The sequence below is a fragment of the Vigna unguiculata genome, chromosome 9 (assembly GCF_004118075.2).
Source record: "Vigna unguiculata cultivar IT97K-499-35 chromosome 9, ASM411807v1, whole genome shotgun sequence".
Taxonomy (NCBI): domain Eukaryota; kingdom Viridiplantae; phylum Streptophyta; class Magnoliopsida; order Fabales; family Fabaceae; genus Vigna; species Vigna unguiculata.
The window spans coordinates 33,991,946-34,131,616 of NC_040287.1; the positions used below are offsets into that span (position 1 = coordinate 33,991,946).

General features: G+C 32.7%; 12 protein-coding genes across 28 annotated transcripts; 4 read left to right on the top strand and 8 right to left on the bottom strand.

Annotated features, from left to right (window-relative positions):
• Window positions 1-5,767: 5,767 nt before the first annotated feature.
• Window positions 5,768-9,567, bottom strand: LOC114164208 (nitrate reductase [NADH] 1). The gene is made up of 4 exons (XM_028048784.1): window positions 8,482-9,567; window positions 8,243-8,383; window positions 7,727-7,959; window positions 5,768-7,150 (listed from the first exon to the last, which is right to left on the bottom strand). The coding sequence occupies exons 1-4, from the start codon at window positions 9,443-9,445 to the stop codon at window positions 5,840-5,842; spliced, it is 2,649 nt and encodes an 882-aa protein (XP_027904585.1). The 5' UTR covers window positions 9,446-9,567; the 3' UTR covers window positions 5,768-5,839.
• Window positions 9,568-28,199: 18,632 nt separating this feature from the next.
• On the bottom strand, window positions 28,200-34,288 carry LOC114164048. Of its 5 annotated transcripts, none has more exons than XM_028048520.1 (3): window positions 34,108-34,288; window positions 33,093-33,200; window positions 28,200-29,623 (listed from the first exon to the last, which is right to left on the bottom strand). In XM_028048520.1, exon 3 carries the CDS (start codon window positions 29,608-29,610, stop codon window positions 28,639-28,641), a length of 972 nt encoding a protein of 323 aa, XP_027904321.1. In that variant the 5' UTR covers window positions 29,611-29,623; window positions 33,093-33,200; window positions 34,108-34,288; the 3' UTR covers window positions 28,200-28,638. The 5 variants fall into 5 exon arrangements, with proteins under 5 accessions (XP_027904321.1, XP_027904322.1, XP_027904323.1 ...); XM_028048521.1 differs by having other exon boundaries at window positions 28,200-29,629; XM_028048522.1 differs by lacking the exon at window positions 33,093-33,200 and adding an exon at window positions 33,707-33,956.
• Window positions 34,289-40,347: 6,059 nt separating this feature from the next.
• On the bottom strand, window positions 40,348-47,649 carry LOC114163058 (mitogen-activated protein kinase kinase kinase 1-like). The gene is made up of 9 exons (XM_028047120.1): window positions 46,390-47,649; window positions 44,416-44,500; window positions 44,150-44,212; window positions 43,583-43,740; window positions 42,819-42,891; window positions 42,614-42,673; window positions 41,882-41,992; window positions 41,092-41,339; window positions 40,348-40,872 (listed from the first exon to the last, which is right to left on the bottom strand). Exons 1-8 carry the CDS (start codon window positions 47,361-47,363, stop codon window positions 41,127-41,129), a joined length of 1,737 nt encoding a protein of 578 aa, XP_027902921.1. The 5' UTR covers window positions 47,364-47,649; the 3' UTR covers window positions 40,348-40,872; window positions 41,092-41,126.
• Window positions 47,650-55,163: 7,514 nt separating this feature from the next.
• LOC114164309 lies at window positions 55,164-67,704 on the top strand. 4 transcript variants are annotated; one of them, XM_028048930.1, is made up of 19 exons: window positions 55,164-56,768; window positions 59,714-59,799; window positions 59,979-60,344; window positions 60,455-60,538; window positions 60,637-61,020; window positions 62,894-62,933; window positions 63,202-63,346; window positions 63,495-63,583; window positions 63,937-64,185; window positions 64,327-64,568; window positions 64,646-64,876; window positions 64,957-65,175; window positions 65,273-65,326; window positions 65,449-65,514; window positions 65,622-65,762; window positions 65,847-65,900; window positions 66,154-66,213; window positions 66,432-66,839; window positions 66,966-67,704. In XM_028048930.1, the coding sequence occupies exons 1-19, from the start codon at window positions 55,421-55,423 to the stop codon at window positions 67,110-67,112; spliced, it is 4,413 nt and encodes a 1,470-aa protein (XP_027904731.1). In that variant the 5' UTR covers window positions 55,164-55,420; the 3' UTR covers window positions 67,113-67,704. The 4 variants fall into 4 exon arrangements, with proteins under 4 accessions (XP_027904731.1, XP_027904732.1, XP_027904733.1 ...); XM_028048931.1 differs by having other exon boundaries at window positions 55,165-56,768; window positions 63,940-64,185; XM_028048932.1 differs by having other exon boundaries at window positions 55,165-56,768; window positions 63,202-63,238.
• Window positions 67,705-71,477: 3,773 nt separating this feature from the next.
• Window positions 71,478-72,793, bottom strand: LOC114162636. Its single transcript, XM_028046593.1, has one exon. It carries the CDS (start codon window positions 72,414-72,416, stop codon window positions 71,790-71,792), a length of 627 nt encoding a protein of 208 aa, XP_027902394.1. The 5' UTR covers window positions 72,417-72,793; the 3' UTR covers window positions 71,478-71,789.
• A 12,784-nt stretch (window positions 72,794-85,577) lies between these two features.
• LOC114163800 (vacuolar protein sorting-associated protein 9A-like) lies at window positions 85,578-91,713 on the bottom strand. Its single transcript, XM_028048126.1, has 5 exons — window positions 91,503-91,713; window positions 91,267-91,414; window positions 89,471-89,641; window positions 87,348-87,527; window positions 85,578-86,655 (listed from the first exon to the last, which is right to left on the bottom strand). The coding sequence occupies exons 1-5, from the start codon at window positions 91,592-91,594 to the stop codon at window positions 85,825-85,827; spliced, it is 1,422 nt and encodes a 473-aa protein (XP_027903927.1). The 5' UTR covers window positions 91,595-91,713; the 3' UTR covers window positions 85,578-85,824.
• Window positions 91,714-93,152: 1,439 nt separating this feature from the next.
• On the bottom strand, window positions 93,153-97,315 carry LOC114164487 (beta-1,3-galactosyltransferase 7-like). Its single transcript, XM_028049181.1, has 11 exons — window positions 97,058-97,315; window positions 96,797-96,893; window positions 96,651-96,703; window positions 96,327-96,535; window positions 96,113-96,176; window positions 94,835-94,907; window positions 94,618-94,738; window positions 94,413-94,500; window positions 94,200-94,325; window positions 93,886-93,995; window positions 93,153-93,714 (listed from the first exon to the last, which is right to left on the bottom strand). Exons 1-11 carry the CDS (start codon window positions 97,147-97,149, stop codon window positions 93,566-93,568), a joined length of 1,182 nt encoding a protein of 393 aa, XP_027904982.1. The 5' UTR covers window positions 97,150-97,315; the 3' UTR covers window positions 93,153-93,565.
• A 4,820-nt stretch (window positions 97,316-102,135) lies between these two features.
• On the bottom strand, window positions 102,136-104,911 carry LOC114195893 (LRR receptor kinase SERK2-like). 9 transcript variants are annotated; one of them, XR_003606596.1, is made up of 5 exons: window positions 104,553-104,910; window positions 103,839-103,885; window positions 103,689-103,756; window positions 103,411-103,529; window positions 102,136-102,524 (listed from the first exon to the last, which is right to left on the bottom strand). XR_003606596.1 is itself a non-coding variant. In XM_028086322.1 (4 exons), exons 1-3 carry the CDS (start codon window positions 104,775-104,777, stop codon window positions 103,413-103,415), a joined length of 588 nt encoding a protein of 195 aa, XP_027942123.1. In that variant the 5' UTR covers window positions 104,778-104,911; the 3' UTR covers window positions 102,136-102,524; window positions 103,411-103,412. The 9 variants fall into 9 exon arrangements, 2 of the variants coding, with proteins under 2 accessions (XP_027942123.1, XP_027942122.1); XR_003606595.1 differs by having other exon boundaries at window positions 102,136-102,527; XR_003606592.1 differs by having other exon boundaries at window positions 102,136-102,527; window positions 103,689-103,767.
• Window positions 104,912-111,508: 6,597 nt separating this feature from the next.
• Window positions 111,509-115,606, top strand: LOC114195891 (auxin response factor 17). Of its 2 annotated transcripts, none has more exons than XM_028086320.1 (3): window positions 111,509-112,741; window positions 113,129-113,165; window positions 114,011-114,124. In XM_028086320.1, the coding sequence occupies exons 1-3, from the start codon at window positions 111,671-111,673 to the stop codon at window positions 114,022-114,024; spliced, it is 1,122 nt and encodes a 373-aa protein (XP_027942121.1). In that variant the 5' UTR covers window positions 111,509-111,670; the 3' UTR covers window positions 114,025-114,124. The 2 variants fall into 2 exon arrangements, with proteins under 2 accessions (XP_027942121.1, XP_027942120.1); XM_028086319.1 differs by lacking the exon at window positions 113,129-113,165 and adding an exon at window positions 115,449-115,606 and having other exon boundaries at window positions 111,513-112,741; window positions 114,011-114,664.
• A 2,698-nt stretch (window positions 115,607-118,304) lies between these two features.
• LOC114163682 lies at window positions 118,305-119,522 on the bottom strand. Its single transcript, XM_028047976.1, has 2 exons — window positions 119,085-119,522; window positions 118,305-118,931 (listed from the first exon to the last, which is right to left on the bottom strand). Exons 1-2 carry the CDS (start codon window positions 119,520-119,522, stop codon window positions 118,305-118,307), a joined length of 1,065 nt encoding a protein of 354 aa, XP_027903777.1.
• A 4,478-nt stretch (window positions 119,523-124,000) lies between these two features.
• LOC114163683 lies at window positions 124,001-124,801 on the top strand. The gene has a single exon (XM_028047978.1). It carries the CDS (start codon window positions 124,001-124,003, stop codon window positions 124,799-124,801), a length of 801 nt encoding a protein of 266 aa, XP_027903779.1.
• Window positions 124,802-130,949: 6,148 nt separating this feature from the next.
• LOC114196044 (protein GrpE) lies at window positions 130,950-135,522 on the top strand. Its single transcript, XM_028086541.1, has 3 exons — window positions 130,950-131,280; window positions 131,854-132,366; window positions 134,776-135,522. Exons 1-3 carry the CDS (start codon window positions 131,092-131,094, stop codon window positions 134,983-134,985), a joined length of 912 nt encoding a protein of 303 aa, XP_027942342.1. The 5' UTR covers window positions 130,950-131,091; the 3' UTR covers window positions 134,986-135,522.
• Window positions 135,523-139,671: the final 4,149 nt, after the last annotated feature.

A 139,671-nucleotide genomic window follows, 5' to 3' on the forward strand; every position in this document is an offset into this window, starting at 1 on the left:
GTAATACAAATGTCACTTTTACGAATTGCAAAATAGTCATTTTAAATATCTGAGGTGTTGAGCGAAAACATTGTGAGATGCAGAAAATAAAAGCCTTTAAAACTGGAAAACATTTTAAAAAGGCTTTTTCTCTTCACAAGCCCCCATGTGGGCTTTCTTCCTGGACCTCCAAAAATAATTTTTCACCTCCAAAAATTTCTAAAATCCAAAAGAGCATAGATCATGCTTCTAAAATTATTTTTGAACGTGGATTTCTGATAAAAGATATTTCTGGACATCTAATTAAAATTTTAAACTTTCAAACTTCTAAAAGAAAAAACAATATAATATATATATATATATATATATATATATATATATATATATATATATATATATATATATATATATATATATATATATATATATATATATATATATATATATATATATATATATATATATATATATATATATATATATATATATATATATATATCGGAAGTTGACTACTAGAAATTCAAATTTTTTATCTGATATCGACTTTTATTGATAGCCGACATGCAAAAATAAATTTGGGAGTATGATCTATTTATATTTTCTCAAATAGTTAAAGAGTAGTTTTAAATCATACAAACTTTTTGGAGGTGCAAAATAAATCTTGGAGGTGTAGGAAGCAATTAGGAGTCTCTTTCTTTTTGGATCAGAGCTCAACTCAATCTTTTTCTCTTTCGAATTTATAATTTTTAAATGATTTAACATTTTCAAGTCTATTACAACAATTATTAAATAGTTAAAAAAATAAATATGAACTGAATTATGTAAAATCAACTACTAGCAGTTTGACATATTGTATGGTATTTTAATTTTTACAATATTAAAATTAAAATGTTAAAACTATTTTTAGTATTTAAAAATAATAGTAATTTAGTTATCATGATTTCTCAATGATAAAAAAGTAAAAAACTTTAAACTATTAATTCAATCAATATTATTTAATTTGAAAGTTTAGTTTTCCAAGGAAATATTATAACGAATTTACATAATAAAAATTAGTAAAAGAGAATTTGATTTTATATAACTTTAACTTATAGTTTGAATAAGACATCTAACGTGAATAAAAAGAGTGAAGAGAAAAAGTAAGAAATTTAAATTTGAATTGGATGGACAAAAGAAAAATAATAATTTTTGTTTCTTTATTTATTGTAAAATATACAATAAATGTTGACAGAAATGATCAGATTGTATTTTTAAATAATGAAGGGTATAATCCAAATTAAGTGCGAGATTACTACGACTCTTTTAAGAAATTTAATTACCATTTGTACTTTAAATTACTTTAATGAAGAAAATAAAGAATCTAAAATGAGAAGAAATAAAATATTTATTATTCTGAGCCGACATTTTATTTACGATTTTAGAATAGTTTCAAAAACATTAAATATTTATCAATCAAATTGAATATTAATAAGACTTCGCTTGAAAAAAAAAAAAGAATCATCTCTTACAATTCTACAAGTTCATATCAAATGGTTTATTTGTTAATCAACGAACTTAAAAATTACAACCCACACGTAATCATCGAGCAAGATTAGATTATTAAGTTAAATTTGACTATGAAAACTTTGAATTTTTGTTATTTTTTGTGTTGTATCTACCGAGTGTTAGCCAATGAGAAAGTGGTAGCAAAAAATTGACTTGAACCTTATCAAAACTTAGAAGCAGACGTATTTCTTTTATTTTAATGTGAATTGCTACCTTTTTGTTAATTTTTGATTAATTAAATTATTTGAAAATAAAAAGGTTTAGTTTGGGGAACATAAAATAGTAATACAATTACTTGGGACTGATTCTGCACACGCAACACACAGATTTGCTCCAAAACATAATACGGTTTTTATTATCCTTTTATAGCCGCCTGATACAACAGACAAAAGTTTATTTACAAGACATCACAGAGACACATACACCGACTTTGTAAATGATTGATTCTTCCTCCCAATGTCCTTGGAGCTCATCTCCAACTTGTATATAATTTATTAATGTACATCTGATTCTTGTCGGTAATCATTTTAGAATTGGAAAATTATTTAATATATATAAATAAAAGAGTTTGAAACATCTACAAAATAAAAACTATCGTATTTGTTAATATGTCTGTATAACAATATACACGTACAAAGGTTTTCAGGACTCATACACTAGAGGATCTTCTTTAGTGGTGTTGGTCTCCCATATGTATAATGTAATATATAAATATTTTTCTTAAAATTTTAGTATATTTCGTATATTTAAGTCCAAAAAATATTTCAACAAGTTCCTTAAATTATACGTACAAAAAAGTTGTAACATAACATGAGGATTATACTATTGAAAATTTTATCCGCCTCCACTTTCATTTATATAACATCTATTCTTATAACCAATATAATAATCACACTAGCCTACAACAAACATATAACAAACATATAAGGTGATTTAATGTAACAAAATATATCATTATTTACACATGGCATCATCATAATAAATATGTGTTGCACTCTTTCGCATCCTATGAGAAGTACATTATATATTTGTGTTTAAATATGACAAATAAACTCGTCCTGTAGGTACTGTTTGAATTCGTTCCCATTTTGATGGGGAATCTCTGTATTGGTTGGGTATGAATATAAGTATGTATGGGAAATTCTCAACTTTTTCAATTGGGTATGAGGATGTACATATCCGCCTCATTCCCGTCCCCATACCCGCCATAATATTCGCCCCGTTAAAATTATTAAAATATTCATAATTAATTTAGTAACATTATATATATATATATATATATATATACACTACACACTTTTTATTATTTAACTCTTCTAATTATTTGTTTTTCATGAAATTTTTTCATATCTCCAATATATTTTTCATCTTATCATAACATTTATCCAATTATGTTCAATTGATGTATGTTAATTAAATATTTTTTATGTCTCACATTTGAATATTTTTATTTATTGTATATTTTTCTTTCATATGAAAATGTTAAACGCTCTCAATTCAAGTGTTTAATAATATAAACTTTTCATTTATTAGGTAATATTAAAAATTTATCTTTTTTATTATATTATTATTAATTTTTTTTCATTCGAATAACTTATTTGTTTTGCTAAAAATAATTTTTGTGATTTCTCAACCATTGACTAGGTTAATATTTGAAAATTTGTTTAGAACTCTAAGGTATTTTTCATCTTATCATAACTGTAATTATGTATATATTTTCCTTTGTGTGATTTCTTTCAATCATTTCTCAAATTGTTTCTAAAACACATATTTAATTTTTTTTTTATTTGTTATTTATTTTTATCATGTCGAATAATATTTTGATATATTTTATATAACTATTTTTTTATTTTCTAACGCATATCAAAGTGTAATTTTGTCACTATAATTGTATAAATAAATTTTATTTACTATAATATAAAAATTTAATACAATTGCTATGATTTTTTTTATCATCATCCAACATATATTGAACTTAAAAAGATACAAGATCTATGTTGAAAATTTATTATTATTACTTTAATCTTTTTTCTTTGCATGATTTTGATTAAGTGATGTATTATAACTTTGATTAGAGTATGAAAAATAGGTTCATAAAATTTAAAAAATTGAAGTAAATAGACATTTAAAATATATTTTAAGTTGAATATTTGTTTTCCTTTTATATATTTTTAAAAATATTTTTAAATTTTATCAATTAGGTTTTATTAATATTTACAAATTTAATAAATGTTTGGTTCTATTCTATTTGGTATTCTAATTTGAAATGTATATATAATTATAATTTTTTTTTTAAATATTTTATAGAAAAAAACAAATATTTACCGTAATTTTATATTATTTTACCGTAATTTTTCTTTATCGTAATTGAATATTTAATAATATTATATTTCCTTTACCGTAATTTTATAATATATAAATAATTATAAATTTTATTTAAAATTTAATAATGTAAGATTGAATTAAGTTAATTTTTTTTTTCGGATATCTAGTGGACATAATGGTTTCAGAATAAGACGAAATATGAAGCGAAAGAGAAGGTACAGAAACCGGAACATATATGGTAAGGCGACCTTTCCGCGCGCCAAACAGCACACAACTTTCCTTGACCTAACGTAAAGTGAAGGGTGGCGAGTTTATGTGAAGCTGCGCATCTACTTCCTTCCTACAGATTCATCCCGTGTGTTGTATCAAACTGCTTCCAATACTACTTTCTCTTAAATAATATAATTTAATGTTCCATTTGCCTAAACAAATCTGCACACTGTTAACTCAAAAACCACATTCTATCTTTCACATCACAAAGTAGATTCCTTTGTTTCCCATATTATCTACTTCTTTTACAGTGTTATCGAGGTAAAAGATAATGAATCTGTTCATTACATGTATGCAGGTCCCACTCTCAAGATTTCTTCTTCTCCTCTCAGTCTCTCCAGACAAATATCTCAGGGCAAATGTTTGTGTGGAAAATACATAATTGTTGGTTACATTCAGATGGATATGTTTATACGTGAGGTGACTTCCATATACAAGATATTTGTTTTTGCATAATCTTGATCACTTATTTCATAGTTTTTATGTAAATTATAAACAAGCACACACATGTCTCAATCCTAGAACAAATATTTTTAATGTGTGTGACTAGTATAACTTCAAAACACTTATTTTTACCCTTTGGAAAACAACATGAAAAAAATATGTATTTGTGAAAATATTTGGTTGTGTTCCAAGATGTAATGATCTTATTCCTGCGTACTTTATAGAAAATACGGATTACATAATTCTTTTGTGTTGAATTCTTAGTTTTAGATTTTAATATTGTTAGTGTTTTATGATATAGTTTAGCTTTTTGTAATGCTCACGGTACAGATACTATTATGAAAGGGCATTAAAAATATGAAAGGTTACAAATGATATTCTTAGGAGAGTAAAGATAATACAGATTATACAGAGGTACAGATACATTGTATATGATAGCATGTGAATCTCATTAAATAATGTTTAAAAGATGTTTTTATTTTTTTAAAATATTTATTGACTTAAATTTTTTTTAGATGATTGTAATGACTTGGATATGATATTAACATTTTATTATCGAACTTCGATAGTAGAATTATTTTTTATGGTTTGTTATATCAGACGAAGTACACAAGTACATGTGTGAGCCGATATGCTTAGCACAAAAATATATTTAACCGATGTGACATGTTAGTATATAAGTATTTTCCTTGGTATATATTTGGTACAAAGTACTTATGGGTACACATTTGGTACACGTATTTAAGTAACATATTTGTTCATCTCAAATAGTTTTTGGTGTTATTCTTTGAAATGCAGATACAAATAATAAAATTATAAAAACTGGATCAATAAAAGAATATTCTGTAATGACTGCATGATTAACGTCACTATTCAGCAACAAAAAATGCATCGCTCTTTTATTGTAAAGTCGATGTCATTTTTCATCTTTTAAATTTGATTTATAAATATACAGTAGAATAGGTACGAGTAGTGCCCTGTAAGGTTTTAAATTCGTAGCCTCGCCTAGTAATCCTGCTTATATAAATGACGTAATGCAATGCGTGCAAATAAATTGAAAAGTGATAGTTGGACACTTGGTTTTATATTATTTTATAATACAAAAAGTAGTCAAAAGCATTGACACACTTCTCTACATGAAATTTGAGGAACTAGTTTGTCCCATGTACATGTACACTTTTTATTTAAAAATGGAAACATTAAAAAGTCTTGAAAGAAGGTGGTTGAATTATTTATATAGAATATAATAAGAGATACAGCCTAGTATTTTGTTATACTAAAACACGAGCAAGTCGTTGTGGATGTCGTAGCCCAACTTCTCCAAATTGGGTTGCACCGCGAACTGAATCATGGGTGGTGGACCACAAGTCAACGCCAAGGTATCAGGAGATGCAAGTGGAACATGCTCCCGCAGGATGGTCTCGGTGATGAACCCCACACTGAATTCCCACCCTTCTCTTACGCTTTCTTGCACCACGTACCACACCTTGAGCCTGTCATGTTTCTTAGCCCATTCATCAAGCTCATCTCTCAGCAATATATCATCCTCGGTTCGATTCGCGTACACCATATGCATTTCGGTGCGGTCCTCTGGGTCCTTTAGAATGGCTTGAACCACTTGGTAGATGGGTGTGATCCCGGTTCCACCAGCCAACATGGCTAGCCTCTTGGCAAACCTAGGCTTTCCCTGGACGAGGAAGTTTCCTCTGCCGGTGTATTCTATGTGGCCTAGAGGGCCTTTCACGTCCAGGAAAGAGCCAATGGGGAGAGTGTCCAAGTGTTGAGACATGATCCCACCGTTGGGGAACTTAGGATGCACTCCTTTGAAGTAAACCTTGACGACGAGGTCAAAGAAACCCACTTCATCTACACTGCTTGTGGGAGTGTAGGCTCGCATGCATAGCTTCTCGTCGACGGTGGCACACAAGAATACGTGCTTCCCGACTGGCAAACCCATGAGCTGGTCCTCGCTGGGCAACGCAAAGCGGAGGAGCCTAACGTCGTGGGAGATGGAGGTTCTGGAGAGGAGCTTGCATGGGATTTTCTCGCGTGGGTTGAGAGCCACCTCCCTGATTGGGGCCAAGTGGGTGGTTTCAGAATTCCCATGCACGGTGGAGTTCGGGGAAGAGGAGTCAGAGGAGGTGTAGTCGGTGGTCATGAGCTCGCCGATTCGGTAGGCTTCGAGCATTTCCTTGGCTTTGCCGGAGTGGATCGCATCGAACTCCTCTGTACAGTCGGTGCCGGCGTTGATGAGGATGCTATCTTCGCCGCCGGGATGGTCTTTGAGAAAGCGGGTGCAATCGTAGACATTTCCGTGGACTATGATCCAAGCTGAATCGCGGTTGTTGTGTTTTCTTACTTCGGAGATGGAAAAGGTTTTGGTGGTCGTGTTCATGAATGGGGAGGAAACACTCTTCTTGAGGGATGGGTTGGACTCTGATGATTTCTCCAGCTGTCTCTCTCTTGCCATCCATCCGCCAGATTGGTTGCCTTGTTGGGTGGGGTGCTCGAACACTATACCAATCTCACCCTTCTTCGGCCTGCACACGTTCGTCTTCACTCTGAACCAGCAATTGTTCATCATTCCCTGCACGTTCAAAACCTTCTTTCGTAAATTGCACTCTAAATTATTTATTAACATCAATTTCATTAAAAACCTAATTGTTTCTCATGTTTTTTAACTTTTAATTACTTCAAGTTACTAATACTAAACCTAGATGCCTAAGTCACGGAAACAGCTATTACCAGCTGTCACTATTTTAACGGGACCAAAGTTGTGTGCGATGCGAACCTACCAAAGCTAGGTCGTTGTCAATGAGCACGCGGGAAAGAAAAACGACAGATAATGGACGAGAGAGAGAGAGAGGCGAAGAAAGAAACAGAAACTGACCCATTTTCAGCGGGTTGACGTCATAAGATCATAATAGATAAAATAAAAAAAAATAAAAACATATTGTGACAGATAAAAGAAACAATGAATCAAAAGAGCACTGTGGTGCTCGAGTTAAAACATAGTTTTCCATTTTTTTTTCTATTTTCTTTTAATCTCATTTATTTTATTAGAATGTTATTTAAGTGTTACTGAAGTTGTTTTCTAACAAAGTTATACAGAATTACAGTAGAGTTAATGAATAATGGAGGTAGGATTGAAAGAGGTATTTACCAAAACATTCCAGATGAGTTTCTGAGGCTGGGTGTTGAGGGCCTCATCCCAAGCTCGCACCGCAATCTCTTTTGCTGCGAGAAGATCCAACACCTCCACCTCCAACGACCAGAAACACCAACACCAGTACTTCCCATATTTGTTCGGCTTCTCGGGACGTTCCACACTGCACACTCGCCACGTTTCACCACCGTCCAGCGTTACCTCCACACGTGTCACCTTTCTCCCACCTCCTGCATCAACGACAACAATCTTCAGGTTTATCCCAAATTCACTTCCAAAGCCAAATCACATCAAAACTTGTTTTTCCGTCTCTTCTTTCTCAACATTACTTTCCATAATGATTTTTATTAAAGTAAAGATAAAATTTTAACTTATAATCTCATATAAATTATTCAAACTGCTAGTAAAACTAGCTTCAGGTACCTTCCCAAATCCTAAAAAAATAAAAAAGAGAGAAACCTGCAGATAGTAATACTGGGGAAGGAAGAAAAAAATACAAGAGATGAAACTGACCGGAATAAGCGTAGCCTTTGATGAAATAAGGCAACTGAGTCGTCCATGAGTTGATGGGCAAGATCTCTTCGTGAGAGGGCGTTGTTATGACGGAGTTTATGTTGACCTCGTTGATGCAATACTCTGGCTTGTACCACCAAGCTACAGATTTTGAAACACATACGCACTTTTCGATAAGAATTGATGAACCCAGTAATTAAGAAGAAAAGAGAAAGTGGAAATGGAGAAAAGGGAAATACCTTCTGCATTGGCAAGTTCGGCGTCAACGTGAGATGGAAGTACCCTGTTATCCATGTAATGGTAATAGCTTTGAGATTCCTGGGTAGAGACAATGATGCGCTTCAACCATTTCACCATGCGGCCGCCGACGAAACCGGGTATTATCATCCTAACGGGGAAGCCATGATCCGGGGACAAAAGCTCCCCGTTTTGCATGTAAGCGAGGATGATGTCGCGAGAGGGATCGAGTGCAACCTCCCTCCTGATACTCGTCCCGTACTTGGACCCACCGTCAGCGGGCAGATCCTCGGCGCCTTCGAAGCACACGTGAAGCGCTCCCTTCGTGCGACTGTAGATCCCGCACTTCTTCAACAGGCTCCGCAACGGTACACCGCGCCACACCGAAGTAGAGACGACGGCGGGCCCCCAGTTGAAACCGATGCTCTGTTTCACCATGTTCTGTTCCTGGCGCCTGTTCCCAGCGCAGACAAGTGTGACAGGGAACTCGCGGCTGGGAAAGTCGTGGAGCAGCTGCTCCATGGTGAAGCACGTGGGCCGAGAAACGAGGCCCGTGACCTCAACGGTCCAGTCCTCCCAGCGAGCCCGTGCCACGGGCCCGTGGTTACGGACGTAGTGGAGGGGAACCGGGGTGATGAAACCGTGGTGCATGAGACGATCGAGTGGTGGCTCCGAGTTTAAGGGATGCTTCCCCGTCAACCGGATCAGGGAGGCGTTCCGTTTGACCCAGTGGTCGGCGGTTCCATCGTCGCGAGGGTCGAAAATAGAGGATTCAACTTCGACGCTGGACTTAAGAATCAGTTCCTTCATCGCAGTGGTTTCTTCTTCTTCGTCGCTTGAGGAATCGGAGAGCGGTGTTGGCAGGGGTAACTTCATGGGACGCGGGAGTTCCGGGGCGGGCTTGTAGGTGCGAACGACGCCGTGCCGGTGGGCGGTGAACGGACGGTTGTCGACTGAAGTCGCCATTGGGGAAGTGGAGGGACTGAGAGCACTTGGAAATTAAGAAAAGAAGAGTTTTGTTTAAGAAGTGGTTATGTTTTGATGGAGTTGGTTGGTTTAGAAGATGGCAAATTGTTTTTGAACGAAGGAAGATGCAGGGATCGGGGAAGTTATATAGAAGGGTGGTGGGGGTATAAAAGGAAAGTTACGTAACCAACGCTGAGGCAAAAGAGTGGGACTTTTCTGTGTACCATATACTATGTCCCACTCAAACCAAACATCTATAATCCACCAATTGTCTATTAAAAAATTATTTATTCAAGTATTATAAATAAAAAGCCTCTTTTTTCACATTTTCTTCATTCATCCCTGAAAATCAATCTTACACTGTGTTAGTCAACCATTATTCATTATCATATGGCTTCTTTTTCTTACATAAATCAACCAACTTATTACATATTAGTCTCCTTTAATCCACATTTATTAAGAAAAATTAATCACCTTCTTTATGATAAAAATATCACATTTTTTTACAACTTTTGACTTTTATAGTTTCACTAAATATCATGTTAACATTGAATGTCAATTTAATACGGTAAACATTCAACAAAATTAAGTAAACCCATTGTTCTATTGATTTATGTAAGTAATGTTAGAAGTTTCCAGCATTAAAGAATTGAGAATATAACAATTTAGTAGACTCTATTTTTTTCTCTATATTCTTATTATTATAAAAGCTAAAGTTTTACACTTTTAAATATTTTGTTCAATATTAATTTTAATATAATTATTATAGATATTAATGGTTATACTGTGTTTGACAAATAACATATATTTGTAATATTATATTCTAATTAGGTTGATGATCTTTGTAATAAAAAGGTAAACTGGTTATCTTACATAGAGCAACGACACATGCTCAGCGAAAAAAGTGTGCATAAAAAGGAAATCTACTGATTAAAATAAAGATAGGAAGGGAAAATAGAGGAAAAACTGAAAGTAACGGTAAATAAAAAGCAAGAAACTGCATAAAATACGTGCCAAAAAAACTAATATTTAAAGAATAAATAAGTTAACATTATTTTGATAAGCACTGAAAAATGTCTTTTAAATATTTATTCTCTATCAATAAAGACAAATGCTGTGATAAAGACTACTATTATTCAAAAAAGTATAGTACACTAAAAATCAAAGAAAAGGATTAATTTATAGCAAGTTTGTAAAGTTTTTTCATAAATAAACCATTTTTTTCCAAAACCAGCCAGTTTATTTGCATAAGTTAGCCTGTATATTCTAGCAGTTCTGAATTAAACTACTGGAAAACCTAATTTTGAACGTCGTAGATAATTATAGGCGAGTGAATTTTTTATAACTAAAAATCACGTCATTTTTTTCTTAAGAAATGTCTTCAAAAATACAAAGTAGTTTTTAAAATATTAATATAATTTGTTAAGGTAAATTATGTATTTTTCAGAATTTGTATTATTATATTTAATTAAAAACTACTCAATCAATCATTATTATATATTTAGTTGAAATTTTGCTAGGTATTGATAATGATGCGCTTAAATAATTTTCATTTAACACCTTAAATTATTAATAATAAATTAATATTTTTATTACAATTAATGTCATATTATAAATATCAAAATAACAATTTAATTTTTGTGAGTTGAAAAAATTGACTATTATTATTAACTTGAATTTATTATTGATAACAAATTCAGTCTAAGGCGATAAAATTTACAGCTATTATATTTTCTGAAAAGTGACGAAACTGACATATGTATAAAGATAAGATATGTAGATAGATGTTAAGGAGGTATTTTCTAACTTGAAGGAGTTCAAAATAAAATGGGTACATACATTCAATATTGAATTATCGTTTGGTTATAATATATATATATATATATATATATATATATATATATATATATATATATATAAATAGCAAAATTATTATTATAGTGTGTTTTAAATTATTAATAATAAATTTATTATTCTTTATAATATTAGCTTAAATTATTTATTTAAATTTATGTGTTCAATTTATAATTTAATTATAATTAATTATTTCTAAAAATTATTTGGGCAATGGGTTTTTCTGGGAAAAAACTATAAACTTCAAAGTTTTTAATATTATAAATAATAATTTTTTTATTAGACCATTATATTTTTTATTATTATAATAATTTAAATTATTCATATTAATATTTTAATTATTTTTTCAAAATAATACATTAAAAAATTAAATAATCAGAATTTCTATAATTTACATTACATTTATCATGAAGAGTAAAATTGTAAATAAACATTATCAATCACATTATTATACACAAATTTTTCCCTCACGTCCACTTAAATTATATTATCTTTTCATTAATCCAACCAACCTCATATTCACCTACAAATCAATTCAAATCACTCTTTAATCCAAACAAAACGTTAATATTGATAATGAATGAATATAATAGGTCTATGTAGTTTACAATACCATGGGTTGAACAGTGAAATGTGTCGTCCTCGGGAAAAACATGTTCCATTATCCTGATGTTTTTGAGCAACATATGACGATTCTCATTATAGGTTTAATCAATCGTGTAGAAAGAAAGTTTCATCAACTCATGAATACCGTTTGAATTTTTTTTATTATATAGAGTAATAGAAGAGTATGTACTATTCATACTTTCGATCTCTCTTCTTTATTATCAAAAACACCAAATACACTTTTTTTCACACCACAAACAAATTTAGAGTCACGGGCAACAAAAGAGAATATGAAAACAGAACAATCGCACAAGCCTAAGAAAAAGGTAGCGTGCTGATGATGATCTTCTGTTCCAAATTTTTCTTCAACGTTAACGTTATAATATAATATAATAAATGGATAACAATATCACTATTGTTTTAAACGTTATAAACTGGAAAATAGTTTGATAAACGTACAAGTGCAGAGCCAAAAATCGAATAATAATCCTAAAAATTACAAATATAAAATATTTAACAACCAATAATATTAATGATATGATTATAATTTTATCAGACAAATATGAAAGGTGAGTGAAGTTTGAGAGTACGCACTCATGGAGTCCGAAACCTAAAAGACGAATTGTGAGAACTCATGTCGTAAAACAAGGTTCAATTTGTTTATTATCTTTAATAATTTTGTTCATATATATTTCTTCAAATGTAGGTATAAAAATTGGAATTCTTGACAAAATTTAAAAAAATTGAAAGAGAATTCTCAGAGGATATCATCCCCGTTCTTACTTTGGTGGTTAAGATTCAGTGTGAGTCCTGTGATTAGAAAGAATCCACGTGCTAGGATTCTTACTTGAAAAAGGAAACAAGTGTTGCACTTTTTGTTTGTTTAAGGATATTTTGGTGAATCTAAAGAAGAGATGCACATGAGAGAAGATATTGCAGCATAGATTTTTAAAGTGAATATGAAGAGGCAAAAAGGTTGTGTTGAGGCGCCACAATTGTTGTGGCCAATGGGTTTAAAATGAGTTGTGGATCTACCAGCTTTGGTTATTTTATTGTTTAAATAAGAAGACGGAAATGGGTCAAGTGTCTCCAAGATTCCCATGATTGAAGAGCGTTGAAACATATAATTTATATAATTTAGTGTTTGTTATTAATTAACGTACTATTTTCTTTTAAAAAATTAATAATTTATATTAAGTCACGTAAAAAAATAAAGAACAAAATTAAAAAAGTAGAATGATGGTATATATTTTTTTATAATTTGAAGCGTAATGGGAAAGAAGCAACGGTAAAAGTGATAAGGAGCATAAAAATATGAAAGGGACAAGTTTGGAAGTGCGAAGTGGCGCATGGTCTGTCCCAACAGCCAAACAAAACATGGGGCTGTTTTTCGTACCCAGACACGGAAATTGAATAAACCCTCCCCAGTAAAACAAATCAACAATATAAACTCCACCCGAGTTAGCTACAAATCGTAAATTTAAAGTTCTTCCACAATCAAATAAGTTATGTTTTCAAAGGGAAAAGAATGAAGTTTCCAAAGAACGAATATTCTCCCACCACATTGAGTTGTGGTAGTAAGTATCGGTTTAAATCTCGTTTATGATAGACTTTCATGTCTTATATCAAAATAGTGAAATTTATATTTAACTCAACCTTAATATCAACTATCACATACTCTTGTATTAAAGTAGTGAAATTTATCTATAACTCAACTTTATTAAATCGATTAAGATATATTTACATTCATTTATATACACAAATTTGATCTTAATAAATGTGATTTTTTATGAAAAAACTTATAATTAAATTTTTAAATATTACATATGATTATGATTATATTTCTAAGTATTTTGGATAGAATGTATATTGACCTTATATCTAGTTAACATGAGACTTCTAATACATTTTTTTTATGTTGAGACATATACATTTTCCTGAACATAAAATTAGATACTAATAGATGATTTGATAACAATTCGATAGCTTGTAGAATAATAAATTTAACAAATAATAAATTTTGTGAGGACAATCTAATTCAGGATTCTAATATCATGTTAAAAAATAAATTTTAAATTTAATTCAACTCTACAAAATTAACTTGTAATATAAGATTTGCATTTATATATATATATATATATATATATATATATATATATATATATATATATATTATAAACTAATTTTATTTCATGTTAAGAAATAAATTTTAAATTTAATCCAATTTTACAAAATTGATGTGTAAGGTAAATTTTGTATTCATATATAATTATATTATAAATTGATTTTATATTTACTCAATGTTTAGTGTTGAACCATAAAACATATAGAAAAGAAAATGCAGTGACATCTTAGATGGAAATGTGAAAAGAAAATAAGAAAAAAAAAAAAGGAAATCGAAGAGTTGGAAAGGGAGAGGGGTAATGCGGAAGGTCGGGTTGGCTCTTAGAGAAGGTGTGGAGTCACCTTTGTGTTTATGTCTCTTTCTGTCTCTGTGTCACCCATTTTTACATGCATCTCAAATACCCCAAAATTTCAAACTATATTTATTCACCTGACGACATAATATATCACTAATATTCATTGAAAAAAACACACACTAAAAGTGCCAACAAAAAGATTCGCAGTTTTGCATCTCAGAAAATACATGGGATTTTTTCACTCACTTTCTCTCTTTCACAACTCCAAACGTACGAGGATACCACAAAAACCACATCTCTTTTGTTTGGCCTTGGATATTTTTCTTGTCCATTCCTGCTAACTCATCATAAGTCACAACTGTATCTTTTTGTGAACTAGTAATAGATATCATCATATCCAATACTGGAAAAATAGTGCTTATATTCAGTCTCTGTCAATATTTGTATTTGGAAATTCATTTTCAATAAATTGTATTCACGGTTCAGATTCATTTAAATCAAATTAATATGTTTTCTCCTATTGGTGAAAATGGATTGCGATTCAGATATGGTTTCTTCTCAGTCTAACAAATTAACTTTTGTGTGATATTTATATTCCAACAAAGATTTCCTAGAAAATTTTTACAAGGTAGTTTCTTTTATTTAAAAAATTAAAATATTGTGCGATAAATATATAATCTGTATAATGGTTTTTTAAAAGAAAACGAAATTAACTTGATTACTTATTAAAATTATAAAATTATAAAATTTGGATGTTTTTATGTTCTCTGCTCTATTAACAAATAAATTTAATAAATTCGAATTTTCTTATTCAAATAAAAATGTTTTAAAATTAAATAATTTGATTATCCATATCAATGTCACAAATGTTAAAAATAAAAATTATAGTGAGGTATACGAAACGCAGAGGTTAGTTAAAAATTAATCAAGTGAGGATTATATAAATCAAAAAGGTACTAAATTCATCGTTTAGAATTTCTAGTCAACATATATAATAAGAAGCTAATTATTGTACTTTGTCGTTTTCTTGTTAATAAATGTCTCTCCTCCTACTTTTTCCTCTTGTATTTTAATTAAAAGCTAGAAAGTTAATTAGTCCACATAAATTATATCATTTTATTGTCACGTACAAGCGAATTAATTAATGTATCAATATAAGACTATTTTAACTAATTGATAATTTTAAAATAAACGATGAAATATTTTTAAAACCCATGGAAAATATCTCAGGTGATTAAATATTGTTTCCGTTGCTTCTAGTGGATTCTTCTTTAAGATGTTATTTTATAAGAAAGTTTAAGCTGAGAAGAAAGTATATATATGAAAGAGTTTCACACAGACACCAGCTAACCTAGTTGAAGCCATGTTGCTACTAGAATATACAACAACAGACTTTAATTTTATTTTTTAATTTCATACTTCCTAATCAAATAGAGTAAGAAAGCATTTTTAATGTTGGTTTTAAGCAAGTATTTTAGATTAGAAGTTTCACTCAGATTTCATCAAGGATTAATAGGAAATAGATCTTTTACAATGAGCACCATTGTATAAAATGAAGGTTTTTTTTTTTCTCAAATAAAAAGAAAAAATATGACTTTGAAAAAAAATGTTTAATTTTAAGTATTTCACAATTTTAGATATTTTATTTAAAATTCTATTAGAAATCATTATATTGAGTATTCAAAATATTTTTTATTTTTATTTAAATACCTACCATTTTATTTTTTCAGTTAATGGATGATGTAATTGTTACTTCTGTTTTTTTTTCTCCAACTTACAAATCAATTAGTTTTTTTGTTTTCCTAATCTTCTTTATTGTTTAATGAATTAAAGACTAAAAAATAAATAATATTACTTCATTTTATTAATGACAAAATCAAAAAACCCAAGCTTTAGATAAAAACAAAAAGATGTTTTAAATACTCAATATATACATTTTTTTAAAAAATCAACTAAAAATATTTAAATCTATACAATATATAAAACTTGATTAATACACATACTTCTTGTGTAAATTAAAGCACCATTTTTTTCTTGTAGATTTTTATAGAAAACTTTGTTGGATTCTAAATTCTAATGGGTTTCTGATGTATAGATCCGAAACCCAGACTTGCGGATGGGCCTAGATTTTTGTTGCGTTTTTAATACTTATTTCTTCCACAAAATACTTTATTTCCCTCAATTATATTTTCCTAATTGTATTTTAAAAGAGATAACTTGAAGATCCATATGAAAAAGACTATCTCATACTTAAATCAATAAAGAATATAAATCATACAAATATGTATAGTATTTAATGTTGAGAAGAAGAGAAGAAGATAATTAATATATGATAATAAGATAATTACAGAAATACATGGATGAGTAATCATATTAACTGAACTTGGATTGGACCATCACGATCTGGACTTCATGTTTGGAAGTAAATTTTTTTGGGCCTTGACCCATTTTGGGCCGATTAGGTACATAAGTATTTGTGAACTACTCCATTAATGATAGTCTTAATTCATATTGTGCATCTTTCAATTCAAAAATCCAGTTTTGGTAAGACTTAACTCCTTGGTCATGATTGCTTTCTTAGAGTGTGAATTAACAGAAAACAAAATCTTTACCATTCACATCTTTTGCTCTGAAAAGTCAACCAAATTCGGTAGCAATAAAGAAACTTCAATATGCACTGATTTTTTTTCAGTTAATCAGCAGATACTACTGAATCTCTTGAACAAATAGCTGAATTTATAGGATTATTTGTTTTTGGATACATAGTTCTGATAATCCATTTCATGGAAAACGAAAGAAGAGAGAGGAATGAAGAGATTGGGAGTGTGAAGAGAAACCCTAACAACGCAAATGGGGTGGTGATCACAGTGTACAAGGAAGAAGACGGAAGAAGAAGAGTATCAGAAGATCCCACCAACAAAACAAAGCCACGTGGCATTGGCCATGATCGTCGTGTTCTGCTTCTTGCTTACTCTCGAAAGCTCAGAAATGAAGCCTGCAAAAAGATTCCATTGCCGGAAACTAAAACCAAGGTAATGATAATAACTTATCGTGTTTATCTCTTGTTTCTTCAAGTGATTCAGAGAATTAAGAAGAAGAAAATTAGAACTTTTAAAATTTAGTTGGAGGTTGCACGTGCACGATCAATCTGGTGGCGCTCCTCCTTAACCAAAATGTGCAGAAATGAAGGATTTGCATCGAAACAAAGAACCCCAAATGAATTCCCCTTGTTGGTAACATCATATTTACCATTTGAATTCACTGTTTTTTCTTACCTTAATGTTGTGTTTCACTGTGTTTCTGTTTTGTGTGCAGAGTAAAATTAAGAACGCGTTGAAAATGTTGTCGTGCAAAGAAATGTAGCCGCGAAAAGAAGGAAGATTGAGTTAACCCTTATTTTCTGATTTAGTTATCCTCACATCTCTTATTTGAATATTTTTTACTATAATCCACATATTTTATATAATAAGACTATTTTGAAGAATTTACATTTGATCTTTGAATTTGATGAGCTTAGAAATAGTTCATGAACTTTACTAATTGACATTTTAAGTGTGATGGAAGAATCCACACTTAGTAAACTTATAAGAATTTGTAGGATTTAACGCAACAAAGCAGGTTTTTGACCCGTTTTTTTTAATTATGTGTTAAGAAAAATATTAAATAATTATTATATTTAAAAAAGTAAATATTTTATATAATATTATTAATTGTTATAAAATAATAATAATAATAGATATTCATTAATAATAACTATTTTATATAATATTATTAAGTGTTATGAATTCCGTACAAAATAATAATAATAATAGATATTCATTAAAAATAATAATTTAAGTAATAATAATAGTAATAATATAATAATAATAATATTACTAATAATAATAATAATAATAATAAATATCAGTGAACATACAATGGTATCGGTATATGTGTGTTCGCATTTTTTAATTTTCAAGAAATTTAAGTTAAGATCAATAACAAATTTATAATTAATTTTTAAAATAGTTGTTAAATGTAAAATTAAAACAATATGATATATAAAAAAACGTTTTTAAATTAATGGTTTAAGACAAAAGAGGTTTTTATAAAGTAAATTATTTATAAAATAATTAAGGGTAAAACTGGTATTATGAAATGTGGACACAAAAGAGGAAATCCTCTTTATATTCTTTATATATATATATATATATATATATATATTATATATTATATATATTGTTATAGATTTATTAATACTAATCACATTAATAATAATAATAATTTATTAATTCAACTTTTAAGTTATATATAAAATTAAAATAAAATGTAAGAATATTGTGCATTATGAATAATATATATAAAATCATGTTTATCAAGCTTATGTCAAAATTTGTTAACAGAAGTAGAGATATAAATACTTTAGTCAATATTTAAAATAAATTGGCTATATGGAATCATAAGAATATGAAGTTAAATGTAAATCATAAAAACTTTAACCAATATTTAAATAAGATGTTGGTATATTATGCATCATGGATAATGTACAAAATAAAAATACAAAACGTAGTCGATGATGTTAAAAATTTAACAAAAGCATAAATATAAAATTTTAAACCAATATTTAAAATTAATTGGCCATATAAAACCAATATTAATCAATATATAAGAGGTACATCTCATTGGATGATAAAAAAAAAATAGAATGACTTGTAAATTCTAAAAAATTGTACGAAAACTAATACGCAACTCACCATTTATTTGTCTATCTGGTTTGGCGTATGTTTTTCTTCAAGCCAATCACCTTATGCAAGTTATAAGGGTTGATTTTTGTAACTTATAATCAAATTTGTGGTACATAAGAAGTGCATCCTTTAGATGATAAAAAAAAAGATCGATTAACAATTTTTAAAAATTTTTACCAAAAATAAGACGCAACTTCCCACTTTTTTGTTATTATGCGCTACTTATTTGCCGATCTGGTTTGACCTATTTTTTTTTTCAAGCCAGCCACCTAGTGCAAGGAATAATAGTCAATTTTGGTAACTTACAATCAAATTCGGGGTACATAAGAGATACATCCATTTGCACGATAAAAAAAGACTGATTAGTAAATTTTAAAAATTTGTACGAAAACTAATACGTTACTCCATACTTATTATTTATTATGCCCCTGTTATTTGGCTACTTAATTTGGCCTTTTCTTTTTTTCTTTTTTTCAAGCCAGCCACCTAGTGCAAGAATTAAGGGTTGATTTTTTTGTAACTTATAAACAAATTTGGGATACATAAGAGGTACATCCCATTGGATGATAAAAAAAGATTGATTAGTAAATTTTACGAAAAAGTAATATGCAGCTCCTCAGTTATTTTTTCTTTCCTCATTAGGTGGCTGGCTTAATGAAAAAAATAGGCTAAATCATATCTCAATTTAAGAAAGGAACTGTATACATAGTACTTTTTGTACAATTTTTTTAAATATACTAATCAATCTTTTATTTGTTATTCAATGGAAAATATTTCTTATTTACCATAAATTTGCTTAGAAGTACCAAAAATAACCTTTATTGCTTGCATTGAATGAATGACTTGAAAAAAAAAAATAGGTCAAACCAGATTGTTAAATAAGATGGGAATAATAAAAAAATAATTGGGGAGTAGCGTATTACTTTGTACAATTTTTTAAACTTTGCTAATCAATAATTTTTCTATCATCCAAAGGATATACTTCTTATGTACACAAACTTGATTACAAGTCACAAAAATCAACCCGTATAACCTGCACGAGGTGACTGCCTTGAAGAAAAACAATAGGCAAAAGCAGATAGACAAAAAAATTGGGCATAAGAAACAAATAAGTGGGGAGCAACATCTTATTTTTCGTACAAAATTTTAAAAGTTATTAATCAATCTTTTTTTTATCATCCAATGGAATGTACCTCTTATGTACACAAATTTGATTATAAGTTACAAAAACAACTCTTATTATTTCACTAGGTGGCTGACTTGATGAAAAAAATAGGCAAAAAATCATATCTCAATCTAAGAAGGGAACTGCATACATATTACTCTTTGTACAATTTTTTTAAATATACTAATCAATCTTTTGTTTGTTATTCAATGAGAAATATTTCTTTTGTAGCATAAATTTGCTTAGAAGTCACAAAAACAACCCTTGTTACTTGCATTGAATGAATGATTTTAAAAAAAAAGGCCAAACTAGATACATAATAAAAATATAAGTAAAATGTTGCGTATTACTTTGTATAATTTTGTAAACTTTGCTAATCAATATTTTTTTTATCATCCAAAGGATGTACTTCTTATGTACACAAACTTGATTACAAGTCACAAAAATCAACCCTTATAACTTCCACTAGGTGACTGCCTTGAAGAAAAAAATTGGCCAAACCCGATAGACAAAAATGTTGGGCATAATAAATAAATAAGTGGGGAGCAGCGTCTTATTCTTATGTACCACGAATTTGACTATAAGTTACAAAAACAACCCTTATTTTTTCATTAGGTGGCTGACTTAATGAAAAAAAAAAAGGGCTAAATCATAACTCAATATAAGAAAGGAACTGTATACATAGTACACTTTGTACAATTTTTTTAAACATACTAATCAATCTTTTGTTTGTTATTCAATGGGAAGTAATTCTTATCTACCATAAATTTTCTTTGAAGTTCCAAAAACAACCCTTATTGCTTGCATTGAATGAATGATTTAAAAAAAAAAATAGGCAAAAGTAGATAGGTAAATAAAATGGGCATAATAAAAAAATAAGTGAATAGTTGCGTATTACTTTGTACATTCTTGGTCCTCATTTTCGTAATGTTTGTTATAGATGGTCCTCATTTTGACAGAATGTTTAAAATGGTCCTCATTTTTACCGAATGTTTAAAATGGTCATCATTTTCACAATTCGTGTTTTATTTGTTTTTTTTCTGTAACGTCGTTTAAATCATGAACGGAGCATAGTACATGTGACACGATTTGTATTAGGGTGTGTTACGTGTACTATACATATGACTAATTAACGTTAATTTTTTAATTTAGGGGAAATTTTGTAATTAGGAAATTTTCTTCATCTTCATCTTTCTTGAGCTCGGATTTGCAGAGAAAGCAACTAATACTTGTCATTTCATCATTGGATTATAGTTGTGCTCTTCATTTTAATTTTTCAGTTAAGCATATGCCGTCAGATTGGACATAACAGGAACAATTGCCCATATAAGCCTGTGGATGAGCAGACTGCAACACCTGCTGAGACTGCACCAGATGCCCAAACTGCTGAGAATGCACCAACTGCTGAAACTCAAACAACTCAACCACCAAGGAATAAGTGAAAAGTCAAGCAGCACCACTACCAACACCAGAAGAACCATCTCAGCAGTTTAGGATGAAATTACAGATTAGGAGGAGGTCATGATAGCAGCTACAAACGTCTTAGTTATTTTTTGGAATTTCTGATGTAGGATTCATTATTGATGTACTGCATTTTGACTTTCCTTAAACTTCGTTCAATTTCACTTTTGTCAAACATTGATGTAGTGCATTTTGATGAGGATGAATTAATGTTATGAATTTAACTTCTTCCAGACTTAGATCAATTTAATTTTTTTCCAAACTTAGATCAATATCATTTACTTCAATGTTCAGATTAAGATGTCATTTTGAACATGTTGGGACTAATATTAACATAATCAAACTAATTCACTTCTTCATTTAACAATAGTACAAAACAGATTGGACTTTAAAAGATTACACATAATAATAGTACGAATAATCCAATAACAACACAAGTGAACCCTATTACTAATTGCAGCCTTTTTTCAGCAACCTTGATTGACTTCTCCAAATCATTAATCTGCCTCATTTGTATCATGATGATACATCCTTTTCATCAACACCACCATTTGAAAAAGTTGCAGCCCACATTATTGGAACCACCATAAATCAATAAACCAAAAATTAAAACTAATTTATTATTAACACAAAAATAAAATAGATTGTACCCAAAATTTTCTACCAATATTCTTTGGAGTTCTTGTCATCCTCAAAGCTGTCATCTCTCCGCAGCTACAAATCGGGGTTAATCCATTTCTCGTTGAACCACCAACAGTGCATGAAGTGATACAACACGATTGTCTGTCTCCAACGATTACAACCAGAGGTAAAGGAAGAAGATTGGGACCGTAACATACCTATATAATGGGATTGCAGGAAGAAGAAGATTGCAGCAACACCAATTGGGAATGGAGGAACAAGATTGCCAAAACTCATCAATTGCCCAAACATTCCTTACCAAAACCTAGCTCACTTATTTATCCCCAAATATCTAATTACCACACCTGATAGTACACGTAACACGCCCTAATACAAATTGTGTCACCTGTACAATGCTCCGTTAATGATTTAAACGACGTTACAGAAAAGGACCAAATAAAACACGAATTGCGAAAATGAGGACCATTTTAAACATTCGGTAAAAATGAGGACCATTGTAAGGATTCTGTCAAAATGAGGACCATCTGCAACAAACACTACGAAAATAAGGACCATAAAGGTATTTAAGCCATATTTTTTTTATCATCCAAGTGTGGAGAAGCGTCTTATTCTTCGTAACAAGTTTTAAAGGTTATTAATCAATCTTTTTGTTATCATCCAATAGGATGTATCTCTTATGTAACACGAATTTGATTATAAGTTACAAAAGCAACCCTAATTTTTTCATTAGCTATCTGGCTTAATGAAAAAAGTAGGCTAAATCGTATCTCAATCTAAGAAAGGAACTGTATACATAGTACTCTTTGTACAATTTTTTTAAAATATACTAATAAATCTTTTGTTTGTTATTCAATGAAAAATATTTCTTATTTATCATAAATTTGCTTAGAGGTCCCAAAACAACCTTATTGTTTGCATTAAATGAATGACTTAAAAAAAAAAGGTCAAACCAGATATTTAAATAAGATGGGAATAATAAAAAAATAATTGGGGAGTTACGTATTACTTTGTACAATCTTTTAAACTTTGCTAATCAATATTTTTTCTATCATCCAAAGGATGTACTTCTCATGTAGACAAACTTGATTACAAGTCACAAAAATCAACCCGTATAACTTGCACTAGGGGCTGCCTTGAAGAAAAAAATAGACCAAACCAGATAGACAACAAAATTGGACATAATAAACAAATAATTAGGGAGCACCTTCTTTTTTTTCATACAAAGTTTTAAAAGTTTTTAATCAATCTTTTTTTTATCATCCAATGGAATGTACCTCTTATGTACACGAATTTGATTATTCAATTGAAAATATTTCTTATCTACCATAAATTTGTTTAGAAGTCCCAAAAACAACCCTTATTGCTTGCGTTGAATGAATGACTTCAAAAAAAATTACAATTGGCCAAACCAGATTATTAAATAAGATGGGAATAATAAAAAAATAAGTGAGGAGTTGCGTATTACTTTGAACAATTTTTTAAACTTTGCTAATCAATATTTTTTCTATCATCCAAAGGATGTACTTCATATGTACACAAACTTGATTATAAGTTACAAAAATTAACCCGTATAACTTGTACTAGGTGGCTGGCTTGAAGAAAAAAAATAAGTCAAACTAGATAGACAAAAAAATTAGACATAATAAACAAATAAGTGGGGAGCAACATCTTATTTTTCGTACAAAGTTTTAAAAGTTATTAATCATCTTTTTTTTATCATCCACTGGAATGTAATTCTATTATACACGAATTTGATTATAAGTTACAAAAACAACCATTATTTTTTCACTAGGTGGCTGGCTTGATGAAAAATATAAGCAAAATCATATCTCAATCTAAGAAGGGAACTGCATACATATTACCCGTACTATTTTTTTAAATATACTAATCAATCTTTTGTTTGTTATTCAAAGGGAAATATTTCTTATGTACCATAAATTTGCTTAGAAGTCACAAAAACATCCCTTGTTACTTACATTGAATGAATGATTTAGAACAAAAATAGGCCAAACTAGATAGGTAAATAAAATGGGCATAATAAACAAATAAGTGGGAAGCACCTTTTTTTTTCGTACAAAGTTTTAAAAGTTATTAATCAAATTTTTTTTATCATCCAATGGGATGTACCTCTTGTGTATCATGAATTTGATTTTAAGTTACAAAAACAACCATTATTTTTTAATTAGGTGGCTGGCATGAAAAAAATAGGCTAAATCATATCTCAATCTAAGAAAGGAACTGTATACATAGTACTCTTCGTACAATTTTTAAAAATATACTAATCAATCTTTTGTTTGTTATTCAATGGAAAATATTTCATATTTACCATAAATTTGCTTAGAAGTCCCAAAAACAACTCTTATTGCTTGCATTGAATGAATGATTTGAAAAAAAAAAATAGGCCAAGCAAATTGTTAAATAAGATGGGAATAATAAAAAAATAATTGGGGAGTTGCGTATTACTTTGTACAATTTTTTAAACTTTGCTAATCAATATTTTTTCTATCATCCGCAATTCTTATGTACACAAACTTGATTACAAGTCATCCAAATAAACCCGTATAACTTGCACTAGGGGCTGCCTTGAAGAAAAAAATAGGTCAAATCAGATAGACAAAAAATTGGGCATAATAAACAAATAAGTGGGGAGCAACTTTTTTTTTCGTATAAAGTTTTAAAAGTTATTAATCAATTTTTTTTTATCATCCAATGGAATCTACCTCTTATGTACACGAATTTGATTATAAGTTACAAAAACAACCCTTATTTTTTCACTAGGTGTTGGCTTGATGAAAAAAATAGGCAAAATCATATCTCAATCTAAGAAGGGAACTTCATAGATATTACTCTTTGTACAATTTTTTTTTAAATATACTAATCAATCTTTTGTTTGTTATTCAATGAGAAATATTTCTTATGTATCATAAATTTTCTTAGAAGTCACAAAAACATCCATTGTTACTTACATTGAATCAATGATTTAAAAAAAAAAAAAATAGGCCAAACTTGATAGGTAAATAAAATGGATATAATAAAAAATATGTGAAGAGCTAGCTTTGTACAATTTTTTAAACTTTGCTAATCAATATTTTACTTATCATCCAAAAGATGTACTTCTTATGTACACAAACTTGATTACAAGTCACAAAAATCAACCCTTATAACTTACACTAGGTAGCTGCCTTGAAGAAAAAAATAAGTCAAACCAGATAGACAACAGAGTTGAGCATAATAAATAAATGAGTGGGGAGCAGCGTCTGGTAGCATCTGCTGGTGAGCCAGAGGTGTTAAAGGTCAGGTTGAGGGTTCGATTTCCACTGGCAACAACCCACCTAGTATGAATGGATGGAGAAGGGTAGTATGAATGGACGGAGAAGGGTGATGGGTTGGAACCCACCTAGTATGAATGGACGGAGAAGGGTGATGGAATGACTTGAAAAAAAATAGGCCAAACCAGATTCTTAAATAAGATGGAATAATAAAAAAATAAGTTGCTTGATGAAAAAAATAGGCAAAATCATATCTCAATATATAAAGATGGGCACAATAAAAAAATTAGTGAGGAACTGCCTATTACTTTGTACAATCTTTTAAACTTTGCTAATCAATATTCTTGGTCAAATCAGATAGACAAAAAAATTGGGCATAATAAACAAATGTGGAACAACGTATAATTCTTGGTACAAAGTTTTAAAAGTTATTAATCAATCTTTTTGTTATCATCCAATGGGATGTAATGTACCACGAATTTAATTATAAGTTACAAAGGCAACCCTTATTTTTTCATTATCAATCTTTTGTTTGTTTTGGAATGGGTAATATTTCTTATGTACCATGAATTTGCTTAAAAGTCACGGAAACAACCATTATTACTTGTATTGAATGAATGACTTGATATAATGTACATCTCATTGGATGATAAAAAAAAGATTATTTAGTAAATTTTAAAAAATTATACAAAAAATAATACACAACTCACCTTTTATTTCTTCTTTGTGCCTCACTTAATATAGGATAATAAAATATAGTCCTTCACTTAAATAACTTATTGACCGAGAACAATTACATACTAAAAAAATTTCAAGCACATTAGATGATTATATTATTTTAACATTTATTTATTTATTAGAAAAAAAAAGTTCCTAATAAAAAATAAACATGAGATAAATATTCAATCATCTTTCGAGTGTCATTTTATAATCATCTAATAATTCATACATAAGAAATGACTAGGCCATAAATAATAAAAAGCTAACTAGTAACAGTATTCTAGACTCTGCCTTATGTCAAAAAGGAAATTAATGAGAAAAAGACTAATATAGTTATAAAAAGGTATAAATACACATTTGGTATCCAAACTTTTTTGGAAAGTTTAATTTGGTACCCTAATTTTCTGAAGAGATTTAATTTGATCATCTCCATTAAGTTGGAGTTAACACCCTGTCCGTACAGGACACGTGTCAAGCCATGAAATTTTAATTTTTTTTTAATTTTTTTTCAAAAAACATAATTTTTTTAAAAAAAATTTCAAAAACTGTCACGTATCGGTTTATGGCAGTGTAATAGTTGTTTTCAATTTAGTACCCTAATTTAAATTTTTGGTCCAATTTAGTACCCAAATTTTTTAAAATGATCCAATTTCGTCATTTCCTATTTGAGACCAAATTAGTAACATGTATATATTGGTTGTAATTAAGCTTATCTACTAATTTGGTCTCAAATGGAAGATGACGAAATTGGATATTTTAAAAAATTGGGATACTAAATTGAACCAAAAATTTAAATTGGGGTACTAAATTGAAAACAACTATTACACTGTCACGTGTTATGATTGTAAGCTGCCACGTGACACGATGATACGTGGCAGTTTTTTAAATTTTTTGAAAAAAAATAATTTTTTTTTGAAAAAAAATAAAAAAAAATAAAAAAATTCATGGCTTGACACATGGTGTTAACTCCAACTTAACAGAAAGGACCAAATTGAATCTCTTTAGAAAATTTGGATACTAAATTGAACAAACCAAAAATTTGGGTATCAAATTGAACTTTCTGAAAAAATTTGGATACCAAATATATATTTATACCTTATAAAAATGTTCAATGAGAACGAACTTTTTACCAGAGAAAAACCTAATGGACTATTGTGAGAAAAAAAATGATAAAAAATGAGATGACGTTTGTCATTTAAGATAATTGTCCAAAACTTAGTCTCCTTCCATTTCCCAATTTCATTCCTATCTCCATTGCGTTAGGTCTACAAAATAAGAAACAAAAAAAAAAAAAAAGAAGCTTCTTTTCTAATTTTGACCCTTTAAACTTTAAAATCTTTACCCAAATAATAGCATAGTTAAAAATAGAAGAGATAAAATAGTGTCCTTATTTTATAAACTCTCAGTGTGTAATATATACACAATATGGTTCAGTGCCCTTTAAAATTTAAATAGACTGAAAGCATGTAGACCCAGTTCCAAAGATGTCAAGGACATTTTAGCCTATGAAAAGTATTTATCATCTTAAAATAAATTATCTTAATAGTTAAATTTTATTGTTATTATAGAATAAACCCAAATTAAAAGGTTTAACAATCACTAGACTAGACTCAAACTTTCCAATGACCCGTTAAATATGTGTAAAAATACTATATCCTACAAAATAACTATTTGGCGCATGAAGTGATATCCACTTTCTGATGCATATAGAAAACATAAACTTTTGTACTGGGTCCTAATCACTAATCAGTGAAGAGGTCCACCAAGGGCTTACCATTTTTCGGTAGTGGTCATTTCATACCGATGACGACCGTGAAATAACAGGTAAAAGAAAACCATAATTTCTATGCAGCCTCGTCTGAATCACTGCACACAATAGTGGGTCCAAGGACATGCAGAATGACATTCTATATCCCTAACACTATCAAAGACGATTTATTATACAGAAATTCATCCTGTACAGAAAGCAAATCACAATTGGAAGAATAAAGCATCAGTTCAAAATGAAATTATTTGGAGATCTTCTTTGCCTGACCGCATAAAAACCAATCCAACCTATGGGACCTAACAATCATAATGGCTGAATCTCCTACACCTAGAATTCAGAGAGGCAATGAGCACTCTATAATTGCCTTTTGTACAGTCTATTTTAAAAAATATATAAAGCAGGGAATGTCACGGTGCCATATCAATCTATAGATGAGATGAACTGCTATACTCTGCCAATTAAATTATAGATAGCTCTGGCATAGCAACAAAACCAGCCATGCCAAGATCACTTGCATACTATTTGCAGAAGTGCAGCTCTTTCCCTACAAGTTTGCCTTTGAACTTACCTTCTCGCAGTTGCTATCCTATGTCTCCGTCGTCTTCTAGACCTTCCTATCAGTATCCTGTGGAGTCTACGTCCAGACACAGCAGCAGAACCTGCAGATGCCACACTCTGAAAACCAAAGCGATCAACATCGAAAGAATCTCCAGCACGATCCTGATTATATCTAATGTTCGGCAAAAAGTGGCCAGTTCTCCCCAAGCCAATGGACCTAACTGAGAAAAAATCATCCTCTAGATATTCATCGTCTGAGTCATACTCATCACTATAAAAGGCATGGTCATTTGGCTCCAGCACATAATCCCCCAGTACCATAGCCCCTGGTGTTGAAGATAAAATTGTGCTAATAACATCATTTCGTTCTCTTTCACACTCAAACCTCTTCCATTTTTCTTCTTTTATTGGGTCCACTTCTCGGGGTCGTGCAAATGGATGCTTAGACTTAACATGTTTCCTAAGCTCCTTGTAATTCCCCACAAAAGAGCAGTCATCCTGCATGCAACTTCTTTTCTTGGCATTCAGAGACTTCCTTGCGGCTTCAACCACTGTCCAACCTTTCACCTGTCGGCGACAAAGGGGGCAAAGAAGCTCAGGAACTTCAGTGTTGTCTTTAGATTCACCTGCGCTTAAATCAAGATTTGAATTGTTTGCTTCTAACTGCAAACTTTGAACAGATGTTGCTTTAGTATATGCTTTTTTATATTGTTCAAAACAGTTTGAATAGCGATGACTTGTAGCACACATATAAGGGCGACAACCCTTGTCATAAGACGAACAAAGCAGGAGAATGGCATTGTGAGGGACCTCCATACATACAGAGCAGGTTGCATCTTCCCAATCTTTCTTCTCCGATGCTTTAGAAGAGCACTTCTTTACATTAACATCTTTCATATTTTTTCTTGCACAAGACAAAAGACATGGTGATGACTTCCGACCTTGAGACTTGTTCCGCAACTTACCAACTTTAGCCATTTACAAACTGAACCTGAAACTAATCAAGGAAAGACATCACTATAGGTCTTTTAGAATGGAGAGAAATTGTAGAATAATAAATTAAAATGTCAGTCATTCCAAATACAATCGTCAAATGTCTGAAGTACATATTTCACATTATACCATTTATGACATCGTAGAAATTTTTATAAAACCTAAAAATGTCTTTAGCAACAAACACAGGTAAAATGATCATAATGATTCAACCATTCTCGACAACTTTGGCAGTTACATCTAAGTCACAAATGGTAGGATAGTATTGAGTCCAGATTAAATAAAGGATGTTTAAATAACAAGTAGAAGCAGAAATTTAGGTCGTCCTTGCTCACCACAACTAGCACTAATCATGTGATTCATCTAGTGAATGTAATAGAGGGCATAAAAACACAGAACGTTCTATCATAAGCTCCTCACCACATTCTAACTTGAAGCACAATACACAACTAAGACAAAACAGCAAGCAAAGCTTCATTTTACAGAAAAATGAAATAAAATGATAACTACGAGGTAATGTGAAATAACACCTAATGAGTACAATCACTAGCTTGCAAAATTGTGTAACAAGCAGCACCACTACAAAAGACAACCAAAGGTGTGTAAAACCAACCGATCTTATATCATTCCCTATCACATATCATCAGATCGTCCTATGGAAATGGAATCTTAAACAAAACATACAATTAAAAGCTATATGATTGCCTTCACTCAATCTTTCTCAACTTGATTCATGTATTCACACTGCCAGACATCAGTCTTGATAACATTCGGTCTTATGGAAACGGAATCTTAAACAACACGTACAACAGAAAGCTATGTTATTGCTTTCACTCAATCCTTATCATCTTGATTCATGTATGCCAGACATCAGTCTTGATAACAGACAGTCATACGGAAATGGAATCTTAAACAACACATACAATAGAAAGCTATGTCATTGCTTTCACTCAATCTTTCTCATTTTGATTCATGTATCCACGCTGCCAGACATCAGTCTTGATCTACTATATTCATTTCCGTCGAGGATAGACACTGCAACCTTTATGACCCAAATTTCCTTCAGTTCAGTCACATCCTGATTTTATAGATCCAAGTTGCCATTTTTTTTTTGGATACACCAAATGAAGAACAATATAAAATGCATAAAAAAAGCTCTATAGAAATTAATAGAGAAAACTGTCATTGGTAGATACATCATTCATTAGAAAATGAATGATAGAAAATAACATAGTTAAAATAGCAATTTCACCTTAAATCGGGAAGAGTGGTAAAAATCGCATTTTGAATCAATGGATTTTACAAAATTATTATTCCATATTCTACAGCATTAAATTCATAAGTAATAACCCATTAAGTGGCAAGAAGCTTAACAAAAAAATTCCAAAACACATAAAGGTCAAGTACACATCAAAACCTTGCAAGGCAGAACATATTAAACACAACGAAAACAGAAATACTCTACTATTAGAATCTAGATGTCTGGTCCAGAAAACTTATCACATTATAATCACAAGGATCCACCAATACATACCTATTTTCAATTCCATCAACTTCATAATCCAAATAGAGGTTCAAACATATTAATAATGGTGGAAGACAAGCCCAGAACAGCAACAACTCAGATAACAGAGGAAGCAAACAGAGGAAGAACAGAGACCGGAAGAGTGGAGAGTGAACTTCATATGATGACTAGGGTTTCACCAAATCAAACAAATGAGCACACAGTGTTGGGTGTGTCACAAACAAGAAGAAATCGGGTTGGGAGAAAATTAGCCATAGGCAAAATAATAAAATTTATGGATTTTACTTGTTATGGCATTTAAATCAGGATGTCAGAGGGATTTACCTCAGTGAAGAATTTATCTATGATTTGAACTGCGGGGTGCAGTTAAAAAGGTAAAGCCGTGGGATTTGATGATTTAAATCCCAACTTTAACTACCATGAAAGAGAATCTACTTTTTTTCATCTCTTCTAAACCCATTTGCTTGTTTCTCAAGCTAACAAAAACTATATGAATAACCCCTACAGAAAGTTTATGCAGATTGCAATGTAAATCTTATAGATACAAAATTACTGGATACTTTATAACACTCTTCTTTATATTATCATTCTAAATATCCTTCATTTGCGACACTTGAGAACTATTTCAAAATGTCATTTAAAATGAGTAAGTAACAATACACATAATACATCTAATGCTCCTTCACATAAGAATAGGGTTTCCTTTTCAGAGATCGCAAACCGATTAAGATTTCCTAACTATAGTATCAGACTATGCATAACCAAGTAATGATTGTTTACTAGATGCTAATCATTCAGCAAAAAGGTCCAAAAAGGCTATGTGGATGGAAATTATTTTTAAGAAAATATCATCTATCAACGCAAGCATGTATGACTACTCTCTAATAATGCCAAAGACTTGAAATATAAAAGAACATCATGAATTGTGAATGTGGACCAATCATGAAAAAAACGAGGACAAAATGGATTACGAGTTCTGACATGAATACTAAATATTTAACCTATGAAAAAGATATAATGCAAATCCCTGTGGTCATAGAGATAGAAATAGTCAGATCAAGTAAAGGCATTGCCAAACCAAAGCCTGGGCCTATTAGTTTGTTACAATTCTTTTTTTAAGCCTTGGCCTGTTCTATTTAACCTGTTAGTTCGCCAAAATGTTTGTTTTTTCATTTCCACCAAACCAAACAACGCACATTTTTCAACATCACTTGATTTCTTCTCACATCCATGTCTTTCTCTTTTCTTTCCTCGTGAACAGCCAAGCTCTTTGATAACCACCCACAAAAGCTAGTCATTAAAAAGAGAAAAAAATTCAAATACCTCCACCAAGCAGACAACTCAATGCAGGACTTAGGCAACCCTTGATGGCAAAGTCCCCATCATAGCACCACCCTTAAAGTGGACGTCTCAAAAACTTTCACTAAATTTTGCTTCATGACATTACACTTAACTTTCTCGTTGGCCAAAACCCTCCATAACCCTTTCAAAAAAGGTCGATAACTAACTCTAATGCCAATCGATAAGCACCCAACTTTGAAGGCTAGTAGTTAACAGCAGAGAATCAAACACTTCGATATTCCACTAAGCATCCCATGCTACTCAACTCCCAATCACCGCTACGGAACTTACCATGAAACAGTCAAATATAAACTAGTAATTCTAACACTAAAACAAGGAAATCAATCAATCCAATCCAAAGCATATCAAATGACAATCAATAGAATAAAAATATACTCAACTCAACAAGTTTTATTGTTGACCTTGTTGAGTTGTCAAAATAATCTGGCATGCAGTCTTAAAACAAGTACAACATACAAAACATTGAAAAAGGCCAACTTTGATGACAACTTTTTTATTTCCAAAAACATCAACAAAGGTCTAATATACTCAAGAGAATTCAGTATCATCCATTAATACCATAAGTTCTGTCCTGTCATACCTCTTATAGGGTCTTACAAAGAAGCGAGGAAATAAGGTAGTTCCACTTGGCATGAAACAACCAACCTCTTGATTTGTTGGATTTTGAAGTCTCTCTTGATGGACAGAACTATTAAAATATCATCACATTTAAGTAAGCAAAAGATAGGTAGATACTGCATACATCTCAATGTAGTACTAGATAGCAAGCATTTAAAAACACATAAGCCACGTGTTCTCTGTAACTGTGTAACTGCAACACAACCACAACTTATAACATTTCTCGCAAATCTTAATATCAGGAATCCTCAATAATATCACATCCCACAGATGCACAGACACTAGTAATCCACCATTTTCACAGTGAAAGGGAAAAATAGAACATCCATATTCTTTTCTAACAGCACATCATCATCAAGACAATATGAGACCAAACTCAATGTCTAAGAAAGAATACACTAGCAATGTCGGTTAATAAGTTAACACTACATTGTTCTGGAGACAAACAATGCACCGCAGGCACATATGACAACAACAACCTGGTGGAAATGTACAGGACGTGCCATCAGTAAAAGAACCGAAACGAAATTATCCAAATTCCAAAAGAACAGTTCATACTATGTTTAATCCCATTACCTTACCGGTAGAGTCTATGTTTTCAAAAACACATCCATGGGCGAAAATCTAGATTACAACATGGAAACAAACAATTATGTCACTGTTGCTAAATGCGGAACTAAAATGAAAGGAGAAAGGTATAAGGAAAGGTTCAATATCTTAACACATTCGCGAAATTCAAGATCGTGGATCTAGTCTAGGCAGCATGCGGAAATGGAATCCTGAGGTGTAATTCATAAATCGAGGCCTCGCGCCAAAAGAAAAGGTTCTAAAAGCCCGTAAGATGCAGAAACATGGTCAAGATTGCAAAAAAAAAATAGAGAAAATAAAGAAAAAAAGATAAATGGAGGCATCTAATATCAGGAGAAGAGACAGTGGGAAAAACCCTCGCCAGAGAACGATTTGGAAGAAATGAGTACCTGGAACCGGAATTCTCCAAGAAACGGTTTGAGAGGCGTAGTTTTGTTGAAACAGTGGAAATGAAGGGAATCAGAGGGAGTGTTCCGATCTTCGCGCTCACGCTCCCCAAAATCCGATTATAAAAAAAAAAAAAAAAGCTGGCAGAGGTGACGTGTGCTGGTACTGCAACACTTAACCTACACAACACTAGTTTCTTCTCACTTTTTCACCTTTTATAACTTCATCAAAATGAAAAGAGAAACGCTGCGTTTTGTGGGCTCATGAGCCTAGTTAACATGTTGTCCACTGCATCAGGCCCCATCTACCTTTCCACAAAAGCCCATTCATTCACTCTTTATTTGGTGTGGTTGTTCTCACATGAACTACATTAATAAAAAACAAGTGCTTGTTTTTTCAGTTTAGTTAGTTGTGATAATTGGAGTAAAAAACATCAAATTCTATACCATAAACACATAAGAAAAATTGGCAGGACTTTTATGATACTTTGTGAAAATAAGTAACTTGTGATTCATACTAAGTTGTGATTACATAATAATGTAAAAATTAATAATTATTTCTATGTTTAAATTAAACTCTTTATTCTTTATGTACAAATATGTACAACGAGTAAAAGATTCCATCTACAGAAAACAAAAAATAAAATAATTCATTGATAGGTTTTTCTTTGTTCATTTTATTTATTTAGTTATTTTATCATAAAATTATTATAAGAAGAGTTAAACTTACAACTTCTCTTATTTTATTTTATTTTCAATTCCACCAAATTAGTAGAAGGAAAATTAAACTCATAATATCTTCCGGCACTTTCAACTTTTGCTATTAAACAATTTTTATATTCACCTTTTTTTATTTCCTAGTTAGTGTTTATGAAATTTAAAAGATAATTTATTATAGTTATTATTATATTGCAATTAATTTTGATTAGATTATAAATTAGCTATTAACTTACCAATTAGTTTAATTGATATAAAAGTGTTTGATAAGATATTTAAAGTAACTCATTTTAATAGATAGAAACTATTTTTAAAAACTTATAACTTGTATTTTATTTTATTTACCTTTGTCATTATCTTTTATAGTTTAATATATTCTATTGCTAATCTTAATTCACCTCATGATAATAAAAAATAAAAAATAATTATTCTAATTATCATTAAAATAAAAAATGATATTAAAATTATAAAAAAAATATTCTTAAATAATAATTATAGAAACGCATTTATAATTATAAATAATTAATAAAATATTTTCTTTTTTGAGAGATAATTAGTTATTACTTTTTATTATTTGTTAAGTTTTTTTTAATTTTTTATGTGGTTCAAATTAAAAATATATATATTATACAGTGAATAACATCTGTTTGATTTTTAAATTTTTATGTAATTCAAATTAAAAAATATATATTATTATTTATTAAAATAACTAATATTTGATTAATTCATTATATACAAAATTTACAGACAATAAAAATAAAAAAAAATGTAACAGTAATTTAAATTAACAAATATAAATTTAATTTTTATAAAAAATGGAAATATATATTGAAACTCATTCAATCGATTAGTTTAGACAAAAAAATTATTCAGATCGAAAAACACATAGAATTTTAAAAAATAAATATTAATATAAATTAAATTTACGTAATAATATTTATTTACAATAAAATATTTGTGTAATAAAATTTACATAGTTGTATTTTTTATATTGTTTTATATTTATCAATTAGTTTTATCAAATACTTTTATCTTGTATTTGGACGAGAAATTTCAACAATTTCAAGAGATTAAAATATATTATATTTGAATTCTTTTTGAATTCTTTTTATTTTTTAAATAGTTTGTTTGGATAGAGTAATTAAAATGTCTTATATTTCAATCTTTTTATTTGGATAAAGAATTTAGTTTTTATTTCAAGGCAAACTCAACTTTAATATTGAGCCCGTACTGAGTTAGATCAACCTTCGACCTGGGATAACTCGCCTATACTTTTGGTCTGAGTCAACTCACGAAATTCAAACTGGGCTGATTAGGCCTAGCCTCCGGCCTAAGTCGACTCGACTTGACCTATAGCTCAGATCGATTCAGTTCGTCCTTCAGCCTAAGTTAACTCATTTTGACTTTCACTCGGGACAGACTTGGTTTGACTTCAGTCCAGACTGACTCGGCTCAACTTCGACCTAGCCGACTCGGCTCAACTTCAGTACGGCCAACTCGGCTCGTCCATAAGCCTAGACCGAATCGGCTCGACCTTCAATCTGAGCCAACTCGACTCGACTTCAGCCCGAGCCAACTTAACTGGAGTTCGACATGGATCAACTTGGTTCGACCTTCAACTTGGGATGTTTCACACTCAACTTTCGATCTAGGCCAACTCGAACTCGAGTCAACCTTCGTCTCAGACCAACTCGACTCAATCTTCACGAGTGGAATAATATTGAAGTGAAAAGTTGTGGAATATCAATTTTTTTTTTATTTTTATGGATATTTGATATTCTTCTATTTTATTAATTTGAAATAGCATACAAAATTCCTTACATTTAAATTTATTTCTAATTACTTTAACCAAACAAATATTTTAATATAAAGAATTTTAAATTTTTTAAATAACTGAATTACTAAACAAACGAGTAGCTTATCAATTCATAACTTATAGATGGGAGCTTATCAATTCTATTTTATATTAATTATATATATATATATATATATATATATATATATTTGTCTTTATTTTTTTTTTAATTGCTCAAGTGTTGGGTGGGTGGTTACGAAAATATTTTTTTCATGTCAAAAGGAAGAACATAAATATATTTTTTTTGTGATTTGAATTATATATACATTAGTGTGAGGTGTAAAAACAATACTCGTTTTTGTGGTTTTTGAATTGAGGTTTTGAGTTTGTTTTGTAGAATTTGGAATTCACCTTGACAATGTTCGAATGTGACTTTCAAGATCGTTAGTTACAAATATTAAAGTGAGTAAATTTAATTAACTTATCGAGTTAAAAATAAGTTAAATTAATTTTGTTAATCAAAAGTTTTGTAACCAGGTTTGACCATTATTGTTCATTTAAATCTATTTTATTCTCTCCAATTATGCTATATATGTATTATAGTACTATGATCTAATCCACCTATTATTATTTCACATATTTATTGTAAATTAGTCATAATAAGAAAGTGATATTATAAATATAGAAAGTGAAAATCAAAATAACAATTTATACAATTGAATCAATAAATAAGTTTGGCATTAAAATCATTCAAACATTACTGAACAAAAGTTTAGTCTTAAAAACTAGTTAATTATTGGTGTGTGTAATTAAAAGTAGTAAGCTGTTACGATAAAACAATATAAAGAATTGTTATTTGTAAGTTATAAGTCAATTCATGTTGAAAGTAACTTGAACTCATTTAAGCCACTAGTTAACTGAAATAAATTTAAATTGATTCACATCTAAAAAAAAACAATCTTGACACATCTCTTGTACGTCTCTTCCTTGTAAAGTTTGAGGTTGTTGGTAATTGAGGATGTGTCCATATTGTAGATTGATGAAACTGAAAGATAGTTTGATTTATTATCAAAACCATTATAGTTAACAAAATATTTTGATAGAACCTAGACTCCAAATATTTTACCTAAATTTAGTCAAGTAGTTTAAAAGGGGAAGCTCCCAAATCTACAAGCGAAGTGGTGGATAGGAATGAAAAAAAAAAAAGTAATACACTGATAAATATGAAAAAAAACGTGAATAAAAATCTACATACAAATAACAATTTGACACCTAAGCCAATAAAATAACAAGAAAACAGAAGCATGATGTAAGTTATAGAAGCGAATAAAAGTTCAAGTAAAACTTTGAGCGAATATGTTATTATATATAGGCATTCATATTTTTGATTTTAAGGTCAATGATATAAACATGATTTAATAATTATCATTTGCTAGATTTATTATGATTATATTATAGTAGATATTTGATAGAAAATATTGTTATTAAATTTGATCTTTTATATGATTACGAATAATAAGGAAAACGAGGCAAAGAATGAAACTCATGCGACAAGAAAAGTAACTGTATCAAACAAGAAGTCGTTGTTGAAGGTGAGAGAAAATGAGGACATAAAAGGAATAGAAGATGGGTAGAGGAAGGAGTGAACCTTGACAACGTTTTTCCACTACTAGATTTTCCATGTCATGAAATCCTTCTTCCCCTCTTATAGTTTTTCCTTCTATTTATGTTTTGTAACTTTTATGAAATACTAGAATAACGATTGTTTTGTCACTCACTTGATGTAATATAATAGTCTGTTCCTGATCTGGTTTTCTTTTTTTATATAATTACTGATTTGGTATTATAATTTTTTGAGTTTGTTCAATTTGGTATCCGAATTTTTGAAATATTCAATTTGATATCCAAATTTTATAAAGGATTCATTTCAGTATCTTCCATTAAATACTAGTTAACATCGTTTATGTTGTGTTGAGATGATACTGTGCATCGAAAATTTATATTTATCAAATAATTAGAAGGAAACAAAATTGTCATGGATGAAAGGTTCATGATTTATTATGTGACAAGTTGAATACTTTTCCCTATTCCTATAGTTTATCTCTTATCAATGTTTTACCCTTCTCCTTCAAATTATTCCTTTGTTTATATCTAGAGTTTACTACATCTCATGGCAACACTCCATTACACTACATTTTTCTCAACAAAACCCCTTTTTTCTAAGCCTGGTTATGTTCCTAAACCATCCCCAACAACACAAAAGAAAAAGTTGTTGATCTATTTTGCAAAAGTGTGAGAGAAAACTGAAGTGAAGATGGTGAGAACAGTTTTGAGAGTGAAATGAAGGAAGTGAAAGCAACAAGTACACATGAAGTTCCGAAATCCGCACACAGCACTCTGTATGTGTCATTGGGCAACAACTCTGCATGTAGCAGTGAAAGAACAATGAATGGTGATCATGTATCCCTTAGAGGAAAAACTGTTAAATATGTGCAAGGGTGCCTTCCAAGCTTGGTTTCATGGCGAGGAAGAGAAAGCTTCTTGTTCCACTGCAATGAACGACCCCCACACCTTCCACCTTCGTCCTCTACAATCTACTTGATAAATGTAGCTTCAAATTCCACCACAAACCCTAATTTCCACCACAATGTCTCAAACTCGTCCTCCCTTTCTCTACCACGAACCCTAATTTCCAAATCCACATTTAGATTTAAATTCTCTTTGCTTAATTTTTTTTCAATTAATGTAATAACTCATTTTTTTTTACTTAAGAATTTCCTTTTACAATAAATCGACGTGCACATTTCTACTACATTTTTTATGCAGAGTGCCACCTCAACACAACACAATACAAACTGTGTTAATTGATATTTAACGGAAGGTACTAAAATAAACCTTTTCAAAAAATTGAAATATCAAATTGAACATTTCAAAAGTTCAAGTACCAAAATTGAACAAATCCAAAAAATTAAGATATAAAATAAGTAATTATATCTTAATTCTTGTGTTCATAACATATAAAGATTATATATGTATCAAAATTTAAAGCTGAATTCAAACCGAGTGAAATAAATAAGAAATTTCACTTCAATAAATGGCCCATTTAAAGAGAACAATTTTATTGTTTATAGAGAAAGCATATATATTAGAAATTGGTGAAATACAAGGGTTCCCTTAAGTTCTAATTGAATGAGGTAATCTTAAATGCAAAGATCATAACATGAATTTTAATTTAATCTAAGGTAATATTCAATGCAAACATGAATTAATTTAACCTTTTAGTCTCGAAAGTTTTACATTAACCCAGTAATAAGACCGGTTTAAATATATATATATATATATATATATATATATATATATATATTTGAATAAATGAATAAATGCAAATTTTACTTTAAAATTAAAAATTATAAAATTAAATTAGACTTAAAAGTCTAATTTATAACATTTAGGTTGGACATTGTAACTTTTGCTCTTATGCGAAAGTCTTGTAAGACATATACTTTATAATTTTTTACATGCACTTTCTATAAACTTGTTGGCAGAAAATATGTTTTCAAGACAAAAAAAAAAACTTTTATTCATTTAACTTAATTTTATGGCATATGAGCATGTTGTAATATAAAGACTTTTTTTATAAGACTCGCATTTGATACTTATATCCTCAAGTTCTCTTGCATTGAAAATGCCGCAAATAATCTGTTTGTGCAATAGCATCAGACCAAAGACAGTTTAGAGACCACGCAAAAGAAATGGATTAAACAAAATTTTGGACATAAATACAAACAGTACGCAATCAAGATGTACACAAACAATGACATGCTAATAATAATAAATAAATAATATGTACAAATAGAATCGTCACCAATTCTTGCTACACTATTGCTCCTGAGTTAAGCAAGCCCTATAGTTTTTTCGCCTGTCAGGTAATATGAGTGGAATGCAAGGTTAGCTTTTTCAGCTGGAAGTTGATCCTCCACCTTTGCTACAACGGACAAATCATCAGAGTAATTAGATAACACATTGATCATAATTATCCGATAGGATATCGCCTAGTTGATAACTTAGTTCTCTGGTGTGCCAAGTCACGCGTTAGATCCAAAGTCATGCAGAAAAATGGATACAAGTTGCAATTAAGCAAACTCTGAATGCTACAACACGAGCCAATGAATGATTTCTGCAGTCATGGACCCTAGATGAACCCCAGCAACTTCCAGACTGAACATTGGAAATGTTACACGCAATGAAGGACAGAACTGTCATCGAAGAGTAAAATAATCAAATACGCCACTCAGACAGATAAATTCAACCTATACTCCAATGATTTGCACAAATGGATGATGCAATGTTATTTGAGTTATGAATGGAAGCCTTATAAGGATAGACAAGTATGAAAACAGCCATTTTTGTATATAAATTCAGGTGCCATGATAAAAAGAGAAAATTCGTGGAAAAATGAGACAGTATGCATTTACCTCCATATAATGCTTCATAGTTGAAGATAGCATGGTTAACCCTTCCGGCCAAGAACATGAGGAAACGAAGAACCAGAGGTCTGAGAAAGTGGCCTTTGGACAAATGAATGGTTTAGAAGTTGAGCAGCGGTGGGACGATCATTTGGATTAACTTGAAGGCACTGCAGGATAAAATCGGTTGCATCTCTCGAAAGGGAGTCAGGAATAGATGGTGGTACACCTTTTCCAATTTTAAATAATGCCTGCATCTGTTGTTTTAAGAGATTAATTAAAACTCAACCGTCAAAGCCAGCAATAATTCAATTTGAGACATATTAATAATGTCAAAAACCAAAATATTCTACCTAATATAAAACGTGGGACACCGAACATAGACAAAATTCATAAGTTGATGGAAAAAGATACACAAACATCCATTAAAATATATTTTTCTTTGCCCAGTTCTTCTTTTATTACATATAAATTAGTAAAATAATATATCATAAATCACACCAGTAGGTCTCTTTTGGGTGTTCTTTTTACTATTTAAGTGTATTTGTATCAGTACTCTTTACAAAATATATGTTAGCCTGAATAGTTACAAAACAGAAAAGTAAAAAAGAATGTAAAGGCGAACACATGAAACAGAAAATAAATAAATAAAAATTATGGAATTAAAATCAGAAGTGAAACTGTGAGAACTGAAGAACCTCCCTAGAGACAGAAAAAGCAAAATAACGTGTCGCATGATCACCCTTCCTGTGAACTAACAATAGTAACGTAAGTTAAGTAGCAATAATATGACATGTACCCATTCCAAATCACAGTACGGAAGTTGGCCTGTTAACATCTCCAGTACAGTGCATCCCAGACTCCATATATCAGCTGGAAGCCCATAACCCTTGTTCTTTCCTTTCACAACCTGCATATTTCAGATTAAGAAATTGATATAGCTATCAGTAAATCAAAAGACGAAACACCCAAAATGAGAAAAGTTAAGAAAGTATTAAGGTTTCAAAAGCAAAGGGAAGCTTATTTCCATATATAAGAAGGCGATAAATTATTGAAACAAGACATGTATAATCACTACCACTATCAATAATTACATCCAGCTGTTTATTACATTGATCAAGCCATATGTAAAAAATGGGACAAAGCAAAGAAAAAGGTAAAAATTAAAATTTTCATATTCTCTAATAATCTCATTTACAAAATGTGACATGATCTAATGTTACTACGGAATTTATTTCGATGGAGTTCGAATAATTCCTTGGACTCAGGGTTTTAGACCAGTAGCACAATGAATACAAATAATTTTAACTGTGACAACTAATTTCATTTAATAAGTGTACAGTTTACATATAAATGAGAGTGAGCGGAAACTAGTGTCAGAGTCATGCATCTAGCTATTAACATAACCAGTTACTGTTAAGGAAATGAATTTGAAGTTTGGAGCCATGTACACGCTCCATTAATAGATTTGGCAGAAGTTTCCATTATAAAGTATTTCTGTTCTGGTCAAAAGTAAAGATTGAAGGCAAACCTCCGGGGCCATCCAGAATGCTGTACCCTTCATTGATTTAACGTCATTCATTTTGGTTGCCTGAAAAACAAATCATAAAATGAAGTCAGAAAAATTGAAATGATAAGAAATTTAACATTACTCAGACATCTATAACTGATATCAAAATATTCTAGAAATAAAAGAAACCCTAGATCAGGAAACATAAATGGAAGAGAATGAATACCTTGGCCAATCCAAAATCTGCAAGCTTGACAGATCCGCTTGCATCCACCAATATATTTGCACATTTGATATCCCTTAAATCGGGGAAATATAATTTAGAAAATATTTACAATGATAGTTTCATCCCAATTACATAACTGGTACAGGAATGCATAAAATAGGATATCAAATGAAACCCAAGCAATAACCCAAAGACAAAATCTGCAAAACTGAAATTTCCCACATGCATGTAACCATTCAACCTGATCTTAGTCTGATATTGAAGAACATGATTTTCGTTTTTAATTATTTCAATTTGAAGCCCAACGTAACTAACAACTGGAAGAAACTAATAGGCCATCCACAAATACCGGACTATTAGCATCAAAAGGTAGTAGTTTGAGGCACGGAAATAATTGGACATCTTCTCCCTCCAAGATTCTTCTGTCCAACTCACTCCTCAACTCTCTTCTTTGGCCAAATAAGTAAAACGCAATTCAAACAATGAAAATAGAGCAAAATTTGACCAAAAAATAAAAACAATCCAGGCAAATAACAAGAAGAAAATAAAACAAATGCCACAAGTTATTTACAAAGTATATATTGCAACTACAAGACAGGACGCAAAAAGTGAAAGTTCTTTTGAAGAAAGGAAAGCAAGAACCATAGAACTCTTGCCAGCATCGTTCTAGAGAAATGAACCATACTGTGTGATTCAAAACCATGATTACCATGGAAAGTACAAGTCATATACAGGATTAAAAAAATAAAATAAAATATAGTCACCTGTGAACCACATTTCGATCATGAAGATACTTCATACCATGCAGAATCTGTCTTGTATAGGCAGATACTTGGGAATCTCGAAGAGTATACTTTTGGTAGAGGCTTCTAAGGGAACCTTTGGTTACAAACTCAAGAAAGATGTACAGCTTTGATTCATCCTGTAAAACATTGAGCAAAGTGTAAAATACAAATCATTTTGAATTATTAGAATTGCATTTTATTTTACTAGTAATTGCAGTCATGTGAATCCTTCACCATACAAACATTAGACTACATTTCATGGCCCATCATAACATCACGCCCTGATTCTTAACTACAAACATTCCGCTTATATTAGAAATCTTGTAAGAAGTTTGAGTCTTTGAAATGCGATAGGACCTGATTTCATTGGCAAAATCTGTGATGACAACTTCCAAATAGATTTAAAAATAATAGTAAACAATAAGAAGATATGAACTTGAACATAACAGAAGAAAACGAGACAAAACAGCAAATCTCAACCTGTAAACAGCAAGGAAATGTAAAAATGAGCATAAGACAGAAAAGGAAATCAGAAGAAGAAAGTACCATTTCTGTGCCATAGTATTGAACAATATTTTCATGCTCAAACTGACTCAAAAGTGCTATTTCCTGAGACAGAAGAAAAAGACAAATCTGAGAAAATAAACATAGTGGGAGAAGCATGAAGAACAGTAACATCTCAAATGATCTAATGGGGTACTGCACAAGATAGCATAATATTTATCTGATAAAACTTTTCAAAGAAGTATTCCATTATTGGAAAAGCGTGCAAAAAAAAAGAGTTATAAAGCAAAAAAGTGTAAGCCCCTCACCTGCTCCAGTTGATATACACTTTGCTTTCCCTGAGTCCCCTGATCGAGCAATGAAACTTCTTTTACAGCGAAAAAGAAGCCATCACTACAGTGATTCAGAAAGCATAATAACATGTTAGTAGATATCACTTGCACAATAACATAAATAGATGCTAAATCGTTGTAAAGCTTGGCTTCCAATTTTGTACAGAAAAAAAAAAAATTGAAGCAGCAATTTGATAGGAAGATGCTAAATTAAAAATTATCTTTTGAGATGTTTTTTGGATTTGACAAAAATCTGGCACTAAATCGCAATTACAATGTCTTGCCCCTGCAAAATCTAGCTCACTTCATTAATTTTTTCTATAGTTCTCTTTAACTAAGATTTTAAATATGTTTTAAATTGTTTATTCAACTAGATAGAAGCCATCTGTACCATTGCATCAATTTCGCATAGTGTCCAAATAACAATCTAAAAAGGTCAAAGTCATTTCCTAATCGGGATGAATAATAGAAAACTTGCAGAATTTAATTTCAGAAATTCTCTTTATCACTACTCAAAAAAAGGCTACCGACAAAGTATATTAAAAAAGACAATAGCAGGGATCCTACACAGCATGAAACTATTAAATGTTTAAAAGAACAGTTTTCTTAAGTATTGTCTTTAGGGTAATGGTTAAGACATCAAATGTAGAAAGTTTTTTTTAGGAAATTTATCAAAGAAAATCAAAAGCAATAGAAACTTCACACACACACTAGTTTTCATCTCACGTCAAACAGACATTGGACACAAAGACAACCCCACACAAAATAAAAGGATCGCTGTCATCGTGCTCTTTTGTCTGAATATCCTCGACTGACTAACATTTTTGAATTAGGTAACCAAAATCTGGAAGTTAATAAACGATGCAGACATATTGGATGAGATGGAAAAAAACCATTTTAGCTCGTCTTCAACAAAAAGGGAAGCAATAGAATTCGAATATATCATAAGCCCTTGTGCTCCTATTCTGGCCAAATATGAGAAGAAATGAAATATTTGATAATATTATCAGATACACTGCAAAATGTTTTCCACCTTCCCACCCAAAAAGAAAGTTTGCTTCAGGACACAAACTGACAATTGCTGAATCAGTTAGCTCAATTCAAAAGACGTCAACCTGCAGATTCAACGAGTTGGTTCAAGACCTATTGGACACAAGTGTGTAACATTCATCTTTAAAAAAATTGTGTAATAATCATTACTTGTGTTATCATTGGAACACCATAAAAAAGATTACTTGTGTTATCATTGGAACACCATAAAAAAGTATCAGTTTCTACAGAACAGCTAAGTCTCGCTCTTACTAATTCTGCTCAAGATAACCATTACCTACTCTTTATTTTAAAACATTTGAGTAAATATCGGATCTGGGTACGTGTTATCGGTGCATCATATCACCCACTTCTTAATTTGACAGAAACCATAACAGCACAGCCTTACCTATTTTATTTTCGTATTCACACTCACACAGCAACATTCTTGAACTAACCTTACATCCAAATCATAAACTCCAAAACTACAAACGCATTAACCCCGCCGTCAATCCCATCCACCTCATTCAAAATTTAAATTGGAAATCTCCAAAATTGCATTTAACGTAATAGAATTTTAAGTTTTAAAAACCTTCTCTACCAACTACCACTAAAGGAAAACATCACAACAAATATCCACAGCCACAATAGGAAAGGGAAGCACGCCGCACGTGCTAAAGTAGACCAGTTTTTCGAATGCCAGATAAAATAAATTGGCTGAAGGAGAGAAAAACTAATTGTGTATCTATGTGGATCATTGAAATGTTTATATAATGCATGTATGTAATTGTGCATGAACTTCCAAGTGCAAATCCCGTATAATAATAATAGTTTTAAATTTATAAATAATAAAAAAATAAGAGTATAGATGATGACGCATAAGAGAGAATGAAAAGTGAAGGGTGAATAGAATGCACTTACTCAGAAATTCCTTCATAAACGGTGCCAAACGAGCCACCCCCAAGAAACTCACCCTTCTGCCAACTTCCGGCGGTAATAATCCGCTTGATTCTCCCTTGCGGAGAAATATTGTTGGAGGTATGATCCGTGGTACTACTAGAAGAATCATCTTCGTTCGACGTGGAAAACGAACATGATTCCGAAAGCCCAGCCACGATCTCCGCAATCCTCGCTGCATTATCCACATTCTCTTCCTCTTCCCTCTTCGGGCTCGCTCTATCCACTTCCCCTTCTTCTTTCTCCGATACCTCCCTCTCTACTCCCCCTAGCGGTGCATCATTCTCTACTTCCCTCGTATGCTCGGAGTGCTTCAACGATAACCCTTCACCAATCGGAGCCAAATCCCTCAAAAGGTCCCACGTGGAACACGAGCTATCATCCACCATCTGAACTCTCACCCCCGGCGGCGGCTTCAGCATCGGTGGACGAGCACCCTTAATACCAGTGCTCGACTCATCTGCCTCCAAAACCCTAACCCCATCTCCTAATTTTTCACTAAATTCACTATCCTCTGGTGGTTTTACTATTCTCTCCTCGTTTACCTTCGGTACTTCTTCTTCTTCTTCGTCCTCTTCCTCTTCCTCGGGAATATCGAGGTTTTCGAGATTCAGTCTCGGGAGGATATCCGAAGAGGAACGAAACTTCATGGCTTCCCAGGCCGCAGCGGGAATAGAGAAGTCTTCTGGGCCGGAGAGGCCCAAACTCCGGCAAATTCGATCGAACTCTCCCTCGACGCCCTCGATTCGGAAGCTGGTGCGGTCGTAAAACTCCATAGAGCGCGTGTAGAGTGCTTCGTCGGAGGTAGACGATCCGGCGTCGTATTCAGAGTACTTGAGAGCGTTGCGGCGCTCGAGCTTGGGCTTCCTCCGCGGGTTTTTGCGATCCATGGCCTTGGTGCGGTTGCGGTGCTCAAAAATCCGAGATAGGTGATGCATCTGAATCCATCTAAAACGACGCCGCCAATGGCTTGAGCAATCGGTTGTGAAACTGAAGGGTTTGAAGAGATGTAGAGAAAGATTTGTAGTTTTCTATGGCTCTTGTGTATTGGTACGATGTTAGAAACGAAAAGCGCTTGAAGAGGGACAAAGTAAACGGAGCTGACCAGAGAGGAATGAGGGATTGATCGAGAGAGAAAGTGAAGAAAGACTGCACGCACAAGACCAGTAAACGTCGTTGAACTGGAAACACAAAACGCGGTGCCACATCGACGACCCTTGCATGACTTGGATTGCCCCCACTGCATTTTATTTTTTTTTAAATCCCATGAATAATAGGCAATAAGATTTTATTTAAAAATATTATTACCAAATTTAACTGATATTCCAATCATGTCGACTCAAGAAATATAAGTATTTTTTTTAATTAAAAACCCAATCGATTTATTCTACTTTCCAAACATTTCATTTCAGACATGGATTTTGATTAAAGAATCTCAATGTTATTAATTATTTTAATCGATGCCTAAAAACACCGATCATTAATTACTTTTTTTAATTTTTAGCCTCATTTCTTTAGCAATATATATGTATGATATTATAAATGGAGAGGTGAGATCATTCATAAGAGTTCGTGTTAATTTTTGTTAAGAATCTTTTCGGAATATCTTTATCGGAGAAAATTGAGAGTGTTAGGTAGGTTAATGAATTTCTCTCTAAACAATTAATGCCTACACAAGATTTTTCACGTGGTTATTTAACATTTTCCCATTTAAAAAACTTCATGTAGTTTTTAGCACATGAAGTGTCATTAACATTGACGATAATAATTACGAAATTTACAATAAAATAAACAACTAGTTTTGAGACTATAATACAGTATTATTTTACAATAGGTCGTCCTAATATAGAACCTTCATTTATCTAAGTCATTTTAAACAATTTAATCTATCAAAATCAATAACACGTATAAAGTAAGAAGAGTTATAAATTTATAGATATAAAATTTAGGGTTAAATATGTTTTTGTCCTTCAAGTTTAAGTGAATTTTGGAATTAGTCTATCTTCGAAACTTTGTACCAATTTAGTCTTTCATCTTTAGAAATGTGTGGATTTAGTTCTTCTTACCAACTTTTGTTAACTTTATTTGACATTTTAAACGCATTTTATAATAATATTTGAGTTAACACTGAAACGAAAATGTATCAAACTGTGTAAACAATTCAAATACTATCATGAAATGCGCTTAAAACGTCAAATAAACTTAACATAACTTGGTTAAAAGACCTAAATTCACGTATTTTTAAAGATAAATGACTAAATTGGTCAAAAGTTTTGAAAATGGACTAATTCCAAATTTCACTGAAACTTGAGGGACCAAAAAAATATTTAACCCTAAAATTTATAGCTATTGAGCATAAATATTCCAAAAATTTCAATTACATGAAATCAAATATAATCTTAGACCTAAATATGTTAAAGCCATATTCTTTAATGTGTACAAATATTAAAAAAAAAAGGAATTTGCTTTTAAAAGTTTATTACAAAATGTTGTCTACTCGGATAATTACTCATATTAATCTAACATCTAAAATGAATACATGATACTTCAAAATTTGTAAACATTTAAGCAAAATGTTAAATAAAAATATCATTTAGGTTACATTTATTTACTCATGTAATTGAAAATTTGTTTAAAAGCACAAATACACTCATTTTCTTGAGGTGTGGATGATTGTTGCTTTTAAGGATTTATTCTATATTGTTCAAACTTCTCAAAATACAAAATGAACTTCTCAAATATTTTTTAGGAACTTGGAACTTAGAACTAGTAAGAAAACTCTAAAGGACAAATAACATACAATAAAAGAAGTAAACATAATAGATGAAAATGAGAGACAATGGGTTATTTAGAGGAGCATAAAAGCATTTATTTACAGGTGGAGTACATGGTCATATACCCCATGATCCACGAAAGAGAACTTGCAAAGGAATAAGTGCAACTCGCGATTGAAACCCTTTGACCTGCATAACGAATATGCATTACTTGGAGCATAAGAGTGTGATTTGCGATAATAGATCTACGCTTCATGGAAGTTCACTTGGAGAGGAGATCTCCAAAAATTGTGAAGCGTGGAAAGGAGATCTCCAACAAATATAACAAGATGGAACTGTTACATTGTGAATCTTTTCCCAATCCCAGTATATAAGTAACATTTCCAACAATTGTGAAATTTTTAGAATCTTTTGCAATGCTATTATTTTCACAATAATCTTCCACATGTTGCAAAAGACGCGAAATATAAAGAATGAACGAAGAAAATATTGGGTCTCATATAAGATATAATGTACCAAAGTTAGTATAACAAGTATATGAACCAATCATAGATTGAGGAACTTAACACATATTGTAGTTTGTATATTAGACTATATGAATTCAAACAATTAGTATGTGCAAAGAGTTTATCAATCATAATATACCCTCACAATCATTGTTGATATTGTTGTGTTGCGCTTACTAGACTATGCGCTTGCTAGGATTTCACGAGTGCTTTAAAGATCTTGTCAAGATCTCATGCAAACGATTTTACTCGACACTTCTATAGGTAATTTCATTAAATGTGTATTATAAATCATATGTCACCTATAAGGAATATGAAAATCATTAAAAAAATTTGTTTAGAGTTAAAATTATTATAAAACATTGAATTTTAACTACAAAATTTAGCCTCTCAATAATGCATTAATTAGCACTTTCATACACCATAGAAATGGACATTTTATTTCAAAATAATTTCAGTGCTACCAAAACTAACAAGTGACTTATTTTTATCCATGTGAGTCTTATTTCCGGGGATCTCTAATCACAGGGATTGAGTTTTCATCAATTGTTTGTTTGCAAGTCTTTGAGTCTCATTCCCTTCAATGTTTCTAAAGTCATTTTTCTTTCTGAGGGTTTCGTTAGATGATTTATTATAATTCATGTGTTTTAACATAATAAGTGGAAATTGTTATAGTTTTTAGCAAATGTTTTACCAAATTGTAGCTCAATTTCATATGTCTGGTTTTTTCATTGTAAGTTATGTTTTTAGTTGTAGCTAGTGTTAATTAACGATCACAATAAATTGAGACAAATGGGTTTGGTTTCACTCCTAATGGGATGTTTGCTAAAAAGCTTTTCAATCACTCGACCAACTTTAGTTCCAACCATCTCAAAAGCAACAATCTCTGATTTCATTGTTGATCTTGTAATAATTCTTTGCATGACTAATCTCTATGTAATCGCATCACTCCCATAAGTGGATTTTGTCTCACAAAAATATTCAATTAATATCCTTGTACCATTCTAATACCATAGGAAACCCAATATTATTAAATGACACAATCCATTGTACCTCTTAAATATTTAATGAATATTGTTAGTGCATCCAAATGTTTTTTATTAGGAGATTAAGTGTACTTACTTAGTCTACCTATTGCAAACATAATGTTTGGTCTAAAAAAACTCATTAAATACAATAAGTTAAGTATTTGAGCATATTTTTCTATATTTTTATTTAATTTAGAGTTACCATCATAAGAGATGTTTGCTAGTTTAAGGTCATAATACTCAAACTTCATAAGAAGTTTCTTAATACATTACCTCTATTCCTTATGATTTTAACTCCTAAAATCACATTGGCTTCTCCCATGTCCTTCATTTCAAACTTAGATCCCATAAACAACTTTGTTTACAAACTATATCATAGCATGTACAAAAAATTAGTATATCATCATATAAATATATAGTAGCACATTCATCATTTCCATGTTTAAGCACATGCATTCATCAATCCTTAGTTGAAAACCAACACAAAATAAAATACTATCAAGTTTTTCATGTCATTATTTTGGTATATGTTGCAATCTATATAAAAACTTTGAGAGTTTACATATTGTGTTATTTTTTTAACTATGAATTACACACCCTTTAGGTTGAGTCACATAAATTTTATTCTCTAGTTCACTCTCCGAAAAGGTTGTCTTAACACCCGTTTGGTGAATAATTAAATTATAAATGAATACTAAAGCTAACAACGCTTGAATAAATAAAATCCTAGTCACTAGGCAAGAGTATCAAAATAATCTATATTAGGTTTTATATATGTGCGTGTGTGTATGTGTTATTCTTTTAAATCCACTTACAACTAATAGGTTTTTCTCTTTTAGGTATATTTACTAAAGTCCAAATATTATTTTTTTCTTAATTGAATCAATCTCGGTCTTAATGGCCTTATGCTAATGTTGGACACTTCGAGCATTGGTAACATATAAAAAGCTTTCTATATCATTTTCAAACGTATAAACATAAAAATAATCTATGAAGCAAGTATTATTATTTATCTTTTACTTTTCCTCAAATCCTCACACATGTCATCATTATTAGTTTCAAATGTCACATTAATCTTTAATGAAAAAATAATTCTGTCTATACTATACTACTATGTTCAATCACATCATTTTTAAAAATAAGAATTTACATGTAACATTATGTTTTACATAACTTAACAACATGCAATCAAAAGTTTTAGAACCTGTTTTATTTTTCTTATGATCAAATAATATTACTTTAGCTAAACACCGAGTCTCATGGGTATCCAAGATTAGGATGACAATTTTTCCACAACATATGGCAATTTACCATTTTTCTTATGTCATGCCCTATTTTGTAAAAGTAACATTTTGTGAAATTTTTTTCTCCTTACAGATTACCAGGAGCATTAAAACTAATAAGCATATCATTCATCATTTCTTTAAAAGTCATATTTTTACTCTCAACTACTTCATTAGATTCAAGTAAATATGGTGGGTTACTCCATGAGTAATACCTTTTCAACACAAAAATCAGTTAACAAAAACATAATCACTACATTTATTCGATCTAATCCTTTGAATTTTTCAATTTATTTCATTTTGTACTTGCATCCTGTGAGTTAGAAACATATCAAATGTTTCATCCTTATGTTTGATTGAGTACACTTTGACGTATATAAAGTAATCATATATGAATGTTACAAAATATTTTATACCACCTTTAGTCGTGACTTATTTTAAGTCAACAAGATCAATATGAATTAATCTTATAAGTTTAGTTTGACATTATACAAAATGACATGTTTTCTTTATTACTTTAAATTCTACGTATATATCACATTCCATACTCTATTTCTCATGCACGTTAATTAATCATGGTCGTTGCAATTTCATGACATATGCAAAATTTACATGTCCTAATCTAGCATGTCACCTATCACTTTGACGTATATAAAGTAATCATATATGAATGTTACAAAATATTTTATACCACCTTTAGTCGTGACTTATTTTAAGTCAACAAGATCAATATGAATTAATCTTATAAGTTTAGTTTGACATTATACAAAATGACATGTTTTCTTTATTACTTTAAATTCTACGTATATATCACATTCCATACTTTATTTCTCATGCACGTTAATTAATCATGGTCGTTGCAATTTCATGACATATGCAAAATTTACATGTCCTAATCTAGCATGTCACCTATCACAAGAACCAACAATATAAGCAAAAGACCCAAATCTAAATTTATTGATAATTCCAAAAATGGTTTGTATGAAAAGCCTTAATCACAAAATATCTTTTTTGGAGATAGATTTTTTTTGTCATAGCAATATTGTCAAATTCAAATGGTATTTTAACTTCAATTTTTTTTGATAATGTTACAAATTAAATAAGCTATAATAGAATGCACATGTAATACAAGGATATAATCTTTCCATACGTGAGTTTTAAAAGAACTTTTTCCTTTTTGTGAGACAATGGGTGTATTGTAATCATTGTGACACACTTGTTAATTTTTCATCCCCACACTATTGTAGGAGATAAATACACTTTTATTTGTACAAATGTGTGTAGTAACCCTAAAATCTACCATTTATTTGTTTATTGTTTATACCTACACTTTCATTGAATATTTTTAAAAAATATATAGATATTTAAACTTTAGTTAAAGGTTCTTAGTGTCCCTTTCTTTGTTTCACATGTTCTATTAAGTTTTGTGGCAAGATTGAAAGTTATTTTTTGCTTGTGTTATACCAATTTCATACACAACAATTTTGGTGTTTGACGCATTAATCTTTTAACATTAACACCGAGGTTATAAGCTTAGCATCTACTATATTGTGATAGTTAGTTACCATAATTAATGACCATTGGACTTTTTACGTTAAGCACTACTTAATTTATAGAAAACATGTTAAGTTTGAGGAACATGAATACACAAGTTTATAGGTAGTTAAACATGTTGCAACAAAATCAACTCAATTTTTTTAAATAATATTTATTGTTTGATTAGTGAGTGCTTTTACTAGTCAAATATGTTGCTACAAAATTGACACAATCTCTTTAATAATATTAGTTATTTAATTAGTGAGTGTTTCAATGAAGGTGAAGAAGACACTAAGACTACCAAAACATAATTTGATATGCTTGTACATGACAATATTAATATATATAATGTTCTACTACTCTTAAAAATCAATGGTACAACTACCAACAAGGTAATTTAAAAAAAATTGATTGCAAACTTATACACATAAAAAAAAAAAAAACTATCATTTTCAAATACATTGTTTTTAGCACAAATCTCACATAAAATATTACTCTAGAGGACGTGAGTAATACAAACAATCATATATCGTATATAATATTAATCTTTATTTTGTTTTTATTTCACAATCGTTATTTTTATAATCGGTCAACAATTACAAATAAAAAAAATTACAATATTTCAAATTTAAGTGAGCTAAATATGAGAGCATGTATTTTTGTTTGTGAGGTTTAGTCATAAAAAGACCTCACAGTTTAGTAAATGGTTGAAGGTTCATCAGAGTAATCCATCATCAACCGATTTCTAACAATATCTATCTCCACATTAATACAAAGTATTACAAAACCAACCATCACAAACTCATATATTCATACTTGCAGGGTAAAACAGTGATAATCATATTTTGAATGGTTCTTCCCTTGAAAATCAGACTTTAGGCATACATATTTATCAAAATTTTGGGAGCACATTGAATATCAAGCCACATCTACCTTTTACCAATAAATTAATAAATTAAATGTAAAAGTATATGCCTAAAAACAAATATAATTTACAAATTTTGGTTTGGGAGTCTAAACTTATTTTTTTCTTTTGTATATAACTTAAAATAAGAAAAAAATGTATGATAAGCCATCAAAATGTATCTCTAGTATTTCAAAGAAAATAATAAATAAAAATAGGATGAAGACTTAAATAGATAAATAAAATGTTTGATTGAAAAATATGTATAATAAGAAAAAAAGAAGAAGACATCATATAGTATATATCACCAAAGAAAATGGTGACCACTTTGTATATTATCTAAAATATAAAAAATAAAAGATTTTGCCGTCACGTGTAATTAAATTTTTTAAAATTATAGATATCTACTATCTAAACTATTATTTCAAAAAGATACTTATTTATTAGGAGTGAATAAAAATATTGCTACAATAAATAAAATATTACAAGTTTAGCAGGTTTTATAAAAAAATACTGTGCATGGTTACTCACGAGTCAGTTTTTTTGTATATTATTGATAAAGTAGGTAGCAGGTGAGATGCACATTTGTGTATTTTTTGGGAATCATGTGTGGCAAGTGTGAGTAAATTTGTGACCTACAATACCCTAATATAAAAATATCTACCAGAGCATAAATAGCTAATTTCTCTTCTTTTCTTTTTACAATTTTTTTTATTCTCCCACCTCACTCTTGTCCTGTCCTGAAGAGAACTGCACGAAACGAAGTCTAAAAAAACGGATCCCAATAAAAAACTGAACCCTAACCCTAGAATACGGGGCTTATCCTCTGCTTCATTTTCCGTTTGTTCGCTCCCGAAATCGAACCACCAGGTACGATAGGGGTTTGTCACTGAATCTTCACTGGGGTACGCATTAGGGTTATCTCTGCAATTTGTTTCGCTAGGGTTTGGATTTATATGATGGAATGCTCCGCTTCCTGTGTACCTTGTTGTTGCCGGCGATGACCGGGGGACGATGTCTTCCGTTGAAGGACATGGCAGAGGAAGGGGATGCCGCTGCCGTGGGGAGACCCTGTCGGTCTGACTTTGTGGCGGAAATGACTTGTGATTCTTCTGTACGTGAAATTGAAATTGATTACTTGTCCCAGGCTAGGAAAGCGCTCTCAGAACGTTCCCCCTTTGATGCTGCTGAAGAAACTTCGACTTCTGCTGCGCTCACACTGCCCAGTGGGTTGGCTGGCCTGCTGAATAGGCAGACTGATAACAGGAGACGTCCTAAGAAGTCCCATTCTGGTGGGCACAAGAGGAAATCGTCGACTAGGGCAAACCAGAAGAAGCCCGAGGATTCTAACATTTGGGTTGAGACTGAGGAGTACTTTAGAGACTTAACCTTGGCAGATATTGACTTCTTGTTTGAGTTCTCTCGCACTTCTAGTTTAGCTTTTCAGGACTATTTCTCCATTCCGCTGTTGGGAGATGTTCCGACAGACAATGTAGTTAGTAGTTATAGAGAGAATGAAATGGAGCCTGCTCCAAAAGTCAACCTAGGAGTGAGTAGTGAGGAAGAAAAAAAGGGTGATTTAGTGGGTAGTGAGGATCAAAAAAAGGGTGAATTAGTGGGTAGTGAGGATGCAAAGAAGGTTGGTGAAGCTGTGGATAGTGAGGATGGATTGTTGGTAATTGAGGCAATTGATGATGCTGCTGTTGAACAACCATGTCCTCAGGATGACAGGAATCAAGACAGTTCTGGTTCTTCTATCAGTTTAGAGTGGTTTTTGGGATGTAGGAATAAACTTTCTTTAGCTTCTGAGCGTCCCACCAAGAAAAGGAGGCTTTTGGGCGTTGAAGCTGGTTTGGAGAAAGTTATAATGACTTGTCCTTGTGATGAGGGTCAGCCGTTTTGCCATTATTGTGGCAGAGGAGACACTGGCAGTGACTCCAATAGGTTAATTGTATGCGCGGCTTGTAAAATGGCAGTTCACGGGAAGTGCTATGGTGTGCATGATGGTGTGGATGAGGCTTGGCTGTGCTCCTGGTGCAAACAAATGGGTGATGTTGATGAATCACTGAATCCTTGTGTTCTTTGTCCAAAGAAAGGTGGTGCATTAAAACCAGTTTGTAGCAGTGTGAAAGGTGCTGACTCAGCTGCATTTGTGCACTTATTCTGCTCTCTGTGGATGCCTGAGGTTTATGTAGATGATCTGGAGAAGATGGAACCTGTTATGAATGTGGGGGAAGTCAAGGAAACCAAGAAGAAATTAGTGTGTAGTGTTTGCAAATCAAAGTGTGGTGCATGTGTTCGGTGCAGCCATGGTATGTTTTGTTTATTGTAGCATGCAATTCTCAATTCTTAGGCCAATTTTGCATTGTTTTCTAATTATGACTAAAAGCATGTTTGTTAGACCTTCTGATCTGGCTTCACATAGCAATGCTTTTTAAGATCACATAATTTTGTTTATCTGTTGCCTTTTAGTCTGTGTGCAAGGATGACTGAGTTACATTCTGCTAAGATGATTTCTGTATTAAATCAGGTGTAGTGAAGTTGAATACAATTTAAACTCTTCAATGTGCATTTTTCTCAACTTCATAGATTAATTATCATGGTTCTGACCAAACATTTCAATATCTTTGCACGACATTTTTGTGTAAGATTGTTCTGTTCATTGAGTACTTGCATCCCGAAATTTATTCTTAGAAACATTATATTGATTAAAGAGCTTTAATTTTTTGATTGCAAAATGATGATTTAAATTGATGGGCATTAATCATTGTGTATGATTTTAGTTTAAAATATTGTTTTGGTACTTTAGGTTAGAGTTGTATTATATAACAGGACTTCTTCAAGTGTACAAGTGTTTTGGTTATTTATTATGCTCTTTGTCTCCTCGAAAAACACACTTTTATGTTTGTAATTGTAGTGCATCTTGACATGTTATTTTATTCTAAAATGTCCCTGGTTCTGGATAATTGTGAAATTAGGTTGAAAGGTGACGTTCTTTCCATTTTTTTTAAGTGAAGTATACAATTCAACTTAAACTGACTATCCTAATCCTGTTTTTGAATATTGCATATTCTCAGCAATGTCTGACTTGGACAATTGATGATTAGGCCTATTCTGTGATTGAAATATGCTAAGCAAGATTTTGAAATTACTTTTTGTAGTTGATTTACTTTTTCATGGTTCAAGATGTTAGTCATTAGTGTGACTTGCAATGAAATAGGATTTTGGTACTCACTTTTTTTCCACAATTTTTTTGTCTTTTCCCCTTCAACGTGATTTTGGGAGAAACTGAAGATACTGTAATGTGAAGTTTTGTTGGGGATGCACACACGTATTAGTTACCATTGTCTGATGGTAAACTTCAGATTATAAACATCTTTGCTGTTTCTCTTTTAACTACCCAGCATGCTTAATTTGAACCTGCTTATGTTGATATTCCGTTGACTTTTCTGTTTATGAGATTGGACCTTCGAGTAAACAAAGAACTCCTTGTCATATTAAGTATTTGTTTTCCCTTTCTATATTCTTGTTGGTAATGGACCTTGTGTCCAAAAGCCCATCTTTCCTCGTTTAGGAAGGTTAGAGGTGGGGATTACAGAATTCGGGGCAGTGTTACCAATGGGGGAAGGCCAAAAATTTGCCATATAAAGAATCCATTGTAGTCTATGGTGCCACCAGAGCAGGCCTCCCTTCACAAATTGCATATGGCTATTGGTGAAAGATGTGTCACACCACTCTGCCTTGGCTGCAATGGTGCCACCATTTTAGTGCATCTGCTCTACAAAAGTTATTAAGATAATTGGATTTCTTTTTTTATTTAAAGGATAAATTTATACCATGTTCAATTGCATCTGTTCATCTGTTGATACCCTGGTTTGTTATTCATGAGAAAACAGAATGTTAATCATCTCGATATTTTCTGGCGCGAGGAATAGTTTTGATTACGTTTCAGTTCTGAATTTGTCTTTGTACAAGTCTCACTGATTTGTGACAGGAAACCCATATAAAATAAGCTAAACGATATATAAACCATTTGGTATGCTCTTGAAAGCTGGGTAATTAGGCCTTTAAAATTATTATATCAACTACTGCAGATAGGTGTTTTATAAGTTTATATTTTGATGTATTGCATTTTGTATATAGGATTTTGGACTCAATCTTGTTAATGTAGTATTTTCTGAACAGGGGGACTGGATTATGCAGCTTTTCATTTTATTATTTTTCTCCCTTTTATTTATTATTTTAAGCCACGATGAATCATACATGTCTGGGATTCAAGAAGTTTTACAGTGGTTGCTAAAACTGCCCAAAAAAGGGAAAGATTTTTCATCTGGGGTAGGAAAGTCATTATTGGGCTAGTACACCCAGAGTCATGGAACTTGTGAGTAATTTGTTGAAACGGAATGACTACTTTGTTTTCTGTTTTAATTAATCAAATTCAGCATGTCCTAACCTTTTATTCATCAATTTTTCTTACCTTACCCCAGCAAGGTTTGGAATAGTGGAGTGAGTAAAGTTTTGAATTATAGTACAAAAATGTGTTTCTCATAATTAATATGTTTGCTAATGGTAATTGGGGCTTCTCATAGTGCAACCGACCTCCTTTACCTAGGTCTGAGTCCAGCTACAGGATCATAGGTGTGGAAAGTAGATTGCATAATTTTTAGTTGAGCGAAAAGGGTCATTGTAATACTAAGAAGAGCATTGAATGGAATTATTACGTGGGATCTCATGCCAGGGGTGGAAATAAGGCAGACCAAACCAGACCAGACTTGACCTTCGTTAAAAAAAAGTTTGAGCCCCTAACTTATTTATCTCTTTTTAAGCCTTTTTTAATAGTTCTGGTCTGATCTGTATGAATGTTTGACCTGACTTGCGAGCTTGTTCAATAGTTAGTTTTGTTATCAAGCCTTTTAAAGAGTAGTGTTGTATTATTTGTCCTAAATAGTCCCATTAGTTATTATTATGCATTAAATGTACTGTTTGTGTGTATCAGGTATATGTTATGTATAATTATGTGTATGTATACATAATATAACTTTGATTTACTTATTAGAAACCTATTTTGACGCTTGCTCATGGTTTTCTGGTACTTCCATACCATTTTTGTATGCCTTGCAGCTACTTTTTTCTAAATAGTAAATATTTCATTTTATGTGCTCGTTTTGATCTCTTGAGTTATGTTTGTAAGTTGTATTCTTAGCTATCTTATTCTCCTTACAACTTGCAAGTCATTTCTTCTGTGTGGTATTTTCAGGAAGCTGCAGAACTTCTTTCCACCCTTCATGTGCAAGGGAAGCTAGACATAGGATGGAGGTTTGGGCAAAGTATGGTAATGATAATGTGAGTAATCTGTATTTTTTTGGATAATGTCCATGTTCCCCTTTCCAAGAAGAAAGTAACAAAAAAATAAGCAAAATGTTGAATATTATTATCGGATCAATTCCTAAGCTGCCAATGGTTCCTCTTTTTAGTGACAACTGTCTAAACTGTTGTGCTACTTATGTGTCATGCTTTGTCAGGTTGAGTTGCGGGCTTTTTGCTTGAAACACTCGGATCTACCAGAGAGCAAAAGCATCTTGCCACAGGAAGCCTTTATAGAGGTTAGAAATGAATTTTCAGAAGCCAGTGACCTTCCAGTGACATTGCCAGTGAGTGGTGAACACAACTTGAGAGATTGCAGGAATGGAGGATTAGTCTCTGACAGTAATCCAGACAAATTGAACCATAATGACGAACCACCAGATGGAGGATTACCTGATTGCAGGTTAAGTGATCACATGTTGGGATGTGTTGCTGTGCCCCAACAAAATGTTGAAGTGGTAGAGAGAGAGAATGAGAATGCTGATGGATCTGATTCTAACAGTTTTGCTCTAGTTTTGAAGAAGGTATTATATGTATATCCATACATGTGTTTGTTTTGGATAAAGCTATAATTTTTGTAAACAATTGATCTTATTCCATGTTTCGTTTTAAACTGACATTCACTCTTTGGTAGTTGATTGATCGAGGAAAAGTTAACGTAAAAGATGTAGCATTGGAGATTGGCATTTCACCAGATACATTAACTGCAAATACAAATGTAACGCATGGAATTTGTCATGCTTTCTTTCTTGAAAATTATCATTCTTAGTATAATATTTGTTTATTAGTTTTATGTCCCAATCCTTTTCCTTGCAGGAAGCTTATATGGCCCCTGATGTCCGACACAAAATAGTGAATTGGCTAAAAAGCCATGTATATACCAGTGCATTTCAGAAGGGTTTAAAGGTCAAATTCAAACCAGCCAATGCATCCAAAATTGATAGTGGAGCCACGGATGGCTCTGATACTTTACCAATATCAGACTCGGGTTTGCTGGATCCTGTTGCTGTTAAGTCGGTTCCACCAAGGAGGAGAACAACCAATAACATTAGGATTTTGAAGGATAATAAAGTGATTTGTTCATCTGAGGGGGTTACAAGTGAGAATGGGATGCCGGTGCACATGTGCAGAGTAGGACAGCCCAACTGCGAGAATCCAACAAGTTCCAATGAAGCATCCATCCCCAATGCAACGGAAACGGTAAATTTACTTTTATAATTTATTTTGCTTTGTTTCTGAGTAATTAAATTAAATGTTATTGTAATACATTATTCTGAATGATTCAATACATTAAGAGTAACGAAGAGTCTGAAACTTTTTTTTCGGATTTCGTATTAGATAGGCTAGTTTTTTACCTGGTTCTTGAAGTTTTCAATCTCATTAATGACTTAACATTATCCGTGTTATTTGTTTTTCACCATTTATTACTTTGTGAATCTTGAACCACATGGCGATTTTTGTTTTCGTTCTTTCTTCCCTTGTGATCTTTGTTACCCTTCTCCTAGAACATTGTTAACATTTTTGCAAGGATTCTTTAAATACACAGTATAATTCTTTAGAATTTCAAAGTGGGCAGCTTCTTTCAACCATTCATTCATCTTTTACACCTTCTCTATTGTCTGATGGCTCACCTGTTGTTTGGAAGCTAATTAGTGTTGCCACCCAGATTTTTGTCACTCCTAGCCTGCCTTAGTCATGGCCTCTATGGGATTCTTCAAGGCTTGAGCAATTCTTACTTTACAACCTACTTTTGTGAAGTTGAGTTAGACTAAGTCATTCTAAGAGTTCTTTTTGTTGTTTTTTCTGCTGGTACTGCTTCTGCCTTGAGAAATCTCAGTTGTGTTTATACTCATTATAATGGTCTAAATTGCCAATTCAATTCTGATGTTGCTTGTGAAATTTCATGTCTTTCCTATTATTGTTAGTTTAGATCAATTTTTAGTTTTTGGACAGATGTATTTGCTTTCTTTTAAATTTGTTTCCGATGTTTTATATATCACTGAGCATTATGGTGGCTGCCAAAAGCTTAATGCAACCATTCTTTTCTGGGCCCGGGACTGGCAACTGAAGCCATAGGCTTTGCATGCACAAACTCAAAATACCTTGAGTAAGGATTATACTGTGAATGTGATATGCGGGTGACTGGTAAACCCCATTGCTGGAAGAATAAGTAGTACTTTTGAGATTGGGGCTGTGGGATGATTAGTGAGTTAACTTCCTATAAATAAAAAGGGGGTAAAGAAGGAGGTTTATACTGTGATTTTGTAGGAAATCCAGATTGATGTGGAGAGTCTAGTTTCTTGATCCGGTTTTTGATCCCATTTTTTTTAATTGTAATCCAGTGTCAGTGGGGTCTCATTTTGAATTTTGGAACTGGTTTTCTTGAAGCCATATTCTTTGATCTTAATACAGATTTTACTCTCCTTCGTTGCATGAGTTATATTTATGATGATATCAACAACTGCTTTTTGTAATTCATTTTTGGGAAGGTGTGATGCTTAACAGGAAAAGTAGTGTTGCTTGCTTTTCTTCTGTGTTCTTTGTTCTTCTTTATTAATCTGCCTACTTTCAAGAATGTGTTTTGCCTGACTATTGAAGTACTCTATCTTTGTGACATTGTATGACAATTTCATTGTAAGGTAGAATTGTGTGGGTTTATGAGCTTCACGTTATCTATATTTTTGGTCTTTAGTTGTCTTGGAACGGGATTTCCAATTGGACTTGTGTGATGCAAGGACAAGACGTGGGCAGTATATAAAAAAGAAACTATATTATGAATACGAATATGACATCCTTAATAAGGCCGTCTTGATGTTTTTCTTGGACGAACATGACGAATGGGGATATTTTGACCTCTCTAATCTTATTGATGAAAGAAATGAAATAGCAAAGAATATACTTATGTTATCAATCCACTGGTCTCCCCTGTTTAAATACCTTTTGGCAAATTGATAAAAAAATTGTGTGGCTAATCTTTACATTACAATTTCTGAAGGCTTCCCTTTTCCATCTGCTCCACAGAAACTAAAATTGGAAAAAGTATCATTTTTTTAACTATTTATTTTTAATGCAGAAATTACTCAAGTCCGAGGATATTTTTCAAGAAGTTCAAGGTATGGCTTTAATTACTTCCCTTTTCAGAGTTCATTAGTTACTTAGTATTTGGCAATTTCTTTCTAAATTCCCTTCCCCCTTCCATTCTGTTTCTTTTAAAGAGAGATGATGATTTTGTATGATGAAAACTTGTTTTTTGAGATTTTGGTTTGCTTTTAACTGTATATGTCTGAGCCTCTTCTGATTATTCTTTATAGAGTTATTGTCAATATGTTTTTTCCTCTTGCTGCTCTGTGTTTTTTAAAGTATGCATACTCATTTTTGCAGAGAATGCAGATAAACCTCACAAATCCTGCTTATCTGGGTACGTTTCAAAAGACAAGTGTAGTATTCGTTTGCAAAATCCTTCTACGCTTTCATATCAGCAATGTCTTGTTCATTCTGCTTCAGAACCATCTGATTCTGGTTTCATGTGAGCTTTTCAAAGTGGATATTTTAGTTATTTGCAGCATGTACTGTTTTCTGTCTCTTATTATGTTTTAGTAGAAGTTCTTTAATGTGAGGACTTTCATAGGTCGGTATTCTTCTTTAAAGCCAATTTTAATTTATTTGAAATGCAGAAAGGGTGCTGTCTCTAGTTACATTCATCCATTCATCAACAAGAAATTGCTGCAGATTCAGGATGGGGTGCCCTTGGAGAATGTTATATGTGAGACTAATTTAAATATTCTTTTAAGAGGTGTTTGGTATGGCTGTTCTAATTTCCTGAATGTGTATATATATATATATATATATATATATATATATATATATATATATATATATATATATATATATATATATATATATATATGTATAAACCTGTTTTTGTATAATGTTTGGGTATATGATATGTGAAAATCTTCAATTTCAAAAGTATGTCAAAACTTAAGTTTTTGTGTGGTATTGTTATACCCAAATGTAAAATATATAGGTTTCTATTTGTTTAGAAAATTAGAATGAGGCTCCTTAGTTGTTTTCTTTAATATCCCTTTGAAATTGTCTAACAAATTCCTATCTCAGCAGGTTCAACTGACAAGGGAAATTCGGGTTTGGTTGAATCCTTTGGAGCTAGCGGCTGCTCAAATAGCCAAAATCAGAACTTAACTGGCAGTGAAATATCAAAGCCTGATGAAGTAAAGAGGGAGCAATTGGTCAGGACTAAAGAAGTGGAACTTTTGGAAATTTCTCCACAAGATGAGTTGGAGGGGGAACTTGTTTATTTTCAATATAGGTTATTGCAGAATGTGGTTGCAAAAAGGAGGCATATTGGTGCGTCTCATTCTTCGTAAATTCTCATCAATTCCTTGTTTTAAAATTTAATTTGAAGTTGGTAATATTGTTTGGAACCAGGAATTTGTTCTCTCTTTTTTAAACATTGAGCGATAGTTATTCTTGATTTTGTAATTGCAGATAATTTAATCTACAGTGTTGCAAAGAGTTTACCACATGAGATTGATAAGGCACATCAACAAAGATGGGATGATGTTATTGTTAATCAATATCTACGTGATCTTAGAGAGGCAAAAAAGCAGGGCAGAAAAGAAAGAAAGCACAAGGAAGCACAGGCAGTATTGGCTGCTGCAACTGCTGCTGCTGCAGCATCTTCTAGGTCATTCCGGAAAGACACATTAGATGAATCTATGCAACAGGAGGTTGTAGATACTTTATTCTCTCCCTCTCTCTATAATCAGCTAGTTGTATTGACAACACAATATTATCCTTTTTTCAGAATTTTTTAAAATCAGACCATTTAAATGGAAGGACGGGTGCTTGTTCTCAACCAATGCCTCGAGCCAAAGAGACACTTTCAAGAGTAGCTGTGACTAGAACTTCATCGGAGAAATATTCGGATTTCTGCATGCCAGCTTCAGATTTTTCTAAGGAGCAATGTAAATCATGTGATATTTGTAGACGATCAGAGACTATTTTAAACCCCATCTTAGTCTGCTCTGGTTGTAAGGTTTTAGGACTCATCCCTGGTCTTTTTCATGTATTTGTTTCACTTATCTATGTTCCATAGTAATTGTTATTCTGTTGCAGGTTTCAGTCCACTTAGATTGCTACCGTAGTGTGAAAGAAACGACAGGTCCGTGGTACTGTGAGTTATGTGAAGATTTGTCCTCTAGAAGCTCTGGGGCATCTGCCATCAACTTTTGGGAGAAACCTTATATTGGTGTAGAATGTGCTCTCTGTGGTGGTACTACTGGTGCTTTTAGGAAGTCTTCTGACGGTCAATGGGTTCATGCTTTCTGTGCTGAGGTTAACTATTTCCCTTTGAATTCTTTGGGAGATTGCTCTTTCTTTCTTTAATTCCTAAGTTTGGTTAAGTGGTAACTTTATTTGGAATACTTTCTAGTGGGTTTTTGAGTCTACGTTCAGAAGAGGACAAATAGATGCTGTGGAAGGAATGGTATGGGCCTAAACTGCTAATTCCTTAGTTTGAAGTTCCACCCTCCTTGCTCCTGCTTGTTAACTTGGAAAAAGAATTGACGTATCTTTTCTAACACCTCTGTCTTCATTGTTAAATGCCAGGAAAGTGTGCCAAAAGGCGTTGACACTTGTTGCATCTGCCATTGCAAGAATGGTGTATGCATGAAGGTAATGGTAACATAAAAAATTGAATTTTCTTCTTTATCCTGTTTCAATCAATAAGCTTTGAAATTAACGTTTTTATTTGAAAGTAAATGTTTAAATGGTGAATGCAGTGTTGCTATGGGCATTGTCAGACCACTTTCCACCCATCCTGTGCTAGAAGTGCTGGTTTGTACATGAATGCAAGGACTGCTGGTGGCAAGGTTCAACACAAAGCTTACTGTGAAAAGCATAGTCTGGAGCAAAAAGCGAAGGTTAAATTTTGCCTCTAGGAATAAAATGTTCTTTATTTGTCTAGCTTGATCGTATCCTGAGTTTGTGCTCCTAATTTTATTCAGGCTGAAAATCAAAAACATGGAATTGAAGAGTTAAAAAGTATCAGGCAAATTAGGGTGAGACTTCGTTTCCTTTTTTGTTTTAATCAGCTTCCACATTATTGTTTGAAGGACTTGATAATAGGATGCATTGTCCATCGAACTTTGGATGTTCTATTTGTAGACATCTAAGCCTGCTTAAAATATATGTTCATCATTATAGTTATTTGTGCATAATATGTTTTCTGTTTTGAAGTCTGTTAGTGAAATTTATGTTAGGCATTATTTGAAGTTTATCAGATAACTTATTCTTCCTGTGTTTCTGAAACAGGTTGAACTAGAGAGATTACGTCTCCTTTGTGAAAGAATTGTCAAACGTGAAAAAATAAAGGTAATCATTTGTCAAATTTGCCATAAGAATCTCAATTGTTCTTACGTTCCTTCATTTGGCAATTATGACTGATGAAATTTAATTGCCAATCTCAGAGTGATATATAGAATCTCTATGTAGCATTTTCAATTAGGTTGTAGATTCTCATGTTTGGATTTTCTTTCACTTCGCTGTCGTGCATGGCGATTTTGATTTACTTGTATTGTGGGCATTTACAGCGGGAATTAGTACTATGTTCACATGACATACTTGCCTTTAAAAGAGATAATGTTGCGAGGTCTGTGCTAGTTCATAGCCCTTTCATCCTTCCGGATGGTAGTTCAGAATCAGCTACAACGTCTCTAAAAGGGAACACAGAGGGATACAGATCATGCAGTGAACCACCCCAAAGATCAGATGATGTTACTGTTGACAGTTCTATTTCTGCTAAGCACCGTGTCAGAGTTGCCATATCTATGGATGCAGACCCAAAATTGGATGATGACTGTTCAACCTCGCAGAGCAAATATAACCACAAGATCCCAGAAAGAACACAATTTTCTGGCAAGAAGATTCCTCATAGAGCTGCTGCTGCTGCATCACGAAATATTTTGGATGAAGGTGGATGGAGATCCAAATCTAGAAAGGTGAGTAATGACAGACTTCAATGTTTAATTATCATTTTTTTTTTAATTTTTCAATGAGATATGTAGTCTGTGCCTTATGGATTTAATGGGAGAAAGAACTTCTCAAGTCTTTCTTTGCAATTGCAGCATGCTGAAACATTTGGAAAAGAGCTTGTTATGACGTCAGATGAAGCATCCATGAAGAATTCAATGCTGCCAAAAGGATATGCATATGTTCCTGCTGATTGTCTGTCAAATGACAAGCACTCTAACGAGGATATGCATGACAGATAGTGTTGGATCCCATCCTGGTTCTTTATTTTGCCCTCGAGGCTGACATCCATAATAATTGATGCCATGCGATTTTGCGCTTGGGGGAGTTTTATTTGAAACTGAAAATGGCAAAATGTAGAGATAGGGTTGATCATACTGAATTGTTGCAAAATGTTGCTTTCTGCTCTCTGCGGTTGCAAGTTTTGTTAGCATTGTTGTACATTCCTTATGAGAGTAAACTGTACAGTGGATGAGCATATCTTGCGTTTACTTGTATTAGAAGGGGGCATGCATTCCGTTTTATTATTGACACTCGTGAGAATGATCAAACGGAAGCATTCCTTGTAATCATCATACAAGGGAGGATCAGGGAATTACATGTTTTTCTGTAAAGTTGATGTACATATTTTATGACAGTCGTAGTAATCTGAAAGGGGTAGCGCTCGGCATCAGATCCACCAGCATATAAATTATATTCAACTTCCACCCAAATTTGTATTCCCCCCTTTATACTGCATTTCTATGGTGATGATTCTTGTGATTACTGAAATCCCTGATATCATAAATTGTAATGTAGGTAAGTGATAATTGATCTATGCATTTTTGTTGTCGATAGACCATTTTCTTTACTTTATATAAAGGTGACTTTTGAATTATCTCTTTTGAAAATTTTCTAGAAAATGATATCCATAGAAAGATTTGTGGAATAAAATTTTTAAACCAGGATTTTTGGAAGAAGCTATAAATTCCAGAATGAATTTTAAACTTAATTTTTGGGAACAAGGTTTTTGATATATATAAGATGTTATCTGAAATAAGGTTTTTAGAACATATGAGGTGTGTTTTGGAACAAGATCTTTAAAACAAGATTTCTGGAAAAAGTTTCTCAAAGTATAAACGCTGTCTTTTGGAACAAATTTTTCTGAAGAAGTTTATTACTAAACTCACCGTTTTATTCTCTCTTCTCAAAGAGTGCAGCGGTGATTGTGGCTGCAGCAGTAGTATGGTACAGTGAAGAGGCTTTTGATTTTCTTTTTAGAATTCGGTGAAGATAGCAATGTTTGAGGTGCAGAAAGAAGAAACCTCAGTGATTCAACGAAAGTTTGGGGACTGGGCTTTTTCCTTACCCATTATTTTCTGAATTGTGTGATTCATTGCTCAAACAATTTGATTAAATAAGATAAACTATCTGCTTTTTACATTGTTGATTTGTGATTTATTCATTTATGTGTATATTTTAATTACTTGTATATGGTTTAAATCAACCTTTGAACGTTTCTTTGTCCTTTGGACATAAAATAAGGGCCATAATGGTTTAGTTTGTTGGTCGACGTTTTAATTTTAAGAAAACTAATTATTTCTGAAAATGTTTTAAAAAATTGAGTGAGTTACTGTTGATTTTAAAATTAATCATTTAAAGTTTAGTTTATTACATGTCATTATTAAGGTTTTAGATTTGACCTCAACTACCATTAATGTGTTAAATATGTGTCCTACAAGGTAAAAACATTACAGGTATTTCACATAAAAATTGTCATGGTGAAAAAAGGAGAGAACAAAGGTTTATTTGTTTCTAAAAAATCTTTTCAATCTTTTGGGTATTTGCATTATTTCTATTTAACACTTTTCGAATTATGCCTCAGTTGACAGGCTTAATTAGTTTTAAGTCTTCCACATATTATCGAATTTTGTTTTGAGAGGTTAATTTATTGTTTTCAAAATTGAATATATAACAGATTATACAATTTTAATTTAAGTTTTTGAAAAAAAAAATTATGCTACGATTTATTAAAAAGTGAATTTAATCTAATATAGTCTCAACTTCAGTCTGTAAGATAAAATTTGATTAGTTAAGGTTCAAAATATCACACCACAATTCCTACATCTATCTATTTGTGTCTTCATTGTTAATTCTCTCAACTATATTTGTTTTTCTATTTCAATCATAATTAGTATTTTGTCAACTATATTTAGTTTTCTTTTTATTTGTTTTTTCCATAGTTTTTATTTTTGTAATTAAATTCATTTCGTTTGTTTCATTTCGTATATCATTCACAATAATAAAAACATGCGCTCAGCATTATTATGTTTTCTCTTTCTAAAGTGTGTTTTCTTCTTCTTCTTCCTTTTCTCATCATGCGTTGGTACACTTGTGTTTATTTTATTATCTTATCGGAGCCTAATTTTCTTCTTTATAGATAATGGTTAATTTTGTCAACTTAACGTAAGCACATCCGCATCCATTCAAATTTCTCGTCACTTGTTTTGACCTTTTTCACTTGTGAACATTTACTTAAACCCAAAAGGTACATATTCAACAATATAAAAACTGGAAGCAGAAACTGTGATTTCATAATTTCTTATTTAAAAGAGATATAAAAATTGGATTTTAAACCTAATTTAATATTGTAAAATCGATTTATAAGATGATGGAGATTCTACGTCGACTAGAGATAAATTAATTTTTATAATATATAAATGAGTGCAAACCTCACCTTACAAATTTGTTTTGTAAAATTGAGTTAAATTTAAAGTCTAAATTATGTACTGAGTTTTTTTGTGTTGTCCTCTTTATCTTATATTAAACAATAAAAATACATGTTAATACTTTAAATTTTTTTGTAATATATTTTAAAATTTTAAAATTAGAAGTCATTGAAATATTTTAAAAACACATCAAAATAACATCACATAAAAATTGAATTGAAATCTAAATTTATTGTGTTATTAATTATCAGACCAATATCGAACAATACATTAATATTTAATTTTATACATAATATATATATAAAGTATGTTGAAAGTCACATAGACTGACATTTATTCCAAAAGATAAACATGTTGAATATCCCAATCGAAAATTTTCGCCCCCATTTGATGGTATAAACAATATCGATGGTATGGCCTGATGTTGTTGACTTGAACTATTCTTCACTTTCACAAATCATTAGTTAATTATACCATTTATCACTTTCGTAGAGATTTACTTATCTGTATTTCGCTTTCACAGTGTACAATGCTGACTTCTTATTCCTAACCACACTTCTGAATCACATGCCTTTAATTCAAATATTGCGTTTGGTGTGGAATTTTTTAGTGACAAGGTGAAAGAAAAAAATGCTCTTTTGTTTGACATAAAAGGTGATAGTAAAATTAGAAACAGTGGGTAATAGTTTATGAGTCTTACAATTTCCCATTCCCTTTTTCAGAAGATTTAAGATGGAATAAGAAAAAGGTCAAATCATAACTCTTTAACTTTTTTTTTTCCCTTTCCTTTATGCTTTTATCTTACCAAATAAAACCTAAAGGGTTTGCACCAAATTTTCAGTGTTTGGGTTCCATCAAAATCACCAAAATCTAAACTGCAGGAAAAAAAAAAAAACCGTCCTGTGAATGGAACAGTGACCCAACAACACATGACTTCAATAATTGCTACGTTATCAATGTTTGTTGACCATTACAAGGAGTTAGCAATTCATATTTTTATGTATACAATGCATCTTCATTATTTATTTATATACTTTTTTTTTCTAAGGTAGAAGATTGATCATGGACCATTTCCAACCATAACTTGTATCGGATAACGGATTCAGGTCCAATTTCAAACAATGATGTAAGAATAGATTTCAAATAGAATTAATTTTAATATTGAATTATTTTCTTAACGGAATATACAAAAATATGAGATACTATGCTAGTTTTTTAAATCCTTATTTCATGTAGCTTGATCATCTCTTTTTTTTTTTCAATCTCCATGTGTTTTTATCTTCTTTTCCAATCACTCATTACAAAAAAAAAAAACTATTTTTTATAGTAAAATATATAAATAACATATAACTTTTATTAATATTCAAGGAAACAATGATATAAAGTTTCTTTTGGATATCAAATCCTAATCTTTAATTTCTACCAAATATAAAGGCGTACATATTTTCAACAAGTACAAAATTGTATTTATTAAACACACTGCAACCGGTACTAACTGTAGATTGAAAGCTTAAAATGTCATGGAAACCATAAACCTAAATTTTGTATCCTTCTAATATTGGAGAAGATCTAAATGGAGAAAACGGAGATATTTAATATACCCACTCTTAACTTTATGAATACAACGTTAAATTTAAATATTATAAGTGATTTTTATTTTTAATATAGAATTCAAATCAAACAAAGTGATTGAAAAAAATAAATAATTTTTATTTTGAACAGTTCTAAATCTTATTTTTCATTTTCATGAGTAAATTCACAAGCACATGTATGAATTTTGATTAACTTTCCAAAATATGGATAAAAATATAAATTTTGTAAAACCGGCCATAAATATTGTAAAAAAAGCTGCCCTGAGTACTAATTAAATTCACAATACTAATTCCAAAGACAGCAAAATAATTAAAACGCATTAAATATTTGACCATTTGACTTTGACCAATTTACTATTGTATCAGAAAACATGAGCATGATACTCTGCATCACCGCCATGTGAGATGCTTCAAGAAACAGAGCAAGCAAGCAACACGGGAAATGGGAAGCCTGGAAAATTAGAAGAGAGAAGAAAAGAAAACCCTTTACATTGTATATGATGATGATGATGATGATGATGATGTACGTAACAATCTGAGAAAACAAAAACAGAATAAAATAAAAAAATGCAATCCAAGATTGGATCCGTCGATTTGATTGTGTTGGAGAGGTATGATATCAAACAGTTGGAGGTTGATGACAAATCCTTGGATGGTGAATCTGTTGAAGCTGTAAACTTTTGAGTGCAGGTCTAGCCGTACCGGATCTCCTTTTCCAGAGACTATCCAATTCTTTTCCTTCCTCCGACTTGGGAAGAAGAACTCTTTTCACCACAGGCAAAGGAGGATCCATCTCTTCAATGCTCATCATGGAAACAACATTGTTGTTGTTGTTGTTGTTCTCACTCTTGAGACACTTTTGGTTTCTGGGCACATCCGAAAGCTGTTGCCTTGATCTACAGGTGGCGGCGGAGGCGGAGGCGGCGGCGGTGGTGGTTTTGGGGGTGGTGATGATGAAGTTTTTCCCGGAGAAGAGTCTTCTGAGTTTGGAGTATTTGACAGATGGGGAAGATTTGTTGGGGAAAGAGAGTCTGTGAGAGGGAGGAATCCCAGCGATTTTGTTGTTTCTCTTGACCTGACCCATGCAACTGATTCTTGGGGATAAAGGGTCGTTGGAAGAGGGAGCAGAAGGGTCTCTGAAGCGTGGCATGGTCACGTCTTTGATGGTGGGTCGTGAACACAGCATTGGAAGGAATGTGCTTTTCTGATAGTAAAACTGATGCTGCTGATGGTTTTCATTTCCCATCTTAATTTATTCACTTTTATAGAACAAATCAGAGAGAGAGTTGGAAAATGTCAAAGGAAATGGTTTTGGCCAAGTCTTTGGGCGTTGCAATCAGAGACAGTGAGGTGTGAGAGTTTGAGCTTGTCAAGTGAGAAGAAAAGAAATGCAGAATGGAGAAGAAGACAAAAAAAGGAGGAAAAGAGTGAGACAGGACCACTCTGGAATTGTAAATTGGTTTTTCTTTGGAATTTAGCAGAAGATGAGGTTTTTGTCTCTCTGATTAAACTCTTGAAGAGACTAATGATTCCAGCTTGCAATTGTATCTGGTTTATCGTGTGTGGTGGTGAGATCTGAACCCTAACCAAGTTTATTTTGATGATGGCTTCAGAGGTTAAATCATAGGTGGAGCCACCACTTGTCCCCTTTGTACTCCACTCTAGGCAATTACTTAGTATTACTCAATGCTTCTTCATTTTTTTAACTTACAAAGGAAACAATACTCATAGAGTTATAGGATATGCATGCAGAATATGTTATTATTTTTCTGACCCCAATACAAACGTGGAATAATTTGTATAATCAAGTTTTGTGACCAAAACCTTTGCAATAATTACCGATGTTACTTACTCTGTTTCCACAAATTGCTTTCGTACACAAGTTTTCAATTCCAAAGTTTAATTAAGGTTATCCGAGTCTACACTACCACCACATTTCTCATTTTTATAATTCAATAACAAGTTCAAGTAATCTTAGTGATTTTCACACGTATTATGAGGAGAGCCACGTTTTTATCAATAAGGCAATTTTCAGACTTGGGAGAGGGTACTAGGAAGAATAAATGTTAGTCAATTTTTAATTTTAATAAATCCATTGTAATATAGAAAGAAAAAGAGAAAAATTAAAAAAAAATTGATAAAAAGAAGAAAGAATGGAGAAAATTTACGTTTCGTTTCATGCAAGTTAATACTACAGTATGAAATTGAATAGGGTTTTAACCGAACAATATCCTTTGAGAAAGACGTTAATTAGCGAACTAGCATGTACTTTTAGAGGCGGGGATTAAAAGGTTATTTATTATTTTTTTTAAATGAAATATTTTTTAAATCAATACCATGAGCATTAAATAAAAAGTAAAATGTAAACTATTTAATAAAAATATAATCATTTAATATATACAATCATTAAACTAGTTAATACCAAAATTTTAATTAATTTTAAAAAATGTTTACATGTTAAGCAAAATTAATGTGATATTTGATTAAATGATAGTTTTCACTTTGTATTTTTAGTCAATACAATCAAAACTTATCAAGCAATATTAAATGTGATTTGATACTTATTAAATTTTCAAAGTTTTTAAAATTAAAGAAATTAAAAGGTGTTGTATTTTACATTACAAGTGAATAAGAAGAGTTTATTTAAGTGATAATCTAAAGAGAAATTAATTGTTGTCAAAATTGAAGATAGTATATAGAATAAAAAATGAAATATAGTAGATGGATTCAAATTTTGAGATGTGTAAGTTTGACTTTTTGTTGCACAGTCAAAGTACGGTAATCTTGTTGGCGTGTTTTCGCGGTGGTCCCACTTTTACCTCATACCACCCTACTACTCCATTCATTCACTATCTTACTTATTTTTTACCTTTTTCCACATTTTAGCTTTTTATTAAAAAAAAATCATATATCATTCAGATATATTAATGTAATATAATAAAATCTTAAATGAGATCATAGAGCATACAAATAAAAAAGTTAATGCTACAGTATACTTAAGTTGGGTGACTAAAAATAAAATATTATTAAAAAATCATTTTGTATTATTTTAAATATAAATTAATGGACACTTTATGTATTAATTTCTAATGATATATTAATATATAAGTTCAGATGCAGGAAGGATCGAAAATATTGAAAATAAATAAGTAATTAATATGGGTTGAATATATGTTATAGAAAATAATTTAACAAGTAATAGTAAACGTCCGTAACTGTTTCGACGAATTTTTTAATACAAAGTTTTGGAAAAGAAAAATAAAGAAAATGAAATTGATACTTTTTATAAATTTAAATTAAACCCATTTAAGGAATTAAAATGTAATTTTAAGTTTGCATTTGTTTTTTAACTGGACAAATAAATTTCAACCATCAATCAATGCATTAAAGTTATTTATATTTTTGTTTACTTTGTATTGGACTAGTGTCATGACAAAGTAAGATTGTTGTGGACACATGAATGGAGATTTTATATTGTAGAAATTGACGTTGTAATGAGTGTGACTTATAGTGTTGGGAAAAGGTTTTATTATTATTATTTTATTATTATTACTTTATTATTATTATTATTATTATTATTATTATTATTATTATTAAATCTTAATACATTTTAACAAAAAAGAGCACTTCTAGGTCATGGTATTCAACTTGAGAAAATGTCAGAGTTTGCATTAAACTAATTATAGCAATTTACATTGCATGGCTGGTATATATGCTCTTGTTACTTAGACAATAAAGAGTATAGTTATAGAACAAGAAAAATGTTTGAGATTTTAAGAGTAACAAATTGTAGTTGAGAGACACAATAAATTCAAATCTATATGAAAGATAAGTTTAATTATTCTTTTGGATATTTTTTTTTTAAAGTGTAAAGTTCTTTTAGTGTTTTTTTTCTTGTTTCAATTTGAACATGACTTTTTTTAAAAGTGATTTTAATTTGGTTCTTTGAATTAATGTTGTACAAACTATGTCACTATCAAATTATAGCTTTTTTGATTTTTTTAAAACTTATTTTTTAAATTTATCTTTTTCACATGTCATTTTAAAGTTGTGTCACGTGACACTTTGAGTGTGACATGATAGTGTAATGTGGTAGTGTTATGTGACAAAATCCCAATTTAATTTTTATACTTGTTTTTTTTTTATTCAAGTTACTCACGGTTTTTGTAAAAGTTGAGATATATATCTCTTTTAAATTAGGACAAAATTTACTTTTTTTATAAATTTTATGCTATTATTTTTATTAAAATTGGCATTTTTATTAAAATTGGCATTTTTATTAAAATTGACATTTTTATTAAATATTAATAAAAATATTTTAAAACTAACTTAAAAATCTATATAAATTTATTTTAAATCACATTAGTTAGAGTGAAACATAAATCAGGCAACCAAAACAACATGAAAAAATTGAAATAAATAGTTGAATTGTATATTATATATATATATATATATATATATGATTTAATTTTTTTATATTTATTGTCCTTTCAAAAATTATTCTTAGTTTTAATTTGGTATAGATTTTAAAGTTAACTTAAATTTTTTACAAAATTTTTTACAAAATTTTTAATTTTAATAAAAATATCAGTATAAGATTTATATTAAAAAATAAATTTTGTCCTAATTTGGAGGAAATCAACATTGTTCCATTTTATAAAAGCTAAGACTAAATTGAATAAAAAAACAAATATAGTATAAGTTGATATTTGATCACATCACACTGATAGTGTTGGGTATTGGGCTCCCTTCCTATGTGGAGAAAAGGCCCAAAATTTGAGAAGCCCATGTCTCACTTAAACCTAGTGGAGAGGAGGCTATAAAATAAAGAGAGAGGCAGAACAATAGAGTAAGAATACACTGAAAGCCCTAACACATAGAGGGAGAGGTAGAGGGAAAATTCTGTTCACGTTTTTCATAGAGCTGTCGCAGTAAATTCGGCGCTGCGGATTCGTTCACCGTTGGATCGGGCTGAAATTTTTACAGCAGGTTCGGAACTCATTGCTCTTCATTCTGACCGGTCGGATCTTTGATACGAGGTCTGAGTTGGGAGATATTAATTTCGCACTGCAGCAGTGATTTGTAGAGGTTTTCCTCTCTTGTTCTTCTCTATTTGAAAGCTTTGTTGCTTTGTTATTTGGTTGGGTGTTGGCACTAATTTGTGCTATTGATTAAGACTCTTTTGTACTCTTGTTGATCATAGTGAAGCTATTTCTTTGGTCTGGACGACTCGTGGTTTTTACCCTTGATTTGAGGGGTTTTCCACGTTAAAAATCTTGGTGCCTTTATTTGTGCTTTTGGTGGTTTATTATTGCTGCTCTTTGATTATTGCTCCTCATAGATTCTTGCAAGTTAGGGGAAATTATATCCGCTGCATTCTCTGGTATATTGTTTGTTATTGTTTTCCCCATCAGAGTGGCATCAGAGCTCTTGGTTGGGCTATATTTACTTGCTTGAATGATGGAGGCAAATGCAAAGATGGTTGCTTTGAATGGTACAAATTATCATTTGTGGAAGGGCAAGATGAAAGATTTATTATTTGTCAAGAAATTGCATCTTCCGGTCTTTGCTACACAGAAGCCAGATTCTATGTCTGAAGAAGAATGGGACTTTGAGCACCAACAGGTATGTGGTTTTATTCGGCAATATGTTGAAGATAATGTTTATAATCATATTGCTAATGAGACACATGCCAGAGCTTTGTGGGAGAAGATTGAGTCTTTGTATGCTTCTAAGTCGGGCAATAATAAATTGTATTTGTTAAATTGCTTGATGAATTTGAGGTACATGGAGAATTCTTCTATTTCTGATCACTTAAATGAGTTTCAAGGGCTCCTAGATCAATTGTCAGGAATGGGCATAAAGTTTGATGACGAAGTTATGGGATTATGGTTGCTTAATACTCTACCAGAGTCTTGGGAGGTATTTCGGGTTTCAATTACAAACTCTGCCTCGAATGGTGTTGTTTCTTTTCAGATGGCAAAGAGCGGTGCTCTTAATGAAGAGATGAGAAGGAAGGCACATGGTTCTTCATCTCAGTCTGAGATGCTTGTTACAGAAGCTAGGGGGAGAAGTCAGAAAAAGGAACATAAAGGTGGTAGAGAGAAGAGTAGGAGCAAGTCCAAGTCAAGATACAAGAATTTAGAGTGCCATTTTTGTCATAAAACTGGGCACATTCAGAAATACTGTTTTAAGTGGAAAAAGGAGAACAAAGACAAGAAGGGCAAACAGAGAGAGAATGATCATGATGATGATGATCGTGTCACTACTGCTACAGATGGTGATCTTGTTCTTCTTCGTGACTTTGAGTCCGTTAATCTTGTATCTGATGAGAGCATGTGGATTATTGATAGTGGTGCTACACTGCATGTTACACCTAGGAAGGAGTTCTTCACATCTTACACTTCTGGTGATTTTGGAGTGTTGAAGATGGGTAATGATGGTGAGTCTAAAGTGATTGGTGTTGGTGATGTTTGCCTGCAAACCAACATGGGAGTGCAGTTGTTGCTTAAAGGAGTCAAACATGCTCCGGATGTCCGTTTTAATTTAATCTCTGTGCAGTTGCTTGATGATTGTGGTTATGACAATCACTTTGGTTCTAGTAAATGGAAGCTCACTAAAGGTAACTTGGTTATGGCCAGAGGGGAGAAACAATCTAAATTGTATTGGACTAAAGCTTTGGTTGCTAAAGACAGTGTGAATGCTATGTATATGGAGGCATCTTTGTGGCACCGGAGGCTTGGTCATATAAGTGAGAAAGGGCTTAACTGCTTAGCTAAAAAGGATGTGCTTATGGGATTGAGAAATGCAGAATTGGAGAAATGTTCTCATTGCATGGCTGGTAAACAAACCAGAGTATCTTTTAAGAAGCATCCACCCTCAAGGAAGTCAGAATTGCTTGAATTGGTGCATTCTGACGTTTGTGGCCCATTAAAGGTAAAGTCATTTAGTGGTGCACTTTACTTTGTTACTTTTATTGATGATTGTTCCAGGAAGCTATGGGTCTATGCTCTTCAGCGGAAAGGTCAAGTACTTGAAAAGTTCAAGGAATTTCATGCTATGGTTGAGAGGCAATCAGGCAAGAAGCTGAAATGCATCCGTAGTGATAATGGTGGTGAGTACCGTGGACCTTTTGATGTTTATTGCAGGCAGCATGGTATTAGACACGAGAAGACTCCTCCTAAAACTCCTCAGTTGAATGGTCTAGCGGAGAGGATGAACAGGACCTTGGCTGAAAGGGTTACATGTATGCTTTCAGAAGCAAAGTTGCCTAAGCACTTTTGGGGAGAGGCATTGCTTGCAGCTGTGCATGTTATTAATCTCAGTCCCGCAGTTGCTTTGAATACTGAGGTGCCAGACAAAATTTGGTTTGGTAAGAATGTTAGCTATGATCATTTGCGTGTCTTTGGTTGCAGGGCATTTGTTCATGTTCCTAAGGATGAAAGATCCAAGTTAGATAAAAAGACAAGGCAATGTATCTTTATTGGCTATGGTGAGGATGAATTTGGCTACAGGTTTTATGATCCTGTTGAGAAGAAGCTCGTTAGAAGTCGTGATGTACAATTCATGGAAGACCAGACCATTGAAGACATTGATAAGGTGGAGAAGACCACACCCGAGAAAGATAGTAATCTCACTGATGGTAATCCGATGAGGTTGCCCACTCACAATTTGGAGAATGTTGAAACGGAAGCTCAAGACAATGAGCAACATGGTGATGTTGATGATCAACAGTTTGGAAGTGGAGTAGAGGTTCCAATTGATGATGCTCAAGAGGAACATGATGATGATGACGATCTTGGTGATATACCTGAATCACCTCAAGTCCAACTCAGGAGGTCTAATAGACAAAAACAACCTTCTACAAGGTATTCCTGTGATGAGTACATAACCTTGACTGACGGTGGAGAACCTGAGTGTTTTGAAGAGGCTTTGGATAGTGAAGAGAAGAAACAGTGGCTGGATGCAATGCAAGATGAGATGAAATCTTTGCATGATAATCACACTTACGACTTGGTGAAATTGCCTAAGGGCAAAAGGGCATTGGAAACTAGGTGGATTTTCAGGGTGAAACAAGATTCAAATTCTACGCTTCCAAGGTACAAGGCCAGATTAGTGGTGAAAGGTTTCAGACAGAAAAAGGGTGTTGATTTCAATGAGATTTTCTCACCTGTGGTGAAAATGTCATCCATCAGAACTGTGCTAAGTTTAGCTGCTACTCTTGATTTGGAGGTTGAGCAGATGGATGTGAAGACAGCTTTCCTTCATGGTAATTTGGAGGAAGAGATATACATGAAGCAACCTGATGGTTTTCTTGTTAAAGGCAAGGAAGAATATGTGTGTAGACTAAGGAAGAGTCTATACGGTTTGAAGCAGGCTCCAAGGCAGTGGTATAAGAAGTTTGAGTCTTTTATGTGTGAGCAGGGTTACATGAAGACTACTTCTGATCATTGTGTCTTTGTTAAAAGTTTTTCTAATGATGACTTTATTATCCTGTTATTATATGTTGATGACATGCTTATTGTTGGAAAAGATATTTCCAAAATTGACAGGTTAAAGAAGACACTTGGCGAGTCTTTTGCCATGAAAGACTTGGGAGCTGCTAAAAGGATTCTTGGCATACATATCTCACGTGATAGGAGAGAAAAGAAGATTTATCTATCACAAGAGCAATACATTAGGAAGGTGTTGCAGAGATTCCAGATGGAAAATGCTAAAGCTGTGAGTACTCCTCTTGCTACTCATTTTAAACTGAGTGTTAAACAGAGTCCTTCAAATGAAGTTGAGAAGACCAATATGAGTAGAGTTCCTTATGCATCTGCGGTGGGCAGTTTGATGTATGCGATGGTGTGTACAAGACCAGATATTGCACATGCTGTTGGTACAGTTAGTCGATTTTTGTCAAACCCAGGTAGAGAGCATTGGAATGCTGTGAAATGGATTTTGAGGTATCTTCATGGTACAGTTGATATGAAGCTTTGTTTTGGAGGTGATAAACCTACTTTGATGGGTTACTCAGACTCAGATATGGCTGGGGATATTGATTCCAGAAAGTCCACTTCGGGCTATTTGATAAAGTTTGCAGGAGGAGCTGTGGCTTGGCAATCAAGACTACAAAGGTGTGTAGCGTTGTCTACTACAGAGGCAGAGTTCATTGCTATTACTGAAGCATGCAAGGAGGTGTTATGGTTGAAGAAATTCTTGCAGGAGCTTGGTTTTAGGCAAGATAACTATTCATTGTTTGTTGATAGCCAAAGTGCTATCCATCTTGGTAAGAATCCAATTTTTCATTCTAGATCCAAACATATTGATGTGAGGTATCATTGGATACGTGATGCTTTGGATGCTAAGTTGTTGGAGTTGGAAAAAGTTCATACAGATGATAATGGTGCTGATATGATGACTAAAGCATTGCCAAGAGGAAAGTTTGAAGTTTGTTGTGAGATCGCTGGTTTGGCGGTTATCTCCACATAGTTGTGAGGGGGAGATTTGTTGGGTATTGGGCTCCCTTCCTATGTGGAGAAAAGGCCCAAAATTTGAGAAGCCCATGTCTCACTTAAACCTAGTGGAGAGGAGGCTATAAAATAAAGAGAGAGGCAGAACAATAGAGTAAGAATACACTGAAAGCCCTAACACATAGAGGGAGAGGTAGAGGGAAAATTCTGTTCACGTTTTTCATAGAGCTGTCGCAGTAAATTCGGCGCTGCGGATTCGTTCACCGTTGGATCGGGCTGAAATTTTTACAGCAGGTTCGGAACTCATTGCTCTTCATTCTGACCGGTCGGATCTTTGATACGAGGTCTGAGTTGGGAGATATTAATTTCGCACTGCAGCAGTGATTTGTAGAGGTTTTCCTCTCTTGTTCTTCTCTATTTGAAAGCTTTGTTGCTTTGTTATTTGGTTGGGTGTTGGCACTAATTTGTGCTATTGATTAAGACTCTTTTGTACTCTTGTTGATCATAGTGAAGCTATTTCTTTGGTCTGGACGACTCGTGGTTTTTACCCTTGATTTGAGGGGTTTTCCACGTTAAAAATCTTGGTGCCTTTATTTGTGCTTTTGGTGGTTTATTATTGCTGCTCTTTGATTATTGCTCCTCATAGATTCTTGCAAGTTAGGGGAAATTATATCCGCTGCATTCTCTGGTATATTGTTTGTTATTGTTTTCCCCATCAGATAGTGCCACATAACACAACTTTAAAGTGATACGTGAAAAGAAATTACAAAAAAAACTTAAAAAACTAAAATATACAAAAAAATTACAAATTGACATGTAATACTAACTTTAACACATTACACAATACTAACAGAAATGACTAAATTGAATAACTTTTAAAAAAGTCACGACCAAATTGAGATGAAAATAAAATGAATAACCGACTTAGCACTTTTTTGTGACAAAAACAAAAATCAAATGAATAATTAAATATAAAATATATTAATAGGTAACGAGTTTTTCTAGACATAAAATTTAGTGGAAGGTAAGGATGACACTTCGACTTTTAACCAATAAAAATATATATAAACTTAATATACATATATACATTCATTCCAAAAATTACAATTATCTTCATATTCCAAGTGCAATAATAACATGTTTTCACATAGATAACACATATAAAACATATAAATGATAGACTATTGAAATATAAATATTAATATATGCGATGCATACTTTAGTTACACATATTATACATATGACTATAAATGATTTAAACTTTCAATTATTAACAAATAAAAATTACCTCATAAATCAATATATCATAAAGATATTTAAGAATAAATATGTACCTATCATTTTAAAAATATTCATATCAAGTATATCATATTAAGTTTATTTGACTTGCATCTCCATTTTCATAGGTTAAGGTAAGTTTAAGACAATAAATATCACAAATTGAGATCTACTTTATACACTCAATAAAGTTAAATATAGATATCTATGTTTATTACATACATATAAAAAAAACTTCACATACCATCATAAGTTTATATTTTATGTGTATTTCAATCGTATTCATTTTAATCATCTTAATTGATACAATATCACAACAAATTATAACATCACATCCTTATATTGAATAAATGAGCTATCCAATACACAAATCAATATTAGTGACAATATGAGATGACTCATCATATTTCACTACTGAATAAAAGAGGACGAAATAACTTAGGAATTAAAATAGAATGAACTATTTTGTCATATGATTATGCAGATCTATTTGTCCTGTCTTATACTGATTCGTGCGAGTTGTAAGTTATGCAAGACAGACTTAAAAAGACCAACAACTTAAAATACACATCCTGCATTCTTTTTAACATGTGATACACTAAACACATTATCATTCTTATAAACTAAGTCAACACATTGTCATAAATGTACAACTTAAATAATTAAATTTAACATATCATACATCAATCTAATTGAATATATTATTTTAAATCTACATATATCCACATCATTCATTAATAACATATTTAAACATTTATCTTTTACTTATATAAACAATAACATAAAATTTTCAACTTTGAACTATGTCAATTTTACAATAAAAGTCATGAGCGTTACAGTTTTTGTTTTGAGTAAAATTCATAAAAAAGAAATTGTCAAAATTTATAACTTAAAAAGAGAATTTAAAACAAATAAAAATTATCAAATAAAAATATTAAAAAATTTTACCTCTTTTTCATTTGTGAAAATATTTCTCTTAAGAATTAATGATGATAAAACTCTAATCTTAAGCAAGAATATTATACAATAACTCAAAATGAGAAGCGTACTTGGAGGCGTCAAAATGCGTACTATCAATCATCTTGCAACTTATGCATAAATGATCTTGTATTTATGAAAATATAAATTTATATATTTATTATGAAATAAAGAAATATCAAATTTTTATACATGTAAGAATATAGTGTCCGTTGACACAGAATCAACAAGTGCAGATCGAAAAGAAAGACGCAAAATATAAATACAGACAGAAATGATATTCTAGTATTCACAAATTTATCCATTTATTTTTGTCAAACACGCAAAATGGAACAAATGAAGTTAAAATAATAAAAATAAAATAAAATAAAAGGGAACCACGTGGACAGAAATTTGATTGGGAACGTTGTTTGCGGCCGACATGCCATCAGTGTTTGCATGTGTGAGGCACGTGACCACACTCTTTTCATATCTCGTGCGGTTAAGATTGGCTTTTAGGCTCTATTATAATATAAATTATAAAATATAATATAACTAAACTTTTTATTCTAAATAAAGTAAATAAACTTTCAGGTTTTTACACTAACACCAATTTTTTATTTTGTATTACATAAACATCTTAAGTATTTTTTTTTCTTAATTAAAAGGTCCAATTTCTTTTTATCCATAGGTCCGTTTTTAAAGTAAAATAATATATATTTTTTAATTGTGACTTTATATTCGACGTAAAGATCAAACTATATATATATTAATTAAAGAATTCAATTATCAAACACTTGTGTTATCTAAAAATATGTATTTTAAATTATCACGTCTAGATTCAGTGATCTTATGGGAGGTTCATTCCCATCCCAAAATCTTGTGTTATTGATTAAGGAGAAGAAATCACGAAAACTGTCCTGATTATTAATTTTAAAATATCTTAAGCCTCCGAATAATATAAAATTCGACAAGGTGTTTTTAAACAGCTTTTTTAGGAGAATGTTTTTAGGTTTTGTATTCTATTCATTTGTATTTTAATCTATTGTATTAATACATTTAATTCTACCTTGAATTCTAATATTTAAAAAAAATTATGATAACTACAGTACAATATTTCTTATAAATCTAAATATATTTTAGATGTTTAAAAACACATGTTTACAAATTTTAATGACATAAAAAGTATTTATTCTGTGCAATTGGTATAGTAAAACACTTATCATTACTGATATATTTTGAGGTGAGTGAGATGTATTATTTTATATATAAATTAGGGAGAACAAACCTAACGGGGAGCTTAGAATTGTGTGAGAAATTCAATTTGGAGGCAAGCAATGTTGAACAGAGTCTGGCAATTGCTTTGTTTCACACATTTTGATATCAATGTTAGTTTGGTCATGTGATCCTGTCACTTTCCTGCCTTACAATATTTTGTTTTGTATTATCATGGCTGAATAACTTCCAAGAGAAGCAAGAGAAATTGCTTTTCCAATCAACTTTCTCTGTTATCAATCAAAAATCATAACTACCATGCTTTTGGAATGTGGAGAGATTGAAGGTGCTAAGAGACCAAAAACTTGGTAGATTGTGTCCCAAAATAAATGGAAACAAAACTAAAAAGAAAAGAAAGGGAACATTGTCACTGTCCAATGGAAACAGCTCGAAAAAATAATTAACAATTATTCATAGTACAATGGTAAAGTGGAACAACCATGTAACACCTGGTAGTGAAAGTGAACCTACTTAACAAATAATCATAGGTCTTACCAAAGATTGTCTTTAAAAAAGAGGACATACATGTCTTTGAACTGCTATCTCTGCACACTACTAATGCACCTGACAGTAGATTATTATTCAAACTCTCCATATGTTTTAAATTAAGTTAGAATAAGCATGGGTGCAGAAGGTTATGTGCCCCGAGTCCCTGACCCTGTTTCTAGACAAATCAGAAGGTTAATTGAACCCGATTCAGTAGAAATAGGACTATTTATTGGAGAATTTCTCTCACCCAACTATTAGATAATAAGGGGACATGTAGTTTCAAAGATGGGCTAGGTTATGTAATTGGTGCATTATTAAGGGAATAAAGTCATTATAAGAATATAAGAGGAAGAGACAAAGCAAAGGTGCTATCCAGCGTCGTCAAATGGAACGTAATCTATTTTGTTGATATGGTGGGCATGGTTTCACCTATCTCCTAATTTCCAATCAAGCACCCTTCAGTTAAAACATGGAAAAGAAACCAGAACTGCACATGCATTATGTATGTCCTTTCCCTCATATACATTATTTTATTTTCTTTCTTTTTATTTTCCATGTGAAATCTACATGGATGGGAGATGATTGGGTTAGATCTAGTCGGTGGTACAAGAACGTGCTTATAAGGAGGCTGATCTGGATTTTATACCCATGAGGCTCAATTTCCATGATTCCTGATCTTCATGTATTTTGAAGTAACACTCAAGGAAATGAAACATATACCGATACATACCACCATTCATGTTGAGCTTTCTTCACATCCAACGGTACAACAAATTTGCAATATGAGGGGAGGAGTATAGATAACCGACCTCTGATTATCAGCTCCTGATTCATGATGAGTGTCCACCGCAGCTTCAACTCTCCGTACCTGCTGATGCAACTGGCATATTATGTCACGAATGTTAGGTCTTAGTTTTCTTTTGAATAAAATCAAATTTCAGAGTACATGGGTGTTAAAACAAAACCACACTCAAATCTTCGCATTCTTTTTGCATCGCAAAAGGAAACGTAAAATTTCTATTTGTTGCAATCCTAAAATCTACTTTAGAACAATGTTACAGAGGGCATTTTGGTCATGGTATGGCCGTCCCTGACACAAGGAAAGAGAGCAGCCACCACCCAAAGGACAATACCATGTAAATTTACAGAAAAAAAAGGTGAAAAAATGGGGTATGTGGTGGGGGTAGAAAACGGTTGAAGCTATTTCTGATTACTTAGCGGGGCATCACCATCAGGAGCAGCTGGCTCATCCTGTGGCAAATCAGACTCAACTTTTTGCTCCTCGATAGGTGAAACTTTATCCAAAGTTTCCTCTGTTTTATCAATAGATTCTTCTGATTTATTATTCTCATCTAGAGGTCCACCGTCTGAAGAATCTATTGTTGTTTCAGCACGGTCTTCAGAATTATTTTGGGCGGCTGGCGGCTGAGGTGTAGGAGATACGCCTAACCCTTTAGAAAGAGAGACATACTTGAAAACAAGTTGTTTGTAATTATTTAGCAGGTCTTCAACATCACTTACTGTTAGATCCCCTACACTAGCAAACAAATATGGAAACTCCCCGAAAACTTCATTCAACTTGTCCTCCTTTAGAATCATATTTGCCCCTTTATTCTCCAAATCCGAGAGGGATGGAACTTTTGTGATCAGTAATTCATCTGCAAAAGCAACTTTCTTGCCTTCTGATTTTGTAACAGATGACGGAGTTCGTACTGCAGGGTCCTTATTATCATTCAAAGCTTTATTTTTGTGCCTAGTGGGTTCTGCTACTGGATGCTGCCCATTATTTGGATAAGGTGAACCAGGATCTTGTGTATCAACTGAAATGCCTGAAAGCATAGCACGAGCAAATTCCATGTTACTCTCAAACTCAGCTTCATCCATTGAAATGGCTTTTGCATCAATGTTTGAGATGAAGGACTCAGCAGAGAGCATGTTGGTAAAATAATATGCTGCTTCTCCAACCAATCGAGATTGATGCCTAAACCTTTGTATGTACAGTAGATTTGAGTGCAGTTGTGGAGGGTTTGCCTGCATAGTATCATTTAGAAGATATTGTCAAACTGTAAAATCAAGAATACTTAGACTGGCACTTAACAATACAGTTTATGAGAATATATAGTTGCTCTTATAGTTAACATTCTTTTTTTCTAATTTTTGGTTAGCCGTGTACAAAATATAAATTTTAACCTTCTTAGGACACATAACATAACACTGTATATAAGTCTACCAAAAGTCTGAATTATCTGGCTTCATCAATTCAGTTTTAAGCAAACGCTCGAATCAAATAATTTTGACAGCAAGCATTTCAGAAGAAAAGGTCATATAGCTCAGCACCATTAGCAGCTCAATGAGTTTTTTAAAGCGAGAATTAATGGAACTTTCAGGCAATACGGTAAGGCCCTGATGACTGGATCAGTGCATGCAAGATGACATTTCAACAACCACGTCAAATATTTCTTTTGAAATAAGCTATAAGAGACTTTACATAACATCAATAAATTACAAGCTTTATTTGTGCAAGTGAACTTCACAAGTGAAAAAAAAACAAGCAAGAATGTGCATTATAGAACAAAGGAAATACCAAAATATAGAGGCATACATCCACATGTCACACTCATAATTTTATAGATAGTGAAAGTAACAACAGCATTTTATCAAGCAAAATTTTTTGTACTTGAGAACTATGCATGTACCAATTTGTGAAGAAACATTGAGATTACCTTTAGGGTTACATAAATAAGCACAGGAAGAAATTCATCAGCTCCCGGAGGATTCTCTTTGGAAGCAAGCGAAGCATTAAGCAGCAAGTTGCTAATAACCCTGCAACAATTCAGAATACACACAAGTTTGTCCCTTGGTGCTTTGTACATGTTGATCTTCTGTAATTCTTTCTGTGCGAGCTGCCACCATAAGAATGATACAACATATAATAACATTTATAGAAAACAGAAGTATATAAACAAAACCATGAACATGTCAAAATTGTAAACTTTAGTAGCTAAAACATAGTAAAAACACGTGTACACAGCGTCAAACGATTTTAGACAGCTGCTGCCAGTAACTAGAAAATTCCGTATTTACAACTATAGGAGTCAATGGTGGCGTTATGGCAGAGCAGAGTGGCGCTAGACTGATAGTATTCCAATAGCGAACAGTTCTCAATAGTGACCATTGTGGTCGCAATAATGGCCAAATTACCAGTTTTTTGCGTGCTATAGCAGCACTACCATGCTATAGCGTTCAAAAACCCATTAGAACACTGTTGATTGGGTTTATGGAAAAATATTCCACAAAATTGTTTCCTGTTTTGAACTCTGCTCCTTCACACTTTCAAGACTTCTTTCTTTCATTTTATGTTCCTTGCTGTTCCTCTAGACTTCTCAGTTCACCTTTTGCTAAATCTTATCAAATTTGTAATGTTCTTTTCGGTCAGTTTCGTCACCAGCTTTCTGTTTTTGACTTTGTTAGTTGTTCATATGTTCTTATTGCTCCTAGATTGATGGTGATTGCATGCGTAAACTGTGACTTATTTTTATTACTAAATTCTTTAATTTTGTGTACCTTTTTAGTGTGGTGTAATATAGGATATTGAGTTTGTGTTGTAACCTTTAAAATCATGATCACCCAATTTCCAGTCAGAGTTTTAAATCCTGGATAGCAGCTGGCCCAAATAACATCATTGTGGGATAGTCGTTATTCTGACATTTTTTTCATTACTTTTATAATGTATACATACATATAACTACACAAAAAAGATCAAATTTTATTAAATACGTGATACAAAACATACAAATATTAACAAAAGTCATGCAAGTTTCCAATGGGTCTATAGCGCACACAATATAAAACCCTATTCTTGCTATAGCATTTTCAGAGTTGTCCGCTACACATCACTATCTGAGATTGATACAATGTTTACATACTGACTGACTACCATCTAGTAAAAGCCCAAGGACACATCAGACAGAAAACTTATTTTGAAGAAAATTTGGAGAATCATGAACCAATGAATCTAAATCCATTGAAATCCAATGTGAGACAAGCCCAAAAACTAATCAATCTAAAGCATTGGGAAATGATGACAAATAAAAATAACATTAATAAATAAGTAAAATGTGGAGAAAGAATACACCAACTGTTAAATAATATGCTAAAACTAAATCTATAACAAGAAAGAGGATTCCTCTTTTTGTGTCCACATTTCATAATACATGTTTTACCCTTAGTTATTTTAAAATTTAATTATTTTATAAATAATTTACTTTTAATCATTTTTCTACAAATCTCTTTTGTCTTAAATCATTATTTAAATTTTCTTTTTATATATCTTTTTTTTTTAATTTTATATTTAACAACTATTTTAAAAATTATATATTTGTTATTCATCTTAACTTAAATTTTTTGAAAATTAAAAAATGCGAATACACAGGCGCGACAGCGCCTATGTGTTCGCTAGTTATAAGAATAAGGATACTTGTGATATCAACTTGGATCACATTGTTTGTGGCGCTTATGTCCCAAGTCAAAAAACAGGTAGTTGTTGTGGGGGGTTCAAGCATAGAAATTAATCAACAAGCTCAATTAAATTATGATTGAGCTATACCAAAAATGTTACAGACAATAGCATTAAAAACCAAACGACAAATGCAAGAGATATGAGAAGAATTATGTAGCATTTGAGACTGATGTTGTAGCAATAATAGTAGATGACAGAAGAATACATTAAACATAAAATACACTTAGTGTCCCTTTTTAAGTGATAAATGTTATTAACAAGAGGAAAATGAACTTAGATGCATAATTGCATGTGAGCCAGGTCAGATTACTTTTGAATGGGACTCACCAACCACGATGATTCATTCTGAAATGGTGGCTCGATATCCAAATTTTCAGGTCGAACAAATTGCTGAATCAAAGCCATCTTCTCAGAAAGTTGGTCATCAAGTTTTACATCATCTGGAACTGAAGCAAATACACGAGCAAACAACTTTGTCATGACATACTTCTCAAGCCCCTGTATATGATCAAAATTCAGAGGTAAAGCAATCAGTCACTGTAGAAGCACTATATACTAAAAGAATTTAACAAGAAGAATATAGAACAATGTTTTCTATGGAAAACAAAGTACACAGATGCAGGAGCTAACACTCAACTCCTTACTGGAATGAATTTGTGTAGTATTCCAGGAAAAAAACATCATCTATTGAAACTTATTTAACCTGTTTATAACCACCAGGGAATATTAAACCAAAAAGAATGAGCTTTCGTAACACTTTCATAAAAGAAATGGCAGATAAAGTGGAATTGAACTTGCTTGCTTCTTATCAAAAAATACTTGTGTTGACTAGAATTTACACATTGTGCATCATCAAAACCCTCTGTTAAGGTTAGGTGTGGCGGCAGTCCAAGTTTTATTTACCTAATATTGAAGCTGAAGGATAACAACCTTCTATACATTGCGTAACAAATTTTTGAAAAAAATTCTGTCTCGCTCACTGCACACTTGTTTAAGTGAAATTCATGCGAATGGAAATTAAAGTATTTTTTTATTCCTTTCTGATTTTCTCTAAACATTGGACCTCACACCTAAAATGAAGTATCACAGTGAGTTAGATGTCCTGGGCAAACCAAGCTTGCAAGACAATACGCACTCACAAGTGATTAAATAATAGAATAAATGAACTAGTATTTCTTGCCTAGGTTCTGAAGGTGCATTTGAACATACTTTGAAACAAAAAATAAAAATAGAAAACAAAAATTCATAATAAAGCTTTTCTTCATAGCCTTTTTTCAAAAACCACCTTTTTTTGACTTCTGACAGAAGCACTGGAAGAATTATTTTATGCTTTTGTTGTTTTCCACTAATTGCAAACCCTAGGACACCGGTAAAGTTTCACCTTGGTGACCGGTTGGTCATGAGCAAATCCAGTCACGACCATTTTGCATATGTAAGAGAAAGACTGTGCAATTATCCCCTCCAATACTTTCACGAAGCAAGGGGCCTCTGGGACTGGGGTGCGTCAGTCGTTTAGTGTATTCCTCTAATTATTATAAACTTAATAAACAAGTTTTCTAGAAAAGAAGTTTTTTTCTTTAAACAGACACAAACAAGAAGGCCATAAGATGAGGATTCAGATTGATTCATTCCCACTAGATTTCTGGTGATCATGACCATCTCACTCAAATTTCACGTTTTTAAGAGCTAAAATAATCATCTCAGATAATTAGACACGATCCCAGAACAGCAATTCATTAATTAGTAAGCGGTATACTGCTATTTGCAGACTCTCTAGTCTTCCTTACCATTTATGCCTTATTATGTTCAGTATCTTCATTTCAAATTTATATTTTTTATGTATAAAACTTTGGATCTTCATTGGTGTCTTACAGAATTCACCATTATTGAGGAAAAAACCCGTAAATAGGACATGAAAGGATGAATGAGTTGTAGCAGTGATCGCAAAAAAACCCAATTCAATCAACCCGAGATCCAGCGCGGAAAATAAAACATTAAATGTATTCAATGTGAGGTGACAGTAGATCAAGTTAGTTGATTAGTTACTGTAAAATTGAAATGTATCTTCATTTATAGCGAACAACAAGTAGAAAAAGCATGTTACGAGTTAAGCAGAAACTGACTTCACCGGCACTTTCGAGCTCCTCTTCAGTGCAACCAGCCCAAAGTGGATGAGCCCTGAAATCCGCTTCCATTTTCGCAAGGAACGCTTGAACCAAGGCACTGTCCCTCTCGGGGTCAGGAGCATTGTTCGAAAACGAAACGATAAAACTGCGAAAATCTCACATCGTTAGTTAGGGTTCCCATTCCAAACCTAAATCGTAATCGCAATGTAAAAAGAATGAGAGCTCAGAGAAACCTTTTGATTGCTTTGACGAATTCAGCGGCGGAGGGCTGCCGCATGCGCTCGAGGAAGTCCTGTAAGCCCAAGAATACATCGGCGTTTTCCATTCTCCGCCGCCTCGTTGACACCGCCCAAGACGGAGAACGCGATCAAACACAATTACCATCTCATTTCACACAAAATCTAGACATTTTATTACATGCTTTCCCCTCTCATAATTATAATTATAATAATATATAAATAAACTCGTTTAATAATAATCATTAAACTAAATGATAATTGCAACAAATAAGTTTAGAAATCAACTTAGATTTAGTGCTATACAGACATTGGAGTGAAATTAAAATTCTAAGATTAGAGATCTGCATCTATAAACTCGTTACAATTGTTTCTTTTTTTAAAAATTCATTGTTTGCAAAAGATTGTAGTAGTCACATATTTAATATTAAACTGGCAATACTAATTGTTATGTGTTTTACTTGTTTGACATTAAGCTAGTAATAAATTAATCAAATTAATTTATTGATCGTGATACTTCTCCAATGATAATTTATATATATATATATATATATATATATATATATATAATAAAAATAAGAAATGAAACAAAGTAAATTATAAAAATGACGATTGTTGATCTTTACTATGCCAAAATAAACTCATGGCATAGTAAGAGTTGTGAAATTAGGAACAAGGAAAAAAAAAACTTCAACCAGAGACGGCAAAATGAAATATTCCTAAAATGTGTGAAGAAGTGAAAATAATGATAGTCTTTGGTATGGAAAAAGTATGACTTAAATACTTTTTTTCTCATATTTTCGTAATGTTTATTGCGAATGGTCCTCATTTTGACAGAATATTTAAAATAGTCCTTATTTTTACCGAATGTTTAAAATGATCTTCATTTTCACAATTCGATTTAAACGGCGTCACAAAAGAGGACTAAATAAAATTCGAATTGTGAAAACGAAGACCATTTTAAATATTCGGTAAAAATAATGACCATTTTAAACATTGTGTCAAAATAAGGACCATTCACAACAAACACTACGAAAATGAGGACGAAAAAAGTATTTAAGCCAAAAAGTATATATTTAATTAGGATTGTCTTAGCATCAACTTAGAAGTATTTACAACTAATTTAATCAATATCACATAAAATTTGTATCGTCTTGAAACGTCAATTTAGAAGTTAAAATGATAAGTTTTTTTTTTTATTATTATTATTTAAAACAATGTAAAACACATTAAAAATTGACAACATAAACCCTTTTTATACATCTGAACATCTTTCACTGTTATTAACCAGTAGCCTCTAGTTAAAACAACATGGTAATTTTAATTAGTATTATAATGATTACAAATATCACTAATTATATTATTACTACCATTACTACTTATGATAATGATAGGAGCCATTACAATATAATTAGTCAGTAGTAACAACAAGAGTAACAAATTTGATAATAGGTTTGGTAACATAGTGATAATAGGATTAGTTGAGGAGGTCACAGTTGTAATCGCAAGGCAAATTTGACCCACTATACTGATATAGTTGAATTTATTTGTACTTTGTCAATGTCCGTTTCCTATGACTTTTCATAATCAGGGATGTTTGAAATAATTTCTAAAAAAAACGTAAATATTTTAAAGTTTAACCTTTGATTGCATCGAAATAGTGATCAAATTTAACGCATTATCAGAACTATCAATACATTGTTTTTCATTACAAAGGGCACAACAACCGATCTCGTCCTATTATGGACAAAAACATTGTATAAAAGGAACAAACTAAAACTATAAAATAGAATTGACCATGAATGGTTGTCATACCTCGCCCCCACATCGGTTCCCACTAAAAATTAACACCGGAAGGCCATCATATGCATATCCATGCAATTGCCAGCTTCAGCTTTTTCCACAAAAAATTATGAACCAGCCTTGTTTACCAGATGCTCCGTGTTCTATCTACCTATTTGCAGAAAATAATCATTCTCAAAACTGAAAAATGCCTTTGTTCCAGCTGCAGTTAAATAATTAGTCTCTCTCCAAACCACAAAAAAAGCCATCTTCCTTATCTAAAATAAAGCACTCCAAATAGCTCCATCCCCTTCACCACACTTTGAGTGGACATATTTAATCTTCTCCACTGACTTGCAGATTCCACTGCAGCTCCAATCGAATGAGGCAACACATATGTTACCTGCTTGTGCCTTCCACTCACAGTCTACACAAACATCAAACATAAATTAGGATCATCGTCAAAAGGAAAAAACAACAGTGAAGTTCAAGTTCAGATTAGTGTTTGTCAGTCAACAAAACCAGTACTAAGTGCCAGAACATTACTGCAGTAGAGACCAGAGATGTTTTTCTGGTTACATATATTCATGTTAAATACCTGGAGGAGTTCCACAGCACATACTACGGTCATCAATATGCTCAACTTCAAGACCAATGAACCATGCACCAAGCGAGACATCTTCATTAGCATACTTATGCAAAATAGGCCTGCAGTCATATTTAGAATCCACATAAAATTTCTTGTGCAGATAACATTCCATGGCAATTCTTACAGCTCCAAAGAGAACAAAACTACAACCTAACATCATGCAAAATACGTAAAAAATGCTGAACAATCATTTGCACGAAGACTTATTCCTAGAGATCAGAAAATAACCAATTAAGTGATGCAGGAAAAAATCATATACGTACTGGTTGATGGAAATGTAAGTGGCAAGATCTTTAGAGATTGCATATATCTGCCCAGTTGCATGTCGAAAGTATTTGTTCCCCTCTTCTCCAAACTTCCAAAACTCAGGTTCGTGGTATTTGACATCCCTAAGATACGAAACAACAGTCAAACATAAATACAAAACCTAGATGAGGGACACAGAAGAAGGGTAGCCAGCAGAAAAATGGACTTACTTTCGAGAAAGGACAGGCCCTGATTTCATACATCCTATGTAGACCCTCGGTTTTGATCGGTAACGAGCAAGGGTTGTTGCAAGGACACCTAAACAGCATCACATATTAGAATTTGTTTGTGAGTGAAATGGGGCAGAGGAAGGTGGTAAAGAAAATAAAATGGCCAGAAAAAACAAGAAATCAAGAATCCTGAGATAGCATATACCTAAATTAACATGGACATCATCATCAACCTTGACATAGAAATCAGCATCCCATATTGCAACTGCGGTAGAAAAGAAAATCTTTGTTTTTGCAGATAGCTCGTGATACCCTTCAACATGTTCCTACAACAGAATGAAAAATCTAATATCAAACTTCTGCCAGATTATCCAATGTTTTCTCTTCTCACGCTCTTTAAAATTAACAATGATCTGCCTTACTAGGCGAAGAAAGTCTTTGTGCAGAGCTTCTTCTGAATCAATTGCTCGATCTAGAATGCTGTTGGAAGTTGCACTGAGACAACAATGGCAATATATCCCACGTTAGTGAAGTTAAGTAGCAACCCATATATAAATATTTCATCTTTCACTTAGGATAATGTACATATAAATTAAAAAGTTTCTTGGCAAGGTAACGATAACCATTCCTCCACAAAGAGTGCAGAGTAAAAGGGGAACAATTATCATTGCCTGTGCACAGGTAATAATAATCAAGCTTCCAAAACTCAGTTTTTAGACTAAAATGTGCTTCTTATAGGTAAAATATTATGAAGCAGATTTTAGTCTATAACTCTCTACATAATAGTTAAATATATTCATATTGACTCAATACGGAAATCAATACCAGTTTCATAAGTTTCCTTTTCAATCTCACATGTATGGGCAGAATACCAACTGTTACAATATATAAAATATATCCAATAATATTAATATTTTACCTTATAATATTTTAGAGCAACTTAGAATATGTCTTAGGAATAATTTTCCTATTTCCTAGGTTTTCATATTTCCTTATCATCTCATGATGTGTCTCCTATTTTAGCAAAGATTTTGATCAGTATAGAAATGGATTGGCGTGTTATCAACACAGACCACATCATAAGATAAAAGTTCATACAATCTCAATGTATTTAATCATAATTCTCTAAATTCAAAAGATAAACTCGAGGGAGATCAACTAAATTACTTGATAAAAATCATAGAGCAAGAAGCACACATGGTTAACCCCATACTCTGACTTGTGAAGGTCCTAACCAGTATTATAAAAACATGCTACCTAATAGTCTAGTATCTTAAGTGGTAAATTTGAATATGCTTATGCTTTAGGCACAATACAGGCCATTAAGGAAACGGAAAAGGAAAAATGATCGAAGAAAACAAGTCGATATGTTCAAAATGAGTATTGATGTTAAGAGATAGATTAAGCAATAATATGATTCAAACTTCAAAGGAAGGGACAACTAAAAATAGATATGCTGTAAGAGTCTTTGACTAATTAAGGGGCTGCAGAGAGGACAACTGATATTAGAAGCCACTTTTGTAGTCAATCATAGTTCTTTAAGGAAACTAGGTAAGCATTCAAAATGTTGACACATGACCATTTGAAAGGTGCCATTTTTTTATCTAATGTACCGTTATTTTCTAAAGGTGTCATTATAATTCTCCCCTACACCAAATATAGTCTTGATAATTTCACGCAGTTGACCAAACTGGAATTACCTGTGGCCAATCATGAACCTGATAACAATTCCCTTCTCCCGTTCCAACTGAAGAAGTTGTTCACCTGATCAAAACGTGAAACCAAACGCAACATTTTAGAAATGGATTAGGGCAATTACCCCCTTAAAAATAGGCGTTAAGAATATGGTTCAATTTTAGAAACTTTTGTGACCTTATAGTTGACTCCTAAAAACAGATTTTAATTTCTTTTTACCTTGAGGCATCCAAGTTTCTCTTACTGAATCACGCCTCTTCCTGCTACTGAAAGCCGTGTTTATGCCAATCACTATAAATGCCTTCTTCCTTGCAGAACCATCCTCGGAAGTGGTGGCTGAAGTATTCGAATCAGAGATCCCATTTTCACGAGAACTCCTAGCTGCTGCTAGCTCCATCTGAAGCATGGAAACTTGTTTGTCTAAAGCTCTGGCATGCCCCCCAAGAAATTGAAACAAACATCAATAATTAGAAAAAAAAAAAAAAAAAACTTGAACTTCAAACAAATCTGGAGAAATTGAAACAGAATCCAGGTGGCACTCACTGGATGGCTTCATGGGTCTTCTGTAACTCGCTCACTGCATCCTTGGGCTGCATCTGATGGGAAAAAAGCACAGAGATTTCAAAACCCAAAGCAAAACAAAACGGAACACTTTGCTTTGAAAAACTTCATAGGAAAGAGAAACATGCCTTCTTGGTCGCGCAGTCCCCTGAGATCACTTGCAGCTGCTGGTCCTGCTGATGCTGCGCAATAAGCATCCCGTTTGATTCAGGTGGGTCCCACATCCTGCAGTCAAACAAATACCCAGGATCGGAACCTCTCATAAAACAAGCCCCACAAACCAAAGCTTACATCTTCACAGCTCAAAACAATTAAAGAGGCAGAATCTACAATAGAGGGAGACTTTAAGAGAGAAAGAGAGAGAGAGAGAGAGAGAGAGAGAGAGAGACCTGCTTGTGATGAGCATACCAAGTATGAAGGAAAAGACAGAGAAAATGGGAATCCATGATGCAGAGATTTTGGTAGGGGTGCGAGGCTTCATATTGTGTGGGAGAGGATTGAAAAATTTGGTGCGTGGGAGGAAAAGTTTGCTGGAAATGATGAATGTGAAGAGAGGAATTGGTCTAATGAGAAGAGATAGTGGTAGGAAGTTGCAACGCAGATACGTTTAGTTTACTTATGTGAAGAGAGAAAGAGAGGTTAATATACAGAAAAAGGTTACGAGATTTGGAATTTAACCTTGTTGTAAATGAAACAGTTACAGTACCCGTGATGCTCCAATGTGTCGTGTACAATGTACACCCTCTGCCATGGTGTCAAAGGTTTGGCAGGTAATGTTACAATGTGCGTGTCGCGTAAGGCGTCTCCTTTCTTGCAAGTCAAACCTAGAATTTAAAACTGTAGTCATCTTATATAAAAGCCATTAGGGGTATTATGCGGTTTTTAAGACTGTTTTTTCATTCTACATCAAGTAATCAAAATATGCCTATAGAATGTTTCTTTCTCCTTTAATGTTTTAACTCTATGATTTTATCTTAAATAAAGTAATTAACATATACATTGAAATAATTATAAAATAACTAAATAGAAGGGTTAGTAAATATAAATATTGCTAAGTATAGTTGGAAGTAAAACTTCCAACACAAAACATCATGTAATCATAACATCTAAGTTGATACATCGATCATTTTAATTAGGATTAAACTTGGATATACAAAATTATAATTTGAATTTGTTCAAAATTTTAATATATTTTTGTTTTTAAATTATAAAAATAAATGGATGTAATCCTCTTAAATTAATAATGTTATTTTTGTTTATTAGTGTTAAAAAATATTACAGATTAGTACTTAAGTTGAAATGTGTTAAATAGTATAAATAATTCATACATTAATCTAAAATGTCGTTTAAGATGTAAACAATAATAATTAAGTTATATGAATTATATTTATTTATTTTTAAATTTAAAGGCCAAATTATATCAAAATTTAATATGATTTTAACATTTATGACTACAAATATATTTAATTATTTAAATATATTGACTATTCACTTGTGTTAAAATAATATAACATAGTAGTTCAGATATAACATAATTTACAAAATAAACTAGTGGAAAAGAAACATGTGCGTGCACTTTTATTCGATTTGATAACTAAACATCATATGAAACTTTTTACCCATACAACAAATCTTATAAAACTAATACAGTGACATCAAACACATTATTTATCTCACAAATGTCATGAAAAACTCATATATATATATATATATATATATATATATATATAATCATTCAATTAAATTTTCATATTTGTAGTATTTAATTAGGTTATTTATGTCATAGAAATGTAAAATTGTTATTTGTTATTGGTAAGTGTGACATGGTTCAAATAAGATCTTGACCAATAATTTTAGGACGTAAAAATAATATATTCAAAATTTATAAATTTAAGTTATTTTACATATGAGTTCTATTTTAAATAATTTTTGCTTATTTGATCAATTCTATTCATCTAATATTCTCATATTTTGAGAAAATTTATTGTGTCATGTTCCAAATAATTAATATAAAATATTTCACCTTTCATTTTTCTTAATTAATCTTCAGTATTATGTTTCGAGATATGTAAAGAAATTGAGTCGGTTTGTTTTCATATTCATATTTCATCTGGAACTTCCTCTTTATTATTTTTAAAAAAATAAATCTATTCTTTTATTCAATACCAACATACATTTTTTTAAATTTAAAATTTAAAAATCATTGATCATCATCTAATTAAAAATTTAGAGAAATAATTACTAAAAGAACTCTGATAATCAAATCATAAATAAAAACTATTTATAAAAAAACACATGAAATATATTATTTTTTCTTTTATATTCATAAAAAAATAATATACAAACATTCATGAAATAAGAAAAATATTAATTATTAAATTAATATTTTACTATTAAGTGAAAAAAATGAGAAATATATTTTTTTCATGAATATAATAAAACATATAAAATAAATATAAAAATAGTGAGTTTGCAAAAATAACTAAAGAAATTGAAAATAAAAAATGAGTAAAATATAAAAAAAAAACTCAAAAAACAAAAACAAATAAAATAAAAGATATATATTAATAAATATTTTATTCTATGTTATATTTAACTTTATATTTTATTACTTATTATAAAAACATAAAAGTATACTTAATTTGATTTTCATCATAGTATATATGATTTAAAAATTTTAACAAACTTTAAAAAGTTTTAATATGAAAAATCTAAAAGTTAAAAAAAAAAATGGGAGAACATGACCGTATATCATGCTTAAGATCCATCATTTACTAAAAGAACCTAATTAAATTATTTTTACAAATACAATATTTCAATTAAACTAAATAAAAATTAGAGACTTAATTGAGTAATTCAATTAAAAACCAAATAAGAATTATAGCCTAAAATAAAAGTTAATACTTTCAATTATTCCAAACCTTAATTATTACATCAAATTCAAGTTCTTACATCTTTTTATTATGTAGAAAATGGTAGTCTTCAAAAAATTTTAATAATTTACCATACTTTATTGTGTTTTGACCAAATTTGTAATGCTGAGGGACGAAGTGTACTTGTGTTGGGTTGCCTGTTTGAAGTTGTTAAATTAAAAGCAATTGGTACCCAGTGAAAATTTTCCTTCTTTATTTATGATGTAAGAATTACAAGTACAATAAATTTGTTCAGCATTTATTATTCTTTAATTCAGGGACGAAGTATTTTTTTTTTCTTTTCATTTATGATGAAAGTTTTTAAATAGTAGAATAATGGTTTTATATTTGTATCATTTGATTTTTTTTATAATTTTTAATTATATTATAATTTTTATGATGAAAGTGTATTACTTTAATCGGTTTTATAATTTCTAATTATATTATAAATTAGTAAGATTGAATCAATTTATTTCAATTAAATTACAAAAGAATATAAAAAATAAAAAAAATAAAATACTTTTAAGAATTTATCAATATATAATGAGTGGAGTCTTATTATAATCAAAAATTAATTGAAATAAATTAATTCATTTTTAACTTAATCCCTTTAATAAATAAACTCTTGATAATAGTTGAACTAAGTTATAGTATATGTCAATTTCATTAAATTTATATTTAAGCTAGAAGTGTAAATAATATGTATTATCTAAATTGTTATTACTTCAGTAAATTATAAGTTTAAATTGAACTGTCATACAAAAATAATTATTTTTAACGGGGGTTATATTTGGCATTTCTGGGGGTTTTAACCCCCACTAATGGTTTTACCAGGGGTTTAAAATTTCCCCAGAAGAGCAAGCGTGGCTAACGGATTACCGGGGATTTTTAGCAACCCCTGGAAGTAGCGCAACTTACTGGGGGTTTCAAAAACCTCCGCTAATACCCGGGGTTTCGAAAACCTCCGTTAATGCCTGAGGTTCCAAAAACCCCCATTAATGGCAGGGGTTCTGAAAACCCCCAATAATGCATGGGGTTCCGAAAACCCCCGGTAATGTTCGGGGTTCCAAAAACCCCCGTTAATGCCTGGGATTCCAAAAATAAAGAAGACATGATCTCATGTTTGAAGAAGAGGGAAATCTCATGGCAACGATTTTCTTTTCATGGTAATTAGCATGAGAGGTTAACGATTTTCTCTTCATCTCTGTTTATCATGATAACTAAGTACAATATCATTTACAGGGTGTAAAAGCATTTTCATTGTCAAAACCAATCGATATTCAAAGGAATTGGTTGCACAATTTTATTTAATTTCTTAAGTGCATAAATTTAGGAGACAGACTTTGTCAAAATTATGTTATAATTTGGAGTACAATGGATATTTAGAGCACATTTAAGAAGGAAAATGGGGGCATAGTTTGAGTGGAAGTGATTGAATTTTGCTTACATAGGTTTGGAGATATTGATTCCTCGGTTGTGGGTTGAGAACAAGTGCATTTAACTTTCTGAGTGCATCACACAACAACTATATTAGCTAGTTGACAACATGGTAAATACTGATCAAGGAAATAATTTCTTTTATATATATATATATATATATACACACATATATATATATATATATATATATATATATATATATATATATATATAACTTTTTAATAAAAAGCGTAAGTTGAAATACCTAGCTAATAGTCACTTACTAAAACAGGTCAAAGCATAGGTTGAAATTACCACATTAATTTTCATTTCTAGTCAATCTATATTATATAGGGAATTTCCAATATTGTCTTCGGTATTAATTCTCAAGAACCATAACTAGACTTTAATTCAGACAAGTAAGCAGGAAAAGGGGGAAAAGGTGCATTCAATGTCCATCTCCATCCATTGACTTCTTCTTTTTAAACCAACTATATTCTTCAACTTGAAATTTTGGTCAACTTCATCAATAATTCTCAAAACGCATTCCATAATTTTCCATTTGGACTGCCCATCTAAGTTACTGAAAGGATCACTGCATTCTTATGTCCTAGACTCACAGTTGACTCTTAACCTTGTGTTTGTTTCAAAATCACTTTCGGAACCATACAAGACTAAGGAGTACAACATATAGTTCTCCATGACTAAGGACATGTGGGGTGTTCCCCAATGTTCCCACTGTTGAATAAAATATCTCCAATTCTTTTTCTCAATTTAAAATTACATTGAAAATGTAGGGTCTGAACCAAAATCTGTGATCAACATTGATCCTCAAATATTTTTCTCTTCACAACAGAGGGGCCCCAACAAAAAAAAAGTGTAACATTTCACATGAATTCCCACCCGTATCATCTTGCGAGCAAATCAGACATTTTAAGTTCAACACTTTTAACACTAAGTCATTAGAAGAAAAGAATATTCCAAGATTCCAATGGGTATCAGTTCAACATGGTAAATGAAAAACTAACTATAATTTAAAAAAAAAAAGTTATGTTGTTGTGTGTACAGAGAAACTTAAATGTCTTGGAACAGTAAAGTATGATCAAGATCATGCAAAAGCAAAGACTAGGACAGGATAAATTGAAAATGCAGAAGCAATTAAATGCATTATTTTGCAAAAAAGGTCAATAGATGGTTTGAGGCTCCTGCCAACCTACTGTGTAGAGAGGCATATATACAAGAAAAAGAAGTTGAAATTACCAGCTCCAAAGTTAATAAAATTTTTCAGATGACTTAGTCACAAAAAGGTTAGTCTGAAAGTTATGGCATTTGATGGCTTAGAACCCATCATTCTAATAACATGTTGTATTCCACTTCCGCTAAATGAATGTCCAAACCTTAGTAACAACTTCAGTATCCCTCCCAAAACGGAATATTCCAGTGGTAAAATCAACTCGTTTTTCTGATTTTGGTGTGATGAATGAAGAATCTTGATGCAAATGGTTTCATGATGTGGTCCCCATAGCTACTACAAAAGAGAAGGAAGTTATTATGTATATTCCTCATATTTTCTGGCAGGAACATCAAACACCGAAGATGGTGGTATGTATGTGTAACAAAGTATCCATTTTAATATTCCACCAATAATGCTTGCAACCCTCAAAGTCTCATTCACAAACTATAATGTGCACAAGATTAAATAATATTAATAATGAAGAACTTGATAGAACTTGTTGGTGCATTTTGTAAATGTGATTAGTTTTTTATGCAGCTGAAATAGAATTAAAATATTCTTACGCATTGAGAGAACTCCCCCTCTAAATGACTCTTTTTGGCTTTGATATGACCATGTTCTACCTGCCAAAACAACACAAAGAACTCCTCCACCAAACCTTCTAGTTTGGTTCTGCTTGTACTTCATAAAACTCACAGGATAACTAAAATACTTTGTTCCTATTACATGTTATATAATCAGTGCCTCTTGTATTTTCTTTTCTAAAATTTTATCAAAAACTACGTTTATAGGTTTCAGAGCGGTTGAAATTCCTTAATCTTAGTCACTCCAAGTACTTGAGAGAAACACCTGACTTTTCAGGACTATCAAGTCTTGAACAATTCATTCTAAAAGATTGCCAAAGTTTGTTTGTGATCATATGCATATCAGATAACAATGAAACAAAAACAAGAAGAAATTGGAATAAGAGAAACTTACTATTTTTTCAGTGACAACCCTAAACAATTTTATCACGCTAACAAGGAGTCCTAAGTTCTAATAATATGCAATAGACTAAATAGGAATTTATTCAATAATCAATTTCATAAGCAAAGTTTTTTTAGAACAAACTGCACTATGTATGGTCCCTTTATTACACTCGGACAAGTTAGCTAAATTTTAAAGGACCATTTATTACCTCTATGTTTGGTCCAAGAGATGCAATATTTGGATCAGTAGTTGCCAGTGCTTCTTCACAAAGTTTAATGGCTTTATGCAAGTCTTTAAGGTGGCCCCACTTGGTCTATCTAATAGTTCCTACATCATGCAGTTCAAATATTTTTAAAAGAATATACATCTAATTTTGAGTTTTGTCATTACATATAAAATTAGAGTGTGATTTCAAGTTACAATTTTGTTTATATAATTCTGCAGAATCGAAAATTAATGAGATATAAAGGTTGAAAGACTCCATACCATACTCATCAATTGGAGCATCATAACCATAATATTTGCAAACTGTGCAAGAGTCTCATTATTTGTGCCTGCAACCAAACTTGGGTGGATAGAGAATATGAGTTCAAACAAGAACACTCTAAAACTATACACATCACTTTTGTTACTCACCCTTCCAGATATATAGTAGTCAGGATCTATGTAAGCACGAGTTCCTACTGAAATAGTTGTAACATGAGTGACATGAGTAACATGAATCGGAAGAAACTGTAAGAATCCAAAATCAGCAACTTTAACAGTAAAATTTTCATGCAACAAAATGTTACTCCATTTCACATTACGGTGAGTGATACTTAAGTCATGAAGAAATCATAATGCAGTTGCAGTTTTAATGGCAATATTCAATTTAGTTTCACATCACGGTACATAATATCACACATTCAAGATAGAGATGAAATAATCATGTCAACTTAATCCATCACAACCAAAGGGGCCCTTTTCTTGATTGACTTAGTTAAAACACTACTATTACAATTTTAACTTAAGATTAACTGTTAAGGTAACGTGTAAACTTTATATTCAGATTCAGTTTTAAATAAGCACCAAATTTTATCTTATCTAAAGTAGAACTATCATCTAGATGAATAGTCTAAAAATGTTAAAGCATACTTTCAGAAAGAATCAAAATTGTTATTTCCTAAATACAAGCAAAATGTTCAATAAAAAAAATCACAAAGCTCAATCCAATCAAAAAATGCATCAATAAAAGCATAGACACCACGAAATGATAGGAACGAATTAGAATATTTGTACAATGCTATCGAATTTGAACTACCATGAATCAAATTCTCTAACCTCTATAGAAGGATAAAACGAAAAACATACCTTCGTCGTTGCTGGTAGCAGTGAGAGAGCGAGATTGAAGGCTTGACGTGTGTGAGCGTCCGGTGGCGGAAGACGACCCAAACAAGGGTACGCACACAATAGGGAACTTGTGGTGAGCCACAACAAGGAGGTGCTCGTGAAGTTTGTGCAGAGGAGGAATAGCCAGTTACGGAGGCGAATAGCGAACCTGGACAAGGCAAGGTCAACGGCGACGACAGAGCTCATGAATTAGTGGCTGAACCCTAATTGTTTCTACAGTCGATGGATGAAGCTCGCCAACGTCTATAAGTGATAGATGAAAAGTGAAAATGGAAGAATTGTGGAGGACAGAGGTGGACATTAAAATGAAGAGAAGAAAAAAAATATGAATAAGGGTAAAAAAATCAGAAAAAAAAAAGAAAGATGGAGGTTGACAGAATATGAAAAAAATCAAAATAGCATCTACTTATTTTAACTTTAACTGGGTTTGAGAAAAACCCACGACACTTACTTGGGGTTTAGAAAACCTCAAGCACCTAATCTATTTTCTTGAGGTTATTATAACCTCTGTTAAATAACCCCTAGTAAAATTAAAATTTTTGGTAGTGTGTGTATTATCATCTATCTTTCTTTCTGATTTATTTATTTTATTAGCCAATTTTGATGTTTTAATATTGCACAATACTTCTCTTCGTGATATAGACCTATAAGCATTACAATATACTACAAGTTGTAACTTTTTTTTTCTTATTTTGTTATATTTATTTGCGATGTTGCGGGAGAACGTTAGATAACGAAATTTAGTATTTTAAAATCCATTGATAGAAAAAAAATCATTTGAAATTTTACTATATTGACATTTTAACATGTTTTCTTTGTTTCTTAATTTAAAATATTAATATATATTATTTTAATATTAAAAATACATTTAAAATGAATGTATTTTTTGCTTGAAGATTATTAAAAAAAATGAAAAAACATAAACCGTTTCGAAATCTTTCAATATAATCAGATTTCTGTTTTTTTTCTCCAGCTTCTAATTATATTGGAAAGTTACAATAAATCTATAAAAGCAGAAAAAAAAAACTTGTAAACATGAGTATTGTTATATCTTTAACCCCAAATTTTTTCATAGCCAGATGTGATCAGAATAATTTATTAATATTGTTATTTCAATTGTTAACAGTTAGTATTTGTGAAATATGAAAATATAAGACCTATTATACATTAGTCTATCATAGAGATTGGGTTATTTATCCAAGCTGAAGGTTTAAAACTTATTATGTTTGTAATAAAATATAAATGTAAAATAAAAGTTATTGGTTTTATTTATGATTTCACTGAGTAAACAACAAAAAACTGGATTGTTTACTATACGGACAAAACTCAAAGTCTATTATAAAGTAAAAACACAAATGTAACTTCAACTCAAAACCAATTAAATATTAGTAACTAAATATAATATAGATATCAACACTAATCTCCGAATTAATTTCTAATCATTGTCTTGTTTAAATAAATTGATTTTAAGGATGTGTTTGTAGAATAGGTTGGGTAATATTTGGATAAACATATTACTTTACTTAGTAAAAACTATTAGTTGGAATAAGTTTCTGTATTTTTTGGGTTGAATTCAATTTGATGTTGAGAGGATTGTATTTGGTTGAATCCAGGTTAATATTAAAAAAAAATTATCAAAAATTATAATTTTCAAATATTGACAGTTAAATAAAAAGTAGTATAATATTTATAAGGTCTTAAATAAGTCAATAATTATTTAATAAGTCAATAATTATTTAAACTAATCAGATATATCAACAGAAAAATCTAACATGTTAAAATAAAGGTTTAAATTTTCATATCCTTATTTTCGTAGTGTTTGTTGCGGATGGTCCTCATTTTGACAGAATGTTTTAAATGGTTCTTATTTTGACTGAATGTTTAAAATGGTCATCATTTTCACAATCAGTAGCGGAAACATTTGTATATTGTATAGTACACATAACACACCCAAATGCAACTATACAGTGCTCCGTTACTGACTTAAATGGCGTCACAGAAAATAATCAAATAAAATACGAATTACGAAAATGAGGACCATTTTAAACATTCGATAAAGATGAGGATCATTTTAAACATTCTGTCAAAATGAGGACCATCCGCAACAAACACTATGAAAATAAGGACGAAAAAGATATTTAAACCTAAAATAAAAGTACTGTTATTTAATACTTTATTTAAATTTTATTATAGATTTAGTGTATTTCTTTGCTTTATATTTTTTTATTTTATTTTTCTTAATAAATTTTTATATAATAACAAACAAGTTCAAATGATAAATTTTAAGATATAAGTTGAGATGATTGAGTTTATAATAATCCATACATAATCTTAATTTGACATAAAATATAGTATACTTTAAAATTTAAAATGCAAGCCCCGATATTTTGATATATGAAATATTCTAAAAAAATTCAAATATCACCATAAAAATATATTCAACTAGTATTTTGAATTATGATATAACAAAGTCACTTGGATAGAGATAAAAGTATATATATATATATATATATATTGATATATCATTTAATAGATAAATCTAATAAATAAAACATTGTAAAATTATAATATAATAGAACACACGACATGCAATATATAAGTACTAACTATTATAGTTATTTATAAATATACTTAGAGGAAGAAGTCTGAGGTACAACACACATCATAAACAAGGTTCGAAACAGTAATTAATTTAAATTTAAAATCTGCTCACAAAGAAAATAACACAAGGCAACAATGCCTTAAAAGGTGCTCCAAGGAGCAAAACCTAACCCAAACTTGACTAAATTGCAGCGTTTCCATTATCCTGATGACCACTAGAGATTTCCACATTTGCTCACACCAATAAATTGATAATCATTACAAAAGAAAAAACCACATAAGAAGACAGACACAAGAAAGAAGGATAAGCTAGAGTAAAAAGAAATTTTGACTATGTTATAGCAAACAGATAATTAAAACAGATTATAAACATGCAAAACAGTAGGCATTCAATCATGTGATAACATATAAACATGACTCTATGACTCAATTATTTGGATACATATAATAAGATCAGATTCAATGGATGTCTGCACTTGTGGTGGCCTCTACTGCTTTATAGAGTCATTGCCAATGGGTTTCACCTACCATATAGGTTAGCATTCAATCATATATGGCCATTATCCTGCGGGTCTCCTGCTATTCTCACCACTTGAATCAGTGCGCTCTACGTGAGACTAACTGATTCTTTAGAGTTTCAGGATGTAACTTTACTTGAATCCTTACCTAATTATATACACTACAACATGAAATATCATTAAGAGATTTATGGAATTACGTCTATCTCATACCAAAATCATGTCCTCACACCAAATCCATATGTAATCTCATGAAATTCAAATATCATGCCAAGACATCACTAACCACCAAATTCATAATTCATTTCATACTAAATATAACAGAATCTCAGTCTCATTAAATCTCATATAACATACATGGCATCATACATCATGCGTTTAAGGTGAGACACTTAATCATGGAGACAAACAATCATATTAGAGAGGGAACTAGTACTAGAGCACATCCCTGCACCAGTCTCGCTTAAGCTGGAAGTCCTCGCTTAGGCAAGAGAGGTTCTCTCACTCAAGCGAGCCCTTCTCGCCTAGGTGAGAACTCAAGCAGTGGAACAATGAGGTTTCTGCGATTTCTCGCTTAGACGAGACCTCCTCGCCTGAGCTAGATTACTCTTGCTCAAAACTGGGACTCGTCGTCTAAGTGACAGCTCGAGCAGAAACTTGAGAGAGTTTCTGATCCTCTCGCTGAGCAGAAACCTGAGAGAGTTTTTGATCCTATTGCTTGGGTGAAACTTGCTCACCTGAGCAAAAATACCAGGTTTTCTCCACTGTTCACGCACCCAGGCCAGATTCAAACCATACCAAGCAACACCCAATTTATATCCATAAGCACACAAGCATCCAACATGCATCTCAACCATGAAACAAAACTGAAAACATGCAATATACATCGAAACACAAATAAATCTAGCTTCCCTCATCTTGAGTGGAACTCAACTCAAGGAACTCTTAGCGGAGGAGAACTAGGATCAAAAACAACTTAAAAAGTTAAAAATAGAAGCACAAGCAGAAGAGACTAAGACCACAACAAAGATTTACAAGAAACTATAACTATCAAACAGAGAAGAAACACAATAATAGGATTTAGAGCTCTACTTACACAAAGGGACGAACTGTTCCGTTAGTTCGAAAGAGGTTTTTGGTCAAGCCCTAACTGAGCTTCTGATTCAAAAGAGAACAAAGTGAGAACGTTTTAATGAGAGAAGGAAACAGAGAGAATGACGGAGTGAAAAATAGAACCAAGGGATCTTCCTGATAACATCATAAGTAAGTATATATTCAATATTTGATAAATGAATTTAATTAAGTTATATATATATATATATATATATAAAGTTTATCGAAGACTTAACGGTGTTTTTAATTTTTCAAATTATGTATATTGTTTATTCTTATCCTCTATTTAATTTGTTTAGTTATCTTATTTTTTAAAATGTTATTTTTAATCTATGTAATCTATAACAATATATAAAGAAGATTATCTCTTTTGTATCCACATTTCAAAATACCAATTTTATCTTTTAAAATATAATTATTTATTACATTTTTGAAAATTGACCGCTACTTTTACAATTTTTTTTTAAAAAAATCGTTTATGTCTGCTTCTTCTCTTTTTCTCTATTTATCAACAGTTGTTCTCTCATCTCTACTGATATATTTCACTTATTTTTAATAAATATAATTTTATTTTATATATTAACTTAAAAACATTACACTATTTCCACCTACTAATAATTTCAGTGATGTCCTTTTTATATCTTTATTATTTAAATTTTCAATCAATTTTTGTAAACATCTTGTAACAACAAGTTCTTTCATTTTATTTTGACGTTTCAACACTTTAGTAAAATAAAATCACAATAACCTCAACATATATTTTCTTTTTCTTTTAAGAACCAACAACTCTTCCCAGTTAAGATACTCTGGATGATAATGTTATAGGAGACAATTGTTGAGTGAAATTCCTTTGACATGCTTTAAATGATTTATCACCTTTCAATACAGATTTTAATAGAAAAATAATCTTTTATTATTCCGATTTTTAGACATAAACATCAAGACTTGTTGAAGACAAACTTCAACAATAATAATGGATTATTGTTTATTATTCTTATGATTTTTACAGCAAACTAATATATGCATTATAAACAAAATATTGTCCTTTATAAATAATGTGATAACTATTATAGCAAATGAAGACATTAGATTATTGTTTGTCTTATGATAAGTAAAGATTAATAATTGTTTGTCACATAATATTTTTCAAAACCCAATTACTAAACAATAACCATTATCAACCAGAGAATAACAACGAAAAATATTTTAATATATAGGATCAGAACTGTATATATACTTTATTTTTATAATAATTATATAACCTTTAAATAATTATAATAAAATTATTTACAAATTAAAAAAAATCAATAATGACATCAATAAAAAGCACGTTTTTAGCAGGACGACAAACAAATACGAAAATGATTTTTTCTACATAAACACCCCAATAAATTAAAGTACAGAAATGTCAAACATATCCTTTTATACAATTTTGTAATCTTTTAAAGTACCACCTCTACTAATATTCAGGACATTCAAAACAAGAGTACCTTACCTTATTGTAAATGTTTATTGTATATTTTTTAGCTTATTACACTTATAATGAAAAAAACATTTTTAATGAACAATTATAAAAATAAAATTTAATAAAAATATATTATTTTATAATTATTTTGCAAATTTTATTAATCATTTTTAATATCATAAAAAATCAACTTAATAACATAAAATATACTTCCTTGAACATCTCATATTAAACAAAGTCGTTGAGAGAGATAATATATATATATATATATATATATATATATATATATATATAATACACCACAAATAAAATATAAAGAAAATATAGTTAAGTGTTTATTAACTTAGATATCATAATTAAATGCTGAAAATTGAAATTGACAGGTTATATAATTGAGTTAAAATTGTCAGATCTTACACTGGTTGATAAGTAATAGATAAAGTTACATTAATAAAAGAAAAAAAAAAGTGGAAAAGCCGCAAAAAGAAATTCTTTCATAAGAAAAAAATTACCAAAAATATTATAATCCAGTATATTAAACAGAAATAAATTTATTTTAATTAAATTAATCATTAGTTGAATAAAATATAAACAAATATTTAAAATTTGAATGTGAGAGACTGCAAGATTCCAATTACCATCTACCTACACCGCGTGTTGTGTTATTTGACAGAAAACTCGTAGTTTGTTATTGGTCTGTTACTTTTAGAGAAACTTTCTCCAATATAATATACGAGAATCTCTACCCATTTTTCGGTTATTTGACATCTGTTTGCCTGAATGTAACAAATTTTTTTATTACTGAGGGCAAAACACATAGAAAACTGTATTTTACTTTTAAAAAATGTTTTTGGTATACATTAATACCAACTAAAATCACCAACTACATAGCACTCTTTTCTTTTTTTAAGCAGTACAACATTAAACGAAGATATCTTTATATACAATATAACCTAAAGTGTCTTGATTATTTTTATATCTTTTAACTTAAAACATTAATATAGTATTAAAATAGTCTTGAAGTGGGTGTAATATTTTTTTTTTTTGAATGTTTAAAGTTATCTCAAGGCCAGCACAATTACATCTATTATGTTTAAGCATATAAAATAATTAAAAACATGATGAATTCTGTTATGTGTAAAGAGGGGTAAAATAGTAAATGACAGAGAATTGTGAATTCCAGGAGACAAAATAGTTGATAGAGTGAGAAGGTGACTGTATCTTTCAGTTAGAGTGTTATCTTTTCATAACAGAGACTGATTCACCAACACTATAAAAACAATACTCCCATTGGATTCGGTATGTTCCAAAACCCTAAGCAATCCCTTGTTAATGTTCTGTATTGGGTGAGGAATTCTGAATTTTGATTCTCCGATACAACAATGCCACGGCAATCGCCACCGTCACAGCCGCAGCATCCCGGCAAACTGGAGCCGGCGATATGGCAAGCCTGTGCCGGACCGTCTGTGGAAATCCCGAAGCCCAATTCTATGGTTTACTACTTCCCTCAGGGACACTTTGATCAAGCCTCTTCGGCACCGCGGAATCTCTCCACTCACCTTCTGGCCAAACCCTTCATTACCTGCAGTGTCGTCTCGGTTGATTTTCTTGCCGATCCTCTTACCGACGAGGTTTTCACCAAGATGGTTCTCCAACCTGTTGGTAATAACTTTCCAGCGGAATCATTCCATACTCCTGCTGCTCCTCCGCCAAATGACGACAAAGACAACGATGTCGTTTCTTTCGCCAAGATTCTCACGCCGTCTGATGCCAACAACGGCGGGGGCTTCTCGGTGCCCAGGTTCTGTGCGGACTCCGTCTTTCCGAAGCTGAATTTCGGGGCAGACCCGCCTGTGCAGAACCTCTCTGTCACCGACGTGCACGGCTTCACCTGGGAGTTCCGCCACATTTACCGTGGGACGCCACGCCGCCACTTGCTCACCACCGGCTGGAGCACGTTTGTCAACAACAAGAAGCTGGTCGCCGGAGACTCTGTCTTGTTTATGAAGAGTGCTGCAGGACGTCTGTTCGTCGGAATTCGCCGCACCATACGCTCCTTTCCTGAAAGGGGCAACTGCGTGAAGCTCAGGTTAATTGAGGAGGAGGATAAAGAAGAGGAGGAGGAAGAAGATGAGGAGAAGGAGAAGAGGGTTTTCAAGAGGGACGGGAAGGGGAAGCTGTCGGCTAAGGTTGTTGCGGAGGCGGCAGAGTTGGCCGCGCGGAACATGCCGTTTGAGGTTGTTTATTACCCGAAGGCTGGTTGGTCTGAGTTCGTGGTGAAGACTGAGGTGGTGGATGCAGCGATGAGGATTGCATGGAGCGATGGGATGAGAGTGAAGATGTCTGTGGAGACAGACGATTCGTCCAGGATGACGTGGTTTCAGGGTACTGTCTCTGCTGTCTCATTTCAGGATAATGGCCAATGGTGCGGTTCGCCTTGGCGCATGCTTCAGGTATAATATATAATAGTCAATTCTTTCTGAATGGCGAGGTTTCTTTTATTTGTCTTTAATGCGTGTGTATGGGTTGTGGGTATTATGTTTTGTGAATTTCACTTTCTTGGATAAATTTTGGTTTATAGATTAGTGAGATTCAAAGAAGATACGGTGGATATGGTGAAATAAAACTTGTGTATGATTTCCACGAGCCACTGAGTCTTTCTTTCTTCCTTTTGAATTTCATAAGGAAGGGGAGACTAGGATGCATACGGCTGGAGCTACAAAGTTTTTAATTAGCCAGCCACCGAAAATTATTGGCTTAGAACTCTTCATTTTCTTGCAAAATGTGTGGCTATATTCTGTTGTGGATTATGTTTCTGATTAACATTGTATTGATTGTAGAACTGTACTTTACTCAACAAGAAACTGATATTGAAAGGTGAGAACCCCTGATTGTGCCATTTCATTCTCCTAGTTGGAGAGGGGCTGGTTTTTTGTTGTTGTGGAGTGAAACTTACATGGAATTACTTGTCTTATTTTATAAAAGATTTTGCCCGAGAATGCTTTTGTGGTTTATGGTTCTATTATTGTATACAATGTTGCTTTCAAAATGATGGAATGGGGCATTGAAAAATATATTCATTTTATTTGCTGGTGAAATATGGGAACAGAAGACTGACACGTTCTTTTGGGCATAAAAACATTGGAGAAGGTTCAATGAAGTTTACATTTATCATTTTAGCTAGTGTATGTTAAGTGAATGAAGAGACTGAACAGGGAAATGGCAGTATGATAACTATGGTTTGCTATTTTGGGGTACATGTTTTGTTGTCTTGCCTTTCGTCTGTTCTGCCTGTTGAATTTATACACCTTTGCCTAGATGTTCTAGGATGTTGGGTTTAATTCATAAGTTGTAGATGGGTTAGATGAGGTAGGATTTGCAAAAATTTCTCAAACTGGTGAATAGTATTTTTTTTTTTTTTGCAAATAAAGTCTTTGTCACTATTACTATGTGTCAGTTTTTTATGATTATACTTGCCATGTCAAATTCTCAACAAATGTCACTGCCATACTCTCTGTTCATGCATGTGCCTAAATACCTTTTCACTTTGCTGGGAACAATTGTATGACTGCCCTTAATTTCTAATGTTCGAGTCTCGGTATTATTTTCATGGCAAAAAATTTTTTTTATTGAAAGAAACTATTTGTCACATAAGTTGTACTTGAAGAAGTTATCCTCTCTCTCAATACTGCTATTTATCTTTTCTGATTTTGACATCATAGGTTACATGGGATGAACCTGAAGGGTTGCGGAATGCAAAATGGGTTAGTCCTTGGCAAGTGGAGCTTGTTTCCCCCACACCTGTCCTTCATCCGGCCTTCCCCTCACCAAAAAGGCTTAGAACTGCTGATGGTTATGGGGTGTTGACCAATGGAGAGGGAGGAACCTTTTCTGTGGCCAGAGTCACTAATTCAGCAATGGTACACCTGAATCAGGCATTGTTGGGTTATAGTCATTTTCCTGCTGGCATGCAGGGAGCCAGGCATGATGTATTTTCTGCATCAAGTTTTCCCAATTATCCAAGGGACATGTCTCATCCGTGTATCATAAATTCCTTTGGGAACAACACATTTTCAAGGCTGAAAAATTTGCCGACAGAACCACATGTTGGCGGCAACTCTCAATCTGATGAACTATCACCAGACAGTAGTTTCCATTCCTGTGTCACAGACACTCTTGAGAATCGCAACAACTCAATAAAACCTGCGCCGGATTCATTTCAGCTATTTGGTGCAGTCATTCGGAAAGAACAACCTGTACAAAATGGTTTAACAGACACTGGTTGTCCTATCACAGGAGATAAAGTCCTTGACAGATGAGGATTCTTACTAGTGAAAGTGGCTGTGATTATATGATACATATAAGTAAATGTACAGGTATGCACATATATCCGAGTAAATTGAATTTCTTACCACCAAACAAATCAACTACAAAATCAGTAGCTCAATTACATGTATTATGTCTATAATGTTTGAATGTATGGCTTGGTATATTTTGAAGTATTGTTCCGACCAAGTGCCTCGTAGATTTGAATTCTACATTTATTTAGTCACCCAAATCAGTGTGAAACATTTGTGATTTTGCTATTTAGATTGTGTTTTAAATTATGTGTTTTAAATTATATGTTTTTCTTCTTATAAATTTGCTTTTAGTAGTATATTCATGATATTGAACCCCAGACACTTGCCTTATTCATACCAAATATAGAGGCAAAATCATAATCTATTATTTATTACCATTGCAGTAAAGTGGATAACCATAATATGAATTTTCTATTCCTTATTTGGATTATGGTATTTTTAAATAAAATTATTAGATGTAATTGCATCATGGTAGGCTGGTGAGTGATTTAAATTCCCAATGTCGACCTGTTTGCTGACTGTTGACTCTGTACAAAAAAACTGTTCATCCATGTTGAAGTTAAGATTGAGTTATCTAAATCATTCGAACTGATTAAGTGGATATCGATAGTTATGGTTGTGTGAGTGCAGAATTATCCTTTTGAAACCAGCATAAATAATAATCATAACAAATCAATAGAATCAATAGAATGTCTGTGTTTATATTATTTGAATGGTTTGTCTGGTTAGCTTGATGTGTTGTTGGATTGAGAAGCAAGTAAATTCTTTTACTAACTTTGGTTGCTATTTATTCATCCAGGTAGGAACTTCTTCACGGCCGGAAGCTGACTACCCTTTTGACCCTGGACTCTCCAATACTTGAAAAACAAATCTCATATCTCACAATTTATGCTACTTTTTTTACAGAACATTTGATGATATTTCTTAATACAAATTTTTTTTCTATTTGACGAGTGATTCTTTTGTTGGTTTACTTATTTTCGGTCTGTGTATACATATTTTTATACGCAATTTGTTTGTTTAGGTTTTGTACCTCGATCATGGAATTAGATTGAATTAAACTTTTTGTGCTATCAACTCAGTCTTCTATCTTGGGTGATATAACGAAAATTATTAAATAAAATTGTTGGAGTTGAAAGGGCAGAGCAAGTTAACCGGAGAAGAAAAGGCAGAGCAAGTTAACTGTATAACAACGATTTCAAGAAACATGAATAACAAAAAATACTTCTCCTAAAGTTTAGGAAGACCTATTGACTTATTAAAATTAAAAAACAATTTGGAGTTACAAAACAAATATTTAACACTCCTCCTTGCTTTAGGAATTGTTACACACCCCAATTCTTTTTCTCAACAGTTTAAATTTGCTGACAGGCAAAGGCTTTGTAAACATGTCAGTCAACTGATATTCAGACTTGCAGTAAACTAAGTCCACTTTTCCATTTTGCTGCATCTCCCTCAAAAAATAGAGTTTGATGTTGAAATGTTTTGTTTTCCCATGACATACTGGATTATTTGCAATTGCAATTGTTGCCTGATTGTCAACAAAAACCTCAATTTTATTTTTCTGCTAAAAATGTAAATCACATAGAATCTTTTTTAGCCATAAAACTTGATTTACAACAACTGTTGTTGTTATGAATTCAGTCTCTGTAGTGGATTGTGCTGAACATAGGTTGAAACAATATCCTGAAGTGCTTTTCATGTCATCATAAGATCCAGCCCAATCACTATCTAGACATCCAATCAAGCTCATATTGTATCCTTCATCAACTTTATCAACACCATCTTCCTTGATGAATTTCTCCCTTTGATTCATTGGTGTGCTAACTACTTTGCATTCATCCATTTGAAATTTCCTCAATATTTCCTTTGCATATTTTCTTTGGCAAATGAACACTTCATTTTCACCTTGTTTGATCTCAATTCCAAGAAAATAGGTCATGAGACCAAGATCTGTCATTTCAAATGCTTGCATCATTTCTTGCTTGAATTCGTCAACCAACTTTGTGTCATCTCCAGTTACAGGCCCTTGGAGCTTGCTTAGGGCCATATAGGGCCTTTCTTAGTAGATAAACTTTATCTTCTTCACCATACTTCACGAATCCCTCCGGTTGCTCCACATATATTTCTTCTTCTAGAACTCCATTTAAAAATGTTGATTTGGCATCCAACTGGAAAATTTTCTAGCCCTTTTGCGCAGCTATAGTTAACACCAATCTGATTGTATCTAATCTAGACACAGAAGCAAAAGTGTTAGAACAATCAACACCAAAGATTTGTGCATACCCTTTAACCACGAGTCTGGCCTTGTATTTGTTGATTGAGCTATCTGCATTAAGCTTTGTTCTGAAAACCCATTTGACTCCAATGACTTTTCTGTTTTCAGGCTTGTCAACCAACTCCCATGTTTTGTTTTTTTGAATCATAGACATCTCCTCCTCCATTGCATTTTTCCATTTTGGGAGTCTTAGTGCTTCCTCACAGCTAGCAGGTTCACAAATTGCTACATTACATCTTTGATAGATGTTAGACAATAGCCTAGTTCCTCAGATTTGAGGATCATCTTCCAATTCATCTTGCAACAGTTCTGTGGTTTGTTCTCCATGACGGTTATCTTCTATAATTGGAAAGAATTCTATTGTGCTTTGTGAGTTCTTCCAATCCCATTTCCCACCTTCATTGAAATGTACGTCTCTAGTGATAGTCATCCTTCTGGTTTGAGGATGATACACTTTGTAGGCTTTTGAAACAGAACTGTAACCCACAAAGATGCCTGGAGTAGCCTTCTTGTCAAGTTTATCACGCTTAACCTGAGGAATATATACAAAACAGACACAACCAAATACTTTAAGGAAGGTTAGAGAAGGTTTATACCCATAACAAGCCTTAAATGGAGTTTTATCTTTCAAGGCCTTGGTTGGAAGGCGATTTTGCAAGAAAACTGCTATATTAGCCGCTTCTGCCCAAAATGTTTTAGGCAGCTCCTTCTCATGCAACATGCATCTAGCCATCTCCATCACAAATATGTTTCTCCTTTCACTTACCCCATTTTGTTGAGGAGTGTAAGGAGCTGTCAATTGATGCGCAATTCCTGCTTCTTCACAAAATAGATTAAATTTTGTTGATGTATACTCCTTCCCATTGTCTGATCTTAGAAATTGAATCTTGTAGCCACTTTGAGTTTCCACCATTTTCTTGAACTTCATAAATACTCCAGCCACTTCATGCTTGAATTTCAAGAAAAAATCCAACACATTCTTGTAAAATTATCCATGAACAAAATAAAGTAGAGACTACCTTGTAGTGATGGTGTTCTTTAAGGTCCTGCCACATCAGTGTGAATTAGTTGCAACTTTTGAGAGGCTCTACAAAATGATTTGGGAAAAGACTTTCTGTTTTGTTTACCAAATTGACAAGCATTACAATTTGAAAGATTTACAGAAAGTGTTGGTACACCTGGTGACATGTCATTCTTCTGTATTTTCAACATTCTTTCAAGATGACAATGACCCAATCTCTTGTGCCAAAGTTCTGTGAGATTGGCTTGAGTGTAATAGGCTACATTCTTCTCCTCTGTTGGATCAAATGAGAAGCTTTTACCTCTCATTTTAACCCTTAGAACCTCCCGGCCAGCAATGTCATAGATAAGGCAGTTTTAATGTTCAAAGGACACTTTAAATCCCTTTTCCATCAACTGTCCTACACTTAGCAAATTTTGATCAATGTCAGGTACATAGAGAACATCGAAGATTATTTTTGTACCTGAGCTCATTGAAATTTCTATGGTTCCTTTTCCTTTTGCAGAAATATAGTCACCATTTCCTATTCTGACCTTTGAGACTTTAGTAGGCTTCAAGTCCTTGAATAGAGTTTTGTCATACGACATGTGGTTGGTACAACCACTATCAATCAAACAACATTCAGAGTCACCCTTTGCTGAAAAAATTGAAGCAGAGAAAATATGATCTTCGTCATCTTGCTCAACAACCTGGGCATTGACTTCATGTTGTTTACTTCCACAAATTACAGCTTCATGTCCAAGCTGATTACACTTGTTGCACTTTGCGTCTGGTCTTTTCCAACATCTGAATGATGGATGACCCAATTTTCCGGAGTGCTCACAAGGTGGCTGATTTTTCTTTTTGCCCTTGCCTTTGTATGTAGTGTTTTCACCGCTTGTTTGTTTATTCTTCTTGAAGTTTTTCTTTCCATTGTGATGCTTTGCTAGTAATGCACCTTTAACCACTTGATCTTGTCTCATAAGCCTTCGTTGCTCTTGGGCCTACAAGGCATGTAACACCTCTATCAAGGTAATCTTGGACATATGCTTTGTGTTTTCTAGGGTGGTTATGGATGCCTCGTACCTTTCTGGCACAGTTACAAGAATTTTTTCGATAATTATGCAATCCAAAAAATTTGTGCCAACTAATCTTACCTTGTTAACAATGCCAAGCAATCTGTCTGAGTACTCTTTAATGGTCTCAGACTCCTTCATCCTTTGAAGCTCAAATTCTCTCATCAAGTTCAACACTTGCATACCTCGAATCCTTTCATCCCCTGCATACTCCTTCTTTAGATAATCCCATATTTCTTTTGCTGTTTTTAAAGTCATGATTCGAGTGAAGAGAGTTGCTGAAACACCGGCAAAGAGACATGATTTCGCCTTTGCTTTCCGAGTTTTCTTCTCTTTGTGACTTTTCATCTGGGTCATGGTGGGATTTTCGGGCAGCGGAAGGATTTCGTAATCTTCTTCAATGGCTTCCCAAAGATCCAAAGCCTCTAGGTAAGCCTCCATTTTTACTGTCCAGACATCGTAGTTTTCTCTGTCAAAGACCGAAGGTGCTACTTGGGAGAAATTTGATTCAGCGTCCATTTTTTCACATGCTCGTAAGAAAACAGCTCTGATACCAAATTGTTGGAGTTGAAAGGGAAATAATTTAACGGGAGAAGAGAAGGCAGAACAAGTTAACTGTATAATGAGACTGATGCAAAGAAAAAGTTTATTTCATTCAACGTAACAGCAGTACATTTATAATAAAAAATAAAATTGACATTAACCATATAACCACGATTTCAGGAAATGTGAATAACAAAAATACTTACTCCTAAAATTTAGAAAGACCTATTGACTTATTAAAATTAAAAAACGATATGCAGTTACAAAAGCAAATATTTAATAAAAATTAATATTGAAAGTAATAATAATATAATCATTATTTATTTTATTTTCATTAATTAAATATATTTTCTGAAATATTAAATTAATATACTTTTTATAATTATTCTTAAAAATCTAATACTCAGTGTCGTTAAATTAATTTGCTGACTGTTTTACTTATCGTTACTTTGAGGATATTCAACAGACGAAAACCCCCTGCCGAATTTTTAACTATTCACAACATTGTCTAATCACAACATTGTCTAATATTATAGTTCCCGAAATGAGTTTCATTATTAGTGATGATTGTTTTTGGGACCCAAACTTGCTCACTATGAATTTTCACAAGTTGTCATACCTTGTCCATTGTGATATCTGGTTTCCTAATCGCAATAGCGAAATGGCCTAGTATGTAGAGTCTCCATTTATTTATGAAAAGGCCACTTTTTTAACCCACTTTTTTTAATTCACTTTTAATTTATATTTTTATTACTCTTAAATTATTTATTTTAATTTTTTATGGTGATATGATGATTTAAGGATGATGAGAATGATAAATTAAAAGTGGATAAAAAAAATAAATTAAAGTATCATTATCTAAGAGTTCAGAAAGAGTGAGTTAGAGTTCTGTGTGTCTTTCGCTACAAAATTTGGGTTTCTTTGTTTCAGGTGTTGCGGTTGGCTTGTGCATGGAGAAAATGGTGGTGGAAGAAATTGGAGATGAAGAGGGACACATGTCAAGCTCTTATTTGTCAGTTTGTGTGTGCAATGATTATGCCACACGGCTGCATCTAGGTGGCCAGCTCCAAAAGTGTTGGATCATACCATGTGGCATGTTTTGATTGGACCTGGTTTTGTGAGTAGTAATAGAGGTGAAAATAATAGATAAGGGGGTGATGAACATATTTTGTGTGGGTGATTTGATAAAGGAAATGTATAAGCAAAAGTTAGGGTTGCATTTGGTTGTTTGTATATTTACTTTTCATAATTTATTTTAGTTTTATTTTGTAATTTAAAACAATTTAACTTCAGCACGAATAAACATTATAATATCTAAGAAAATATTTTATGTAATTAAAAAATATTTTTATCTCACAAATTTAATAAATTTAATTATTACATATCTTAATTAAATTAATATTTTAATAATAAAATTCAATTAAAAATCAAAATTAAATATTAAATAAAAACATAATATGCACTTATTCATATATATATATATATATATATATATATATATATATATATTATTTTTTCTTATCTTTCATTCCCTACATATTAAATTAAATGATAAGATAAAAAAGCTTTATATTATTCTTAGGATGAGAAGTAATTATTCTTTTATATATACACACATAAATTGTTTTTGCATTTATAATTATCTCTAAATTGTTTTTTTGTATTGTATAACAAACCAAAATATGTAAAATGAACTTGAACAATAATGATAAATGTCAATTGACTTACACGGTTAAAATGTATTAAATGTTATTAGAATCGAGCACTAGGATTTTGATTTTGCTTTTGTTTGCCAAGTACTGATAAGTCATGCCCAATTATTCAGTCTTAATATCTCAAGGGATTTTTAAATTAAAATTCAGGAGGACATCAATATCTATGCAAAGAACATTAATATGACAACAAAAAACCCCCCTGTTCTCTTGAAATATAGTAAAATAATACTAGCACATTTTGTTATTAATTAGAAAGTACTACAAATCATAATTTTTTAATTTCATTAAATGTTGGAGATTTTAATAAATTTCAACGAATATGTTAGAGAAAAAATGATTTTTTTTTGTAGCTAAAAGAATTTTGCTTACATCTTTTATTATCTAAACACTTAACAAAATCAGATAACGAAATATTAATTTTAAACTATTTAAAATATTTACAATATTTACTTTTATGAATTAAGAAAATTTACATTATAACTATAAACAACTGGCTAAACTTATACGAACCAAATATCATTTGCAAGAATGTTTTAATACAGTTGATCTTAATATATATATATATATATATATATATATATATATATATATATATATATATATATATATATATATATATAGTTTAATACATTTCGATTCTTATATTATTTATTATTTGCATAAAGTAGTATTATCTTGAGGGTGACATTGATTAAGTAATTGTTCACTATTTATAACATGTTCAAGTGTGTCATTTGTAAGCCTCATTTTCAATTTCATGTGTTGGGTCTGGCCTCTTCGTAGGTCCAAGGCCAGCCCTACAGTAGGACCCCAATACCCCACTCAGTCTTTTCGTTGTCTTTTGTCCCCTTTTCAGAAACAGTCTAAGAAAACAGGAGCTCTGCTAGGGCACCCGATCTCCTCCCGTCTCCAAGCTAGCAAACCCATCTTGTACCTCCTGGTAAGTCAAGCTCTAGAGTTTTCGTCCATTTCTTCACCCTTTTTCGCTGTTGAGCACGTTGGTCAAGTTAGGGTTAAGATTCCTAACGTCGTTCTGTTTGGATCTTCATGTTTCAGCTCTACTCGAGTTCCTGGAACTGTAATACCCCCTTAGTTAGGGTCTACTTGCTTTTAGTACTCAAACAGAGGTAAGGGAAGCTATGTTTTGAGTCTTTAAGAACCATTTCTGCATGCTTTTGGTCTGTACCATGAATTTATGCGTGATTGATGTTTTGGATGGTATGAACTGGCTTGTTTGCGTTTTGGGTATGTTGTTTTTGAGTTGTATCTCTGTTGCATGTGCGTAACAGTAGGCGAGTACTGTTATTCTTGCCCAAGCGAGCTCGTCTCGCCTAAGCGAGAATAGTTGAGACTCGCCCAGGTTCTGTTCGAGCAGCTCGCCTAGGCGGAGGGTTCTTATTTTGAGCGACACGCTATCTCGCTCAAGCGAGGGTGACTCGCCCAAGCGAGTTCTCGAAGAAGAACCTGGTGTGCTCTGCTCGCGTCCTCGTCCAGGCGAAGGATTTGATTCTTGGGCGAAAGGCGATCTCGCCCAGGCGAGCTAGTCTCGCCCAAGCGAGATGCTTGTTGGGTGCCACTGTTACAGGTCTCGCCTAGGCGAGAAGGCATAGCCTAAGCGAGAGAGTCGTTGTGGCTTAGGCGAGAACTTCTAGCCTAGGCGAGAATAGAGCAGATTTATATGTTATATTTCTATTTCCCTTGAGTATGGTTATTTATCTCAAACGTGCATGATTACAGTGTGTTTGTATGAGTTGTATGAGTTGTGTACACTGAAAGTTGTATGTTAGCATGAGTAATATATGGAATTCTGTTTGGTTGGTTGAGAACATGCATGAGAATTAAATGTAGAGATGATAAATGGTAGTTGTGGCATGAGAGACATGAAAACTGTATGTGATAGGCGTAATTCCATGAGTCTCGTGGGGAGACTTTATGGTGGCGTGTAGTGTATATTAAGATATGGATTCAAGTAAGGATCGCATCCTGAAACTCTAAAGGGTCAGTGAGTCTCAGGTAGAGCAATTTGACCTAAGTGGTGAGAGTGGCGGGATGCCTTAGTCTTTGACAGGATAATGGCCTTAGATGCTTGAAGGTTAACCTTGTGCGTGGTAGGGTGAAACCCATTGGCAATGGCTCTGCAGAGCAGTAGAGGCCACCACGAGTGCAAGCGTCCAGTGAATCCGATCTTAGTATATGTATCCGGATAATTGAGTCATAGTGTCCAGTGTGTTGGCTATAATTAGATTATCTGTGCCTACTGTGCTGCATGATTGAACTGTTTAAATATTTGTATGCTATACCCTGATAAAATTCATATTACATTAGCTTACCCTTGCATTTTTGCTATGTTCCTGTTACGTTTTCTCTTTCGCGATGATCACCCTTGGTGGGAGCAGATGGAGGAAATTCTGGGAGTAGGCCTGGTGGTAGCAGTGGTGCAGCTTAGGGAACCTGTTTGTGTGCCTCTCAGGAGCATTCTATGGCCCTAGTGCCTATTGAAATCTCTCGCTCTAGGAGTTCTTCTTTTGTTTATCTGTGAAACTTGTTGTTTCTATTTTGGCTATGGCATGGCTATATGCCTAGAAACCCTTGCAAGTACATTCTTGGATGACTGTAACAGTTAGCTTTCTTATGTATGTTGATCCAAATCTGACTGCTCTTTATTATGACTGTGTGATGTTTTATTTAGTAGATTTTATCTATTCAAATGGGATGTTACATTTTTATGGTATCTTTATGATGCAGCAGATGGAAGCTACTAGGCAGGCTGCTGAGGACGCACAGAGGCAGCATGTGGATGCTCTCCGTCAGTTAGGGGAGAATGCTGCTGGTGCTCAAATGTATGGTCCTCATCCCCAACCTCCACCCCCTGAATGGAGTTTGGAAGACTTCTTGAAGCACCAACCCGCCAAGTTTGATGGCAAGACGAGTCCCGACCAGGCGGACCAGTGGATGAAGGATATGGAGCGCATCTTTGATGCCAAGAGGTGCCCCGATGAGAGCAGGCTTGCTTTCACTGTCTACATGCTCACAAGAGAGGCTGAGCATTGGTGGGCCAGCATGAGGCTAGTGATAGAAGAGAAGCATGATGATATCACATGGGAAGCCTTCAAGAGGAGATTTCTTTCAGAGTATTTCCCTGATAGCGTGAGATACGCTAAGGAGGTAGAGTTCCTCCAGCTGACGCAGGGGAACAAGTCAGTAGCTGAGTACGCCGAGAGATTCAAGCATCTGGGACGTTTCTACACCATGCCGCTCGATGAGGAGTGGCGCTGCAGGAAGTTTGAGAATGGTCTCAGAGGAGACATTCGGTTGATGGTGGCCCCGTTGTCCATCAAGGACTTTGCGGCCTTGGTGGAAAAGGCCAGGGTCATGGAGCGTATGAAGGTAGATGTGGAAGCCCAGCAGCAGCCACAACAAAGAGTTAGCGGACCATCTGGGTCCAGGCCACGAGTTGAAGAGAAGAGGAAGCCATATGCTAGACCTCACCCTCAGCCACAGGGGTCTAGAGGTTTTTCTTCCCCGCCCAGCAGGATCTAGTGCTATCATTGCGGAGGGCCGCATGGGAAGAATTTCTGCCCGCAGCTATCAGGTTTCCGCAGGTGCAACCATTGTGGCAGGGAGGGCCACTTTGGTAGAGATTGTCCCACCCTGAGGAGGACAGTGGCACGACCCTCACCACAGACTCTGAGCCAAACGTCTGGTCAGACTCAACAGAGGAGAGGAGGCACCAGGCCTTAGGCTATAGGCAGAGTTTTTGCGATGACCGGGTCAGAGGCAGCAGGTTCAGGTAACCTTGTGATTGGTTGTTGTGTGATATCTGGCAAGTCTTGTTGCGTGCTTTTTGATTCTGGAGCGACACACTCATTTGTGTCAGAGTCTTGCGTGCGGGAGTTAGGTCTGTCGGTGTGTGAGTTACCGTTCGACCTCGTGGTATCTACCCCGGCATCTGAGTTGGTTAGGACTTCTTCGGTGTGTGCTAGATGTCCAGTTGAGGTAGAGGGACGCGTATACAAAGTCAATCTCATATGCCTCCCTCTACAAGGGCTAGATGTGATCTTGGGAATGGATTGGCTCTCTGCCAATCATGTTCTCATAGACTGTCGGGAGAAGAAGCTGTTGTTCTCCAATTCAAAGGAGCCTGAGTTGTTGTCTTCTCATGGGGTTATGAAGGAAATTCAGAGCGGCGCACAATGTTTTATGGTCTTTGCCAGGATAGAGGTTGAGAAAGAGGAGAGGATCATCGTGATACCAATGGTCAGGAACTTTGAGGATGTGTTCCCCGAAGAGGTACCAGGTTTGCCCCCGAGAAGAGAAGTTGAGTTCTCCATAGACTTGGTACCGGGAGCTGGCCCTGTGTCGATAGCTCCTTACCGCATGGCCCCAGTGGAGTTGGTGGAGTTAAAGAAGCAGATAGAGGGATTGCTGGAGAAACAGTTTATACGGCCGAGTGCTTCACCATGGGGAGCGCCTGTCTTGCTGGTAAAGAAGAAGGATGGCGGCTCGAGGTTGTGTGTGGATTATAGGCAGCTGAACAAGCTGACTATCAAAAACAAGTATCCTTTGTCGAGAATAGATGATTTGATGGATCAGCTACATGGGGCGTCGGTGTTCTCCAAGATTGATCTCCGGTCAGTTTATCATCAGATTCTGATGAAGGCAGAACATGTTGAGAAGACTGCTTTCAGATCCAGATACGGGCACTATGAGTATGTTGTCATGCCATTCAGTGTGACTAATGCCCCGGCCTTGTTCATGGACTACATGAACCGGATCTTCCGTCCGTTTCTAGATAAGTTTGTCGTGGTCTTTATAGACGACATTCTGATCTACTCCAGGACGCATGAGGAACATGCCGAGCATCTGAGGATAGTGCTTGGTATCTTGAGGGAGAGGCAGCTGTTTGCCAAGTTGTCAAAGTGTGACTTTTGGATGAGAGAGGTGCAGTTATTGGGGCATGTGATATCAGCTCAAGGAATAGCTGTGGACCCAGCTAAGGTGGAAGCTGTGATACAGTGGGAATGTCCCAAGTCAGTGACGGAGATTCGGAGCTTCGTGGGTTTGGCTGGCTACTACAGGAGATTTATAGAGGGGTTCTCCAAGATAGTGGCACCCCTGACACATCTAACCAGGAAGGACCAACCGTTTGCATGGACCGATAGGTGTGAGGAGAGCTTCAGGGAGCTTAAGCAGAGGCTGACGAGTGCTCCAGTGTTGGTAATCCCGGATGTGAGTAAACCCTTTGAGGTTTACTGTGATGCCTCTCATAAGGGCCTGGGGTGTGTCTTGATGCAAGAGAGGAAGGTGGTGGCTTATGCTTCAAGGTAGTTGAAGGTTCATGAGAAGAACTACCCCACTCATGACCTAGAGTTAGCAGCGGTGGTTTTTGCTTTGAAGATCTGGAGGCACTACTTGTATGGTGCACAGTTCCGTGTGTTTAGTGACCATAAGAGCTTGAAGTACCTTTTTGACCAAAAAGAGTTGAATATGAGGCAGAGGCGGTGGATAGAGTTTTTGAAGGACTACGACTTCGAGCTTCTCTACCACCCAGGGAAGGCAAATGTGGTGGCAGACGCACTGAGTAGGAAGACAGTGCATGTGGCGCACTTGATGATGAAAGAGTTGGAGTTGCTTGAGAGTTTCAGAGACATGAAGCTACAGTTTGAGCTGGAGCCAGAATTCATTAGGTGTAGCACCTTGGTTACATCTAGTGACTTTCTAGGCTTAATCAGGGAGAGGCAAGCAAGGGATGTTAGTCTACAGAAGGTAAAAGAACTCCTGGGAACGGATCAGGCCAAGGAGTTTGCCTTGGGTAGGGATGGTGTGTTGAGGTTCAGAGGCAGGGTTTGTGTACCAGAGGATGTTGAGTTGAGGAAGTTAATCCTTGAGGAGGGGCACAAGAGTCGCCTTAGTCTGCACCCTGACATGACTAAGATGTACCAAGACCTCAAGGAGAACTTTTGGTGGCAGGGCATGAAGAAAGAGGTCGCACAATTTGTATCGGCCTGTTTAACTTGTCAAAAGGCTAAGGTGGAGCATCAGAAACTTGGTGGAACGCTCCAGCCCTTGGATATTCCAGTGTGGAAGTGGGATAGCATAGCTATGGATTTTGTTACCCACTTGCCTCGCATTGTGAGAGGGCATGATGCTATATGGGTGGTGGTGGATCGGCTAACGAAGAGTGCTCACTTTTTGGCAGTGAATCTCAGAATGCCTATGGCCAAGTTGGCCCAGCTCTATATCCGGGAGATAGTGAGACTTCATGAAGTGCCTAGTAGCATAGTGTCTGACAGAGACCCCCGATTCACTTCCAGGTTATAGCAGACGTTGCAGGAGGCTATGGGTAGTAGGCTGAGGATGAGTTTTGCTTATCATGCTCAGACGGATGGCCAGTCAGAGAGGGTGATTCAGTCCTTAGAGGACTTGTTGAGGACATGTATCTTGGACCACCTTGGCAGTTGGGATGAGGTGCTACCGCTAGTGGAGTTCACCTACAACAATAGTTACCAGGCGAGTATAGGGATGACGCCTTATGAGGCTTTGTATGGGAGGAGATGTAGGACTCCCTTGTGTTGGTACCAGGATGGTGAGTCAATTTTGGTGGGACCTGAGTTGTTGCAACAAACCACAGAGAAGGTGCAGTTGGTGAAGGATAGATTGCAAGCATCTCAGAGTCGGCAGAAGGCATATGCAGACCGAAGGAGGAGGCCCCTATAGTTTGGGGCTGGGGAACATGTGTTCTTGAGGGTGACTCGAACCACTAGTGTGGGGAGGGTTATCCGCTCAAAGAAGCTGTCTCCTAGGTTCTTGGGTCCGTATCAGATCTTGAGAAGGATAGGGCCCGTGGCTTATGAGATTGCATTGCCACCCCAGTTGGCTAATCTACACCCAGTCTTCCATGTCTCACAACTACGAAAGTATGTTTTTGACCCATCACATGTGTTGGAGGCAGAGGATGTGGAAGTCAGGGAGGATCTCCAGGTAGTGGTACAGCCCGTGGCTATAGAGGACCGCCAAGTGAAGGAGCGCAAAGGAAGAGCCACTAGTCTGGTGAAGGTCATCTGGGACCGGAGGACAGGAGACTCTACTTGGGAGCTAGAGGAGGAGATGAAGAGTTCATATCCATATCTTTTCTGGTAAGTCTAATTTTTCGAGGACGAAAATTTTTTGTTGTTGGGGAGATATTGTAAGCCCCATTTTCAGTTTCATGTGTTGGGCCTGACCTCTTCGTAGGCCCAAGGCCAGCCCTACAGTAGGATCCCAATACTCCACTCAGCCTTTTCATTGTCTCTTGTCCCCTTTTCAGAAACAGTCTAAGAAAACAGGAGCTCTGCTAGGGCACCCGATCTCCTCCCGTCTCCAAGCTAGCAAACCCATCTTGCACCTCCTGGTAAGTCAAGCTCTAGAGTTTTCGTCCATTTCTTCACCCTTTTTCGCTGTTGAGCACGTTGGTCAAGTTAGGGTTAAGATTCCTAACGTCGTTCTATTTCGATCTTCATGTTTCAGCTCTACTCGAGTTCCTGGAACTGTAATACCCCCTTAGTTAGGGTCTACTTGCTTTTAGTACTCAAACAGAGGTAAGGGAAGCTATGTTTTGAGTCTTTAAGAACCATTTCTGCATGTTTTTGGTATGTACCATGAATTTATGCGTGATTGATGTTTTGGATGGTATGAACTGGCTTGTTTGCGTTTTGGGTATGTTGTTTTTGAGTTGTATCTCTGTTGCATGTGCGTAACAGTAGGCGAGTACTGTTATTCTTGCCCAAGCGAGCTCGTCTCGCCTAAGCGAGAATAGTTGAGACTCGCCCAGGTTCTGTTCGAGCAGCTCGCCTAGGCGGAGGTTCTTGTTTTGAGCGACACGCTGTCTCGCTCAAGCGAGGGTGACTCGCCCAAGCGAGTTCTCGAAGAAGAACATGGTGTGCTCTGCTCGCGTCCTCGTCCAGGCGAAGGATTTGATTTTTGGGCGAAGGGCGATCTCGCCCAGGCGAGCTAGTCTCGCCCAAGCGAGATGCTCGTTGGGTGCCACTATTACAGGTCTCGCCTAGGCGAGAAGGCATAGCCTAAGCGAGAGAGTCGTTGTGGCTTAGGCGAGAACTTCTAGCCTAGGCGAGAATAGAGCAGATTTATATGTTATATTTCTATTTCCCTTGAGTATGGTTATTTATCTCAAACGTGCATGATTACGGTGTGTTTGTATGAGTTGTATGAGTTGTGTACATTGAAAGTTGTATGTTAGCATGAGTAATATATGGAATTCTGTTTGGTTGGTTGAGAACATGCATGAGAATTAAATGTAGAGATGATAAGTGGTGGTTGTGGCATGAGAGACATGAAAACTGTATGTGATAGGCGTAATTCCATGAGTCTCGTGGGGAGACTTCATGGTGGCGTGTAGTGTATATATTAAGATATGGATTCAAGTAAGGATCGCATCCCGAAACTCCAAAAGATCAGTGAGTCTCAGGTAGAGCAATCTGACCCAAGTGGTGAGAGTGGCGGGAGGCCTTAGTCTTTGGCAGGATAATGGCCTTAGATGCTTGAAGGTTAACCTTGTACGTGGTAGGGTGAAACCCATTGGCAATGGCTCTGCAGAGCAGTAGAGGCCACCACGAGTGCAATCGTCCAGTGAATCCGATCTTAGTATATGTATCCGGATAATTGAGTCATAGTGTCCAGTGTGTTGGCTATAATTAGATTCTCTGTGCCTATTGTGCTGCATGATATAACTGTTTAAATATTTGTATGCTATACCCTGATAAAATTCATATTACATTAGCTTACCCTTGCATTTTTGCTATGTTCCTGTTACGTTTTCTCTTTCGCGATGATCACCCTTGGTGGGAGCAGATGGAGGAAATTCTGGGAGTAGGCCTGGTGGTAGCAGTGGTGCAGCTTAGGGAACCTGTTTGTGTGCCTCTCAGGAGCATTCTATGGCCCTAGTGCCTATTGAAATCTCTCGCTCTAGGAGTTCTTCTTTTGTTTATCTATGAACCTTGTTGTTTCTATTTTGGCTATGGCATGGCTATATGCCTAGAAACCCTTGCAAGTACATTCTTGGATGACTGTAACAGTTGAGTTTTTTATGTATGTTGATCCAAATCTAACTGCTCTTTATTATGACTGTGTGATGTTTTATTTAGTAGATTTTATTTATTTAAATGGGATGTTACATCATTATTATCTTCATTACTAACCATCGTTAAAGAATTCATATATTAGATAATTAACATGAAAGTGTTGTAAAATTATTCAAGCAAACAAGTGTGTTTTAACATGAGAAGTAAAGTTAAAAAAAGGATTCACTCGTAATTATAATAATGTTGTAATGTATTGTATATTAAATAATTATAATATGTATAAATAAAAATTTCACATCATATAAATATGGTATTAAAATTGAGTTTCGTATGAATAAATTACATTTTAAAGTTCAATTTCTCATGCATAGACACTTGCTTGTGCTCCATGTATAGTTAAATGTTGTTATCAACCCTTGCTTGTGCTCCATGTATAAATGTTAATTAATAGATAGAACGGTGTTGTGAAAAAACTTTACAAAATAAATAAACAATTTTAAAAAATAAAATAAAATACTGAAACTGATTTTAGTGAAGACGTGAGCTCTAAAAATAAAATAAAACAAATATTAAACATTTAAAGAAAATCGAAATGTGACAAGAGAGTAAAAATAAAACAAAGAAACTTGGTCTGGAGTTTGGAGAAACCACACAAATACGCATCCAAGAACATTCCAGAACCCACTGTCACACACTATCTCTGTTTTGTTACGCTCTGACTGCTGAAGGAGCACAAGAGAAGAGAATCCATCAATGGCTACTTTCCTCTCCAATCAATCTCTGTTGGCTCCTTGTCCTTGTTCTACTCCCTTCTCTTCAAACCCCTTTCAAACCCTAAAACCCAAAATCATATCTTTTTCATCTCGTGGGTTTCCAAGTCCCCTAAATTCCTCTCCCAATCGAAGAAACCCGTTGAAGTATTCTCAAGGTCCCCCTCCAACTGTACGCTCTCACTCCTTCAAATCTTACACTCTTCTCATTTTTTTATAATTAATTATTCTTATTTACTGCTTATTGGATTCCTATCACGCCCCATTATATTGCTTCAAAATTATTAATCACCAGAGAGTCAATTGAATCAAAACATGAGAGTCAGCATTTTCCTTTTTGTAATTTCTAATAAATTTCATATAGTAAGAGGGGGTGAGTTAAAAATGGATTATTGTGTTGCTTGCATTTCTTATAGTCTTAATAGACATTGAATCCTCAATGTTTATTAATTGCCTTCTTGTACCTCTGATGCTTGGTCTCTTCCACTATCGATTGCAGGAGGGTATCCTTATACAAAAATAAAATAAAATAGAACAATAGTGTTACTTAAAATTTCCCATTTTATTTTATTTTTATAAATATTGTTGTTACCCTTCAGAACTGCATGTGGTCAAAGTACTAGCTTTCGTAATGTTTGTTAAGTTTAAGGTGCAGTTGGATATTTTTGTTTCATTTGTTGAAGATGCTATGTTTTATATTTATGTACCTAACCTAGCCAAATCTTCTCTCTTTTGTCCTTCCTAGGGAAATGATGAGACAGGTGAGACCCGGAAAGATTTCAGAGGGATAGACGGTGATGGAGATAAAAAACCATTACCCAGTTTAATGGTCCTCGTTGAAGCATACAAAGAAGCCTTTTTTAATGGTGATGAAAATGGTGTTGCTCTGATTGAAAAGGGAATATATTCAGCTGTAAATAGAAAAAATAAATTGATTCAGAATGTATCAAGTTTATCAGCAGACAAAGCTACTTCCAAGGATAGATATGTTCGATTACAAGCTGATTTTGACAATTTTAGGAAAAGGTCCGACAAAGAAAGACTTAGCATCCAATCTGATGCCCAACAAGAACTCATTGAACAGCTTTTGTTGATGGTGGACAGTTTTGAAAAAACAAAACAGCAAACTAAAGCAGCAACAGAGAAAGAGAAGAAAATTGATGTTAGCTATCAAGGAATTTACAAACAATTTGTAGAGGTTCTGAGGAGTCATCATGTTTCAGTGATAGCAACAGTGGGCAAGCCGTTTAATCCCTTGGTAAGTTAAATTTACAAAAACCTTTGGTCTTGTGTGCGGAATTTCTTTCCTTTTGTTCTGAGTTGCTACTTGATGACTGTGAAATCCAACAAATTCTATTGCTACTCTACACAAAACAAATAATTTGAGTATAATGGTGCCATAGGAAATGAAATTAGGTAAAATAATAATTAAACCAATGAGCAAAATAATGTAAATGATGAAATTCAATAATGTAATCTTAACACTGATCATAAACAGTTTCAAATGGCAATCTATGGTAACACACCTCAGCTGCGGGGACAGCCATGATGTGTGTTTATTCCCAAAAGGCCTCTGAAGACGTTTGAGCTTGTTTGGAACGGGGGTTAAAATTTTTGGGATTTGAATTTCCCAAAAGTGAAAGCTTAAACTGTAGTGTAGTGAAAATGATAAAGATGACTTGGATTTTGAAGGTTATGACCCTTGTATTTATCTCCATCACCGTCTATCCCTCTGACTTTTCATGATTTATTATGAGTGCCATGAATTTTTAATAATTTTTAAGAAGTTATATGTCCATAGTATGCAGTATAAGCTATATAAATAAATTTAGGAATAATGACTATCCGACTATAGCATTTTTTCAGATTTAAGATGGACCTTTTTACCTTTAAATATTTTGTTCTAGTTGTGAACAAGCTTTAACAATCCATGCTTTGCTACTTTTTTGATGAGCAAACTCATTGGTCATTTCCTTTATTAAAAAACAACCCTAGAAAAAAAATTAGGATTTAGTATACCAGTAGCCTTAAAATTAGAGACAGATTTCTAGCCAACAATGTTGGTATTGCAAACAATTTCGATGCATCAATTTCTTTTGCTGTGTTCGATGCTAGACGATCATTTTCTCAAGCTTTTACTTATGTCAATGAGTGAGAACAGTAGTAGATTTAGTTCAAGAGTTTGATCTTCCCCCAAAAAAAAGGGATATAGAGGGGTAAGGGTCCTTTCTTTTGTTGTTGCACTGAACTAAGTAAGTGTCCTCTTCTCAGAGAGGAGGAGTTGCCTAAACCTAAAGGATTAGTTCCTCGAGTCTAGTTAGCTCGACAGCTTAACACGAATAACGCGCGAGCTTTCCTCGACTATAGCGCGAGTAGAGTCACCACCTACCACTAAAAGGAAAAGGAAGTGCAGTGATTTCAGGATACACGGATATAATTTCTTATACTTGCCCTTTTTTTCTTTAAAAAGGCGTTCATTGATCTGTAATTTTCTAGGAGTCTGGATCAAATAAATATGTAGAGTACCTTGTACAATGAGTGATTAAATTTGGGAGCAGCTTTGCTCTTTAGGTCACTTTATTATAATTTGCTTTTAGGGAGATATTGCATCAGTATTGCAATATTTGAATCACTATTTACTTCCTTTTGGTTTTGGATTTATGGTGATAAGGTGCACAACTGCTCATGATGCACTTGGTCTCACAACTAACATTTTTAATTGATAAAAAAAATCCATTAAATGGGATGTTATATCTAATGCCTTGACGAGGTCAGGTTGAAATTAAATTTTTGGCCCTTGTCTGTTTTCTGTTCAACAACAATTTTCTCTTTTCTACTCTCCGAACATTTGAAAGTGTTTGTTCCCAAAGCAAAATTCTGTTTCTAAAAGAGTGGTGTCTTGATTCCTGAACAGAGCACCTTAAGAAAATAGAAAGAAAAATAGGATGAGATAAGATCTTTGTTTTGGAAATACTTATCAGAACTTTTTGAACAAGAAATTAATTACTGAGGAGGGTGAAATTGTTTTATAAAACGTGAAACAAAAAGGGGAGAGGGGAATTAACGGACTCTAGGTTTTTTCTTTTAATTTTCTTATAGCAAGTGTGATTCTTCTATTGGTTGTCCCATGACAATCCCCAAGATTACACATTGCCTTTGAACCGAACTCTTGTGGTAAAGGAACACAGGTTGAACTTTAAACATATAATCCACTATGGGTAACTACGGTAAACACCTTTGAGATTTGTGTTTATGAATTATTACACTTGCATTCTTTTTTATTGAAAAATTGCACTGACCTTCTCTACTCATTTCTGTTATTTTGAGCTATCATGGGTATGGTTCATGCGTAGAAATTGGTAGATATGTGTACTATTTTTTTAATAACAGGTGTCACGTGTAAAAATAATGCATGAGGTAGGGACGAGGGTGGAATTTTCCGATCAGGAAAGGTTAAGTGTGAAATATTGTTGTATTCATAGGTTTGGCTGGTTTGATTTTCCTCATTTTACCCATCTTAAGAGAGTTTTCATTGCAATATAAGCTTGAAACTAAAATGTGTGGTTTGTTCCTGCTTGTTGAAGACATTTTAATGAAACCTTAGAGAAAGTTACCACGTAGTGACTTGGCTATTGTTTAATCTGTTTGTGGTTTACTTTTGTCACAGCAACATGAAGCCATTGCACGTGAGGAGTCAACAGAGTTCAAGAAAGGGATTATAATTAAAGAAACACGACGTGGTTTCTTGCTCAGAGATCGAGTTCTAAGGCCAGCCCAGGTGAAGGTTTCATTAGGTCCTGGAGCTACGAAATCTCCTGTGTCTCCTGACAACTCCATGGAGCGACCTTCAACAGCTGCTGGAATAGATGAAAGATAGTCTCTTCAACTTTCTTACTTATTAAAAGTCTAGCTCCTCCTGCAAACATGATGTCTTTACATTGGTCAACTTGAAATGCTTCTAGTATTCAATATTTTGGTACTTGGGCCGTAGGTGAGTGTAGTCCCTTGGACCTAGCAAATTTCACACCACACTTGAATTTTTGAGAAAGGGAATTAATTTTGTTCATGAGAGAACAATGAGTTTCTTGTGTAATCCATTTTTAACCAAAAGCAAAAAAACGGTTCATTCTTGAGCTCTTCTGCCATTTTTTTTCCTTGTCTCAATACTAAGAAAGCTAGACTGCAGGAACGCCTTGTAGCCAACCAAAAATCAACTGCATTTTGAGTTCTAAAGTGAAGCTCACATGGAGTAGAACTTGTAAGTGATAGTAGTTGATTTTATTGAAGAGATTCACACTATGACTGGCTGTATGAAAAGATGATATTGGGAATCATGGTTTCACAGTATCATATTATGGTTCCTGGTCTTTTGGTATTATGTGTTATGTTTATAACACGTCACAATTTTGATTAAGTTCTTATCGTTCCTACCTTCTTGTTTGCACCTCTAATGTGTATTTTACATTATCATGGACATTGGTAAGTTCTTATACACTTGTATTTTTAATACTAGATAGTCTTCATTAAATTATAGTGTCTTAAATACCAAGCTTATACGAAACTTACTGTAAGTTGTCTTTTATGGGTATTGAGATTGACTGTAAGTGAAATACAACGTAAAATTGTAGTTTCCTGCTACGTATCATATTACTGCTATTACATTCTTAAGAATATTCATATCAATCGCATAAATTTTAGTTATTCACAAGAAATATAACTCCGAAGGTTCATAATACCAAACATAAAAAAAGTTCTACCAGAGACGCATTCTGAGTGAAATGGAATTTTACCGTGCTCGTAGAGTTGGCAACATGAAATGGAAGCGTTACTGTCGAAGTACCCGTTTGTTTCTTTGTTTCTTTGTTTGGTGTCGCAGCATAGACGCACCATAACATAGTAAAAGAAGAGCATGTTTGTTTTATGTAGACTTGTCAAAGGTGGGTCAATCCGATTTACACGGGTTGGTTCACTACGAGCTGGATTGAAGATAAGTGAACTCAACCTGGTTTATTTAATGATGAGTCTGAAATTTTACAAAACGGTTCAATCAATCATGGATTGGTACGTTAAGTGGGTTGGTTCACCAATTCACATAAAAAATTTATTTATATATTTAATTTTATAAAAGATTTAATTAATTAGATGATATTAATTTTCGTATGAATGTGTTAATTAAGTCCCGTTTTCAAAAGGATGTCAATTACATTCAAACTTTTGTAAAATTGTTTCAATTATATCTCTTTCAAAATAAAATTATTATCATATGTTAGTTTTGATTTTTTGATTTTTCTATTCTTTTAACATGTCACTTTTATGTGAATGTAGTTTGATTTCAAAGATCTACTAAAGTCATCAACACGCTCAATCAAATTATACTTAACAGTTTTTAATAAAGTAAATAAAAATTAATTAAATAAAAAAAATTGCTCTTCAAACTTATATTATTAAATGCAATTAATTTCATGAAATTTATTTCAAATATTTTATTTAAAAAACCATAACCAATTACTTAAAAAGCAGACAAAATTATATCAGTTCATAAGTCTAGTATTTACTTATTTCTTAAAAGAATATATTACTAAATAAAAATACATTTATCGTGTTTATATTTTCATTTGACTATCTTTGAGTTATATAATGAACCCTCGATGTTATTTTATTTTTACTCCTACTTCATTTTTAAAATAAATTAAATAATTATGTCAATTCTAAATTAACATTAAATCACAACAATTTTCAATTTTTTTTTCACTAAATAAGTATACATTTTCAAAATAAGCTGTATTTTTTAAAAAAGGTTATTTTACTAAATGACAATATTTCTCTCCAACCTTTTCTTTTCATACCATTTCTCTTAAATAATCTCATTCTTCATTTTTATTTTACTAAATATCTACTACTTAATTATTTTAAAATGTAAATTTACAAGTTAATAAATTTTTTTCCTTGACTCTAATTTCAAACATCAAAGTTTCTATTTTTTTTTCAATTAATTTCAAGTACAATTATGTTATGATTTTGTTTTATTTTATTTTTTAAATTTTCAACGCCAAAATTATTATTAAATAAATTATTCTTACTAAATAAATTTAAATTTCCTAAATTTATTTATTTTTTAAATGACCACACTTATTAAATATTATTACCAGAATTTTCCTCGCATCAATTTATTTTTTCATCCATCCCTAACTATAAAAAAGACAAAAAAAATAAAATTTAACTCAAAATTCGATTATCTGAAAATCAAATTTCAACCGATATTTTGATGCAATTTACAAAATTCAAAGGTCGGATTTCGACTCTAAAATATCAAATTCTGACATATTTTCAAAATCGTGCTATATTAGTAATTAATTTGTACAATATGCTATTTGTGTAAAAAAAGAAATTAATATATCTGTCAACATAGTGAAAATTTCACTCACGCAACATTGAAGACCTTGAAGATTTATGACCACCAACACTTGAGTAAGACCTTTTAAGATTTCAAAGTACCTATAACCACAACATTAGGAAATCTAAGAAATTATTCTAATATCACTGTTTACTTTTATTTTTATTAATATGCATCTAGTTAAATTTTTTCCTTTACAACTAATATCAATTCGTCTTTAAATAAATGTTCAATTACTTTATTTTTTCTTAAATTGTATTATATTCTATTTTATATTTGTACTCTTTAAAATAAAATAGAAAGTTAATTATTAGTGATTGTCAACATTTAGGGATGACAATGAGCATGATTGGTTTGAGTTTCACTATATTTATTCATTCTCATCTTTGAAATAAACATTTATTTGCATCTTTGTGTTTTGATACTTAACGAATATAAACTTTTATCTTATTCTCATTTTTATTAGAAAAATAGGTATATTCTTATTTGTCTCTTACTGTTTTATATATTAATTAAATATTGTTTTAAACAAAAATAAAAATTATATCAAAGTCATTAATTTAATGTCAAATATAAAAGATAAATTATAGTTGTTTAAATATTGAATGAGAGTGTTCAATAACAATGAAATAAATGTCAAATAATTATGAGAAAGGGGAAGAAATATCTAGTGTGTTGTTTTGATAAAATTGATGATTGCATTAATACACTATTTGAATGAAATTATACAAATAAAACAATATATAATAAAAATTGTTATGAGAGGAAAAATATCTTAAATATCAAAATAAATTTGGTGGACATCGAACAAGTTAAACTATTGAGAAAATATACATTTTCTTATTAACAAAAACAAAGGTTCTTCAAATTAAATAAAATTAAAGATTAAGGAGAATAAAATAAATTGATTATGCTACTCATTAAATTAAAAGAGTTTATGTTATTAAAGACAAAAAGAAGGTCCAAATTCTTCAAGACAAAACATTCAATTTCTGGATCATGGCTTCCATACTGGGCCCTTTTTAAAAGCCAATTTTGGTCTCTGATTTGTACGTGGAGGTGGTGCCTGAATTGGTTGTTGTGGTCCAGGAGGAGCTTGTGTTGGGGCCTGAATTGGAGTCTCATTTGGTGCTTCAGCTGTGGACTGACTTGGTTCTTGTGGTCCAGGAGGAGCTTCTGTTTGTGGCTGAAATGGAGTCTCATTTGGTGCTTCAGCTGTGGACTGGATTGGGGGTTGCGTTCCAGGACTCTCAGTTGGTGGTTGTGATTGCTGAATTGGTTGTTCTGTTTCAGGTCCTTGTGTTGGTGGTTGTGATTGCTGACTGCTCCCAGTTGGTGGCTGAGTTTGGGGATTAGTTGGTGGTTGAGTTGGTGGCTCCTTTGGGGCGTGGGGACAACCATTTCTTCTATGACCTATTTGCCTGCATATCCCACACCTTTTTCTAGTCCCACCCTGTCTTAGTTGTGTAGAATCCTTGTGCAACTCCCAACTCTCAAGTCTTCTCTTTTTTTTAGGTCTCCCTGGCAATATCCTCTTTGGTAGGGGCAGAACATCAATATCTGAATTCATCTCCCAAACCTTAGGTCCATTGACTGGATATATCAGTGGAATATATGTTTCCTCATATGTTGATGTCAAAAACCAGTGAGGTATATGTTGTTCTATATTGATATTGAGGAACCTCATAGCAGTGAGTGAGTGGCAGCAGGGATCTCAAACCTCCCACCATGATGAAAAACAACTTCAAAATGGTCGTCCATACCAACAATAACATATAAATACTACCCTGCAAAATACCATTTTACCCAAACAAAACAACACAAATTACAATTTCATACCACTATAAGACCGACAAAAGCATGAAAATAGACAAAAGCGTGAAAATAGACAAAAGCATAATGGGGGACCACTGCTCGTGCCCACAAACACACTTCATGGACCACCACCGTCAACAGAATCATAAAAAAGGACAACCACCGTCAAACAAATCATAAAAAATTGAAACAGCACCGCATAAAACAATTAAATTAATCAAACCCTAAACCCCACCATTCCAAAAACAATTAATTCAATGAAAGACAAATTAAAATGATTCACGCACCTGGAATCCGAAATACTTGCCACTTTGATGTCAATTACAGCTTCAATTTCCTCCGCAACGCTCGAAA

Coding starts and splice junctions, on each gene's coding strand:
- LOC114164208 (XM_028048784.1), bottom strand. CDS start 9,445: ATGGCGACTTCAGTCGACAACCGTCCGTTCACCGCCCACCGGCACGGC. Junction 7,960..8,242: donor CAAAGGCTACGCTTATTCCG/GTCAGTTTCATC, acceptor TCGTTGATGCAG/GAGGTGGGAGAAAGGTGACA. Junction 7,151..7,726: donor AACTCATCTGGAATGTTTTG/GTAAATACCTCT, acceptor TTGAACGTGCAG/GGAATGATGAACAATTGCTG.
- LOC114164048 (XM_028048520.1), bottom strand. CDS start 29,610: ATGGCTAAAGTTGGTAAGTTGCGGAACAAGTCTCAAGGTCGGAAGTCA.
- LOC114163058 (XM_028047120.1), bottom strand. CDS start 47,363: ATGCATCACCTATCTCGGATTTTTGAGCACCGCAACCGCACCAAGGCC. Junction 42,892..43,582: donor GATCGAAATGTGGTTCACAG/GTGACTATATTT, acceptor CCCCGATTTAAG/GGATATCAAATGTGCAAATA. Junction 41,993..42,613: donor CATTCTGGATGGCCCCGGAG/GTTTGCCTTCAA, acceptor TGAAATATGCAG/GTTGTGAAAGGAAAGAACAA.
- LOC114164309 (XM_028048930.1), top strand. CDS start 55,421: ATGCTCCGCTTCCTGTGTACCTTGTTGTTGCCGGCGATGACCGGGGGA. Junction 56,769..59,713: donor ATGTGTTCGGTGCAGCCATG/GTATGTTTTGTT, acceptor TGGTATTTTCAG/GAAGCTGCAGAACTTCTTTC. Junction 65,763..65,846: donor GTCTGGAGCAAAAAGCGAAG/GTTAAATTTTGC, acceptor AATTTTATTCAG/GCTGAAAATCAAAAACATGG.
- LOC114162636 (XM_028046593.1), bottom strand. CDS start 72,416: ATGGGAAATGAAAACCATCAGCAGCATCAGTTTTACTATCAGAAAAGC.
- LOC114163800 (XM_028048126.1), bottom strand. CDS start 91,594: ATGGAAAACGCCGATGTATTCTTGGGCTTACAGGACTTCCTCGAGCGC. Junction 87,528..89,470: donor AGAATGAATCATCGTGGTTG/GTGAGTCCCATT, acceptor TTATGGTGGCAG/CTCGCACAGAAAGAATTACA. Junction 86,656..87,347: donor TTATTTATGTAACCCTAAAG/GTAATCTCAATG, acceptor GATACTATGCAG/GCAAACCCTCCACAACTGCA.
- LOC114164487 (XM_028049181.1), bottom strand. CDS start 97,149: ATGAAGCCTCGCACCCCTACCAAAATCTCTGCATCATGGATTCCCATT. Junction 94,908..96,112: donor AGGTTCATGATTGGCCACAG/GTAATTCCAGTT, acceptor TTGTTGTCTCAG/TGCAACTTCCAACAGCATTC. Junction 93,715..93,885: donor GTGCTGTGGAACTCCTCCAG/GTATTTAACATG, acceptor ATGTTTGTGTAG/ACTGTGAGTGGAAGGCACAA.
- LOC114195893 (XM_028086322.1), bottom strand. CDS start 104,777: ATGAGCTCTGTCGTCGCCGTTGACCTTGCCTTGTCCAGGTTCGCTATT. Junction 103,935..104,552: donor TGCTACCAGCAACGACGAAG/GTATGTTTTTCG, acceptor GGATTCTTACAG/TTTCTTCCGATTCATGTTAC. Junction 103,530..103,688: donor TGCTCCAATTGATGAGTATG/GTATGGAGTCTT, acceptor TGCATGATGTAG/GAACTATTAGATAGACCAAG.
- LOC114195891 (XM_028086319.1), top strand. CDS start 111,671: ATGCCACGGCAATCGCCACCGTCACAGCCGCAGCATCCCGGCAAACTG. Junction 112,742..114,010: donor CGCCTTGGCGCATGCTTCAG/GTATAATATATA, acceptor TTGACATCATAG/GTTACATGGGATGAACCTGA.
- LOC114163682 (XM_028047976.1), bottom strand. CDS start 119,522: ATGGACGCTGAATCAAATTTCTCCCAAGTAGCACCTTCGGTCTTTGAC. Junction 118,932..119,084: donor TGCTTGGCATTGTTAACAAG/GTAAGATTAGTT, acceptor CATGCCTTGTAG/GCCCAAGAGCAACGAAGGCT.
- LOC114163683 (XM_028047978.1), top strand. CDS start 124,001: ATGCAGCAGATGGAAGCTACTAGGCAGGCTGCTGAGGACGCACAGAGG.
- LOC114196044 (XM_028086541.1), top strand. CDS start 131,092: ATGGCTACTTTCCTCTCCAATCAATCTCTGTTGGCTCCTTGTCCTTGT. Junction 131,281..131,853: donor CTCAAGGTCCCCCTCCAACT/GTACGCTCTCAC, acceptor TGTCCTTCCTAG/GGAAATGATGAGACAGGTGA. Junction 132,367..134,775: donor GCAAGCCGTTTAATCCCTTG/GTAAGTTAAATT, acceptor CTTTTGTCACAG/CAACATGAAGCCATTGCACG.